This window comes from Musca autumnalis, unplaced genomic scaffold (genome assembly GCF_047663935.1).
Source record: "Musca autumnalis isolate F117 unplaced genomic scaffold, ASM4766393v1 scaffold_1, whole genome shotgun sequence".
Classification (NCBI taxonomy): Eukaryota; Metazoa; Arthropoda; class Insecta; order Diptera; family Muscidae; genus Musca; species Musca autumnalis.
This window is the reverse complement of record NW_027411644.1, coordinates 197,050,997-197,187,576: the sequence shown is the minus strand read 5'-3', so window position 1 is coordinate 197,187,576 and position 136,580 is coordinate 197,050,997. Positions and strand designations below refer to the sequence as shown.

General features: G+C 35.2%; 3 protein-coding genes and 1 long non-coding RNA gene across 7 annotated transcripts; 2 read left to right on the top strand and 2 right to left on the bottom strand.

The window, feature by feature from the left end:
- Positions 1–22,957: 22,957 nt before the first annotated feature.
- LOC141388930 (uncharacterized) lies at positions 22,958–32,172 on the top strand. 2 transcript variants are annotated; one of them, XM_073959699.1, is made up of 7 exons: positions 22,958–22,995; positions 23,067–23,131; positions 25,120–25,507; positions 25,596–25,709; positions 25,785–26,008; positions 29,044–29,192; positions 30,943–32,172. In XM_073959699.1, exons 3-7 carry the CDS (start codon positions 25,424–25,426, stop codon positions 31,161–31,163), a joined length of 792 nt encoding a protein of 263 aa, XP_073815800.1. In that variant the 5' UTR covers positions 22,958–22,995; positions 23,067–23,131; positions 25,120–25,423; the 3' UTR covers positions 31,164–32,172. The 2 variants fall into 2 exon arrangements, with proteins under 2 accessions (XP_073815800.1, XP_073815801.1); XM_073959700.1 differs by lacking the exons at positions 22,958–22,995; positions 23,067–23,131 and having other exon boundaries at positions 25,382–25,507; positions 31,803–32,172.
- A 9,631-nt stretch (positions 32,173–41,803) lies between these two features.
- Positions 41,804–114,114, bottom strand: Xrp1. Of its 3 annotated transcripts, XM_073959708.1 has the most exons (6): positions 67,284–67,743; positions 65,330–65,528; positions 64,063–64,153; positions 61,785–62,829; positions 44,192–45,342; positions 41,804–43,204 (listed from the first exon to the last, which is right to left on the bottom strand). In XM_073959708.1, exons 4-6 carry the CDS (start codon positions 62,596–62,598, stop codon positions 42,647–42,649), a joined length of 2,523 nt encoding a protein of 840 aa, XP_073815809.1. In that variant the 5' UTR covers positions 62,599–62,829; positions 64,063–64,153; positions 65,330–65,528; positions 67,284–67,743; the 3' UTR covers positions 41,804–42,646. The 3 variants fall into 3 exon arrangements, with proteins under 3 accessions (XP_073815809.1, XP_073815808.1, XP_073815807.1); XM_073959707.1 differs by lacking the exons at positions 65,330–65,528; positions 67,284–67,743 and adding an exon at positions 112,807–114,114; XM_073959706.1 differs by lacking the exons at positions 65,330–65,528; positions 67,284–67,743 and adding an exon at positions 74,530–75,273.
- LOC141391030 (uncharacterized) lies at positions 107,174–108,468 on the bottom strand. The gene is made up of 2 exons (XR_012409545.1): positions 107,831–108,468; positions 107,174–107,747 (listed from the first exon to the last, which is right to left on the bottom strand). It is a non-coding gene; the product is annotated as an uncharacterized lncRNA (long non-coding RNA).
- A 17,796-nt stretch (positions 114,115–131,910) lies between the features above and the next one.
- Positions 131,911–133,840, top strand: Sgsh (N-sulfoglucosamine sulfohydrolase). The gene is made up of 2 exons (XM_073959698.1): positions 131,911–132,044; positions 132,104–133,840. The coding sequence occupies exon 2, from the start codon at positions 132,153–132,155 to the stop codon at positions 133,725–133,727; it is 1,575 nt and encodes a 524-aa protein (XP_073815799.1). The 5' UTR covers positions 131,911–132,044; positions 132,104–132,152; the 3' UTR covers positions 133,728–133,840.
- Positions 133,841–136,580: the final 2,740 nt, after the last annotated feature.

Genomic DNA, 136,580 nt, shown 5'->3' with positions numbered 1-136,580 from the left:
AGTGCCGCTCCAAGTATAGAGGCGGTACGGAAAGCTATGTAAAGTTCGGAGATAGGTTCCAGGACGAAGAACTATTTCTTCTTACATTGCGTTTACAAAAGACAGCAAATTTGCACAAACTTTTACAAAATGCTGTTCGATAACAAACTTGCAAAGTAAAAGAGAGAGAATTTGGAGACAATTGTGAGAGAATATTGGAGAGTTTTGGAGACTTTTGTTTACAAGTTTTTGCAAGGAAAATTTTTCTTGTGAGAATTTGCAAGTTTGATCAGCTGACTTAAATTCGAATGTTTTGTGGCGAACTTCTTGGCAAAAACATAAACAAACGTTTGGCTATTAAAATAAATTGACATAAAAAAGGGAAAAAATTATTAAATAAATTACGAAAAACGATGATGTAAGTAAAATAACTTATTTTGTAGTTTGTGGTGACTATTTTTTTTATTTTAAAGGTATCAAATCCCAGCAAAAAGCGGTGCATCCATGGAGTAGGACAAACACAATGAATGCACTGCGTTCCAGTATGTTTTATATTTGTGCATTGGAAAGGGAATTATAAGGTCCTCGTCACATAAGAGGCAGAAATGATTTCAGCCTTATGTACCCGAAGCCAGGACCACAACGAACAGCATCGGTATACATTTCCCAAGGATCCCAAATGTTGAGCTTTTGTGGCGGAAGTACCCTAGAAGTTAAATGAAATTTGGACAAAATATTACGAGATCAAAAGTGTGGACCAAATTGGTTGCCCCGTTCAAGAGATATTGTGCTACCATTTTAGTGACATTTTTTAAATATTGGTGGACCGGTATTGCCCATCTTCGAACTAAAAACTAAATTTGGACAAAATATGACGATGTTGTTCGGTTCAGTTCGAGAGTTGTCGTGCACTCCAGCCACTACGTATGGTGCCATAGAGGTTTTTACAACTTTCGGGCTGTTCTCTCAAGAAGTATGGACTTGCCCCTGAAAAAATTTTACCATCGTAATTGAGGCAGCGAATGCAAGTTGCTTCAAAAAATATCAAAGTGAGGTCTTAAAGTGAACTTATCCGAAATTTTCTGTGGGAAGTACCCGAAGGAGTGGACAAATATGGTTCATATTCGAACCTGATCTATATCTGGAAGATATATTAGGACCAAATCAAGAGTTATCGTGCGCACAATTTTTTCGAACATTTCTGAACTTTTGTGGGGAAGGTACCTGAAGGACATGGAAAATAAACAAGTAAGAAAGTATCAGTCAGCTGAGCCGATAGAGATATACCCTCAGCCACGTACCCGAAGAAAAAAAGTTAACACAATACTTCTGTAGGTTTTTTAGCTGTTGGGAAAATTTTCCAGGATGGAAAGGGCCGCAAAAAACTACATGTTGCAACAAAATTCAGAAAGATCCCGTAGGAGTGATCCGATGTCGTATATATTCGGACCTAATACAAATCTGTAGGAAATATTTTTGTTCTTTATTAGTCTATGGATATTTTCCATACAGACTATATAATAAAAAATGTTGTACTTAATTTTCTGAATTTAAATATATTACAATTTTACTTTTCAATATACAAAGTTTGAGCTAAATCGATTTCTCTCTTAAAAAGTTATTTTACACATTAGCCAGTTTAGGTGGTGCCGGTAGGATTTTCTGAACCTTTTTGGGTCATTATCTCAGGAAGTATGGACTTGGCCACAAAAAAAATTACAACGTCGTAACAGGGGCCGCAATTGCAACCTGCTGCATCACAAATTAATAAGATCAGAGAGGAGTTGTTAAACTATACTTTTTCCAAATTTTGTGTGGGAGTGGACCGATATAGTCCATATTAGAACCCTATCTATGCCTGAAAGTAATATTACCAATAGCAAAGTTTGACTCAATTCGGTTACTCCCTCCTAGAATTACCATGCCCGCAATCATGGTAGAACAAATACAAGGTAAAGTTAATACTACAACAAATACAACTCGAACAACAACCACAAAGGAATTTGTTTTTGTTTGTAAACGTTAGTGTCAACGTAAATGTAAACAAAACAAGGAAATGTCTATAATTTATTGGAATTTAAAAAACTAATATTTTTCACATTTGATTGAATATTTTGGAAAACATGAATGAAAACTCGTTAGATTTTCAATTTGAATGTTTCCATATCATTCCACTAAATGCATAATTTCTCGCAGAAAGTAGAATACTTGCAAAAATGTTTCGGGTCGCTGGTAATTCATTGAAAAAAGAGAAGATGTTTCAATCATTTGCTTTTGAAAACAAAAAAGCACATGTTTATTAGGGCTTTATTCTTTTCAAGTTTAACAAAATACCACACATATTAACAAATATTGTACCGCCTCTATAAGCGGTGTTTTAGTGTGCGGCATGTCGTTCGGACCTGGAGGAGGTTACATGTCAATGATATGAAGCCGTCTTTATGGGAAATAGTTTTTTTTTCTGATGAATAAATTTGTTCTTGAAAAATATATATCCCTAATATACATCGAACATAGAAATAAATACATAAAATGTCGAATGGAATTTGACACTAACACTACAACCCAGTTCAGTCAGCTGGGTATTGCTGCTACCTTTTCTTGTTCTACCATGGCCCGCAATCTTTGCGAAACATTTTGAACCTTTGTGGGGGAGATACCTGAAGGAGTGGACCGATATGGTCTATCATCGAACTTAAACTAAGTTTGGACAAAATATTGACCAAATATGTTGATCCGTTCGAGAGTTATCGTGCGCTCCAACTACGACACATGGTATTATATGGGTTGTTTGCAGTTTTTGTGCTGATTTCTGAGGAAGTATGGACTTGCTCCTGAAAAAAATTATATCATCGTAATGGGGGTAGTGAATACAAGTGGCTGCAACAAAAATCAAAGCGAATCGGGAGCAGGTCTTTAACTGCACTTATGCAAAATTTTGTGTGGGAGGTACCCGAAAGAGTCCATAATGGAACCTCATGTATGTCTGGTAGAAATGTCACGATATGCAAAGTATGGACTAATTCGGTTACTCCCTTCAAGAGTTATCGTGCGGACAATTTTTCCGAACATTTTTGAACTTTTGTGGGGGAGGTACCTGAAGGAGTGGACCGATATGGCCCATCTTCGAACTTTAACTAAGTTTGGACGAAATATTGCGAAAGCCAAATTTTGGACCGAATCGGTTGATCCTTTCGAGAGTTATCGTGCGCTCCAGCCAGACAGACGGACGGACATTGCTCAGTCGACTCCAAATTGTCTAAAACACATTTCGTCCAAACATACTTGGGTTCTAAAACCATTATTTCGATGAGGCACATTTTTGGTCGTATCAAAGTGTAAATACCCTCTTTAGCCTAAAGGCTGAGGGTATAAAAAATACAAAAGAAATGGTAGACACCTTCAATTGTTAAATTTAATCTTTTCCGCCAACTTCTTGTTTGTCAAATCAGCTGACTTCTTGCAAGTTTTTGCAAATTGCTGTTCGATAACAATCTGCAAATTTTTTGCTTCGAGAGAGTAAAATTGGTGGAGAGAGGTTACTGAGAACTTGCTGAGTGCTTGCAAGTACTTTTCACTTGCGAAGTTATCGTACACACCTATTGTCAAAAACCCAAAACTTGCCTCTGTGACGTAGACGTCCAGACAACTGCAAAAACAGTTGTAAAATTATGAATGAAAATCATAGATTTCTTTTTGTTTTCCGTTCACATATTTTGTTTTTGTACCAATTCTTTTGTTTTCAACACTTTTAAATTATCATCTCACTTCTTTTTTCACAAAATGTCAAAATTTTTTTAAAGCGCTCGGCACTACCTTGCGTTGTGGGTTGCGGTACAACAACCACAACCAAAAGTGTACGTGAAGCCAAGTTTTTTGAAAAACAACAATATGGCTGACGCACTAAAGCGCTCGGCACATACGGTGCGTTGAGCGTCGCGCTACAACAACCACATGAAAAATGTGTAAGTGATGCCAAGTTTTTTGAAAAACAACAACATGGCTGACGCATTAAAGTTAAACATAATTTAACTTTTTTGGGACAACGTGTGTCCCAACGTGTCACTAAACGGACCGTATGTGCCGAAGGCTTAAAGCCCTATAATAAGGCCCCGGCACATACGGCGAGTTGAGCGTTGCGTTACAACAACCACATGAAAACTGCAAGAACAAACTTGGCATCACTTACACATTTTACATGTGGTTGTTGTTTTCAACGCGCAACGTGTCACAAAACGGACCGTATGTGCCGGGGCCATTAGTGACACGTTGGGACACGCGTTGTCCCAAAACAGTTAAATTATGTTTAACTTTAATGCGTCAGCCACATTGTTGTTTTTCAAAAAACTTGGCATCACTTACACTTTTTTCATGTGGTTGTTGTACCGCGACGTTCAACGCATCGTATGTGCCGAGCGCTTTAAGCCCTCGGCACATACGGTCCGTTTAGTGACACGTTGGGACACGCGTTGTCCCAAAACAGTTAAATTAGCCCTGTTCCTTTACGTGCAAGAATCTTCAAGTTTTACCACTTTTTGCTCGAAAAGCGTTCCTTTACTTCAGACACAATACAATTCATATGGGAGCATTTTACAACTCTTACTACTTTTGCCGGATCTACCATTTTCAAAAGTAAAGGAACAGACCAATTATGTTTAACTTTAATGCGTCAGCCACATTGTTGTTTTTCAAAAAACTTGGCATCACTTACACTTTTTTCATGTGGTTGTTGTACCGCGACGTTCAACGCATCGTATGTGCCGAGCGCTTTAAGCCCTCGGCACATACGGTCCGTTTAGTGACACGTTGGGACATGCGTTGTCCCAAAACAGTTAAATTATGTTTAACTTTAATGCGCCAGCCATGTTGTTGTTTTTCAAAAAACTTGGCATCACTTACACATTTTTCATGTGGTTGTTGTAGCGCGACGCACAACGCACCGTATGTGCCGAGCGCTTAAACGGACCGTATGTGCCGAGGGCTTAACCCTACTGTCTATAAAAAAAAGATGAACGACTGCGCTATGCGCCCACGACTTGGCGTAAAAGCAATAAATAATAATAATAATAATAATAATAATAATAATAATAATAATAATAATAATAATAATAATAATAATAATAATAATAATCACTAAATTATACAACATTTAATCAATCATTTTTAGCTAACAAAAAGTTTTTATTTGCCAGAAAATTGCCGTAAAAGTACGTTGACTGTCAGTTTTGTTGGACCGTGTGTACTATGCTTTAGGTGGAGAAATGACTTGAGCAACTACACCATGTTCACATGTAATTCGAAGAATTTCACTTGTAATTTGATTATTTCATTTGAAACTCAAAACATTTCACTTTGAGAATTCCAATTGAAATTCGATTCATTTGTAATTTGAGAATTCCATTGGAAATTCGAATTATTTAAATTGTAATTTTCATTTTTTCATTTGTAATTCGATTTATTTCATTTGTAATTCGAATTTTTCTATTTGCGAATCGAAGTTTTTCATTTGGAATTTCAAATGGAAAAAAAGTCAATTTACAAATGGAAAAATTCAAATTACAAATGAAATAATTTGAATTTCAAATGGGATTCTCAAATTACAAATGAAATAATTCGAATTTCAATTGGAATTCTTAAAGTGCAAGTGAAATGTTTCGAATTTCAACCGAAACTCTTCGAATTACATGTGAAAATGGTGTAGTAACCATGGCAGAACTACCAGGTAGTGTATGGCACAATTACCCAGGTAGTGGCTTCGTAAAAATTTGAATATGTTATGTCAAAACTTTCTTTATGTTGTTGGGGAAATTACAACAAAAATATTTTTTTTTTATAAGGAGATTTGACTTTTCATATTCGAACAGCTGGTGTGATACCACTACCTGGTAGTTCTGCCATGAGGTAGTGGTATCACACCAGCTGATCGAACATGAAAACTCAAATCCCTTTATAAAAAATAATTTTTGTTGTAATTTCTCCAACAACATAAAGAAAGTTTTGACATAACATATTCAAAATTTTGATCTAATGCTTGGTTTACATTTACGAAATCCACTCGATTTCAACTGTCAATTCCATTGCTTAAACCTCAAACGAAATCCAATGGATTTTTCATTTGACGTACAGTGGCGGCCATATAATTAAGAACGATATCATATTAAAAAGTATTTGACTTGCTACGTTCCAAATATTTGAATATTTATATGGAACAAGATTGGTAAATAAAGTACAGGGTAAGCACTTTCAAATAAAGCCAAAACATGTTTTAATTGTCCCTCGTTTATACGAAAGATACCACGATTTATTAAAATAGTCATATATCGACCTGGCCACATAATTAAGAACGATATAAGTAAAAGTTACTTTAAGGGCCTGTTTCACTATGTCGAAAGAAAATTATTGCGAACGAAAAACATCTAAACTTTGGTTTTCATGGCGATATTGACTTTGTGTTTGCTTTAAAACAACTACAAAATTGAAAAATCAAACACGAGTTTAGTTATTTTTCTTTCGTTTTCATTTTCGTTCGACATAGTGAAACAAGCTGTAAGGCAATTTTCATACACAATATGTGAATATATCGTTATGTATTTTAAAAATCGGTTATTTTGATTCATTTTTAGTATCAAATGTCCTTCAATGGTACATATTATTGAGTCTAAGTTTGATAATTAGGGCATACCTAAGGTTTTCCAAAATTTGCTCATAATTTGACGAATTTATTTTATTTTTGGGATCTAAAGCCACAGTTTTGGCTTCCTCTCATTCCCTCGACGACGCTATAAACGATACCCTGTGATTGTCGTTCCATAGTCGGAGCTTATTTACCCTTAAATTGTTTTTGAACCCACTTCTTTGAGTCCTTTACGAGGGAATTGTCTGGGAAATAGTTTCGTATGAGCCATTCCCACCTTATAAATCGCTAGGATTGTTGTCTGCAGGTAGTAGACAGGAAATAAAAAACATAATTTCGTTTTGTACAAAAAATTGGCCTAACGGTGCACCAAACAAAAAAGAAAGGTATAATATTTTGAAAGCCTTCATTGCAGAATGTCTTTGTGGGCGTGGTAGGTATAGTTATGTAACACTTTTTAATCAATGAAGCTCATATTAATATCAAAACTAGTAAAATCAATAATTTTTATGGATGAAAATACAATGTTTGTATAAACTAATGTCTGATGTACATACACAACATTATTGTGGAATTTGAGCTTTCAAAACAATATGTTAATAAATGTTATATTCGGTGTGGAATTCTTCCAATTTTGGTGTAGACGTTATATTATTGTTTCACTTCCTGTCTACTACCTGAGGACAAAAATCCTACCGCTTTATAAGGTGGAAATGACTCTTATGAAACTATTTCCCAGACAAATCCCTCGTAAAGGACTCAAACAAGTGGGACAAAAGCCAATTTAAGGGTAAATAAGCTCCGACTATGGAACGACAATCACAGGGTATCGTTTATAGCGTCGTCGAGGGAATGAGAGGAAGCCAAAACTGTGGCTTTAGATCCCAAAAATAAAATAAATTCGTCAAATTATGGGCAAATTTTGGAAAACCTTAGGTATGCCCTAATTATCAAACTTAGACTCAATAATATGTACCATTGAAGGACATTTGATACTAAAAATGAATCAAAGTAATCGATTTCTAAAATACATAACGATATATTCACATATTGTGTATGAAAAATACCTTAAAGTAACCTTTACTTATATCGTTCTTAATTATGTGGCCAGGTCGCTTTATGACTATTTTACTAAATCGTGGTATCTTTCGTATAAACGAGGGAGAATTTAAACATGTTTTGGCTTTATTTAAAAGTGCTTACCGCGTACTTTATTTACAAATTTTGTTCCATAGAAATATTCAAATATTTGGAACGTAGCAAGTCAAATACTTTTTAATATGATGTCGTTCTTAATTATATGGCCGCCACTGTATAAGCAAAGGAAATGACAGTTGAAATCGAGTGGATTTCGTAAATGTAAACCAAGCCTAAGTTCAGGCTAAAAATACAAGTACAAAATTTAAGCCCCCTAAATCAAATCGTTCGGAAGATTGCGAGATTATAACAAATGAAATTCGAATTACAAATGAAAAAATTCAAATTACAAATGAAATAATTTGAATTTCAAATGGGATTCTCAAATTACAAATGAAATAATTCGAATTTCAATTGGAATTCTTAAAGTGCAAGTGAAATGTTTCGAATTTCAACCGAAACTCTTCGAATTACATGTGAAAATGGTGTAGTAACCATGGCAGAACTACCAGGTAGTGTATGGCACAATTACCCAGGTAGTGGCTTCGTAAAAATTTGAATATGTTATGTCAAAACTTTCTTTATGTTGTTGGGGAAATTACAACAAAAATATTTTTTTTTTATAAGGAGATTTGACTTTTCATATTCGAACAGCTGGTGTGATACCACTACCTGGTAGTTCTGCCATGAGGTAGTGGTATCACACCAGCTGATCGAACATGAAAACTCAAATCCCTTTATAAAAAATAATTTTTGTTGTAATTTCTCCAACAACATAAAGAAAGTTTTGACATAACATATTCAAAATTTTGATCTAATGCTTGGTTTACATTTACGAAATCCACTCGATTTCAACTGTCAATTCCATTGCTTAAACCTCAAACGAAATCCAATGGATTTTTCATTTGACGTATAAGCAAAGGAAATGACAGTTGAAATCGAGTGGATTTCGTAAATGTAAACCAAGCCTAAGTTCAGGCTAAAAATACAAGTACAAAATTTAAGCCCCCTAAATCAAATCGTTCGGAAGATTGCGAGATTATAACAAATGAAATTCGAATTACAAATGAAAAAATTCAAATTACAAATGAAATAATTTGAATTTCAAATGGGATTCTCAAATTACAAATGAAATAATTCGAATTTCAATTGGAATTCTTAAAGTGCAAGTGAAATGTTTCGAATTTCAACCGAAACTCTTCGAATTACATGTGAAAATGGTGTAGTAACCATGGCAGAACTACCAGGTAGTGTATGGCACAATTACCCAGGTAGTGGCTTCGTAAAAATTTGAATATGTTATGTCAAAACTTTCTTTATGTTGTTGGGGAAATTACAACAAAAATATTTTTTTTTATAAGGAGATTTGACTTTTCATATTCGAACAGCTGGTGTGATACCACTACCTGGTAGTTCTGCCATGAGGTAGTGGTATCACACCAGCTGATCGAACATGAAAACTCAAATCCCTTTATAAAAAATAATTTTTGTTGCAATTTCCCCAACAACATAAAGAAAGTTTTGACATAACATATTCAAAATTTTGATCTAATGCTTGGTTTACATTTACGAAATCCACTCGATTTCAACTGTCAATTCCATTGCTTAAACCTCAAACGAAATCCAATGGATTTTTCATTTGACGTATAAGCAAAGGAAATGACAGTTGAAATCGAGTGGATTTCGTAAATGTAAACCAAGCCTAAGTTCAGGCTAAAAATACAAAATACAAGTACAAAATTTAAGCCCCCTATCTCAAATCGTTCGGAAGATTGCGAGATTATAACAAATGAAGGGACGGACATAGCTAAATCAACTTAGAATTTTACGCTGATCAAGAATATATATACTTTATAGGGTGGCATATGATTATTTCAATACGTTTCATATGGAAAAACAATATACCCTCCATACTATGGTGGAGGGTACAAATAAATTATAGGCCATTTAGATATGAGTTTATTAGCCGGATTTAGGGCTTTATAAGGATTTATTCGCTAAATACTTTCCCGTGTGTCTAAACATGGACCTAGAAAATACAAAAAGTTGCAAGCTGGCATGAGAAACAAGGTAGATGCATCGGTGAATTTCTACACTAAAAATAATTTAAAATGTAAAAATTAGTAAACAAGGCGGAAAAATTAAATTTGTTTTGATGTACAAAGTTGTTTTTAATAAAAAATAATAAAAATAGTTCGTTTATTTATTTTAGATGGGCAAACTGCTATAGAATAATTCTTTATTTGGTCTTTAGTTAGCATTAGTAGCATATGGTCTGTTCCTTTACTTCTGAAAATGGTAAAAACGGCAAAAGTAGTAAAAGTTGTAAACTGCTCCCATATGAATTGTATTGTGTCTGAAGTAATGGAACGCTTTTCGAGTAAAAAGTGGTAAAACTTGAAGATTCTTGAACGTAAAGGAAACAATATTAAACAATAAATTTGTAATTTGACGTATGTTTTTTGGGACGAATTCAATTTACAACAAATTCTTTTGACGTTTCAAGTTCGATCAGATGGGCTGATGCAACTACCTTGGTAATTGTGCTATGAACAAAAATCAGCTGACTGTCATTTAAATCCTCCAAATTGTATATCTAAATGCAATGAGATTTGTACTGGATTTATTAAATCCAGTCGAGGATTTATGGCTAGTCTAAATGAGCTATTAGACACTCAAACTTAAAACAATGCAACATCGAACGACGCATAGCGAAAATTGGCACTAATTAAGCAACGACGCAATTTCGAAAACGACGCAATGCGAGGTCCTTGTGTATGTGGTATTTTGTTAAATTTGGAAAATATAAAGCCCTAATAAACATGTACCAAACCATTTTTGCAACAATTCTACTTTCTGCGAAGAATTATGCATTTAGTGGAATGATATGGAAACATTCAAATTGAAAATGTTACGAATTTTCATTCATGTTTTTAAAATATTCAATAAATCGTGAAAAATACTAGTTTTTGTAAATTCCAATTATTTATGGACACTTCCCAGGTGTTCGGGTAACTAGGGAATAACTAGCAATTTTGCTGGCTACAGGTAAACACCCCTAGTTACCACTCGCAATGTTATAGACTGGTGAATTTAACATGGGGATGTCATAGTCGTGTGAAGGCAATTGTCTCTTCATTGCATTACCAGTAACCAGTCAATTCGGAGTCTGAAATTATAGCGAAAATTACTAGTAAGTTGAAATCAGATAATCAGCATTAGCCCCACTGCAAAAAATTTTCAAATGGCAATATAATCTTGTATACCCAGCAAAATGTTTGCCTCCAAAGATGCAGTTAAATCATATGTACAAGTGATCTGGAAGTACATCAAATTATGCACTTTCACCCATGATTTTTACAAGAGAGTGACTACTGAAAGATGCACTCCATTAGCACTGCATTTTAACTAACCCTTCGGCACTGCATTTTAACTATCCCTTTGGAATCGCATTTTAACTAACTCTTTAGGGTAAAATAGGATGCAGTCCAATTCGCATCCAAAGCACGGGTTTTGATGCAGTGCTTTAAATCGAATTTAAAGGCACCTTTCGGAATGTGTTTTTATGCAGTTCAAAGATGCAATAAAAATGCAAGCCTTTGCAAACTATCCCAAAATAAATAAAAGGAATTTATTGTTTGTGTAAAACAAGAATAATAAGAAGTTTATTACATTAACACAGATTATGAAATTTCTTCATTAAATTCAATCGCAACTGAGTTTGTTTCGTCCGCTCTCCATTTAATCCAAGCTGAAATGTTTTTGCTTCATCTGCTAAAGGGGTTCTTATATTGTCTTCCCATCACCAGTTGAGATTTCGACAAGTACTCCAACAGCATTTCAGTAGGAAATTTTCTTGTCGTGAATAAAATTTTCCCAACTTTTGGTTGTATTTTTTATTTTATACAAAAATTTTAGAAATTGTTGCACACTTTTTCTGTCTTTGACAAAATTCTGTAGGGATCACTAAACAACTGCTTGTAAATGTATCGAACGGAGTGCCTTTTTCACGACTCGCTTGAACTGCATCCGGATGCAATTTAAATGTGAGAAATGGATGTCAATCGTTGGATGGCATCCAAACGCTGTTAAAATGTGAGGAAAGGATTTCATTAATTGGATCGCATCCGAATGCGGTTAAAATGTAAGGAATGGAGTGCATCTTTCACGACTCCGTTTGAACTGCATCAAAACATGTCGTGAAAGAACTAGTCTACATTGCACTACTTCCAATTTATTTTGCTGGGTACTTATGGATATGACAGGTCCATCTTGATCCTTGGTACTGGAACTAGAGCGTTACTACTTGATACAGCGACTTTTGTTTATTTGGTCCTTAGAATGTTTTTCTCCTGCTTCCTTCAGATCATTCAAAAGTTCCTGAAATAAAATGTACACTAAGACCTCGCTTTGCGTCCTTTCAGTTTGCGTTGTTTTCGAAGTTGCGTCGTTGCATAGTTAATACCAATTTTCACTCTGCGTCGTTCGATTTTCGATGTTGCGTTGTTTTAAATTTGAGTGTCTAATTTTGTATACCCTCCACCAAAATTTGGAGGGTATATAACATTTGTTTTTTCGATTGTAACGCATTGAAATAACCACTTGTGACACTATAAAGTAGGTATATACATATATTGTTGGTCAGCGTAAAATTCTAAGTTGATTAAGCCATGTCCGTCCGTTTGTTGTAATCACGCTATCTTATAATGATTTGAGATACAGTGCTGTAATTTTGCCCACATATGTATTTGGTCTGAACTTACATATATCAAATTCAAAGATGGGCTACATCAGTCCACGTTTCAGTTGTTTTTACCTTTTTAGCGACATTTTAAGCGAATTAGCTTAATTTGCCATTTAGTGTTCCCAGTAATGTAGAAACTTGACATTGGTCCACGTTTTGTTATAGCCCTCACAAAGCGATACCGCCCGAGCATTTTGACTGCTAAAGCTAAATTTTCAAAACTAAAATAGCTATCATTTGGCGTTTAGGGTACCTAGTGTTTAAGTAATTTCTCCACCTAAAATTGTGGACATAAGAAAAAATAGTGTTGTTCTAGCCTGGAACCTATCTCCGAACTTAACATGGTTTTCCATAGAAAATCTTAATTCGCTTTGCGTCGTTTCACTTTGAGTCGTGTTTTTTTGGAACGTATCTACGACGCAAAGCGAGGTCTTGGTGTATACAAGTTTAATTAAATGACGCGATAAAATATTCCGTCAAGATTGATATCAATACTTACCACAATTATATTGTTACGGAATTAGATTTAACTAATGTCCGTGTAGACGTTGTTTTATTCCCCGATACGATTTGTACCAAATAAAACAGGGTTCGTTTTAGATTACGTTTCTACAATGCTTTATTTACTTTATTACACTTCTTCGTAACCGACTTTAATTACTAAGCACGCAGCTTGTCTCTAGTTAGCACGCAGCTATTCTTTTACCGATCTGTTCAGTTCAACGCTTAAAACACAACTCACCTCCATGTTGCCATTCGTAACTCTATTTATACCCAAAATCTCCTTGGTCTAGAAATATCTAGAACATATGGCAACCTCTCGAATCTGTGCAGCGAACACACAGACACACATTCGCACTAAGCGAACAACCATACTCACATACATACAAGTAGACAAGCACAGTAATGACGTAACAACAACAACAAACAACTACACGAAATACAAGAAGTAGGAACTAAACGATAATTACATTATTATGGCAAAACAAACAAAAGAACATTAACAAAAGGTAATGCAACGACTAGAATGATGAAGAGAGTTCTACATGGTAGTTGTTGTTGCTTAAATAAAGTAACTGCGTAATACAAACTTTACGTTATAATTCAAATTTTTAAATTAACGGAAATTAAACTAAACTAACTTAAACCTATCAGTTACATTCGTAACAATATTATAAATATTCTTCTTAAATTGTTCATCCTTTCCATGATTTAGCTCGTAACACGTTCTTTTTTTGGCATCTTAAATTTTTGCACAACAAACGCATCAAAATAAGTTTTTTATTATGAATAAACAATATGACAGACCATGTTTTTATATTTTGTTTAAAAAAAATAAATAATGTTGAAAAGAGGTTACAAGAGAGAAACATTGTCGATTACACTATCCATCGGTAATCTATAAAATAGTCAATATATTACATGCCGCATTACCTGTAACCATGGTAGAATAAGAAAGGTAGAACAGGTTCGAAAAAGCCATAGAAAATCAACGCTACACCTATGCCCGCTTTCTTTCAAAATTGTCAATGGTGACAAACTTCAATTTTTGTTTCATATAATTCAATTTTCAAAATGAATAAAATGTTTAAAAAATAATATGAGCGTTGTACAGAAAAACAAATATGTTCGTTCGGGTATTATTTCAGTTGTCTGGTTCCGCTTCCCCTCCGTATCCAGACTCAAAAGCTAAACAAATGCATATGATGGGTATCGTGGCATCGATTCGGGCTCAATACGAATTGAGGCGGATGCATCGTCCAGATCTAAATTGACCTAAAACCACTCGTGCTTGCCTTGGCAGCTGGCGTTCTTCTGCTGCGATGGGTGGGCGTTGTCCCCATGTACGGCATTTACATTGTAACTCTTTATTGTCTGCGCGACTGCATTATTGTGAACGCTATTCAAGCCTGCCTGATAGGTTACTTGATCTAGGGGTTCTCACTTATACCTTTGGATCTCATGAATATCGCTACTGACGTGACCAGGTGCTGGTAAACTGCAGACTAGATCGTTGCATGGATGCTCACAGCGGAAGCAACCAAGCAGGTACTACATCTTCAACATCCTCTTGTGCTGATGCACCGAGAAAAGTTCTGGCAGGTTTTAATATTCTTCCACTACGTAGCACTAATAGCTTACAACAGACCGGCCTATTGCTTTATAAGAGGTCAACAAGGTAAAAAAAAAGTATCGATACTGTAAGCGGAAGTATCAGGACACATTCTTCTTGTCGCCGAGTTTGAATCTAACCAAATACACAGAAATGTGGCTTACAGGCGCGCATAACATTGCACCGCGGTAAGGACTGCCCAAATCTGAAGCATGGGCTTACCCATGAATAAAATAATATCGCTATTAAAAAAGCACAAGGAGTAGCTTTGGAAAAATGGGCAAAAGATCCTAGAACAAACCTTGAGCTGCACTTAACAAAAATGTCTAATTTTTGTTTGGAAGGTTACGGAAGGAGTGGACTGATAAGCACCACCTTCCAACTTTGTCTTCGATTGTCAGAAATGTTATGATATGCAAAGTTTAGAGCAACGCAGTATCTTGTTCTAAAGTTGTTGCGCGCACCAGTCACTACACATGATGATCGTAGGGATTTTTACAGTTTCGACCTATTTTCTCAGGACCCGAAACAATCAGTTCCAACAAAAATCGAAAGGATTCGAGAGCACGTCCTAAACTGTATTTTTCCAAATTTTTGTGTGGGAGGTGGACGATATAGTCCATATTCGAAACTGATGTACCTCTAGTAAAAATATTACGATATAAAATATATGGACCAAATACGTTACATTCTTCGAGAGATCGTGACAGGGATGGGCACTATTTTTGTGAACAATTTTGAACTTTTGTGGGGCGGGTCCCCTAGGATGTGCATAAACTTGATCTAAATTTGGACAACGTTTACGAGGGCAATTTTTTTGACCGAATCGTTCGATCTGTTCGAGATTTATCGCGCGCTCCAGCCACACCGACAGGGCCTAGTGACCTTTTCGTCCTTTATTTCATGAAATGTTCAGCGGTCCATTTCACTTTTAATATACTCGCTTTACGCTATTATGTGGAATTCTTGGAGTAACTAGGAATATTGAAATCACTAAAATGAAATCATTTCTCGCATCTTTTTTGAACAATTTATTTTTATTTCGATTAAAATTATTTTTGTTTCAAATGAAAATTCTGTTATGTATGTATATATGTATGTGTGAAATTATTTACTCTTTGAAATGTGTCATAATGTGAACAATCCAAACAAAACATCAAAATGGGTTTGACACAAGTCGGTCACTAACAGAAAAAAATTGTAATCAGCTGTGAGCTCTGCCATACCTTTCTTATTATACCATGCCTGTAACTAGTGAATTGACATGATAGAAAATCCCATTTTTGTTACATAACTATGCCAAAGTAGACAGTTGATTTTTATTGAACAACTGGGTTTGTTTACATATATATTATATATATGTATAGCTTCGTTCCCGTATTTTTTAATGGTAAAACTCGTAAAAGAGAGAACTGCAAAAAATTTGTTCTCACACACAAGTTTTTTGAAATAGTTTGGGAACGGAAAAATGGAAAATACGTCAAAAAAACTGGAACAAATGTCAAAGTCGGCGTATCAGCCAATCAGACGCCGGCAACCATGTTACTATTTTTTTACTCGCCCAAATTTGTCGTGTAAAAAGTTTTTAAAGAGAGCGTCATTCAGAGCCATTTTTGTTTAAAGAGAAGTGAACATTTTACAACTTTTTTGTGTACGGGAACGCTTTTTCGAGTAAAATGTGTAAAAGTCGTAAAAATTGTAAAAACTTTTTAGTTCTGGAACACAGCTTATATTTGTTGTAGTATTTACTTTACCTTATTCCTTGTACCATGTCGAAAATTGTGCCTTTACTTAATACGATATAACAGCAGTTCACAACTTTTACTACTTTTACAATTTTTAAAAGTAAAAGAAAACACCAATTTTCTACAATTATGTTAAAGTATGTTGCTGGGTGAGAAGTTCCCAATTAAAGCAAAGTGGTAACCATGGTGCAATAGACATTATTGGTAACCCTTTTCAATGAAAACAATACAAAAACAACCGTTATAAATCTGACAGCACATTTTTTAGAATTCATTAATGAAAACGTCTGCATTAAGTGATTTAGAAAATAAAAAATATAAATATATAAATATAAATATTAGAGATAAACTTGCTTCACATCCTTTTAGGTACTGATGCTGATACATCATCTGCGGTACATTCCTATAAAATAAAAGTAATAAAAAAGAAACTACCAACAACATCCCAAATGGTCGACGATGCATTAATACAATTACACTCAAAAAGGCTTAAGTTGAGTTTAAGCCATGGTACAATTAGAAAGGTAGATGCCTCAGCCCAGCTGATCGAATCTAAAACGTCAAAAAACTATGAATTCGCCATGAAAAATCAAAACAAAAAACCATATGATTCGGTAAGTAAGAGATAGCATGTCTACACTTTATAGACAAACACAAGCGATAAAAAGAGACAACAAGAGACCATTTGGCGAAAATTTTGACAGTTTACATTACAAAAAAAGTTGCTTTGTTGTAGCAATTCGTCGATGCATCTACCTTTCTTATTGTACCATGGTTTAAGCATTAAGCTCGGATCGTCACCGTTTTACAGGTAGATCTCGTTACCCTGATCACAAATATGTATAACATTTATTGCGGAAGTCCATACTTCCCGAGATATGGGCCTTCAAAGTTCCGAAAATGCCCTTTATTAAACTTTGTTATTTTTAAACGGATAGTGATAATATGGGTATCATGTTAAAGCTTACAAAGTGTACTTTGAAGACAATCGTTTTTATTTGATGGGGAGTTCTTATTTCTCGAGATATGGGCCTTTAAAGTTCCGAAAAGGCCTTTATATTAAACTTCGTTATTTTTAAACGGATAGTGATAATATGGGTATCATATAAAAGCTTATAAAGTGTACTTTGAGACAATCATTTTTATTTGATAATGAGTTCTTATTTCCCGAAATATGGTCGTCTATATTTCCGAAAATTACTTTGCATAAAACTTCGTTGTTTTAAACAGTTAATTATAATATGGGTATTATTTTAAAGCTTAAAATGTGTATTTTTTGGGATTATGTTTTTTAGTTGATGGTGAGTTTAATCTTTCTAAAATATGAGTATTTGAAGTTCCGATAATATGTGTGTTCGTTTACTGAAAATTTGTACGAATTGTTACTGGAAGTTGTTCGTTTACTCTACAGTACAATGGAAAAGACCTTAGTCGTTTACAAGAAGTTACTGGACTTGTACAAATTTGTACAAATTGTTGAGTAAACGAACACACCTAATGTCTATGTAATTATTAGGGTAACCCTAGTACTACCACATAAAATGCAACAATCTGGCAGCATTATAGCAGTGTTGCATGCATCAGTAGTTTTAAGTTATTATCTCTCTCTACTCATTGTCAGTACACAGTCAAGTAGTTACTTTGCAACCACCAATTAATAGACATCTCATCTGTACATATTTCGTCATATTTCATTGTTCTTCATAATTAATACTTTATTTTAACTCATAAAACAACTTAGTTTTATTCAATAAATGAATTGATTGTTATGTTTAAACATCGTCTTTCATTCAATCGACCACCTCCGTAAGAACATAACAATTTGGCGACGAGGATTGTGAATTGAAAACAGCACTCAGTAACAAAAGGTATTTCACAATTTCATCAGAACTTTCAACAAGGCTGCGTAATAACATCAAGACATCGCACACAATAAAAGTTGTGGCAGGAAGATTTTCAAGGAAAACATCAAAACGCACAGGCGCAAGTTCATCAGGAACATTCTAACAAGAATTTTCAAGAAATCTTCAGCGATCAACACTCACACTCACAACAGTTTGCAGTCTCACATATACAACAATTTTCTTTCAGCTCAACACACACACCATAGCAACGTGGAAAATTTCATCATTTTTGCAGCGCACACATACAGACATACGACGGCAGCGTCTCTAACAAAATTGTAACGGCTGAAAACACAGACACTAGAAAAATCTAGACATGTCGGAACAAGCGAATATTGTAAAATTACTTGCACAGCAGCAAGAGCAAATAGCTAAGCAGCAGGAACAATTTGCGCAACAACAGGAATTACTAAATAAACTCACACAAATCATTGCTGGACAACAAGGTGCAAACACAGTTTCATCATCAATTCCAGGTGAATCATCAGTGGCAAAAGCCCACCTCATGGAATCTTTAGCTAATTCCATGACGGATTTTCACTATGAGCCTGACAGTGGTTTATTATTTGAATCGTGGTACAATCGTTTCAAACACATCTTCGAAAGGGAAGCAAGTGCACTGGACGATGCAGACAAAGTAGGACTTTTGTGGAGAAAAATGTCCAATCACATTCATGAACGATTCAAGAATTTCGTGTTACCAAAACAACCTCAAGAACTTTCATTGGCAGACACAATCAAGCATCTTACAAGACTATTTGGCAGAACAGAAACACAAGTAAGTCTACGTTATAAATGTCTCCAAATCACAAAGATGGAAAATGAAGATTTTAAAGAATACGCCAGTCGTGTCAATCTTCAGTGTGAACTTTTTAAACTGGATGACTTAACTATAGACCAGTTCAAGTGTTTAATTTTCATACTTGGTCTTAAATCATCACAAGACAGTGACATCAGAATCCGTTTATTAAGACATCTTAATGAAAGTAAGGAAGTAGTCAACTTAGAAAAGCTAGTTGATGAAACACAAAGCATTTTGGATTTGAAAAGTGACACAGCACTAATTGAGGGAAGCCAAAAACAGTGCAACAAAATTGGTAAGCCTCAACAAAAACAAAAGATACCAAAAACAGCATGTTGGTATTGTGGAGATATGCATTATGCAAAACATTGTCCCTACTCCAAGCACAAGTGTACCAAGTGTCAACAGATTGGTCACAAAGATGGTTTTTGCAACAGCATGCACAGGCAGAGCAAATCAAATCGCAACAACAACAAACCTCAACAGAGCAAAACCAATCATGACCAAAATTCTAAGAAGAACAGTGTGACTCATCAGAATTTCAAGAAGAATAAATCAAAATTCAATACAAAAACTATATTGTCAACAAAGCAAGTACACTTCAAGGAATTAAGAAAATATGTCACAGTGAGTATTAATTCAAAACAAGTGAAATTACAAGTGGATACAGCCTCCGACATAAGCATAATTTCTGAGTCAACTTGGAAACGCATAGGAAAACCTGAAGCAACCCCAACAACAGAGACCGCCAATGCTGCAAATGCGGAGGAGATGAAATTTCTAGCTAAATGTTCAACAGAAGTCTCAATAGGAGATAAATGTGAAATAGTGGAATGCTATATTTCAGACGTGGAATCACTAAATGTAATGGGCATAGATTGGATTGAGAAATTTAATCTATGGAATATTCCAATTACAGCATGGTGTCATCAAATAAATTTCAACGATGAAATATCAAAAATAAAATCATCATTCAAAGAAGTATTTGACAACAGTTCAATGGGTTTAACCGAACTGCAACGTCTTGAAAATTTAGGTATAATAACTCCAGTGGACACATCAAAGTGGGCAGCACCTATAGTCGTAAGTAAACGCAATGGAAAAGTAAGAATTTGCGGAGACTATTCAACAGGTCTAAACAATGCCATAGAACCTAATCAATATCCGTTGCCTACACCAGAAGAGATTTTTGCAGAATGTCACAACTGCACAGTTTTTACCCATTTGGATCTATCAGACGCCTACCTACAAACAGAAGTAGATGACGACAGTAAGGAGTTGTTAACAGTCAACACCCACAAGGGATTGTTCAAATTCAACAGATTTCCTCCAGGAGTGAAATGTGCACCAGGTGCATTTCAACGAATAATGGATCAACTATGCACAGGTATAGATGGCGTTAAGGCATATATCGATGATATTATGATTGCCAGTCCAAACATTGAAAAGCATAAGCAATCCTTACAAACATTACTGCAACGTATTCAAGAATTCGGATTTCGTCTAAAATTTAAAAAATGTGCGTTCTTTCAAAGCTCAATTATTTATTTGGGACAAATAATTGATAAAACAGGAATACGTCCAGATCCAGAAAAAATCAAAGCAGTTCAACAGCTCAAAGTTCCTGAAAATATATCCGAGGTAAGATCTTTATTAGGTTCCATTAATCATTATGGAAAATATGTTCCTAATATGAGAAATCTGAGAAAGCCTCTTGATGACCTTTTAAAGAAGGAAGCTCATTTCAAATGGACAACCGAGTGCCAGGCAGCACTAGATAAATTCAAAAGTATTCTTTCATCAGATCTCTTGCTCACACACTATGATCCAAATTTACCAGTCCATATAGCAGCTGACGCATCAAGTCATGGTATTGGTGCTGTTATATATCATACATTTCCAAATGGAAGTATGAAAGCAATTCATCATATTTCAAGGTCATTGACTCCCGCAGAAAAAAATTACAGTCAAATTGAAAAGGAAGGTCTCGCTTTAATTTTTGCGGTACAAAAATTTCACCGCATGATACTTGGTCGAAAATTCACACTTCATACAGACCATAAACCATTATTAGCCATATTTGGGTCTAAAAAAGGCATACCTGTTTATACAGCGAATAGACTTCAAAGATGGGCGCTAATTCTACTTGGTTATGATTTTGACATCAAGTATACGAACACTCAAGACTTCGGACATGCCGATGTTCTCTCAAGGCTTATAAAATCTCATGAGAAGCCTTCAGATGATTTCATAATAGCATCAATCAACTTTGAGCAGGACATACAAAAAGATTTAAATGAATCAATATCAAAATTTCCAGTAACAAATGCTATGATTGCAGAAGAAACAAAATCTGATAAAATTTTTCAGAAAATTTTATCATACATGGAAAAAGGATGGCCTGAAAAACAAAATCAAGTGGACCAACAAGTAGCACCTTATTTCAAACATAAGGATGAATTATCACAGGTTGACGGATGTCTACTTTTAAATTCAAGAATAATCATTCCACAAAAATTCAGGAAGAAAATTTTAACACAACTTCATCGTGGACATTTCGCAATTGAAAAATGCAAAACGCTCGCAAGGAGTTATGTCTATTGGCCCAACATAGACAAAGATATTGAAGACTACGTCAAAAGATGTCAAAATTGTCAATTAGTATGTAAAAATCCAGTCAAGACAGACTTATCATCATGGCCATTAACAACAAGACCGCTAGAACGAGTTCACATCGACTACGCTGGTCCAATTAAAGGATTTTACTATCTCTTAATAGTGGATGCATACTCAAAGTATCCAGTCATTTATCAAACATCGTCAATCACAGCTACGTCTACAATCAAATTAATGAACGAATACGTTTCACAATTCGGAAACCCGGAGCAGCTCGTGTCAGACAATGGAACACAGTTCTGTTCTAACAATTTTGAGCAATGGTGCAAGGAAAGAGCCATTCAACATACACGTACAGTTCGTTTTCATCCCAGCTCAAACGGACAAGCCGAAAGGTTTGTTGACACATTCAAAAGATCACTCAAAAAAATGGAAGGGGAAGGAACGATACCGGAAATACTTTGCAAGTTTCAAGAAGTATACAGATCTATGCCAAATGTAAATTCACCAAATGGTTCATCACCTGCAGAAGCATTTATAGGACGCATAATGAGAACCATATTTGACGCTCTTAGAAAGCCTTCAACATCAGCTCTGGAAAGAAACGAGAAAATGGAAAAATCAGTATAATGCCAAACACGGAACTAAGCCTAAATCGTTCAAGCCAGGAGATTTAGTATATGCAAAAGAGTTCCGTCACAACAAATCAGAATGGGTTCCTGGAGAAATAATCAACAGAACAGGTACAGTCACTTACGACACAGCAATATGGGTCGGAAGTCGCAAAAAGTTAATCAAGGCTCATGCAGATCAACTTCGAACAAGATTAGCAGTTGAGGTTCCTCCATCATCAGACAACGCATTACCTCTGGATATATTACTTCAAGACTTCAACATTCAATTGCCTCCTACGGATTATACAGCATCACAACAGTCAAGTGAAGATTTCATTACTCCACCAAGTTCACCCATCATCAACTATCAACCAAGAAGGATCACACAGAGAAGACAGCCAGTTGAAGTAATATCCAGAAGCCCGGTTCAAACTTAAAAGGGGAGATATTAGGGTAACCCTAGTACTACCACATAAAATGCAACAATCTGGCAGCATTATAGCAGTGTTGCATGCATCAGTAGTTTTAAGTTATTATCTCTCTCTACTCATTGTCAGTACACAGCAATGGTGCACAAGAAGAGAATGCTATTTTGGGTTTTTGTATGGGAAAGAGAGTTGTAGTTAACTTTTTCGTAAAGACGCGTGCATGGCTGGTACACAGTCAAGTAGTTACTTTGCAACCACCAATTAATAGACATCTCATCTGTACATATTTCGTCATATTTCATTGTTCTTCATAATTAATACTTTATTTTAACTCATAAAACAACTTAAAGTTTTATTCAATAAATGAATTGATTGTTATGTTTAAACATCGTCTTTCATTCAATCGACCACCTCCGTAAGAACATAACAGTAATGTCTATGGCCAGCTAATTGGAGAAAACTTTATAATTCTGAAGAAACTTTTGTTTCCGTTCTCGAGATTTGCACCTGTCCATAGGAGAAAGTCTTAAATCCCCGGCCGAAGGCCGGCTAATTGGAGAAAACTTTATAATTCTGAAGAAACTTTTGTTTCCGTTCTCGAGATTTGCACCTGTCCATAGGAGAAAGTCTTAAATCCCCGGCCGAAGGCCGGCTAATTGGAGAAAACTTTATAATTCTGAAGAAACTGTTGTTTCCGTTCTCGAGATTTGCACCTGTCCATAGGAGAAAGTCTTAAATCCCCGGCCGAAGGCCGGCTAATGGGAGAAAGCTTTATAATTCTGAAGAAACTTTTGTTTCCGTTCTCGAGATTTATTAGAAATCGAGAATATTAGAAATGTTTAAATTATAAATTAAAGTTCGGTCTAATTATTATGAAAGTAATACCTTAGCCGAGTTTTGAAGCTGTTTGTGATAGACGAGCGCATATGGCGATGTTATGTATGTAGCCAAGTTTAGAACCTTGTAACATGTGATAAAAAAATTTGGAATGGCAATGATCGCGAAACATTTGGTTAGCGTGAATTCCTTTTTTGACGAATTAGAGCAAAGAGGAATTCATGTTAAGAATGCCATTAAATGCAACCGTTATAACCGTTATAAATATGCATTAATTTGTTATTCAACAACATCAACATGGAACAATTGGAGTTATTGGAAATTTATGAAATTTTTAATTACCAGCGTAATGGTACCCTGTCTGAGACTGCGCTTAATAAATTGCAGGAGTGGGGTCTTATCCCATATCCTGGGAAGCTGAAGTGCGACAGGGGTCATGATTTGGAATTGGGACAGAGTAGTCGTGCTGGTGATGGTTGGATGTGGAGGTAAATAAAATAGTAATAGTTATGTGCATATAATTTTATAACTTTATTATTTGCATATGTCAGAAGCTGGTCCGGGGTCGTCGTCGGGTCAGATGTAGAGTTCTGCGTTCCTTACGCAAAGGGACGTTTTTTGAACATTCACATCTGTCCATATGTCAGATTATTGTCTTTCAGGAGACAAAAATCGACAAGCGGACTGGAGTGGACTGGAACAACTTCTGTCGGGAAGTTGTTATTTTTAGTTCATTCCAGACCCAGTTGGCGATTGGCGGCCCTGGAGTAATCGTCGAGATTGACGAGTCGAAGATTGGGAAGCGGAAGTACCATCGGGGCCACAGGGTGGAGGGCCAATGGGTCTTCGGCGGGGTAGAACGCGTAACAAACAAATGTTTTATGTTCCCTGTTGCTGACCGTACGAAGCAGACTTTGTTGCCGATTATAAAGAAATACATCAGGCCCGGATCGATCATAATTTCCGATTCTTGGAAGGTAAGACTTACTGTTGTATGTATGTTAATATAAATGTAATGTTGTTTTTTTATAGGTTTATGCGCTGGAAAACGAAGGTTTTACTCACCATAAAGTAAACCATAAGGAAAATTTCGTAGATCCAGTAACAGGGCATCACACCAATACCATAGAGGGTTTGTGGCGCCACCTAAAAGTATCACTTTCTGCATATAACCGTAGAAAAATTTATTTCAACGGTTATGTGCAGAAATTTATATTTTTGAGGTGGTGCAAAGCGAATGGAAAGGACTCATTTTTGGAATTTCTCCGGTTCGCTGGACAGTTGTACGATCCAGCAAATCCTGTAGCCAACAGCGAACTGGAGGAAGTCCAAAGAAATGCTTCCGAACCCTCTATGGTATTGGATGTGATATTTTCTGACGATGAGGAGTTTGCTGGATCAGATTTGGAGGAGAATGTAACTCCGGCCAAAAGGAGGAGATTGTAAATTAAATGAAAATTATTATCTATAAAATACTCTTTAAAAGCTTTAAAGTGATACCCATATTATCATTATCCGTCTAAAAATAACGAAGTTTGATATAAATGTCTTTTTGGCACTTTAAAGGCCCATATCTCGAGAAATAGGAACTCATCATCAAATAAAAATGATTGTCTTCAAAGTACACTTTGTAAGCTTTAACATGATACCCATATTATCACTATCCGTTTAAAAATAACAAAGTTTAATAAAGGGCATTTTCGGAACTTTGAAGGCCCATATCTCGGGAAGTATGGACTTTCGCAATAAATGTTATACATATTTGTGATTAGGCTAACGAGATCTACCTGTAAAAAAAAAAAATTTGGTCCAGATCCGAGCTTAATGCTTAAACTCAACTTGCTCCATATCCCACGAACACCCCGTAATTATGTTAAAAATAATAATAGCTCTAGCTCTGATTATTGGGGCTAGTGCCCAGCGAGTTGTTCCAGGTGTGAACCCGCAACACTATGTAAGCAATGAAGAAAATTAATACAAAATACTTAATCTTTTAAAAAGTAACATGTGTTAAATAACGCAATTTGTTTTGTTTAATTTAGCAACAACAACCTGTGCAACATCAGCAACACCCACAGCATCCACCACAATATCAACAACAGCAACAGCAGGTACATCCCAATCATTTACCACCAAATGTTAATCCACAGCACTATGTAAGTTAAATGTCTTGTTTTTTGGAGTTTGAGCTATTCCATACTAATGGTAAAAATTTGATTGATTCAATTTAGCAACCACAGCAGCAAGTCCAATACCAACAGGTACCGGTGCAACAACAACAAGTCCATATGCAACAACCTGTTCAACAAGTACCCGTTCAGCAAGTACCAGTTCAACAAGTTCCAGTGCATCAACAACAGCAAGTGCCTGTTCAACAAGTTCCTCAAGGCCATGGTGGTCATCACGCTAATCACGGCCAAGTTTTAAATGCTGCTAATATTCAGCATGAGAGAGAGTAAGTTCAAAATTGGTGTTAATGTAATTATGCCCGTGTTGTGGTTGATTCGTAAGGTTATAGCGTAAATAATAGTAGATAATGTAGAGCCAATATCTAAAATTTTGTAAGAAACGTTAAACGATTCCAAAGAAAACCGCTTAAAAAGCTTATGATAAGTTTCAGACCCTTTACTTTACTGTTCGTAATCCATGGGAATCCAACTATATCTACTGAAAATGTATACTTCCTGTGACTGGTTGATATCGGCCCTAAATTTGCGAAAAAAAAAAATGGAATCAACAAATTAAAAATTCTCTATCAAAACTTTGTGTTTCGTTAAAGCGGAATTTTTTCGCTTTGTCAGTATTTGTAGACAGCAAACCCATAACCGGAACTAAATCTGGCAAATGATACCTACCATTCTTAAAAACATCCCCGTTGTCATTTCCTGTAAAATTAAAATTAGGTTAAAAATTAAAAATAATTTAAGTAAAAATCCAATGTGCGGTTTTGCAAATAGATTATATTTCGCCCAAGCACACTACAGCACGCGTTTATCAATAATATACATATATAGATTTTTTTATAAAACAATTAGCCAACATTATCAGTGGAAAGATAAGTCATAAGACAATAACACATCACTTTTTAGTCCAATATAATCAATGCCATTGACATTTGCAGTCCGGGGGAATACCAAAAATATATGGTCTGTTCCAGTACTGCAAGAATCTACTAATTTTTACTATTTTTTCATAAAAGAAAAATTGTTATCGGAGTAAAAAATAGTAGCTTCTTGCAGGTTCTGGAACAGAGCAATAGTTTTGTATTCCTATTAGACACGTCACCTTTTTACTACGAGATATTTATGGATATTTTCTTCGACTCAGTAAAATTTTGTCTAATTTGATTTTGATTTCATTAGGTTTGTCCTTGTACTTTCTCAGTAAATATTACTCAGTAACTTCTTTTTAGAGAGTTAAGCATTTTATACTCTTTCAAAGGAATAAATTAAAAAAGTAAAAAGACAACATTCAGTAAAAATTTTCAATTTGATTAATATTTACGATTATGATATTTGAATATTTTAATCTTTTGACAACTGCCTAAAGCTACAAAATGTTACTGAACAAAATTCCTTCAGTAAAAATTATAAGTTCTCAGTAATAAAAAATTCAAAACAAGTTTCTCAATTCATTCTCTTTTACTGAACATTTGTGTAAAAAAAACAACATTCAGTAATAATTATTACAAATTATCGAGTACGCAGACACACTTATTGTAACTTTTACCATTTAATGTCCCTTAATTTGTTCGTCCTAACGACTTATGTATATGATCTTGATTGAGAGGTACTACGTATGTATATCGATGCACCCTTTACTATAGATTTTTCTTTAACAATGGACTTCTAGTCCAGTAAATATAAACATTTTTTATACCCTCAACATTTATTATAACGAGGGTATATTCAGTTTCATACGAGCAAAATGTGCCTCATCGAAATAATGGTTTTAGACCCCAAGTATGTTTGGACGAAATATGTTTCAGACAATTGGGAGTTGATTTAGCCATGTCCGCCCGTCTGTCTGTCTGCCTTGCTGGCGGGAACGCACGAACGGATCAACCGATTCGGTCCGATTGGCGTTCGTAATATTTTGTCTAAACTTATTTTATGTTCGAAGATGGGTTATATCGGTGCACTCCTTCCGAACATCCCCCACAAACGTTCGGAAAATGCGCACTTTGGTCTTAAAGACTTTTGGCATTACTATGTATGAACAAAAAATAAAAAAAAAAATAAAATTTGGTCCCACACAACATTTCGGAAAAGTTCAGTTTACGAGTTACTTTCGATCGCTTTGATTTTTATTGTAACAACTTGTATTCACTGCCCCCTTACGACGGTACAAGTTTCATCAGGTGCAAGTCCATACTTCTTGAAAAAATATGTCAACTCCTTCGGGTACCTTCCACACAAATATTGGAAAAAATGCAGTTTAAGGCCTTCTCTCGAATCACTTTTATCTTTGTTGTAACAATTTGCATTCGCTGCCGCCATTACGATGATACCGGTTTCTGTAGGGGCAAGTCCATACTTCCTGAAAAAATAGCCCCAAAGCAACTTCCATTTCCTTTTGAAATGTATATATACCGATGATATTCCTTATGGTCCTATTTACAACGATATTATATTTTTCGTGGGCAAGTCCATGCTTCCTAACATAGTGGTCCAAAAGCTCTATGTTATACGATGACCTAATAAAATGACTGGAAAGCGCGATATCTATCGGAAGGAGTGTTTCCCAAAATAAGTCCACTTCCAAAATGGACTACATCGGTAGATTCCTTTAGGTACCTCCTCCGCAACACTTTTGAGCTTAATCGAAATCCATATTCGTACGTCCAAAAGGGACCACAAAATTCTGGAAACCCCCAAAATACCAAATTTTTGGCGAAAAGGATTTTCTTTTTTAATTTATTTAATTGTTGTCTTATTAGGACGAAGGGCTGTCTTATTTGTGAGGGTTTTTATATTTATTTGAATTAATTGAGCTTATCATGACCTAAGGAGGATTTTTGTTGTGTGGCCGGTATTCGACTTGTCTAGACCGATGTAGTCAATCTCCGAACTTCATCTAAGTTTAGAAGAAATATTTCGATGTACAGGGTTTTGAACCAAACCAAACAACTTCCTTCGAGAATTATCGTGTTAACCAGTTAGATGGAATGACTCCCAAAATAAGATGCCCTTCCAAAATGGACTATGTTGGCCCATTCCTTCATGTACATCTACGCGCCACTTTTGAGCAGCAAACCAAATATATTCCTTGTCGGCAAGTTCATCATAGTAGTCGGTATTAGATTTTGTATTGTCAATAAATGAAAGATTCAGTTCACATAGGCTGAGGGTACATCTCTGTCGGCAAAGCCGACTGATACTTTTTTACTTGTTTTTTCTCAGTCAAATTTATTTTTATTAATTATGTTATTTCAGTATTTTTACCTTTGAATAACTAACTTATTTTTTAAATATTTCTTTTTATTTTCAGACACATTCAAGAACATTTGCACGTACCGATCGATACTAGCAAAATGTCCGAAGCTGAATTACAGTTCCATTATTTTAAAATGCACGATTCCGATAATAACAATAAATTGGATGGTTGTGAATTAATTAAATCCCTTATTCATTGGCATGGTAAGACAATTTTTGTAGTGTTATGTGTTAAAAGTCTTTGCAAATTGTGATTCGTTTTTTTTTGAACTTTCAAAGAAAGCATTAGGAGACAATTTTGTTGCACTAAGAGTGTATAGTGCGTTAATAAGCGTGAGGGAGGTTCCGTTTAGAGTTCTACCTCTAGAGTATAATATAATAACGAGATTTTCAAGAAAGGAAATACGAAATTTTAGGAACATTCACGGAAAATAATGAAAATGGATTTATCAAAGATTTCTAGACAATGTGGACAATAGACATGGCATATAAGCGGACAATTCTTGGTGATTCTTAAAGTTTACTGGAGGACAATAAACGTGGACTTTTAAAGGTGAATTCCAAAATTGTATGTCTTATTATTTTAAGCAGCATCCAAAGACGACAATAAAATTGAGTTTTTAAAGGATTTTAGGGTCCAATTAGTATTTTAAAACTATTCGAACAGCATCTAAAGATAAAGTATTCTGGGAGTATCTAAAGAGAGTAGTAAGAGTATCCTTGGAGTATCGAAAAGCACTAAATGGTTAATTCTTTATCGTTTCTAAGACCATCCTCCATAGGGGTGTTTACAGGGGTCATCCCTCCACTTGCAATGTGTAGTGTATTTCAATAGTTATTTCAAACACATGGCAACACTGTTTCTATGTTATATTTTCTCTTTCTTCTTTCTATCAAAGTATCTATGCATTGTACTAATTAGTATTCGTTAACTGCCATTTTGCCTACTAGTTATGATTAGCTTGTTCACTTCGATTTCAACCATCAAACAGATCAAACCGTTCGACTCCATTTTTATAATCAACCTTTAATCTTTGTTGTTATTATTTATTAAATAAAGCATTATTATTTAAACATTAATCAACGCGTGCTTACTTTCAATTTAAATACACAACACAATGGGAACTTCGCTGATAGGAAATTTCCTCTTAGCTAAGTGAGGATATTTCCTTTCAAACTTCCTCACAAACTTGAGGTGCTTTATTCTCTTTCGCTGATGATTTTTGATCATTATTTATGTACCGACTGCTGTATACATCCCAACAGCTCTAGATTCGTGGGTGCGTACGGGTAGTTGAATAGATGCTGAGTGTCGGGAGGGCTTTGTTGGCAGGAGAACAATACATTCTCGCGCTTGCCTTGGAAGAAGCCGCTTACTATCCACCTGTTGATGGACGGTAACGGTTAGTCAACGCCCGACGGAATAATGTCTTGGATGTCTTCACTAGAGAGGAGCATAGCGACCAATGGCCATAAAGTCCACTGCAATTCAAAATGTTGGGTTTGGCAAATTGAAATGAAAAAATACATTTTTGCTTCCTTGAAAGTTGTACTAAAAAACGACATCACAATTTCGAAGGACTTCGTAATAAATGTTTCCACTTTTTTTGTTCGAATATCATTTATAATGGCACACAAATAAAGTAGCTTTTTTAATATCAAATATTATTAAACATTTTGTAATTTGTAATTGTTGTGGTCTTCTTTTTTTACTTTCATATTATTCCACAATACGCATTTAATATTCATCACTTTTACATTTCATTCAATATTTTCACGCATATTTGCAAATCTGTGCGCTTATGTGTGTGTTTACGCATCCATCATCCATTTGGGGCCACAACCTGAAATGCATCTCTAAAAATGGTGTTTTGGTGAATCATAAAAAATTGGTTTACGGTGGATTTAATTATCATTAACAACAACAACAAACCATAATAATGCCTTCGCATAGAACAAGGAAGCAAGGAAGGTCATCATGATGGTCAACAGCCTCATGTGGAGGAGAAAATTTTCACAGATGAAGAACTGGTAGCTTTAATTGATCCCATCTTACAAATGGATGATTCATCGAAAGATGGTTACATAGATTATCCTGAATTTATGAGGGCCCAACAGAAATCGCAACAGCAACAACAACAGCAGCAGCAACAAGCACAATCTGGTGGCCATTAGTGTTGTTTTAATATTTTTTTTTAATTTTATTATTATTTTTTTAATAATTAGCAATTTTCCTTTTAGCTGTGTGGAATATTAATTGGATTCCATTTCTAAAGAATCTCTAAAATGTATAAGTTTTTCTCACTGTATCTCTCTCAATCATTCTCTCTATTTTTGTTGACAAAACAATTCCAAATTGGCATCTCCATTTTTACGAACAATTATTGTTTTCTTTTTTTTTAAGATTCTTTTTAATTACTTTACTATGAAATAAGTTAGAGTAGATTCTTCCCCGTTAAAACAAACAAACTAAAATGACTGATTATAAAAACAAAGCTCAGTTTGGAGAAGAAATTTATAAAAAAAAAGCAAAAATATGCAAAACAGCATTGCAAAAAACGAACAAAATTATGAACATGCAAAAGAACAGGAGTAAAACAATAAATGACATTTTAATACAAATAAACAGCAACATAGATTTTAATTGGTTAATTTTAATCCCAATAACATTATTACATTATTTTTTGTGCGGTTGTGGTTGGTCAACTGTAGCTTGTTTTTTGTCTTTTCATTTAAAGTGATTCCAAAAAACGTATTTTTTATTTACTCACATTTCCAACATTTCCATGCCTACCTTTTAACATGCGTTTTTAGCTGATGAAGCGAAGCAAAAAGAAAAGAAAGGCGGAACCGGCGAAAAGAATGAAGGCACTACCTACACCGATGACAATTTGGCCGATATTATTGATTATGTCCTGAGTACTATGGATCTAAACAAGGATGGTTATGTTGACTATCAGGAATATCGTCAAAGCGAAGAAGGCTCTGCCAAGGGCACTAAGCAGTAATAATTTTAATCCAATACCAGACAGTGCCAACTTTTTTTTTTTTTTTAATTTTTTAAATTATAATTTTCATTAATTCGCTGTTAAGTTTGTTGCTCACTACAATTTCAATTTATTTGTTAAAAAACATGATATTTTATACTTTTTTATACTACAATAAAAAATAAAATAATTTCCTTAAATTTTATATCGTTTTTTTATTTATAATGTACTAAATGAGATAATAATGGCGAAATGAGATATGAACGCAAATGGATCACTTTCAAGAAAAGCAGAAAAAATTGATAAAGAAAAGACAAAATAAATAATAAAAATGGAAACTCCATTGTTCCCCAATTTTGCATAGCAATGTAGTGCCGCACCAGTTATAGAGGCGGCACGGAAAGTTATGTAAAGTTCGGAGATAGGTTCCAGGGCAAAGAACTATTTTTTCTTAGGCCCACAATTTTAGGTGGAGAAATTACATGAACAACTACACCATGTTCACATGTAATTCGAAGAATTTCACTTGTAATTTGATTATTTCATTTGAAATTCGAAACATTTCACTTTGAGAATTCCAATTGAAATTCGAATCATTTGTAATTTGAGAATTCCATTGGAAATTCGAATTATTTAAATTGTAATTTTCATTTTTTCATTTGTAATTCGATTTATTTCATTTGTAATTCGAATTTTTCTATTTGTAATTTGAATTTTTCTATTTGTAAATCGAAGTTTTTCATTTGGAATTTCAAATGAAAAAAATTCAATTTACAAATGGAAAAATTCGAATTACAAATGAAAAATTCAAATTACAAATGAAATAATTCGAATTTCAATGGGAATTCTCAAATTACAAATGAAATAATTCGAATTTCAATTGGAATTCTTATAGCTCATTTAGACTAGCCATAAATCCTCAACTGGATTAAATAAATCCAGTACAAATCTTTTGGCATTTAGATATACGTTTTGGAGGATTTAAATGGCAGTCAGCTGATTTTTATTCATAGCACCATTACCAAGGTAGATGCATCAGCCCATCTGATCGAATTTAAAATGACAAAAGAAGTTGTTGTAAATTAAATAAGTCTCAAAAAACATACGGCAAATTAAAAATTGATTGTTTAATATTGAAAATGGTAACTAATTAGCAAATAATGAAATATTTAATCGTTTAGACATCGTAAATATTAGTCTTGGTTAATTAAAATCAACTTTGTATATCAAAACAAGTACATTATTTCGCCTTGTTTACAAATTTTGATATATTAAATTATTTTTGTTCTACCAATTCACCGATGCATCTACCTTGTTTCTTGTGTCAGCTCGCAACTTTTTGTATTTTCCAGCAACATGTTGCAAAAAACAGAGTTGTATACGAGGATTTATGCCGGATTTAAAATAAATCCACTCAATACGAGGATTTATTTTTGTATGGGAAATCTGGTAGATTTTGACCGGATTTAGCAAATAAAACCTGATAATACGCTAAATCCGGCTAATGATGTCATATCTAAATGGCATATTAAATTACAAGTGAAATGTTTCGAATTTCAAATGATGTAAAGGCCGCTGCACACACGGTCCGTTGGGCGTCGCGTTACAACAAACACATGAAAACTTCAAGATCAAACTTGGCATCACTTACAAATTTTTCATGTGGTTGTTGTTTTTAACGCTCAACGCGCCACTCAACGGACCGTATGTGCCGCGGCCTTAATCGAACTACAAGTGAAATGTTTCGAATTACAACTGAAATTCTTCGAATTACATGTGAAAATGGTGTAGTAACCATGGCAGAACTACCAGGTAGTGGTATCACACCAGCTGATGGAATATGAAAAGTCAAATCCCTTTATAAAAAATTATTTTTTTTGTAATTTCCCCAACAACACAAAGAAAGTTTTGACATAACATATTCAAAATTTTGATCTAATGCTTGGTTTACATTTACGAAATCCACTCGATTTCAACTGTCAATTCCATTGCTTAAACCTCAAACGAAATCCAATGGATTTCGGATGAGTTTTCATTTGACGTATAAGCATAGGAATTGACAGTTGAAATTGAGTGGATTTCGTAAATGTAAACCAAGCATAAGTTCAGACTAAAAATACAAAATACAAGTACAAAATTCAAGATCAAGAATACTTTATAGGGTGGCATATGATTATTTCAATACGTTTCATATGTAAAAACAATCTTAATATACCCTCCATACTATGGTGGAGGCATGGTACAATAAAGTAGAGGTAGGCCAGGTATGAAAATCAGTGAGAAATGCCACCCTGCAGCCATGGCTTAAAACGTCAAATGGCATGGTACAATAATAATGGTAGATGTACCTGCATAGCTATCCCGTATTACAAAAAACATATGGAACTTATGCTAAGTTTACATTTACGAAATCCACTCGATTTCAACTGTCAATTCCATAGCACAAACGTCAAATGAAATCTCATCTGGATTTAATTTGACGTTTAACCTATGGATTTGACAGTTGAAAACGAGTGGATTTCGTAAATGTAAACCAAGCATAAAGCTTCACTTTTTATATGTTAAAAGTGCCATATAGTGTAAAAACATTTCTTTAGCTAGGCTCCAGAATATTCTTGTTGGAAAAGTGTTCCAAAAATAGCAAAAGTTCTTCCCAAACTTATGACAATGAAAAAATGTCATTCACTTAGCTTCTACTTGACAAGTTTGGCTAATCTGACATCGTGATTGCTGGTATCCGATTTGCAGATAAATGTCAGCAGAATTTTTACATTCCCATACTTTTGGAACAAATTTAAATTAATATCAATATTTGATAAATTGTTCATTCGTAAGTTTTGCTAAAAAAATCAAAAATTTTCTTTTGCCACGCGAATACATATTTTTTGTCCTTGTTTTCAATTTTAAGATATAGTGTTACAGCAGAAGTTTTTTGTTGGAACAATTCAGCGATACATCTACCTTTATGATTGCATAATGTCAAAAACAGTACAAAATGTCAACCCTGCTTTTGACAGATTAGGCCATAAAAAGAAAAAAATTGTAATCAGCTGTTAGCTGTGGCCTACCTTTACTTTATTCTACCATAGTTGTAGGTATCTACAAATTGGCTAGCTTGCTAGGGATCACTAAGCAACTGCTTGTAAAATGTATCGAACGGAGTGCCTTTTTCACGATTCCCTTGAACTGCATCCGGATGCAATTTAAATTCGAGAAATGGATTTCAATCGTTGGATCGCATCCAAACGCTGTTAAAATGTGAGGAAATGATTTCATTCATTGGAATGCATCGGAATGCGGTTTAAATGTAAGGAATGTAGTGCATCTTTCACGACTCCGTTTGAACTGCATCAAAAGAACAGTCTACATTGCACTACTTCCAATTTATTTTGCTGTGTACTTATGGATATGACAAGTCCCTCTTGATCCTTGACAATTTCATCTTGATCCTTGACAAGCCCATCTTGATCCCATTTTTAGGTGTAAAATAACTAGGATCGATGAGAAACTAGTTACATAACTATGCCAAAGTAGACAATTGCTATTTATTGAACAACTGGGTTTGTTTACATATACCCTTATATTTTTTGTAGTATTTACTTTACCTTATTCGTTGTACCATGTCGAAAATTGTGCCTTTACTTAATGCAATGTAAGAGCAGTTCACAACTTTTACTACTTTTACCATTTTTAAAAGTAAAGGGAAACACCAATTTTCTACCATTATGGCTTTACCTAATTAACTGCGTGTTGCGTGTGCGTTCAAAAAAAAAAAACAAAATACATGTATTTGTTTTTGTTGTCAATTTGAAATACATGTATTTTGTTTTTTCGAACGCACACGCAACACGCATTTAATTAGGTAAAGCCTTTATGTTAAAGTATGTTGCTGGGTGACCTGTTAATTAGGCCATAAGAAGTTCTCAATTAAAGCAAAGTTGGTAACCATGGTGCAATAGATATGTTGGTAACCCTTTTCAATGAAAACAATACAAAAACAACCGTTATAAATTTGACAGCACGTTTTTTAGAAGAATTCATTAATGAAAACGTCTGTATTAACTGATTTAGAAAATAAAAAATATCAGGATGTCGATGTCGGGTAAGTTAATAACAAAATACACAAATAAGCCCATTACTAGGCGGCGGACGGGTCAACAAATACTTAATTGGCAAACCACAATTTTGCAACATTTTGCTGGATAGATTTTTTTTCACTTCCTATTGTTTCGAGGCGCTATGGTGATAACAGTAATCACAATAGCAACAAAATTAATAATAACTTATTTTTAATCTCTCGTATTTATATGTCTCTGGCGTTATGGCGGTGGGACATTGGGAAAAACGAATATCTTCTTCGAACACTAAAACTATGTGTCAGCCAAGCCGGAAAACTTCCCACACAACAAGCAGGACGGTACACGACGTATGAATATGTAATATGGTTGCTTCTTTGCTTGTTCACACTTGGTCCACTAGGTCGTTGGTGGGAATTATGTATGTTAATATACACAACAAATACGGAACATATATGCTCTGTTCCTTTACGTGTCTGAGGTTACCATTTCTTACCATTTTTAACCTGCAAAGCGTTCCTTTACTTTAGAAAGCATACAATTTATATGAGAGCAGCTCGCCTCTTTTTACCATTTTTTGCCACTGTTACCATTTTCAAAAGTAAAGGAACAGACCAATAGAAGCTTCGTTTTACACAACAAATAAGGAGGAATTGTATTTATAGATCAAGGAACAAGTCTCGTTTAGGGGCACCTCTCCGATCGGGCTGAAATTTTTACCATAGGTAGTCCTTGGGACCCTGATCACGACTATATATATCTTTCCAGGGGGAAGTCCATACTTCCCGAGATATGAGTCTTGACATTTCGGGAAAGTCCTACTTTAACACCATTACTTTATTTAAGGACACATCTCGGATCGGGATGACATTTTCACCATAGGTAGTCCTTGGGACCCTGATCACAACGATATATATCTTTTCTGGGGGAAGTACATAATTATAATTTAAGACTTTCTCCTATGGACAGGAGCAAAAGTGGGCTACGCGAACAAAAGTTTTTCCAAAGTTTTAAGTTTTCTTTAAGTAGCCGGCCTTCGGCCGGGATTTAAGACTTTCTCCTATGGACAGGAGCAAAAGTGGGCTACGCGAACAAAAGTTTTTCCAAAGTTTTAAGTTTTCTTTAAGTAGCCGGCCTTCGGCCGGGATTTAAGACTTTCTCCTATGGACAGGAGCAAAAGTCGTAAAAGCAATCAAAAGTACTCACCACGAGCTTTAAAGTAAAAAATGTAAAATCACAAGACCCATATCTCGAGAAGTATGGACTCCTCCCGAAAAAGCTATATATGGTTGTAATCTGAAGCGAAAGTCGTAATAGCAAAGAAAAGTACTCACCACGAGCTTTAAAATGATACCCATATTGCCCAAGTAAAAATAGTAAAATGTCAAGACCCATATCTCGAGAAGTAGGGATTTCCACCGGAAAAAATATATATAGTTGTTATCAGGGTCCCAAGGACTACCTATGGTGAAAATTTCAGCCCAATCCGAGAGGTGCCCCTAAACGAGACTTAAGCCTAGATCAATATCTGTCGTCATCATCTTCGTTCGTCGATGTCATAAAAATAACAAACAATAACTTTTTTCTTGTTCACAAAAGACACTAAATTAAATTTTTTTTTTTTCCCTCAGTTAAGTTAAGAGAACTTCTCCTTGGCCCACTTCCTTTGGTGTTGATAGAAGTTTAGAGCCACCACCAATTACGTAGACTTAGTCTACATTTGTTTTCCAAAAAACGATATTTCAGAAGTTACGCGGTTACTGCGTTTAGTAAATTAAGAAAAACTTTATTTAAAACGTCGGCTTTATAGCACTTGGGAACTACGAAGTCTTCTTCTGCGAAGAAATCGTATATTTAGGAATGAATCCTTGATAATTAAAACACGTGGGATGCCAAGCGAAAACTTAACACCGCCATTTTGTCAATTTTTTAAAGCCCGTAGGCGTGAAGAATTCAATTGAAATTTATGTCTGTGCTGTGAGCCGTCCGAAGACAAACTCCTAAATTAAATTTGTTGCTGTTGTTTTGATTTTGTAAATAATTCAATTGTCTGCTGGCATTTCATCGCAGAGAACGAAGCCGATGTCTATTCGCGGCTGGCGGCGGCTGCCATGCAAAACATCCGGCAATGCAATTTTTTTTATTCAAACAAACGTTAAAATGACGTTAAACTTTCTCACTTTTTCAATTCTCAGTTTTTCAATTCTCACTTTTTCATTCCAACTTTTTCATCACTTTGACAACTTTGACAAATGACTTTTTAAAAACAGTGGCTCCAAGGGCTTTTAAAGAAAAATCGTGAAATATCTGTTGAAAGTACCAGGTGGTTCCAAGAATACCCGTTTACAACGTTCACATTTTGAATAACTCTGGCATATTGCGTAGAAGCCTTGTATGAGTTTTCGCTGCCGCTGAGGATGATGCACTTAAATGTATTTACCCCTACGATCCATAACAACCTGGACGAACGGGAGTCCATAACCGGGTACCCAAGTGAAGTTTTTTCATTTATATTCAAATAAAATAATATTTATATGTACAAATTATTAAAATCGCTTAGTTTTTCTCATCTCAACTGTACAAATTTCATGTTTGTAAGATAAAATTGGTTTCTATGAGCATTTTCTAGGCTAGAAAGACTAATAGACATAAACTATTCATCATTTTAGGTACTGATGCTGATACATCATCTGCGGTACATTCCTATAAAATAAAAGTAATAAAAAAGAAACTACCAACAACATCCCAAATGGTCGACGATGCATTAATACAATTACACTCAAAAACTGGCACTTCATTGATTAAACTAAAAAACTTTATTGCTGGCAAATATGTTATATCCATGAATCCTCGTCGTGCAGCACTCGTTAAGGACCGATTGAAACACTTATTGGAAAACAAGTATATAGTGAGTACAAAAGGAACAGGTTTAACTGGAAAATTGAAGATTATAAGTATAGTGGAATTTCGTAAATTAACTGGAATTAAAAAATCAAAAAAATTAGACTCAACCAAAGATACTCATGATGTATCAATTAATGTCGAAGAAGAATTGAAAGCAGATGAAAAATTGCCAATACAAAGAACGCCACCAACGCGTAAACGTTCCAGTGTGTTTGATACGCCGCCAACTGTGTCATTATCTGAATTAGCAGATAATGTAATAAATTTGGACGATTCATATAATACTCCGGTCCGATCATATACAACACCACCCAAAAAGAAACGTAGTCTTATGAAGATAATTAATGACAGACAATAGTTGTGTAATTAATGGCAAAGTGTTTTTGGTTATACTTTATAAGTAATAAGTATAGAAGTGTTTTTTTTTTTTTTTTGTTACGTTTCTACTTTAAACGTATGTATATTATGTTGTAAATTCTATGTACGTTTATAATGATTTATGTAAAATACCCCACACATACTTAAAATAGTATATAAAGTTGTCATGCCAGACACTGATTCGTTTTTGAAAGAAAATGAAACACCGTTTCTTTCAGTGTCTGACACAAGAGTAAGTAAGTAAATTTTTGCAAGTTTCACTTTAATGTAAGTTTAATATATTTCCTTCAAATATCCTTATTTAGTTTTAGAAATAAAACTAATCAAGAAACAATTTTGTAAGGCATACTTGGAAAATTTTTTTTATTTGTAAAAAATATTTGTTTGAACATCTTTTTTCCTGTATATTACTGTAAATGGTGTAATTATTATAAATATTTAAATGAATTGTTTTTAATTCCATTTTAAGTTATACTAAAGTTTAATATATGAAATATTTCAAGACTATTTGTTTGAAATATTTGAAATTCTGCCGTTGCAACTTAAAGGGAGAGTGAGAAAACTCACGGGGAGTTAATATTCATGATCGGGCTGTATGTTTGTTGGGGAAAGTTAGAGACGGGCAGAAGAGAATATTAAGGGAGTTTGCAAAGCCGCGAGGATCTAGATCGTATTTACCATATATCAATAGTCGGCTCACTTTCGTCCTTAATATAAAAAGTAAACGCCCGCCCATCCCTATCCCTTCCAATCTGGAAGTTAGTGGCCTAGCGTCCCGATCACAAGTTCCTATAGAAGTTTTTGTCTCAAATAAAAGTTTCTATAGATTTGTTATCCTAAACGAGAGTTTCTATAGACATTTCTGTCCCAAAGTCAAATTTCGATAGAAATTGGTGTCACAAGCGCAAGTTTCTATAAAAATGTGTGATCAAAACACAATTTTGTGTTGAAAGTTGTGTCCCAAACACAATTTTCTGTAGAAAGTTGTAACCCAAACACAATTTTCTATAGAAAGTTGTGTCCTAAACACAATTTTCTATAGAAAATTGTGTCCCAAACACAATATTCTATAGAAAGTTGTGTCATAAACACCAGTTTCTACTGAAATTTGTGTCCCAAACACAAGTGTTCATAGAAAGTTGTGTCCCAAACACAATTTTCTATAGAAATTTGTGTCCCCAACACAAGTTTACATGGAAATTTGTGTCCCAAATGCAATTTCCATAGAAATTTTCTCAAACAGGAGTTTCTATATAAATTGGTGTCCCAAAAACAAATTTCCATATGAAGTTGTGTCCCAAACACAAGTTTCTATTGAAATTCAAGTTTCTCTATAAAGTTGCTTCCCAAAACAAAAGTTGCCCAAATTTCCATTTCCAAAGTAAATTTTTATAGAAATGGACGTCCTACCAAATATTTTCTAAAAAAGTCGTATCCCAATCTCAAGTTTCTGAAAAAATTTCTTCCCAATCACAAGTTTCTACAGAAATTTGCACCCAATCAAAAGTTTCTATAGAATGTTGTGTCCCAAACACAATTTTCTAAAGAAATTTGTGTCCCAAACACATTTTTCTATAGAAAGTTGTGTCCCAAACACATTTTTCTATAGAAAGTTGTGTCCCAAACACAATTTTCTATAGAAAGTTGTGTCTCAAACACAATTTTCTATAGAAAGTTGTGTCCCAAACACAATTTTCTATAGAAAGTTGTGTCCCAAACACAATTTTCTTTAGAAAGTTGTGTCCCAAACACAATTTTCTATAGAAAGTTGTGTCCCAAACACAATTTTCTATAGAAAGTTGTGTCCCAAACACAATTTTCTAAAGAAAGTTGTGTCCCAAACACAATTTTCTATAGAAAGCTGTGTCCCAAACACAATTTTCTATAGAATGTTATGTCCCAAACACAATTTTCTATAGAAAGTTATGTCCCAAACACAATTTTCTATAGAAAGTTGTGTCCCAAACACAATTTTCTATAGAAAGTTGTGTCCCAAACACAATTTTCTATAGAAAGTTGTGTCCCAAACACAATTTTTTATAGAACGCTGTGTCTCAAACATAAGTTTCTGTAGAAATATGTGTCCCAAACATAAGTTTCTCTAGAAATCTGTGTCCTAAACAGAAGTTTTTCTAGAAATTTGTGTCCCAAACACAAGTTTCTAGTGAAATTCAAGTTTATCTATAAAGTTGCTTCCCAAAACAAAAGTACCCTAAATTTCCATAGAATGTTATGCCCCAAACCCAGTTTTATTATAAATTTTGCCCCAATCTCAAGTTTCTGAAAAAATTGCTTCCCAATCACAAGTTTCTAAAGAAATTTGCACCCAATCAAAAGTGTCTATAGAAAATGGTGTCCCAATCTCAAGACAGTCGTGTCCTAAACACAATTTTTTATAGAACGCTGTGTCTCAAACACATTTCAAATATTTTCCCAACATTTGAAAATAGAGAAAGAAAACGCAAAGCTATAGTTTTAATGCCATGTTTTCATTACATGGATCAAGAATATGTGTATATATTTTATTTAATCACTTTTTGTTTTTTGTGTTTTTTTTTTGAATCTTTTGTATGTTTACAAAGTTCATGTTGAAATACATATGTTGTATGTTCTTAAAATCTTCTACAATAATAATTATAATGGCATGATACAATATTAGAGTACCATGATGTATGTAGTAGTTTGTATTTAATATATTTTTTTTTTTTGATTTTTTATTTTGCATAAAAAAAATTAAACAATTACATATGTATGTGTGTATCATAATATAATAAATGTTATAAAAAAAACATGTGAAATTAAATTCCAAAAGTAAAGACAATTTTTTTAACAAACAAAAAACATTGAAAAAAAGAATAGGTTGGATTTTTTTCTTATGTTTACAAAAAATATTGACACATAATTTTTAAAATTCCTCTACAAATAAACATAACGAGGAGCTGTTAAAAAAATTATAAAAAATATAAAATTTATGTTGTTTATTAAAAATATCTGCATATATGCGATTGTTTTAAAAATATTATTGTTTTCTTGGAAATATATATTTTTTGTTTTTAAATCAAATAAAAGCTTTGCTTATATATTTCTTAATTTAATATAACTACCAACTAGCAACAACTATTTGCTTAATCTTTAAAATTAAAAAATCTCCAATGGCAACTGCATTTCATAGATTTATATTGTGCAGTAAATGTCTGTGTGTGGGTGATTTTATGGTGATTTGAAGGTACTGACTGCTGATCGATTTTATCCAAAAAAGTTAATGGATCGATTCTTGTGAGAGATGCTGAGTTTTGTTTTTGATGTATTCCGTCTAACGCTGGCTTGCACGCTTTAAAGCTCTTCTCAACTTCCGCTCAATCCGTTGCAAATGCTCACACTCCATATTTAATAGAGCATTGCGTTGAATCAATTCACGCTCTTCCCTTTCAATTGCCTCCTCACGTTCCTTATTCTTACGACGAGATTTACGACTTGCCTCATTATTCTTGGCGCGCTCCAGCAACTTTTTCTGCTCACTTTCGGGCAAACGAGCCAGCTGGGAAAGATCAGGCATATCGCTGTGTTCCTTTGCTGGTCGTCCACGACCACGTTTTGTTGTGACATTTGTGGTACATGTTGTAGCTTCCGATGTGGCAGGCGAGTGGGGTTGCAGAATGTTGAAGATACCAGAAAAGGTTGTTTGATTAGAGTTACAGGAGTATGGAGTGTATGGTGGTGTAATGCCATTCGAATTGTAGTCGTCGAAATCAAAGACTTCGGATTTAACAGTGACAATGGTATCACAAGATTCTTGGGGAGAGCTTGCAATTAGATCATTGTAAATATCTTCTGATGTTTCTTCTGGTTTAGTGATTGGGATCATGGCGAACTGAAAAGATGACAGAAAAAGAAAAGAATATTAATTGAATTTTAATCGAGCTAACATGGCCTAAGGAGTTTGTATTGAAAAAGTGAATTCTAGCGAAGTACCACACATCCAACCAATATGCTACAAATCGTTTCGCTGGTGGTTTAATTCAGCTCATCAGGCAAATCGAATGTGAATGGCTAGAAGACAAAGGCTGATTTTGATAAACTATTTTTATACAAGCATTATTACAAATTTGCAGATTGAAGTATTTTTTAAGACTTTCTTTATCAAGTCAGCCTAGTGTCTCGTCTAGAATCTTTTCTCAATACATACATATTTACAATCGATGATGGGTTTTTCTTCATGAATTGTAGTGCCTTCCATTTCGGAAATTTGAATTTTTATTTAATAATAATATTTATTTGCTGTGAATTTTTATTTGTTGTTGTCTTATTAGGACTAAGGTCATTATTTATGAAAGTTTTATAATAAATTGAATTTTAATTGAGCTAACATGACCTAAAGAGTTTGTATTGAAAAAGAAGAATATTAGTTTATATGAATAGATACGTTTTTATCCTCTTTTTTCAGAAAAAATATGTTTAAACTGATATTTTATATTACTTAGTCCCGGGCCACACCAGAGTAATTTCACTGAAATTTTGACATGAAAGTAAAAGAAAATGTAAAATAAAAGGGTCTGTTTTTTTCATACGAATATTGCAACAAAGCAAAATTGCAGAACACATGAAAGCGTGTACACTAGTTTCTTGAAATTATGTGGCTTTCCCAAAATATGCAAAATTTCAGCTCTGTTCCTGAACTAAAAAGTTTTTACAATTTTGACCATTTTTACACATTTTGCGTTCCCGTACAAAAAATTTATATGAAAATCGTTTACGACTTTTACAACTTTTACGACTTTATGAAGTACGGGAACAGGCCATTCATGTCAAAATTTCATTGAAATTGCTTTAGTATGGCCCGGGTGATAATAATACCTACCTCATCAATCAATTTAACAACTCCTGGGGTATCGAGAACTTCATTTTCAACAGCCGCCGATACGCTACGACGTTTGGTATCAAGACGCAATTTGGCACGTTTCTCCTGCATGTGTTTTTGGGTTTGAGAACTTTGAGGACGTTTTAAAGGATTTCCATGTGGCATGCTAGATCGGGCAGCAGCTAAATCATCCTCATAGAACACAATCATCCTCATGGAATCCATAACTACATGCTGCTGTGATGAATGAGAATTGGTGGAATCAGTATCGGTGGCAGCCGATGAAGACGTTGCTGGTGTGTCCAATGTATATTCATGTGGAATGGATGGTTCGGCATTTATTAATTCCTGTGGCCAACCAGCCATGTATTGTGATGATTGAGATGATAGCAATGGACCGGCAGCAGAGCAAAACATTGGATCGTTAAAATCACTTTCTTGGCTATTATCAATTCTGCCACAATCCATAAGTAGATTATATCCTCCATCATTGATGTCGTTTATATCAACGGCATTCTCCAGACCATATGAATCTAGATCCAAATCCTCATAATGTAAGTTTTGGCTGTTGGGAGCCACAAAGAAAATTTCTTCATCGTTGTTGTTGTTGGTGGTGTTATTGAAAATGTCAGCTAGATCGTTGACCGCCATTGGAATAGATGTGTTGTTGTTGCTGTTATTAGTGGTAGTGTTGTTGTTAATGCAACGTTGATTGTTGCCAAATAATATTTCATCCAGTAGATGTTGTAACTGTTTTTGTTGGTTATCTGCTTCTTCTTCTTCTCCTTGAGTCCCTTTGCTGGGGGTAAATAAGAGATTTAATGATGTTTCTTGTAGTTGTTGTGGCTGCTCATAAGCCTGTCCTAATAATTTCTCTTTGTCCTGATCCTTGCTTGTAGTTTCCGTCAACAGTCCAATATCGAATTCAAAATTTTCATTAAAGGTATCAACACCGAAGCAGCTTGACTGATGATTTATTTCATCGATGTTAACCTGCTCCTTTCTGTGGTTACAATTATTTCCGTTGTTGTTGCTGTTGTGATGATTATTATAGTTATTACTGTTGTTGTTGTTGTTGATAATATTTTGGGTTGTAACTGATGTTCCTGATGTTGCAGACAAAGTCGATATTGCGGCTTCTTGTAGGTATTCTAAAGGTTTGCCAGAATCAAAAAAGGGGGGAAGAAAAAGGAACAAAAGCTAAGATTAGTAAGGATTATTTGAAAATTTTTCAAAAATACCTATGAGTATGGTTGTTTTTGTAATGGTGTGAGTATGTATGTGAGGGAGTGATATAACCCTTTGGGCCACTTTTTAGTAGGTGATAAAAAAAAGTCCAGTAGAGTGCAATGACTGGTGGTGTTTTGTAAAAATGTAAAATATATTTTTAAAATAAAATAATTCCAAGCAAGGTAAAACATCTAATCATTTGATTAATTTAATCTTTCTATGGCTACAGGACATTCTTAAAATGTTCTAGATTAAGGTAGGTATTTATCTTTCCTTTTCTAGAATTTTTTAGACGAAAGGTTGTATTATAGGTATTTGTAGATAGCGAAACCTGTAAAGCTTTAACTGTAAACAATGTATTTCAATTGCCTTCCTCCTTTAGATGGAAAGTTTAGCCATCAACACCATAACCCTAAAAACAAAATTTTACTCAAGCCTCTTCAAAATTTAAAAAAAATACTTCCAGGATGTCCACATTTCTATACATAAGACAAAACCCGAGATTAAGCTGCATTATTTTACAACAATAAAATTTTTTTTCATTAGTTTTCCTAATTTTACATTAATTTAATCATTTACTTTCATTCATCAACAAGCCTCCAAACTCTGTCGTTATAAATGTGGCAAAAATCACAGTATAACTTAAGGCGCCAAATTAAAAGAGCGAGACAACCATTGAGGTGAGGAGGTATAAATAAATCTCTTACAAAACCATGCAAAACAAAGGGAAAAAGAAATAAAAAAACAATATTTGTTGTGAAATTCAATTTGCAGACGAATTTTCGTGTTTTATTTTTCTAGTTTATCTCCATTAAAAAAATATAAAAAAAAAATAAAAGAGAACTAAAAATTATTAAAGGTGAAAAGAATGTATTATTTTAAAAAATATATTTTAATTATTAAGTGAAAAAAAAACTATGAATTTTTTAATGTTCAATTTGTCACCTAAAGTATGTAGCTAAGCTAGTAAATTGAAGACATCTTGTTCAATAAAAAAATTTTCTAAGTTGACAAAGATTTTCCCATTAAATAAAAAAAATAGAAAAATTAAAAAGCTAAAAAATAAATTTTTCATTTCGTATTTCTTTCTCTCATCCAAGCCGAGTGGACATCAAAACAATACCAACTGCATTGCTTTGTGGAATGCCAAGTTCTACCGGCAGATACGACATTCGTTGCTGCAATTTGGATGATTCATTCAAAAAATTGCAAAGTGAGGAGAGGAAACTAAAACAAGTGAGAAAACAATTGTTTGTAATTGAGAGACCGAGCGGTATTAACGTGAAATAAAAGATACTCCGAATAACAACAAAAAGAAGGCATGGATTCACTGCATTTGTGTGTGTGTCTGATTTTGAATTGTATCTTCAAAATGTTTTGGGGTAAAACATATGAAAACCGAGGCATGCACAATCATGTTCTTGGTCAAAACACGATTTGGATGTGAAGGAAACTACATAAAAGCTGATGAAATCTATTCAAACTTCTAGAAACATAAATTCTGTAAAACATTATAAAATTATTTTAAATATTAGACAAATATTAATATTTAAATTAGTTTTTTTCCAAAAATTTTTCAACTAAATTCCAGGAAAATACATATTTTTTGAGTTTTTTAAAAACACAAATTTTTTAATTTTTCTTTCACGGAAAAATTTATTCAATATATCATATTTTTTCAAATTTTGTCATGTATTTTGGTTGCAAGAAAAACAAAAATAATTTCCGTTTTACCTTTGGGAGTTTAGGTGAACAAACGAACTTAACCGGATGACGGCTAACACACTACTGATATGGAATACTGTCTGTGAACGATATTATTTCCACAATAACAGAGAATGGTAGAGACGACATGGTCAATTCCCGCAGCCACACACACAAACAGTTGTAGAGGGAGAAAAATATAAAATACTCTGAGAGACAGACAACAAATGCAAGGAGAGAATGAGTAGGCCTATGTGTTTGGGAGACAACGAAACGAAGGGGCAGTTTATTTGAGGTGGAAAACATATGATTTCTGTTTTGCTCTATTGTGGGGGATCAATGGAGGAATTTTGCAATTGGCTACCATACAAAAACAAAACCAACAGTGGTGATCTCTTTCTGCATAAAAAAGGAGAAGAAACAAAACCACAATAGTTGAGAAACAAGTGTGCCACTGATTGAAATGTGTAAAAGAGATGTACTTATTTTGTGGTTAAAAAGATGACAAGTGTCCACGAAATAATAACACGACCCCTCTTTTTTCTCACGTGTGTAACAGGTTGGGGGTGTGTGTGTTTATTCGTGTTGCGTGCATTGATATTGTTGTTTTGGCTCGCGCCTTTGTTGTTATAACAGTAACATAATAGCGGAATTTAGGAAATGTTAAACATCTGTCAAATAGGAAATGTAAGTGTTTTTTTGAATGACAATAAAAAGAGCAAGATATATTGTCCACTTACTCCACAAATTATAAGACAAATAATTAATTTTCAAAGGTATTGCTCTCCAGAGATTGGGTGCGACAGAGATCATTTGGTTATGCTCTTATCAATTGATGGTATTGATTTGTGTGCCTGTGTGGGGGCAGCAAGCAGAAGACAGCAAAGGAAATGTATGAACTTAAATTGTAACTAAGTCGACTTCTTGACGGAAGAAGAAGAAGACAATTGATATTGTGAAATTAATTCAATGACGAAGGTGCGTAGTTTAGCACGAACTTTTCTGATCAAAGAAATTAAATGCAAATGAAAACAAAAGGTGGTTACTCATACAAAAATATAATGGAAAACAGAACAGTTGTTAGTAAGTCTAATAGATTGCAATAGAAAAACTGCAATAAAATGAAACTATTTTAGGAAAATGGCAACAACAACATTAAAATTATCATGGTCCAATTAATAAATTCTAAACATACGCGAACATGTAAAAAACGTAAAATAAGGCAAATGACACTTTAATAATGTTCTGTGTAACGACTGGAAAGGAAATATCAGTGAACGGATTTAGCCAACAAGGATGATTTATTGTGTGAAGAAAACAATTGATATTGTGACACAAAATAATAAGCCTGTTGTGAGAAGATGTTTGGACTTTGTAACAGTTGGTCAGTATGTTTAATAGAAGGAAATAAAAAGTGTCTACATTTTATCTATTATAGGAACAATTCAAAATTGTTGCACAATTAACATTTTATGAAAAGTGGACTTAAAGAAATTATTCTTGGCCAAATAATAAGAGTGGAAGGGAAAAATTTAGAAAAGTGTTGTGCTTAAACGGGCATGGATGTGTTTTATCTTAAGGAGGAGGTATTATGATTGATGGAGAGTTATTACATATAAGGACATTTGAAAATGATTGTGCCACCTTAAAATATGTCGATTAATATGGAAATATCGAAGAGAATGGTATTTCAAAAATGAGGGCAATCTGTGGAGAAAAACAAACGAGACGCCAATAAAATACAAATTAAGAGAAAGAGGTGGACATGGATCGGATACACTCTACGCAAACCGCCACAAAGTATTTGCACAGTAGCTCTTGAATGGGACCCCCAAGGAAGCAGAAGGCGGGCAGACTATAACATGGCGACGAACAATCCTCACAGATATCAAGAAACTTAATATATCCTTTGATGAAATAAAAACATATTGTGGAAACACCTTGTAGAAGCCCTATGCTCCCTAGAGGAGTAATAAAGGAAACTAAAAATATCTTCCCACCATTTTGTAAAAATATATTCTGTGCATAGTCCAGAAATTACATCTAAGTTCCGCTTTTAATACTATATTCATATATGTAAAAGGTTTCAAAACATAGAACTTTATATGAAACTAAAATCAAATTATAGTATTGGAAATTCCGGAACAAAGGAAACATCTATCGAAATATTTGTGAAACTGTAGATAGAACATATTTGTCCACTCAGAGAATGGTAATTAACTATGTATAAAGAAAACCGTAATTTTTACGTCAAAGCTCAGGTCTGGACGACCAAAAATATTATCCGAACAGGAGGAGGAAGGCAAAGATATTAGCGTTAATGAAAGAAAAATTATGGTCAAATTATGGAGCGAAGAAAAAAAACAATTGAAACAATGTCAAAACTTTACGTAGAATACATTTTTCCATACAGAGAATTGTAATCAACCATAAAGAAACATGCATTTTTACGTCAAAGCCCAGATTTGGACGACCGAAAGGAGCGCAGCATAATTAGTATGATTGAAATAAATCTTTGGATAACGTCGTGTAGAAAATTTAAAATGGGCATTTAAAAAAGAACATGTGGAGAAACTGCTTGAAAAGTACTGCATAAAGCTAGATATCAACGTAGAGGGCACAGCGAACGTTGTACATATCACTACTTAACTGTCAAGGTACAATAATATAGAAGGTAGGACAGATATACTGTCAGAATTACTAAAAATGAATACCATGACTCCACGACTAGCCACCTACATAAAATTTCTTATGATATCTCAGTAAAAAATAGATCCCTTTATTATAAATTTACCATATATTTGGCCGAAAGTCCAACCATTGATATGAATGAAATAAATGAAAATGATAAATGGTTCATATTTCATAATAGAACAAAAGCACATTTTATTTTGTTTTCGACAACAAAAAGGAATACAAAAAGCCATGCTTGAACAAATATAAGGTAAAGCATAGACTACTGAATTTATAGACGACGGAATGTTCTCACCGAGTATGTTCGAATTGAGTGTGGTAACTAGGAAACTCAATATAAAATGACAAAAATACCATTTAATAAATATTTTGTTCTGGCAATTAAAACTATATCCTCAGATGAAAATATCCAAGAAAATGTTGCCATTTTTTCCCAAAAATCGTCTTAGAACTTTTTTGAGTTCTCGGGTTTGAGTGACTTGACCGCGGCAAAATTGAGTAATCCGTCGTCTGTATATTCATTAGTCTATGGGAAAAGTAAATACTACAACTCAACAACAACCACATAGAAATTTGTTTTTGATTGTAATGTTAGTGTCAATCGTATATGTAAACAAAATGAGGAAATGTCTATAAATTATTTGAATTTAAAAAACTAATAATTTTTCACATTTGATTGAATATTTTGGAAAACATGAATGACAATTCGTTACATTTTCAATTTGAATGTTTCCACATCATTCCACTAAATGCATAATTTCGCAGAAAGTAGAATTCTTGCAAAAATGTATTGAAAGGAAAGAACCTGGGCCTGGATTCTTGTTCTGTGAAAATTTGAAATGAAAAATATTTCCTTTATAATTTTTTCATTTGACAGTTCTTTCCTTTATAAAAGTTTTCATTTCACATTTTCATAGAAATAGAATTGAGCCCCTGGTTCAATATTTTGTTTTTGAAATCAAAGAAGCACATATTCATTAGGGCTTTATTTAACAAAATACCTCACATATTAACAAACGTTGTACCGCCACTTTTCGTTATGATATATTTTTTCCTCAAAAAATATATATCCCCAATGTACATCGAAATAGAAATAAATATATAAAATGTCGTATGGCACTAACGTTACAACCCACTTCAGTCAGCTGTGTATTGCTGTTACCTTTTATTGTTCTACCACGACAAAAAGCCAATTACATGGCAAAAAACTTAAAAATGTAACACAACATAAAAAATTCATTCCACAGGTTCAAACAGATATTTAAAAAAGCTTATAAGTATTAATATTTTGTGACATATCCTTTTGGATATAACAGCTTCCAGCCTCTTTGGTATTGAATCAACGAGATTTTGGCAAATTTGCGGATCTATATTGTTCCAAGCTTCTAAAATGGACGCCTTGAACTCTTGGACATTGGAGTGCTTCTTTTGGTAAATTTGTCGATCAATTTCTTGCCAAATGTGCTCAATAGTTTTTTTTGATCTGGGTATTGGGGAGGTTTATCTAGGACATGGGGACAATTTTATATTAACCAAGATCGTGACACTTCTCATTTGTGCTTGGGATCGCTATCCTGATAAAATATACAATTATCTTCCATCCCCAAATCGGGGCACAGGACTGAATTATATTCTGGTTTAAAATGTTAACATATTAATATACCCTCCACAAAATGTATGTAAAGCTTTTGTTTAGCTAAAAAATGCTTGAAATACAGTATGGGAATTAGAAAAGTAATAATTCGGCTAGACTTTTGATATTAACGAAGTATACCTCGATAACGGTCAGTTTTGTTGGTCAACGTGTACTATGCTTAAGTTACTCATACCCTTCGCCGATACATACCCCCAAACCATGAACGAAGCTCAACTTTGATTTAGAGTAGGTGTGGATTTGTGGAAAGCAAGCTTGGTTCGGTTGTCGCCATACAAACCTGTACCCGTCGGAACCTTGCAGATTAAATTTACTTTCATCTGTGAAAAATACCTTAGTTATAAAATGAATTTCCAAACTATAAACTGTCACTTACACTCTCCCAAAATGCATGATGCCTATTTAAATGTTGCTTAGCAAATTCCACCCACTATTTATATTCTTTTCAGATATGCACGTTTTTTCACGACAGATCTACCATGTAAATCAAAGCTTCTAAGTGTTCTTCCAATACGTTCATTGGAAACTTCTTTATTTCATCCAGAATTTACTATGGGGGTTATTATGAATAAAATTTCCCCGTGAGTTTTGTTTTTCCGCCGTTGCAACTTAAGGGAGAATGTGAAAAAATTCGAGGGGAATTGCCGTTCATGATAGTCCCCTATATATTAACTTTCTCTGCTTTCGTCTTGTGGCGAAAGCTTCTTTCCTTGTCCGGTTCTATCTTTATTAAGTGCCCTACTTTCTTTGTCAAACCTTTTAATAATATCGGTCGATTTACTGATTTTTACTATATTTGATATCTCTCTTATAGATTTATTGTCCTCTCGAAGCCGGTCGTATAAATATAACCTGATATTGGAAAGGATTATGTGTGAAATTGTAAATATTGAAATTTAATTTCTGAAATAAAAAAAAACTGAATTATTTTCTAATGTAAATGGACCTCTATGTGATTTATGTTGGTTTATTGCAACACAAAATATAATTTCTGTCTCGGTCTTGAAGAAACCCCGCGAATTTCTTTGCATAATCGCTGAAGCTTTTACATTTTATGAAATCTATGAGTGCGAAGTTCATTATGAACGGAAATTGAATAAACTTTCCGTATAATTTCCTTGCCAAAGAAAAGAACAAAACATTATTTCTATCTCTTTCATTCAATTGTATTCCTTTTTAGCACAGCAATATAATGTAGTTCGCTACACATATTATTATTCGCAGTTTTAACTTCCTATAAAGAATCGAAGTTTCCAGTTGTTTCCATAGACAAAGTGTATGCATTTAAAAGCAAATTTATCGGATTTATTTATTGCGGTGAATTTAAATTGTCAATTCTATTACTTTTTCCGACAAATTAAGGAGGCTAAGCAACAAAACAGTTCCAAAGTAAACATTCTTTAACTCTGCTGAAAGTGAACTTTTGCGCAATTAGTTCGATGCTATATGAGGAGAAACAACATCTCGTCTCAATTTTTACAGTCCTATTTCGTGCTGATCATTCTCATATGGCAAGTGTTTTTGCCGCGTAAAACAGATCGATTACATTTTTAAACCCATTGTGATTCATCAAGATTTTGTTTGCCAGCGTATTTGAGACGAGAACACAATTTGTCTATCAATTTATTACGTGTTATCTTTTATTACATTCAATGTTGCAAGAAAAGAAAAAAAGAGTAGCATTTCTTTAGAAGAGATAGAGGTAGTTGTCAAATTAAAAAAAAAAAAAATAAAACACATTGATGGGCGACAAACATCACCTGATAAATTGGCCAGAACCTATACAATTGTATTTTGTCCATATTTACATTAGACAATTTTCCTTGCGGCAATTGTCAGTTTGTAGGTGAGAGAGGGTGTTGAAAGGCAAAGGGTTACCATATGCCTCACCTCTCACTCCTTCAGACTGGCAATTGCCGCAAGGAAAATTGCCTAATATAAATATGGACTTATATTATGCGTTATTCATAATTATTTGCTAACACATATGTATTGCCATTTGCAAGCTAATAAAAATATAATTCTAAAGAAGTTTATTGTTTTAATTTTAGATTATGTTGACGACCGAGCAAGTATCAACACGTAAGAAAGTAAAATGATACATGACCATTAAATAAAACTGACCCACAAATATGCATGCAATGTTTTGTTTTTATCATGTTAGTGAAGAGAAAAAAATAACGAGAGACAATTTATGGGAGAATAGTGAGAATAGTGTCCCTTTGTTAAATTAAACAACGAAAACGTTATGGAAGTTTTCGTAACTTCAGCTGTTTTAACATAGTATTCTTTTAACAGTACATTAAATGTGGAGAGAGTGAGAGAGAAGAATGTGTCTTTGATAATTTGGCGGGTAAATTCCCGTTTAGTCAGCTGATTTAACATAGTATATTTTTAACAGTACATTAAGTGCGGAGAGCGAGAGAAGAATAGAGAAGTTTTTTTTCAACGGTGTTAACATTTCATTGAGAAAAATCTCCATAATTTTGTTTCAGTGCAAACAGTTTGAGAAAGAGATAGGAAGAAATCTATCGGTAAAATTATCTCATCTTCATAGAAAGAGTACAACATACTACCAATTTATAGAGTGAGCAAAATAACAGCTGTTCACATGGCAAAGACATTGAAAAAAAATAATTTTACATCTCAAACAAGTGTGCCATGCATTCGCGAAAATGTTAATCGGTTAAAAAGAGATGATGAGGTGGGGTGGGGGGTTTAACAGTTTTCGTTTTCTTTGTTTGTTCCAACAAGAAAAGGGTGTGTGTGTGATGAACTCTTTTTTGGCTGATGCTCGGTAGCTTATCTGTGTATTGTGTGTGTTCGTTAACCTGTGTGTGCAAATTTTAGAATTTCACAACTAATCGGTAATGTGACGTAGAAATTGTGTTACATTTTTCAGGTAAAATTTTGTGGTTGTTAAAATGGAATGTAATAAATACAAATTAATAGATTTATTTCTTCTGTAAGTGAGAAAATGTTTGTCAAAGATGTAATAAGACAAATTTCAATAAAATGTTTGTGAATATTGTGGAAGTTAAAGTAAACAAAAGTTAAAGTGAAGGGGTTGTTATGGCAAATGAATCTGAATCATCTGTGTAGCACTTCCCTGTAAGTGGTGTCTTAAGACACGGCGTTCGGATTAGGATATAAAATGTAGGTCTCATATCATTGAGATCATATGAATCGGGGTGCACTCGCTTCAGGGCCTGGCTGGCATACACCGTACATAGCCGACATGACAGACGTAATTTAAAGATTTACAACATGACATACAAAATTCGTTCCACACGTTTAATCGGACACATCTCAATAATGTGATGTTCTTTTCGGTAATGGGACTTTTAACGGTATCGAAGAACACTTAGAAATATTGATTTATAATATAAATAAATTTTATATGCATTCATGCTCCGAAATCCATGTAGGAAGTTTAACAAGTTCGCGGACGCAAGCAAATTCAGAGAGGTGAAAAACAAGACTCCCAATTATTTTCGAAATTAGTTTTTTTGTTTTTATTTATTAATTATTGATTATTATTATTTTTTTATTTATTATAGAATGTATCTTGTTGAAATAAATCGTATTATGTATATTAATCACCAAAACTTAAAATTGTATACAAGTAAATGAACAAAAATTGGCAGACAATGTGAATGCTATAGCATTCACGTCATTTTGCATCGGAATGCTATAGCATTCACGTCCGCGAACGTGTTAAAATGTAAAAATGGACAGGCGACAAGCCGCATTGAGCAGCACAAAAACTGGAACGGACTGGAACAACTTCTGCAGAGTGGTAATTTTATTCAGTTTGTTCCAGGGTGGCGTGAAGATTGGTGGACCCGGTGTCGAGGTCGAAAGCGACTAGTCCAAAACAGAAAAACAAAAATACCACAAAGGGCACCCATTGGAGGGCGAATGGTTGATTGATGGGGTGGAACGCGGCACCAACTGATGTTTAATTGTACCGGACGAAAATCGGAGCCGTGAAACATTAATCCCAATAATAAAATAATATACATACCTATATAGATAGCCGAAATGATCAGTTTTGAGCATTTGGCGCCTTCAAAAAAACCAAACCAGAGTTCAAAAACAACAAATCAACAAAATTACCCAATTAACAAGTATAACAACAACGTTTACAAGCCGCGATAGCGGATTGACCCGAAATCAAAAGTGTTTTGGCAAGCGACTGCCAGCTCAGCATCATATGCTGCTGCAACAACGACGTATACAACAATAAAACACGGGCACGAATTGGAAGATGTAATGTTTGGAAGCTATTTGAACCATCTTGCCTAGCACAAATCTGCAAGGAGATGTCGCTGGGATTATCTGGAAATCCCGGCCTCTGTCGAATATTTGATCTTCAGTGATAATAACACTAGCCTCGGAAACTGTTTCGGTCATTTCATAGCACCACACATTATACAGCACTCATTGAATGCAAGCCTAAATCTAAAGCTGGGTACATATTGTCAGTTTTGAATGTCGATATTTCGCAATTATCGATAACTGTCAAACCGTCCAGCAACCACAAAACATTTTGCGGTTGCATTATGAATGACAAAAATGAACGGCCACACCATCAAGCAACAACAAATCTGTCATTCAAAACTGACAATGTGTACCCAGCTTAATAGACCTATAATTACAGCTGGAAAAAATTTATGGTACTATCGATTATTTTTTGGAAAATCAATATCGATAAAAAGTTTGTAGAAATTACGCGGCATTTTGGGTTTTTGGGTGTGAGAAAATAAGTCCGTAGTCACACGCACAAACTTTTTGGAAAAGAAAGCAGTTTTTTCTCCTTTCGCCATTTTTATTTCCAAATTAATGGTGATGACAAATTAGCGATAATATCGATAGCTATCGATTTTTTGATATGAAATATCGAAAATATCTAATGTAGGGAATATCGATAGCTTGCCAGCTCTACATATAACCATCTCTCAGTGCTATGCACCTGCTAAAATAGGTGACGAAGAGGCTACCAAATGCATTTTATGGACAACTAAACGCGGATATGACAAACAAATAAAAACGATATCAAGATAGTCATGGGTGATATTAACGCAAAAGTTGCACAGACAACATCAATCTGCGTTTCATAATGAGCAAAAGCGGCTTAAGCAGCTCACGAATAACAATGGAGCACAGCACGACTGATCTATGTATGACCAAGCAGTTTGGCCATTTTACAATGAGCAGAATTTTTTTGGAATATCCTGGTCGGAATTCCGAAAATGCTCCTTAAAGCATTTTACCATGAAACATAGTGAATGACAAATTTAACACACAGAAAATAATGTTCCCTAGGGTGGCAGACGAGTTGTCTGAACACATGAGAATATAACTACCACAATCGTTGGTCTGAAATATCTGTCAGTTGCAAAAGAAAGTGCACGGAAAGTGTTAGGCTGCACGACATACCGTGTAAAAGCTGGACAAGTGAAGATAACTTGACTTGATAGTGGAAGAGAGAAAATGATTAAAATCGAGGATAGATCCACTAATAATTAAATTAGAAGTATCAACACCAACGAGGTAGCAAATAAAAAGGTCAAAAGTTCTGCACGTAATGACAGAAGACATCACTAGGAGCAAATATCAAAAGACGCTGAGAACCCAGCAATCCGACATGTCAGCATCAGCATCTTCCTTGTCTGAAATAAGATATGCTACCAAAAACAATAAATCATCGTATCCTGACAATATCGCCACGGAACTATTTCAGTATGCTCCAACACTACACGCATATATTTGGGCTCCCTTTAGATAAGTTTGGGATTAAGAATCAATACCGCTTGACTGGATAGAGGTTTTGATTGTAATTATACCAAAAAATGAGACATTATGCTTGATTTACATTTACGAAATCCACTCGTTTTTAACTGTCAAATCCATAGGTTAAACGTCAAATGAAATCCAGATGAGATTTCATTTGACGTTTGAGCTATGGAATTGACAGTTGAAATCGAGTGGATTTCGTAAATGTAAACTTAGCATTAGGGAATGCAAGAATTGAAGAGGTATAACTGTATTAAACACGATTCAACAAAGTGGGGCATTTATTGTACTGGAATTCCACCAGCAATAAAAGAAAACAAATCCTGTGGTGACCACATAACCACGCTAATAATAACCATAAAAACAATCGATTGAGTAGAACATCCCGATTTACTTCATTTTGGTCGATTTAGAAAGAGCTTTCGACACTATTGAAAGAGGTGCCACCATGGAAAGCCCTTCAAACGTTGGCTTACCTTCCAAAGTAGTGGAAATCATTGGTGTGCTCTATCAAGATAAATAACAGGATATTGATAAAAAACAAATGCGGAAGCTTCGGATGGTATACAATGGAAGCTAACAGACTTGAGCTACGCAAATGATATTACCCTTATCGATCAAGTTGAACCGAATTGACGTATTTATGGTCATGATACTGAAGGAGATTGGAGTTGGGGGAGAAATAAATAAGCTGCATAATAATCTTATATTGGAATCAAAAAGCTCGGATCGATATAAATAATGAATCAATAGACGAAATTGCAACATCAAGAGGAATTACATAGGGATGCATATTATCCCATTCGTTTTTCAAAAATTTTCCCAGAAAATATTTAATGAAGCCATTGAAAATGAACGAATAGCAATAAAAGTACATGGACTGATAATAAACTACATACACTATGCAGATGACACCGCAATAATAGCTGCCAGCATATCTGGTTTACAAAGGATCGTAGATAAACTTACTTGTGTGAGCGAATATATGGTCAAAAAAAAAAAAAAAAAATAAAAATTAAAAAAAAAAAAAACAAATATATGGTTGTGGGTAGGAAAAATTATTACTATCACACCACACTAAAAATTACTAATAACAATATCGGACGAGTCACTATTTTCATATATCTTTGAATATTGTTAAACGAAAAGTGGGATCCGTCAAATGAAATTGAAATATGGATCTGCCGAAAATTTTTAAAGATACCTGTTACAAACCTGGACGTTTTAAGAAGAAAGGGCTTCGATAGACAATTGCTACTATCAGCCAAAGAGAATGAAGCAGAATCACGAACTGAGATGATTTCATTTTTGTATGCGAAATCATGACAAATTTTGCCTGATTTCGTTGGGAATCACGAAACGCCTACGAAATCACGAAACTATGCCGAATGTAAACCAAGCATTACTATCGGCAGAACTCTACGACTACTTTTTATTCGTTGCTACGGAGTTATGAAAAATGATCTCCGTTGCTCTAAAGCCACACCCTAAAACTTTCATACGAAACTTTCCCATTATTTTGGCGTTCTTAGGTCGAGTTCCCCAATACAGTAATTTCATAAAATTACTTTAGTATGGAACTCGATCTATGAACACCAAAATAATGGGAAAGTTTCGTATGAAAGTTTCAACGTGTGGCTTTAGAGTTAGATACAATTTATAAGCAATTGCTTTAGAGATCCCTACAAAACACAGTTGGTTGATCCTTATCCGCCCCTAATGGCCTCTGTACATACGGCGCGTTGAGCGTCGCGTTACAACAACCACATGAAAACTTCAACAACAAACTTGGCATGAATTACACTTGTTTCATGTGGTTGTTGTTTTTAATGCGTGACGCGACGCACAACGGATCGTATGTGCCGGGGCTATAGGAGTTTGTTATAAAAAAAGAAATAACAACTTAAGTTGGGAACTTTTTGCGGTAACTCACGAGACGGAATTTTTTAATGGAGTGGAGTTGAAGTCCATGTCGAAAACTGAACTAGTAATGGGAAGGCAACATAAAAAACCTTTCGGATGATGAAGCAAAAGCTGAAAACAAATCCAACGTTTGAGTAAAGTTTTGTGTCATATCTGGTAGAAGAATAACGACAAATTTAAACTTGGCAGCACTTTGTCTTTTATTTGTCAAAACATTACTCAAACGTTGGATGTGTTTTCATCTCAAATCAGATGCGCTTGGATTAAATGGAGAACAGAGGAAGTAAGCTCAATTGCGATTGAATTTAATGGAAACTTTTTTAATTTGTGTTTATATAATATTCTTGATTTACACAAATAATTAATGCATTTTATTTATTCTCAGATATTCCGCAGAGGCTTGCATTTTTATTGCATCTTTAGACTGATTAAAAACACAATCCGAAGAATGCCTTTAAATTCAATCCAAAGCTCTGCATTGAAAGCCGTGATTTGGATCGAAAATGGAGTGCATCCTAGCTGTGGTAGAGCTGGCAAACCATCGATATTCCCAACATTAGATATTTTCGATATAATATTTTAAAATATCGATTGCTATCGATATTATCGTTAAGTTGCCAACACCATTAATTTGGAGATGAAAATGGCGGAAATGTCAATGCTTTTCTTTACATTTTGACAAGTAGTTCACGGAAATGTAAAGGAGAATAAACAATTGCTTTTATTTTATAAAAATATTAAAAAAATGCATTTTACTTTTCCGAAAAATGTGTACGTGTAACTACGGACTTACTTTCTCACACACACAAAACCGAAAAGCAGCGAAATTTCTATTTATTTCAATGAATTTTAGGTTGCGGATTTTTGTTCCGATAATATCGATAGGCAAAACTATCTATCGACATTTAATTTTTAAAACATAATCGATTTTATCGATAGGGCCATCGATTTTTTGCCAGCTCTAAGCTGTGAGCTGTGCAAGCAAAATGGAGTGCATCTTAGCTGCGCGCTCTCTTATAAAATTCATAAGTGAATTCATAGGAAAAGATGTACTCCAACGGCACATGTACTGTACACTTGTACTGATTAAACTGCATCCACGGATGCAAACTTTTGCTGGGTAATTACCGAAATTATAAGCATTTTAATTTTACCGATTTTTGTCGGCAAAAAAATTAAGCGAAGAGCTGACTGTGTTCTCATCTTAACAGATTTAAAAATTTATTGTATGTTCGCTTATATCCGGAATATCGGAATAGTCTAATATACATAGGTTTTAAGAGGTGAGGGGTCTATTTCCCTCAACTCTTGTTTAGCTAAAAGCTGAGAATCAAGGGAAATAAAATTGCCTAGTGTAAATCAAGACGATGGAGGATATGCTGTTATATTTTTTGCGTAAATTATTTAAAAATATATATATAATGCTTGGTTTACATTTACGAAATCCACTCGATTTCAACTGTCAGTTCCATTGATTAAACGTCAAACGAAATCCAATGGATTTCACATGAGTTTTCATTTGACGTATACGCAAAGGAATTGACAGTTGAAATCGAGTGGATTTCGTAATGTAAACCAAGCATAAGTCGCTGAAAACTTTCATACACGATTTCTGAGTTTTTGGATGAAAGAAGAAATAAACGATATACTTTTCTCTCTTCTTACCGATGAACGAAGAATTCATTCATGAAATGTTTTCAGGGGATGACTTCAAAATATTAGGGTATAAAGTAAACAAATGCGATTTTATAAAACAAATGATCTGAAATGTGAATAATAAATAAATGAAATATGAATATGTAAATGTATATGTAATGATATAGTAAATAATATATATAGTAAATTATGATGAATATAAATATAGTATAAGTTATAAAAATATATTTGCGGAACGATGAGTACAACACACATTGCCTTTACTGTAATAAAGTCCTGCACCTCCATCTTGCCAATTACGGACAAGAGAGGATCTCGGCACTCATTACACTACTGCACATTTTTCGTTTTTTGCTTTGTGGTTTTTTGTAGCGTTACCTCGGCACCAAATGCATCATCATCGACATGGACGCACTCTTTCTCACTTCATCGATGCGCTTCACCACTTCTTCTGGTATCGTTAAACACCATTTGTTATTTTGTGGTGGTCTTTTTAAGGACAACCAACAAAGTTTCAAATGGGCGAACGATATCTGTTCCGTGGGTTTTCACTTTTTCAATGGGTCATTGCACTGTGATTTTTTATGTGATTGTGACCTTTTTCCATAGGAAAGGCTAATATGGCGTGGTGGGTTGTTCGTTTCAAGTGATAGGCGTAGGCGTATTTTTGTGTAAAGTCAAAAAAGTATGGAGTCAGTTGTCGTCCGACGGTCAGTCGATTTGGGTCAATGTTCATGAGTTTTAAGTATGAGGTACAATGCTGTGCTTTATTTACAAAACACTTAGTTTTACACATAACCATGGCCAGAACATATAACTCTCGGTGTCGACACAGTGCCACAGAATTTAACGCCAGGACCTAAAGGTTCTCCATTGTGGCACTTGTGCAACCTTGGAGCTTGCTGTTCAGCCATGTACATACACAGTACTCACCATCTATGAATACCGGAACATTTATCTCTTCAACTGTAGCAGTAGGCGGCATTGCTCCACTCATATCCGCTGCTGTAGGGGACATATCGGCACCTGTCAACTCTATGCCGGCCATCGATGCCAATGTCGACGATGGCTTCTTGCCTATTAACACTGTTGCCGACTTGTTCTGTTTCAAATAGGCGGCTTGTACTGTATTGTTTTCTTGTATTGTTGTTGTTGGATACTTGACGCTTAATGGTGTCACTTGGGACTTGGTTTGTTGTTGTTCTTGTGGTTTGCGTATTATCTCCTGATGGAGTATTAAAGAACCTTGAGACTTGCTCTTGTATGATTTCAGCATAGGCTGCAATTGATTTTGGGGGATCTGGACCACCTCTGTTGTGGTCTGAGATATTCCTTGTTGCCTTTGATGGTGTTGATTCACCTGATTGATTCTTAAGATTTTCGTTATTTCTGTTTTCGCTTTCTTTTCTAGGAGGTGGGGTAACTCCAGATTCAATTCTTTCCGGTGGGCTTCCACTGTTTGGAGTGTATCTTTCCGAACCAGTGGCAGCTTTGCAGGCCTGGTAAGCAAAAATATTCTTGGTTTCGTAGATTGTTTGGGTATTTTCAATACTGTTGTTGCTGCTGGTGCAGAACTTGGAGTTTTCTCTATTGTGTTCGTTGCCATACAAGACTTCTTCAACAAATTCGTTTCCGTTTTCATTAACAGTGGTTGTGTTGCTTGCTTTGTCATTACCACCGGGGTTCTTTCGGTACAACCAGTTTGCAGTTGTCGGTGGTGTGGGGGGTGAGGAGGTTCCTGTATCATCAGGATTATATTTCCTGGACTTTCTGAGCTTGTGGTTATCGTAATCGTTTGCACAGACTTGTTCTGGGTTAATGGATTGTACTCCCGCTGCAGTATAATTGTTGATGGGGAGCAGGACCTTGTTGGTGTTACGGTTCTGATTTGCTTGAGTGGTGTTGTTATTGTTGTTATGGGCTTGTGGCCGTGATTGGCTAGATTGGACTTCGACGCTGAATGCCATTTTGATCTTGGCTATAGTTTACAGAACAGAGAGGACACAATATAGGACAGCGGACAGATATGTAATCAAATTAAATGTTTATTACCCCCAATAAAATGTGTTTTAAGATTTATGTTTTAAAGGCAAACAACAATACAATACAGTTTCCATATTTTTTGTATAGCGTCAAGATTTTCAGTGTATGGTGGCGGCGGCAATTATTGGTTGACAAGTATTGTTATAATTCCCATAAGAGAATTATTATCGAACGAACAAACGCACGAGTGGGGGGGTCAAAAGAAATTCAGATACAGTTGATATAAAGAGTGGAGCAATAACGATGTGGAAGAAAAAAATAAACAAAAACATGATATTATTAAATGACCTTGCGACCAAACATAGAGTTTCAGTCAGAGAAACTAACAAAAAAAAATATTTGTAAAACAAATCTAAAAATTCGGTTTATGGATTGTTGACAGAAAGAGGGGGGTTTTCCTTCTAGCTGGCTGGGCAAGAGGCAATACTCATCAAGTGATATCAAGTGCAAGGCGTACCACTGTTTAAATTACTTAATTCGAAAAGTTCCGAATTTCAATTATTGCTTTAAGTTCGAATGCGTCGTCGTTGCAGTATTGTTGCAGTTGGCTACGCTTGATATCACTTTTAGTCGCTGCCTCCATTTAGGCCATTTAAAAATATGATTTTTCTGTGTGCATTTTCTTGAGGATTTTCCATTCGTTTTTTTTTTAAATTTTTTCCATTCGTTTTTTTTTTGTCATTTTTTCCATTTGTATTTTTTCATTTTTTCCATTCGTATTTTTTCATTTTTTCCATACGTATTTTTTCATTTTTTCAATTCGTATTTTTTCATTTTTTCCATACGTATTTTTGCATTTGTAATTTTTTGTTTGGTTTTTATTTTTTTCATTCGATATTTTTATTTTATTTTTAATTTTTTTATTTTATTTTTTCGTTTTTTTCAATTTTATTTTTTTTTAATTTTTTTCTTTTTTTTTTATTCTTTTATTTTATTTTTCCATTTTTTTATTTCCATTTTTTTCATTTTCTTTTTTTTTTCTTCTTTTTTTAATATCTTTGTATTTTTTTTACTTTTTTAATTTTGTTGTGTTTTTTTTTTTTTAATTCTGTAAATCCTCATAAGAGTGTGCAATATGAGAATGAAATGAATAAATTTTCAATTTTGGCTTTTGTTTTTGTTCAACAAATATTATTTAAAATTTCTATAAGATAAAATATCTACTTACTTTTAATTCACCGTTGGAGAGGAACAATGAAATTGTAGGAAAACCTCTAAACTTGCTCTTCAAAGAGTCTTAGAAACAGCTTTCCCTCAAACTGCAAAGAGAAACAACAGAGAAAGAAAATTTATTAGTACAAGTTCTGAATTCAAAATAAATAATTATATATTAATACATAAGAATATAAATACATTTTTTAGTATCCAAGGCTGGATATTTTTTTTCATTTTACGTATTGAAATTAATGTAAGTTTGGTTTCCTTTAATTGTATTGCCAACACAAATTGAGCACAACAAACGACGAACGCTAAACGCCCGCCGTCGAGATGTGTTTCAGCCAGTTTCTGTTTAAACCATATGTTGAGATTGTCAACAGGTGTTAGTTACTACTGTGTACTAAAAACGAAAAGAAGTAACGAAGCGAAACAGAAACCAAAAGTAAAGGTTTTTTGTTTTTCTTTTTAAAAGCCACTAATAGGAACTATAAGCAACTTTTTACAAATTTAAACTATAGAATAATACTTGAATCAAATAAACCCGCAATTGTAAAAATGACTTGAGTTAAGGTCGTCACAAAGTACCATAACCTCACTTTGTTGTCCGGTTTGGTGTGGATAAACATTGAAGCAGAACACAACACAGTATTTTGCGGCTACCGTTTGGTGGCAAATCATTGCCGCAGAACGAATGCTGACTGAAGAAAGTAATAAAAAGTAAAATTCAATTTCTTTTTCGTTCTTATTTTAAAAACCACGAAACTATAAGCCACAAATTGGAGTTATCAGCAACTTTTTCCAAATTTAAACTAAAAAATTAAAATTGCATTAAATAAACCCGCAATTGTAAAAATGACTTGAGTTGAACTCGTCATGCTGTTGTCTAATTTGTAATGGACAAACATTGATACGAAACACAATACGGAACTGCGGCTCCCGTTTGGCGGCAAATTGTTATGGCACACTCTTCTGCTTCGACTTGTACATTTGGCTGTCGTTGTCTCAGGAGGAATGCTGGCGAGGAAAGGTGTCTCGTAATGTGTGACATTTAGGGCATACATCTGAGATGTCAGGACTTGAAAGTGATAGATAACTGTTTAGGTACCTGCAGATACCAGATCGGACAATGATGATCGTGTATTATGATGTGTATTTGTGTGCCATCTATGTATGTATCTGCTTCAGTGTCTGTTCTATTCATTCAGGGGCCAGGAGTTCAGTTCTTTTGTTGATGGAATGATTTGAACGGTTATGTGGATGTTGAGTTCTTGGCTTACCTCTCTTGTGCACGACGTTATTATGATAGCTGTGGATTTGGAGGCGGAAAGTTGGAGATTTTCCTTTGAAAACCGTCTTTGATAGACAGGAGGTTGTTATTTAGGATGTTTTCTATTTCCTTGATGTCTCTACCAGTTGATATTAAGCCCTCGGCACATAAAAAGTCTCGGCCCATGGTTTTATTGCCTTGCTTCATTTCTGACATAATAAAAATTAAAGAATAAAGAAGAAAAGGACAAAAAAAACGAAAAGAAGTAACGAAGCGAAACAGAAACCAAAAGTAAAGGTTTTTTGTTTTTCTTTTTAAAAGCCACTAATAGGAACTATAAGCAACTTTTTACAAATTTAAACTATAGAATAATACTTGAATCAAATAAACCCGCAATTGTAAAAATGACTTGAGTTAAGGTCGTCACAAAGTACCATAACCTCACTTTGTTGTCCGGTTTGGTGTGGATAAACATTGAAGCAGAACACAACACAGTATTTTGCGGCTACCGTTTGGTGGCAAATCATTGCCGCAGAACGAATGCTGACTGAAGAAAGTAATAAAAAGTAAAATTCAATTTCTTTTTCGTTCTTATTTTAAAAACCACGAAACTATAAGCCACAAATTGGAGTTATCAGCAACTTTTTCCAAATTTAAACTAAAAAATTAAAATTGCATTAAATAAACCCGCAATTGTAAAAATGACTTGAGTTGAACTCGTCATGCTGTTGTCTAATTTGTAATGGACAAACATTGATACGAAACACAATACGGAACTGCGGCTCCCGTTTGGCGGCAAATTGTTATGGCACACTCTTCTGCTTCGACTTGTACATTTGGCTGTCGTTGTCTCAGGAGGAATGCTGGCGAGGAAAGGTGTCTCGTAATGTGTGACATTTAGGGCATACATCTGAGATGTCAGGACTTGAAAGTGATAGATAACTGTTTAGGTACCTGCAGATACCAGATCGGACAATGATGATCGTGTATTATGATGTGTATTTGTGTGCCATCTATGTATGTATCTGCTTCAGTGTCTGTTCTATTCATTCAGGGGCCAGGAGTTCAGTTCTTTTGTTGATGGAATGATTTGAACGGTTATGTGGATGTTGAGTTCTTGGCTTACCTCTCTTGTGCACGACGTTATTATGATAGCTGTGGATTTGGAGGCGGAAAGTTGGAGATTTTCCTTTGAAAACCGTCTTTGATAGACAGGAGGTTGTTATTTAGGATGTTTTCTATTTCCTTGATGTCTCTACCAGTTGATATTAAGCCCTCGGCACATAAAAAGTCTCGGCCCATGGTTTTATTGCCTTGCTTCATTTCTGACATAATAAAAATTAAAGAATAAAGAAGAAAAGGACAAAAAAGTTCAAAATTGGCTCAGCATTCTTTATTCTTTAATTTTTATTATTTCAGAAATGAAGAAGGGTAAGAATGTTGCACCAATTTCGAACTAGTTTGTCCTTTTCTTTCTTGCTCCTTTATTTTTATTATGTCAAAAATGAAGCAAGACGGCGAAGATTTAAAGGCCTGCGTACATAAGCTACTCTGCCTGATTGCCTTGCTTTCCTGCTTCATTTTTGACATAATAAAAATAAAAGAATAAAGAAGGCCGAGGAAATTTCGAACTGGGTTGCCCTTTTCTTTTTTATTCTTTTATCAGAAGTAAGCAAGGTAAGCAGGCAAGGCAGCTTATGTACGCATGCCTTAAGATATCGGTACTTAGGAAGCCTAGCCGCGACTGTCATTCATGCCCTGCTTCATTTCTGAAATAATAAAATTAAAATAATAAAGAAGAAAAATAAATTTGGCTTAGCCTTCTTTATTCTTTTATTTTTATTATGTCAGAAAGAAGCAGGCAAGCGAGGTAAGCATGCTAGGCTTCTTATGTACCGAGAAGGAGGCTTTGGACACATAGAAGTTAAACAATAGAGGAGATAGAACTCTTCCCTAGGGCACACCTTGTTTATTTTTCCTTGGGGGGATCTGTGTCCCCTGATTTCTACCTGGGATTGTCTACCATTCATATAGTTAGTCAACCATCTCTTAAGTTGTTTAAGGAGTATTGTCTCCTAATATCTGTTCCCTGTTCGATGTTAGATCACTGAGTGCTGTGACCGTGCTCCTTCAGGCTTGGAAGGCATGCTGGTGATCAGCTAGATGAAAGTGCTCAGATATTGTTGATAGTATTATATCTAATATCTTTACGAACGGCAAAATTAGAGTGACGAGTCGATACGAGCTTCCCAAGTGCTCTGTTTTCCCAGATTTGATGACAGGGACTTTCTTCCCGATCTTCCACATGTCTGGGATTTCAATTGTATTGAGCGTATGGGCTAATTTGTTTCCAAATTAATTTTACACATATTTTCTTTGCCCAATAATAGTTGAAAACATTGTAAACTATTGTAAATGTTATCTTCAATCTATAATATGCGACAACAGAAAATAATCAAGTTGGTAAAAAGAACAATATAATATTTAAATAGTTATTAACAATATAGAAATATAGAAGCTTTTGATGAAAAGATAACCGAACCAGTAACAAAATGGCAACAATTTACCAACTTGTCCAATATTATCAACTGATTTCCCATCTAACAAAGAAAGCTCTTTATTTGTGTAACTCACAGAACAACAACAAAAATATACTATTTATTCATAGATAAAAAAGCTTTCTTCGTTTTTTCATGTGTATGTTTGAGTGATTGTTGTTTTTCAGTGGAAATTCCCCGCTCAATTGCATTACTTTCTTTTTATATAAAAGCACAATAAATGCAATGTCAACGAAAAACCAATTTTCAACACGAAATCAATTGAAAAACATTTTTGCTACTGAAAAATAACAATTATTATCAGCTGATAAATATCTTTCTAATTACAGAAATGTATTTTTATTGTCGTCATCAAAAGGCAAAAAACAAAGCATTTAAAAATATTGCACCAAACACAACACGCAATTACAAAATTGTAATTCACAAAAAAGTCCAGCAGTTAATGTATATAAAATGACCACTGTGTATAACTTTTGGATTGTTTGAATGGCATCAGAACCGCCATTTCCTTGACTAATTCACTCACCGCACTCTTTCTTCCTCTCTCATAGTTAACTACTACTCGAATGCATGATAAAATGGTGCGACCTCACATCAATTGAAGTTACTAGAAAATTGGCACCGAGAGAACAATACTTACAACAAAGGCAACAACAAAATACCAACAATGCATTCGTCAACTAATTTTCGATGTAATTCCAAGAATCTCCACTTGATGAGAAGGTCATGTTTTTATGTCAATCGTGTGTCTGTATGCCTAAGGTGGGAGGGAGAGCAAGGTGTGCATGTGTACGAAACAACAAATTGTAGGCGTCATTGGGTATAAAAGTCTTAATGTAAAAAGACATGCATAAAATTGCTGTTTGTTTTGTGCTTTTTTTGTTGAAAACAAATTACATATTATTCTCTTGACGTAGCTTTTGGGAATTAAGAAGCATCGATTATTTCTATTTCGAATTTATTGGGGTGTAATGTAATGTTTCCCAAGAAAAAGGGAAGGGAGACGTCTTCGATATCAAAGAGTGCTGACCTATCCCATTCTCAGTTCAATGTCACCTAGTTTGGTTCGAAAATGTTTCAAAAGAAAATTTTAACACGACAAAAAGTCTGTCAGGAAAACATTTATAAGTGAGACGAATAAGAGAATTCGGGTAACGTTCGTCAAAACATACATAAACAAGTATGTATTCTAATTTCTGGGAAATAGTTTTACTCACAGATGAGTCCATATTTAGTAGAAAAATCTCAGATGGACGGTTGAAAATATGGCGAGAAACAAATACAATGATTGTCACGCCGAAATTTTATTTCTATATTTAAGCATATTGGCGGTTCAGTTGTAAGGTGTGTTCGTTTACTCAATAATTTTTAAAATTTCAGTAACTTCTTTCAAACGACTAAGGTCTTTTGCATTGTACTGTAGAGTAAAAGAACAACATCCAGTAACAATTTGTACAAATTGTAAGTAAACGAACACACATATAGTATGTGGTTGATTTTCCACAGCAGAGGTGGACCATCTGCATTTTATTGGCGTTACTATGACAGTAAAGGATTATATAAATTTTATGACAAAAATTTGAAGCAGAGTGCGATTATAATGGTAATTTCACATGATTTTATCTTTCAACTTTCCGACTTTGAATCCTGTATTATTTTTAAAAATACTCGAAAACACTACCTCAAAGGCACGTCATCAATCCTCTTTAAAACTCATAAAATAAGAACGTAGGGGACTTAAAATGGCTTTACAGGCGGAATGGGTAAAAGTATCACGAGTATTGTTTAAGATGCTAAAGCATAGCAATCTTTGGACTTTTTGAAGTAATTTTTACATTGTATTTTTTATAGCTGCCCACCATATTAGAGTCGATTATGTTAGAATTGGTCTAAATACGCTTCTGTAAAACTATAAGCTTCTGCAAATTGCAATCGAAGCCGGAGCGGAAGCCGACAACGCAAATAGATTTGGTAAAGCTAACGGAGCTGTCAATCAACTACAAGCCATCTGGAACTCCTCAATAATATCAACGAATATAAAAATAAATATGTATATTCAAATCGAAGGATTAACTGGGTGTGAAAACTTGTTGACCACAGCGGCCTTGAAATCAAAGCTACAGTCATTTACAAATTGAAGTCTCCGATACATACTGAGAATCTGGGGGCAAAATGTTATAAGCAAAATCTCTACCAAAGGTGCAAACGGATCCAACCATCCTAAAAAGGAGAAAATGGAATTGGATCCATGCCGTCAGGCCCAACATTGGCATCCCCATGTTAGCAGAAAAAAATGGAAGGCCCAAAAACTATTGAAAAATAAGTCTTATGAAAAGCGTTAGAATCCACCGAAAAATCAAGGAGTTAAATTAAAGCAATAACAAATGACAGATCATCTTGAAGGATATTTGTAGAGGTCCTATGCTCTTCAAGGAGTTAAGCGGAAAAGAAGATAAACAGTGTGCCATCTTATGATTGAAGCCTCATTTTGAGTCTATAACCCTTCTACAAGTTGATAATCATCTGTGAACTTTATCAGACCTTTCTATTTGAGTTTTCTATACAGGATTACTACTTGGTATTTCACTTTTTAGAAATATTATTTGTCTTATTCAGGAAAATTAGTTCCATGAAATGTCCCATTTTCGTTTTCCTATTCCTAATTCATCCGTTTTCTGTCGGTATATTTATTATGTGGAGCATAAATCTTCGCTTTTCGTTATTTTCTTGTGTTAAAATATCCACGTGATTGAAGATGGGTGTGTGTCCTGTGAGAACACAATGGGCGCCAATTTCTGTTTTTTTGTTCCAAAGGTTTGGTTTTGGCTTTCTGGTCTGACGTATGTGCACTAAACCTAGTTTTGTATTTAGATTTCGTAGTACCAACATACATATGTATACCTTTGGGAATTTTTGACTTCTTTCGACTGTAAAGTTGTTATTGATTTGCACATTTAAGTGCCAATTGGAAATGTTCTTTGTCATATAAATTGGAGTGGAAAAATCTTTCGGAGAAACCTGTAGTGCGATTCTCGAACACATTTTTGGAGTTATCGACAAAAATCGGTAAAATTAAAATGCTTATAATTTCGGTAATTAACGATATTTTTCGGTAATTTAACGACGAATAAAAAGTAGTCGTAAAGTTCTACCGATAGCAAGAGTGTTGTCAACTTTTATTTGAACTTTTCATTCATAATCTTGCGTTTTAATTTTAACGATTTTTGTCGGTAACTCAAAAATGAGTTAGAGAATCGCACTACTGGACTAAAAGTTGAGAGTTTATATACTATAGACTGTGTTTGCTCAATATTGTATCTTTCGCATCTAACGTGTTTGATAAGTTCATTCCCAGAGTTTCTTTCGGAACTCATTCTTTTTTAAAATTTTATAATTATTATTAATTCTTTATTAGTCAATGGAATTCAAAAAAATCCTTACAGACTAAGATAACAATTCAAATATATATTAAAATTACAAATTTGGATAAACATATTACAATAATGATATAAACATATCTTTTGATTTACTAAAGTCAATGCCAGGCTTAGATTCTCTTTGAAGTGCTTAGTTTGCTGCATTCAAGTGCAAAAGGATGCGAGTTATTGGTACATTTAGGGCATAATTAGTTCGATGAAAAGCGATATAGAACAAGTTCACTACGCGTAAGCTTCTTGGTGGTACAAACAAGGGCACTAAAGCCAGAAAATCAGGACAATCAATGAAATTATTGACTAAATCGTAGACGGATCAAGCAGATTGCAACTTTCGACGGCATTCCAAACTTTGAATTCCTAGTAACAAAAACCTGGGTTTATAATCCGGAATTTCTATTGGAAACAACTTTCTGAGCGCAAACTTTGTAAAAATTCTTTTGGATTTTTCAATACGGTTAATATGAGTATTGCATTGAGGATCCCAGATAAATGAAGCGTATTCAATTTTGGTTCTAAAAAATGACGTATCTATCAATTTTATGGTATATGGATCAGAGAAGTCTTTGCAATTCCGTTTAACGAAATAAAGTACCTTATAGGCCTCAGGAATAATGTGATCAATATGAGCAACGAAAGTCAAAGATGTATCAAATACAATACCGAGATCTCGGATAGAAGAAATTTAGAATTAAGAAAACATTTCGAAATGTCATTAACAAATAAGTTGAAAAGAAGTGGTCCTAGGACACTTGTGGAACACCAGAAGTCTGAAAATATGGTCAAGACGCATAACCTTCAACTTCAACCTTACAAACTCTATTTCTTAAGTAAGGAGAAATCCAAGCGAGAAAAGAAGAATGGATGCCAAGCCTTTCTAACTTAGTTAATAAAATGCTGTGTGAGGCTTTATCAAACGCTTTGCTTAAATCAGTGTAGACTACTTCTACTTGCTCAAAAGCGGAAATAACGTAATCGGTGAACAGCGATAAATTAGTCGTGGTGGATCTCCCTGAATAAAATCCATGCTTGTTTGGCGAAAAAACAGATTTTGCTATAAAAAAGCTTTTTATAAATGATATGCTCAATACATTGGATACACAAGATAGTTTTGAGATTGGCCTGTAACAGGTTACATCATCTTCCCTTCCTTCTTTGAAAACGGGAGTAATTGTTGACACTTTCCACTTATCGATAAAAATACCTTCTTCAAGAGATAGGCAAAATATTGAAGTTAAAACAGAAACTATGCTTGAATGACACATTTTTAAGAAGTATGTACATAAGCCATCACAATCTCTTTTAAGACTATTCCTGATTTTATGAATTGCTTCGGAAACGTCATTTTCACATATAAGAATGTTGCCAACATTAATGACAGTATGGAATTCAGGAAATGTATTGATATCTGGAAATTTGATTTGAAAAAAAAATTAGCAAACTTATTAACCAAATCATGAGCAGATTGAGATCTGCAGTTATTGTAATTAACAGTTGATGGAATATCAGAACATTGGCGTTTCGATTTGACAAAAGACCAAAAACTTTTAGGATTTTCCTTAATTTCGGATTCTTTACAAAGAATGTATTGCTTATAAAGAAATTTGTTTAAACAGTTAAATTCTGTTTGAAAGTGTACAAACTTGGCATGATCGTCAGGATTACCAGAATTTAAGTATCGTTTATAATGTTTATTGCGGAGATTTTTAAGCTTTTTTAGACCTTTAGTGTACCAGGGAAGCTTGCGGGGCTTTTTTCTTTTCAATGGAACATTTTGTTTAATGATATTTAAAACTGTACTTAAAAATAAATCATAGCAAACAGATGCACCAAAACGAGGAAGTATCAAAGACCAGTCAATGGCAGCCAGTATGGAGTTTAGCTCATCAAAATTATAGGCGTTGTAGTTAAAATCGGGGGAATAATCAGATGTATTTACTATAAAGGCTAAGCAATCTATTTCAATAATTATAGGCATGTGGGATTCCTATATCCTAACGTTACAGTCACACGAAATGAAAATTAAATCGAGAAATCGACGCAATTTGTTGCAAATATGATCAACTTATGTTAGGTAGATTGAAATCTCCTAATACCCATAAAAACGTATTTGAAGCAAACCTTTCCTCCAAAGAAACTATATTAGACACATGCTTGGAATAAACGTCATCATGACTTCCAGGTGGTATGTATGATAAAGACAGGTAATATTAATGGCAATTTGATCAAGTAGACCATCATCATCATCATCGATTTTACACAAGCTTGAATTAAATTTACATTTAACAGCAAGGAGAACACCTCCACCACGTGAACATCCAGTTCTGGAAGCATCTCTGTCTTTCCGGTAAACACTGAAGAGATTAAGATTAAAAAATTCTGCATCAATAAAACATTATTTAGCCATGTTTCTGCTGTGGCTACGACATCTTCCTCTATTAGATCTGGCGAATTTGATTGCTTGAAATATATATTTAGGTGTTTGGTTATAATCTTGTGAAGAATTTGTACTGACTTCATAAAATAATAAAATATCACAAAATAGTCTTAGTTCCTAATAGGGATAAATAAAACCAATTTCGTTTTTTTACTAATCTAAAAAAAGGGAAATAACCAAAAAAACTCTTATTTATTTGGGGATAAACCCACAAAGACATTAATGTTTCATGGAACAGTTTGGCCACAAATTATTTCACTTCAAATTATTTATTTTTTCATATTCATTTATTACTTTATTCCACGAACTCATGTTTGCCACATTGGCAAATTTGTTTATCAGTTTTTAATTAACAATAAAGTTTTTTATGTTACACCCTAATATTGTGCACTCATGTTTGCTTTATCTCTACAGTGTAGAGTCTACACCGTCACATTTCTCGGAATTCTCAAATAATCGAAACAACCTTGTTCTTAACATAAATAAATAAGTACATAAATCGTTTGAATATAACTAAATGTAAATTTTAAAACTTTTCAAGATGACGATTGCACTGAATCCCTACAATAAAGGACAAGTGGAATTTTGCCATATGCTAAAGAAAAATTATTACTTTCAACTCAAATACATTAAAGCTTTAAGTGAAACCACCACAAAAATGCAAAAACTAACACCTGCAACGGCGGAAGGGGATTTCACAGTAACTAAAGCACTAAATGAAGACTTTTAAATATTTTTTCACTTAAACAATAAGACTCAAATAAAAATGCACTTTACTTACAATAATTGATTAACAATCTTCCTATGCTTAGTGGTGGGGGAGGGGTTTTGACCCGTCACACACGAAAAAGGTGACAACAGCGTTCACTTTGTCTCCGCCGCTGCTGATGTTTTTAATGAGGAAATTTATTTGCAAATAAATTTCCTCCCAAAATATGGAGTACAGTTCTGTTTAATTCACTCTTTGCTTTTTTCTTTCTTTTATAAAAATAACTCTTTTTTACGTCTTAATTTTGCAATATAATTATTTAAAGGCAAATTTAGTCTTGCAGCGCTTTTTTCTCTTTCTTGTACTTCCTCAATAATTAAGAGGAAGTTTAATTGTTGTTATTGTTTTTCACTTAAACAATATTTCACTTTATTTTCTAGGACTTTTTCCCTTTTTATTATTCAATTAATTTCAGACACTTTATTTTCACAGAAAAAGAGTTGTTTTCTCTTACGCGGTTTTCAGGCGACCAAAAGTAAAACACGTTCAATTTGCTTCGAATTTAGTTTCGTTGTGAAATTCTTTTTCCAACGTTTATTGAAATGCCGAATCATTCAGGCGGCATTTGATTGTGTGCGCGAGTATCTGTGTGTTTCGGAAGCTTTTTGTATACCAATACAAACGACCATGTGGATTTTATCTGTAGCGTTGTTTTTGATAGTTGTTGTGGAGAGGAAGGGAGAATGGGAGAGAACAAGCACATCATCAGAGATGGCATGTGTCGAGTGTATTGCTCTTCTGGGTTTATTTTGGTTTACCAAAGGGACAGACAACCGGTTATTTTATTCAGATTTGTTTATTGAATTGACGCAAGTTGGCTTTAAAAAAGTGTCGAGAAGAAAGGGGTAGACCAAAATTTGAAGGTATCGAACATATTAGCTCTGTTCTCGTACTTTTTTTATGTTAAAAGTAGCTAAATTGTTAAGGTGGGCAGTTTTTTAATAAGCCGAGAAAGTGAATCAGTAAATCAATATACAGTTTGTCAAGTAATTGTTTTCGAATCAAGAAAACTAAAATTTTTCTGTATTAATTTATGAAAAATGACTGATAATTGTGATAAAAATGTCGGGTTTTTTGCAAAAAAATAGTTGGTCGACTTATTTAAGACAAGATAGGATGAACAAATAAAAAATTAACCCACGAAGTCCAACAAAAAGTAACAAAAACCAATAACTACATGCAATGCAAGTTGTCAAATAAATGTTTTCGAAATGTAGTGAAGTTCCGAAATATCCCATATTTTTGGTAAATTCTTGAAAATCAGGACATTGTATGAATGTTATTCTTAAAAAGGGTTAACTACTAACAAGTATGAACAATATTAGGCATAGAATATCCCTACTAGGAGGGTTACCATATGGACCAAGGGAGTACCAGGTCATATTACATGTAAACAGGGTCCTATAGGTCTTATACCGGGAATATCTGAAAACTAAGGCGTTTTATGAGTTTTTTAGTTCACGATGATGGACTGCCATCAAATACAATAAATATTACCTGCAGCATAATTAGATAAGAAGGGTAGTCAGATCGACTAAAAAGGTACCAGGTTATATAAACAGTGAACGAGGCCACCTGGCCCCAGAACAGGGCACCGAAGTTTGTTTTTTTACTTAAAATTAATTAAGAGATAATGGCATTTCACTTAACAATCGGAAATATCGCAAGAGGAGACCAATATTGCTTAGAAATGTATGGGGTAAAAGTTTCGACAATTTTCAGAAATGCATACTCCGACCTATTAGGCACATTTCGCGTACTCTGCAGTACTACTGTAGTACATTTTTAAGGGGAAAATTATGTTGATGGGTAAATAATGCTTCAGTGTTAGCATGGAAGCAAAAAAACTTAGAGAATTTCTCTGAACTGGCTATAAACAGTTGAAATCGGAGGTCTGTTAAAAATAAGCATAGACTGACAATATCTTACATATGCATTTCTAAGCGATTTTTGTACTTTTATGTCATATTTTGGTTTATGTTGGAGAACTCTCTTATCCCTTAATTCAATTTGAGTTAAATTAACAAATTTTAAGCCCTGGTTATGGATCCAGGTGGCCTCGTTTACTGTTTATATGACCTGGCACCTTTTAGTAGATCTGGCAACCCCCCTGATCTAATTATTCTGTAGGTAATATTTATTGTAATTGATGGCAGTCCATCCTGGCGAACTACAAAAACTCATAAAACGCCTTAGTTTTCAGATATTCCCGGTATAAGACCTATAGGACCCTGTTTACATGTAATATGACCTGGTACTCCCTTGGTCCATATGTTAACCCTCCTAGTAGGGATATTCTATGCCTAATATTGTTGATACTTGTTAGTAGTTAACCCCTTTTAAGAATACCATTCATAAAATGTCATGATTTTCAAGAATTTACCAAAAATATGGGTTATTTTGGAACCTCCATTAAATTTCGAAAACATTTATTTGACAGCTTGAATTATATGTAGTTATGGGTTTCCGTTATTTTTTGTTGGACTACGTGAGTCAATTTTTTATTTATATGTCCTATCTTGTCTTTAATAAGTCCACCAACTATTTTCTGCAAAAACCCCGACATTTTTATCCCAATTACCAGTCATTTTTCATAAATTAATATAGAAAAATGTTAGTTTTCTTAGTTCGAAAACAATTACTTGACAAACTGTAATTTGTTTGTATAAGAAAAAAATATGAATGCAATGCTAGATTTTACCATTGGTGCCCACGGATTTTATTTATGAAGAGTTCTCTTAAAAATGTTCCCACTCACTTACGGAAAAAGATTGATAAAATCATGGTGGGTTCTGTATGGAAAATATATTTTAATGACTTAGAAAAGGAAAATGTTTCGATCAACAGAAAGATTTTCCACATACGAGGCAGAAGGAAGGATGAAAACATCGAAGGACATGTACCTACATATGTTAAAGTTCAACCAGTAGATATCCAAAGGAAGCAGATATCCATTATTCGTAAGATTTGTATTTTATAAAGGTCTAAGGTGTAGTGTAAATTATATGTGTAAATTAAAGCCTCTCCTGCATTACTGTCAACCTCGCCGACTAGTGGTGGACCCTGTCTTTAGCAGAGTAGGCTCTGACGACCGACCATTAGCGGTATAACCATAACACCAGTTTCTAAGAGGAAATGTTTAGGAACCACAGCAGAAGTATGAGATGCTCGGAGGCCAAAACTTGCAAGTAAATGTATAAACAAAGATAGCAGCCCTATCACCGAACTAGGTATCGTTGGTCTAATCTACCATCGACTACTGAAATTAAACAGATTCGAGTATTTACAAAGAGAAACAACGATCGGAATTATTTGATGACGAATAAATGCTACGTTAAAAGGATACGATTTGGACAATGGAATGTGAGGACGCTTTACCAATCTGGAAAATTCGCCTAATTATGTAGAGAATGTGACAGATTAAAAATTAGTGTTTTGCGGTCTGAGCGAAGTAAGATGGAATACTAGCGGAGAAGTGCGGAACAATTAAGGTGATGTACTGTTATATTCTGGCATGCCGAATTCTTACAAAGAAGAGCGTATCTCCGAAAGAATTATTACGGCCACCTTAAGAACAAAATACAATAATATCACAATAATTCAGTGCTATGGCCCTACGGAGGAGAGTGATCTAACCGAAAAAGAGAGTTTTTATAGTCAGCTGAGTAGTGTACTGGAAAATATACCCAAGAAAAATATAACGCTACTACTTGGAGATTTTAACGTCCAAAAAGGCTCTAACATCGAAGGATATGAACATTTAATCAGGACTCGTGCACTAGGAAATCACAATATAAACGGTGAGTTATTATTAGAGTTGTGCATGAACTTTGACCTAAAGGTTGGGGGTTCCCTATTTCCTCATAAACAGAAACATAAAAGTACATGGAAAGCACCTGGTGGTAATTACGAAAATCAAATAGACCACATATGTATTACAAAGAAGTGGTGCAACATATTATGCGATGTTCGTAACAAAAGAAGTGCAGAAATTGGTAGCGACCATTATCTTGTTTTAGTGGAGATAATGCTAAAATTATTTTATAAACACAATAAGCAACCACCTAAAGTCTGAAAATTTGACATTGAAAAATTAAAAATGAGCCAAATTAAGAATTCATTTTCAAATAAAGTGAGAGATATAAATCTAAACACCGATGAAAGTCTGGAAGAAAAATGGAAACGATTTACAAACAGGATGACGGATATGTGCAAAGAAGTCTTAGGATTTAAAATACGACAACAAGATGAGGAGTGGATGACCAATCTCTCCTGGGATCTTATCGAAGAGCGGAAGAACATAAAGCTTAAAATGCTCAATGAACAGGAAGAGAATCATATAGAAGAATACAAAACAAAGCATAAACAACTCAGTAAAGAAAAAAAAGAAACAGATAAAACGAGACAAACGAAGATACTACAGCACAATGGGTCTGGAAGCCCAAAATGCAGCAGACAGTGGAAACACCAAAGACCTCTACAAAACTATAAGAAAACTGAGTGGAAAAAATTTTCAATGTACAAACACTCCGGTAGAAGATGAAACGGAATGTCTTGTTACATCAAAGGACGACCAAATTAAAATTCCGAAAAGGCATTTCGAAAAAACCTTGAATTTTACTCAAAATCATCAGGAACAATTTCATATATCTCGATTACACCCAACAAACCAGCATGTTAATATTGAAAATCCCACAGAAATGAAATCAAAGAAGCTATTGATAGCCTTACAAACGGGAAAACTCCCGGAAATGACAGCATACCAACAGAATGTAACAAGATATGCAGTACAATAATGGCAGTTACATTATTTCCTTTATTTAAACAAACATGGGAGGAGGAAAGTATCCCTAAGGACTGGGAAGAATCAATCAATGTTAAACTCCATAAAAAGGGCTCTAAAACCAAATGTGGTAACTGGAGAGGTATATTACTGCTACCATCAATACTACAGATATTTAACAAGATAATACTGAACAGGATAGCAGATCCCTTGGAAAAAACGTTTCGCAAGAACCAAGCAGGATTCAGAGCTGGCAACTCGTGCATAGATCATATATGCACAACTAGAACTATCATTGAGCAATCTATTGAATAAAATGCAAGTTTGTATCTGGCCTTCGTTGATTACGTGAAGGCATTCGATGCAATTAATAGAAATTATATCTGGGACGCTCTCTCAGGGATACCCAGAAAAATGGTGAAAATCATAGAAAAGAGCTACGAAGGAACAACGCCTAGAGTCTTACACGAGGCCAATTTGAGTGAAGCATTTTTTACCACTAGTGGTGTTCGTCAAGGCTGCACACTATCACCTTTACTCTTTATAACAGTCCTTGATACAGTATTCGAAAATCTAGACTCCGTCCCATCTGGTGTTAATTGGAGAATGTTCGGAAAACTTGGTGATTTGGAATATGCAGACGACGCTGTTTTATTGACAACAACATATTCGAAAATGCAAAACAAGTTGAATATACTATCTGAAGAGTCTCTTAAAATCGGGCTTAAAATAAACTACGCAAAAACAAAGACAATGAGAATTAATGCAAGCAATAATACTCCGTTTAAAATCTATGGCAAAAACATTGAAAATGTAGACCGCTTTGAATACCTCGCTAGTATTTCATCAATATCGGGAGGAACAGTTGAAGACATTGAAAGCCGCATACGAAAAGCGCAGGGTACTTTTGCATCTCTTGCAAATATCTGGTCTTCGCAGACGATAAATCTGAAAACAAAAGTCGACATATTCAATGCGTGTGTAAAATCAACACTATTATATGGCTCGGAGACATGGCTCGTTACCAGCAACATCACCAACAAATTACAGGTTTTTATAAACAGATGACTCCGGAGAATTTTGAAAATATGGTGGCCGCAAACCATATCTAATGAGCGATTGTGGATCGTTAGACGGCAACATGGAATAGGATCCGATATAACCAGAAAAAAAATACGGTTGGCTGGGCCATACATTGAGGAAAAGGAAATTTCCCACTCGGCTGTTAGATGGAATCCACAAGGACGTCGCAAAAGAGGCAGACCAAGAACTACATGGAGAAGAACAATCATGTCAGAAACTAACCAAAATCTAGATAAATTACAATATGTAGCGAATAATAGAAACACATGTAAATAGACTAAGTTTGTAATGAAAATCATTTATAAACATGTCATAATAATAATCTATAACAAAACAATTATGCAGTAGTTTCAACTTAAAATTTTATTTATTATTTGTATGCATTTTTATAATTTTTAGGGCCATTATTACATGCGTTCTTTTACTATCTGATGGATTTGAAAACGCAAAATAGACCAATTTGGAGGCATTAAAAATATAATTTTTACATTGGAAGTTAATGCCAAGAAGCTCCTCCTTGAAATTCAGTCATCACTTTTAACTTTTAGTTAACCGGAACGCTATAAATCTATTCGGTAAATCCAAACTGTAACAAAAGAATACTTATAATAGTGGGGGTTAGTTTCTTAGCCTTCAATTATATTTTCGAGTAGTTGTTCCATTATTCGGTTAAGCAATTCCTATGCATTTTGTAATTTTCTCTGATGGACCAGTTGGCTTTGAATTAAAAGTAAAATAAATAAAATTGAATGAGGTCCCTACATTTTCGTCGCCCTGGTCCGGTAGGGATTTTATTTATGAAAATGGTTTCAGGCTGTGGAAATAAAATTCCAATGAACGAAAAGACTGATTATGATAAAATCATAGTGGCTTCTCTAAGATTTGATATCCCATACTACGACACGAAACTTCAACAAAATTTTTCAGTGTGAAAATGACTATGTTGCAAATATAACCACACAATAGGCATCGCCCTCGACGTTTGTGGTACCCGCGGCAAGCACTAACTGTGGACGAATTCATTTAATGACTCTGCATACATAAAAATGGTTGTATGCTGCGGAAACTAAACCCAGATGACATTGGCAATGTTACCAATGCTATCGAAGAAGATAATGAATTTAAAGATGAAAAAGAAGCGAACGCCTAGGTACATAAGCGGTTGGCATACTTGCTCTACATCATTTCTGATAAATGAAGGCAGAACCAATATCGAGCTAGGTTGCCACTTTCCGCTTCATTTCTGATCTAATAAAAATACAGTAATAAAGAAGACCGAGCCAATTTCGAACTAGGTTGCACTTTTTTTCTTTATTCTTTTATTTTTATTATGTCAGAAATGAAGCGGAACAGAGTTTGAAAGAAGAACGTTTAGCTGAGCAACGTTTAGAAGAATATACGCCGTTTAGCTGAGCAACGTTTAGAAGAATATACGCCGCAGAGTGGGGAAGGCGAAGAAGAAACTGATATAGAACGACGGAGTTTGGAACACCCAAAGCATGAATAACATTCGAATTTTCAGCAGCACCTCAAGGAGGAAAATGTGCTAATGAGAAGATTCTGGACGAGCTCCAGAAAAGGAAGCAGCAAGGGTAAAATAACACGGCGTGTTAGCGTTCAGAGCCAAACTCATAACTTTCAAAGACTACGCTAAGCGTGTCATGGAAGCCATACAATGAATGAACTCATATTCAACGTTGTAAAAAAATAAATTGCATTTGAAAGAGAAAAAGTTTGATGATAGCCAAGCCGCTCCACAGCCGATATGTCTGATGAGCCTCTATCAAAGGCGAAACATGTCACACTGTTGTGGTTGTGTGGGTTCGAATCTTCGGCTTTCCTTTTTCACTTGCAAAATAATTGGTCATTAAGCTCGACTCTAAAAGCCTGGGTACATAAGCTGCCTCGCCTGCATTGCAAGAGGCAAATTCCACTGTGCTTTCAATATCGGAACAACTTCTAGCCATAAATATAAATAAATATAAAAATTTACTTACATTTTGAATATCCTTTTGTACAAAACTAAAACATTTAAATAGTAATCGGATAGTCAATTGATTTTTGCAAAAATTCAATCTGAGGGGAATTTTAACTGTTAGAACTGCTGAGACGCTTACGAACGACGTTACTATATAATGATACAACGGCCTCCCACTAACGGTGAATGCTGAGATTCCCTTTTGAGATAAAGGCGAACGAGGTCTGTAGTGCGATTCTCTAACACATTTTTTGAGTTACCGACAATTGTCGATAAAATTAAAATGCTTATAATTTCGGTAATTACCGATATTTGTCGGTAAGTTAGCGACGAATAAAAAACAGTCGTAAAGTTCAACCGATAGCAAGAGTGTCGTCAACTATTATTGAACCTTTCATTCATAATTTTGCGTTTTAATTTTACCGATTTTTGTCGGTAACTCAGAAAATGAGTTAGAGAATCGCACTACTGAACAATTTCTAGTCATTAATATCAAATGTATTTATTTTGAATTTTGTCCAAAAAGTCAATTTGAGGGGAATTTTAATTGTTAAAACTACGAAGACGCTTACAAACGACTCTACTATATAATGATACAAAGGCCTCCAAGGAACCGTGAACGTTGAGATTTCTTTTTCGAGATTATTCATGCCATGAGATTTGTGAAAGGCATTTTTGGATCCAGCGATGTAATGTACTCAACGAGTCGATGCCAAAGAAGAGACATTTAATAGTGGACGCTTTTTAGGACCAACCGAAGAATACAAATGTACCCATTTTTTAAAACTAACGCCATCTATAGCAAACCTCTTTTAAATTAAACTCAAAAAACATCAACCGTGTCCAAACAAGATGAAGATACAAAGTTCGAATTATCTTAAAAAACACCTCAACACAATCCAAAAAAGCTCCCATCTTGCGGGTTTTTTAATGCGAATGTAGACAAATACCAATGCAATGGAATTAAGTACCCATGAGATACAACAATTCAAATGTAAACACGCAAACACACACGACAGCAGAGTAAAGCACAAACCGATTACAAAACAAAAAAAAGTTTCGTATAATTCTTGGAATTGCCAGTAAAGCTTTCATTTGTCTGATGGGTGTTGATGTTTTTGTTATTGTTAAAATGGCATTTGTTTGTTGTGATGCTTCTTCTTGTTTTAATTATAAACAACAACACTGCAGATTGTTTTGCCTCTCCTTCCGCCTCTTTCTTCTCCTTTACTATGTCTCTCTGTTATGCCCACATATACCGGTATTGTTTTTATTTTGATTTTGCACAAACAGAAATTGAATGAGTCATCAACAAGTTTTCGTCGTGTAAATGTGTATGTTGTATATAGTATCTGTGTGTACCTACTTTAACTGCTACAACATTCAATTGAACATCATATGACAAGTGTATTTATTTATACGGTGTGTGAACGAACGTTCGTTCAATGTTCTTTTTTTCGTTGTGCCAGCCACGTAGTTGATAAGAAATGCTTGGATTTTATGTGAATGTACTTTGTTGTGGATGGCAAGTTTGAGCATGCTCAATTTTCAGTTTAACCGACTTGCAATAGCAGCAGATGTTTACATAAGAAACTGTAGAAGAGGATGCAAGAAGTCATGGAGGGGGGAAAATAAAAACAAGGCAATGCAATTAAAGGGTAGTCATTGCAATTTTTGTGTAACTAGAGTTGCCAAATTTTAGAGTGATTTAATTAGGGATAAGGATAGAAATTATTATAAGTAAATTTATAACTTTTAAGACCTCGACACATTAGAAGCATAACATTCTTGCTGAAGTCATATCTCATGAAAGACTAAAGACCAAGTTCGACCTAATAAAAAGATTTCAGAATCACATTTGAATTAGGTCAAACTTGGTCTTTAGTCATTTACCAGATATGACTTAAGCAAGAATGCCATGCTTCTTATGTGTCGAGGCCTTTATGACTAAAGACCAAGTTCGACCTAATTCAAATGTGATTCTGAAATCTTTTTATTAGGTCGAACTTGGTCTTTAGTCATTTACCAGATATGACTTCAGCAAAAATGCTATACTTCTTATGTGTCGAGGCCTTTATGACTAAAGACCAAGTTCGACCTAATTCAAATGTGATTCTGAAATCTTTTTATTAGGTTCAACTTGGTCTTTAGTCATTTACCAGATATGACTTCAGCAAGAATGCTATGCTTCTTATGTGTCGAGGCCTTTAGGTGCGGAGATGTTTATGGGAGCCACTGTGGTAGGCATGTCCGCTTCGCAATCAGAAGGGTTTTGTGGAGTTCAGTCCCTGGCCAAAATATGTTTTTTTTTGGTATTGGCAAATACCCTTAGTAAAATTTTAGCCACATATTCAAAGTAATTCGGCTATGAAAAAATCTCTCATACCCCAATTATTAAATATATTCTTTTGTTATATGTTGAATTTACCGAACAGATTTGGAGCCTTCCGCTTAACTTAAAGTTAAAAGTCATGATTGAATTTCTAGGAGGAGCTTCCTGGTATTAACTTTCAATGTAAATATTATATTTTTAATGCCTCCAAATTGGTTTATTTTGCGTTTAAGGCTGTGTGTATTGACATTCGATTGAATACAAATATGTAAATATCAACGAAAGGATATATCAGTCTGGTTATACAGTGAGTGTCAAAAATATTCGGTTTTCAATTTTATCAATAATAACACATCAGTATTTTAGAAATCCATACCCAATAACAAAAAAAATAAATACTTAATAAAATGTTGGTCCTGTGGCAATTAAAAAATGTATATAACATGGATCCAGCGAGAATAACAAAGAAAAGTTTATTTACCCTGTATTCTATACGCAGGCCTTTAAGGCCTAGTTACATAAGCTGCCTCGCCTGCTTGCCTTGCTTCTGATAAAAGAATAAAAAAGAAAACGGTAACCCAGTTCGAAATTTCCTCGGCCTTCTTTATTCTTTTATTTTTATTATGTCAAAAATGAAGCAGGAAAGCAAGGTAATCAGGCAGAGCAGCTTATTCTTTTATTTTTAAAAAATGAAGCAGGAAAGCAAGGCAATCAAGGGAGGCAGCTTATGTATCCAGGCCTTTAAGTCTTCGCTATGTAAGCGGCATGGCATTCTTGCCATTTTTATCAAAAGAATAAAGAACGACCAAGCCAAATTCGAATTACGTTGCCTTAAGACGAGTAAAGTGAAACAGGGAGTATCCTTTGGAACTGTTTAACCTCTATTTTTCAGAAATTTAACACACTCCAGACGGCATAAAGATCGTAACGTATGCGGATGATTGTACGATATTGGCGTCGGGTTCTATTGTCTATCTACATAGCTGACTTCCTACAGTTTTTCCATCTGAGGATTACGAAAATATCCGGCGCTAAATTGTTACGGTTACTTCGAGGCTACTCTAGCTTTACACACCCCATCGTAGTACAAAGAGGCCTTCACGACCAACTCATCACAGAACTCAGGGTAAGGTCCCAACCCGACACTTTGTACTTCGGCCGTCTCCAAATAAATGAACTCTAAAGGAATCGAACCAAAACAAACAAATACACACATACTTACAGCAGCACGTTTATATACCAAATGGAGCTCCGATAGCACCGCTCCAACTTGCCCACCCTTCCACGACCATGAACCACCCAAACATTGATACTCTCATTGCCCCATGAAACCCCACACACCTACCCTGTCACAGTAGCCTTGCCCTCTTTCTAATTTAATTCATCATGATTTTCATACTCAACGATTTAATATCTTAATTTTATTATAGAATATAAAAATAAATAGTTGTATTAATTACTCTATCATCATAATCATTAAAAATCAAAACCCTACACTTTCTTAATTTTAGTCTTCTCACTATCTAGGTGGTTCAAACAATCCTTTGCAATCACAAAGTTTTATAATGAAGACTCAACTCCGGTCTTGACTGAATCTAAAAATAAATACCTACTACCTAAAGGAGCTCTCTTAGCGTAGTACGGGACCTTTGTCCACAAATCTCATTACAAGTGGAAACAAAACTTCGTAAATACTAATCCTATTATAGAGCGAGGAAATAAAAATTAAGATTACAACAACAACAACAAAAACACTTTAAAGAAATTACATAAGAAGGAACATATAAAGATTATAAATAAAATACATACAACATGCGATATAAAAACATAAACTTAACTCCTCGTCTTTCTTCGTAACTTGTCCTCATATGTGGGAACCAGCGTACGTAAATATACTTTAAATAACATTTCCAATCGTTTCGTTTCGTATTTTCCATAGGAACAATTTCGTTTCGTTTTGTTTGCATTCGTGAGTACGAACAAAACGAAAAGCCAAAAGTACTCAACTCCACAAGAGCAAATAGAAAACTAAATAGTACTAAACACATGTGAATAAATCAAAAACGTTTGGTGGTTAATAAAATATTCACTGTGATATGTTGTTGTTAGTTTATAGGGTTCTTAAGCAATTACATGTGTGTGTGCCTGAGTGTGTCATTGACCATAACGCACGGCAAACGTTTCCCAAAAATTCTTTTTATTTCGGTGGTGAATGAAACAACTCGGCAAAGCATAGCCGAAGTTACATTTCAGCAATCGTACTGTTTCCATCTTTTTACATTGAAAAGTTTGTGGTTTTGTTTTGGTTATGAGAGTGAAACCATTCAGAGAAGCTGAAAAGTTTGTGGCTTTGTGTGATTGGTACGGGAATCGTTTTTTTGTTTACATTCATTCGTGGGAACAGATTAAAATTTATTATATTACATCAGCGGCACTATAGTTGACTTTTAGGCGCTTACAGTATGAAGCTTTGTACTGACCTTGGCATTTAGCTATATATGGCACACTACCAGTGTAATGGTTACCCTCCCAAACTCGCTGGAGGGCTTGGTTCGACTCCTAGCAGATCCCTTTCTTCTAATGATCTGGAGATCTCAGGCGACAATTCTGTAAAGGTTCGAAAAACAATTGGGAACTCTAAAGGCCTGCGTACATAAGCTGCTTTGCCTGGTTGCCTTGCTTTCCTTCTTAATTTTTGACATAAAAGAATAAAGGAGGCCGAGCAAATTTCGAACTGGGTTGCCCTTTTTTTATTCTTTTATCAGAAGCAAGCAAGGCAACCAGGCGAGGCAACTTATGTACGTAGGCCTTAACTCACTGGCATACTGGGATATTCGCATAACAGCATACTGGTATACCTGGCATACTAACATACTGGTATACCTATACACCAGCATATTAGTATATCCATAAACAAGACAGGCGGCCTACCTTTTTAACAGTTGTCTCTATCTCGTTTCGATCACGTTTAGATGGCGTTAGGATGTGAATATTAGGTGTGTTCGTTTACTCAACAATTTGTACAAATTTGTACAAGTTCAGTAACTTCTTGTAATCGGCTAATGTCTTTTGCATTGTACTGTAGAGTAAACGAACAACATCCAGTAACAATTTGTAACAATTTTGAGTAAACGAACACACTGATTGCCACACTTGCTATAATGCCTTGGGTTGTTCAAACTTGGGACAATATTGCTAGTACAACCTTTTTCCACGCTAGAGCACTTGGCAGCGCCCTAGAATTTCTGTTTTTCGGAAATATAATTTTTTCCACAGGACAGGATATTAAAAAAAGCGGCAGTATCTATAACCCAAAAAATTCTGGTAAAATATCCACAATATATCCTTTTTATGTAGACACTCACTTATTCCTCTGCACTTTATGCTTATCCAAGCAAAATGAATGTTATAAAGATTCCCAATTTTTTGTAGGTTAACACACTATGATAACTTTAAATTTTTTTTTCCGAAAACAGGCAAATTGCCGAATCAGCATTTCTTTAGAAATGCTCACACTGACTAAATCCAACTTTCATGCCATTTAACCGCACATCCAGACATTTTTTCACCGATAAAAAAACTCAAACGCCAAATTTGTACTCGATATTTGATTCGGTGGTAATTTATTGACGTCCTTTTCTTGAAAAGCTCATGAAAAGTCAAGTCACGGCCATGATCATACCATCATAACATAATACTGGCCGTTAACATTTTCATGAATTAATTTTCCTCATCCATTTTTGGCACTACTTCACATACCTCTCCTGAAAGACAGTTCAAAGTTCGGCCTGGCAACTCCTACTTACTATAATCCTATCTTCTTTCTTCCTTCTGTCCTTATCCATCAGCGAATCTATTTCAGCGACAAGCACATGCAAGCACATGTAAATTAACAAAAATGTAAATAATTGTCAATGATAAAAACATTACATTATCAAAGCAGTGAAGTGTGTAAAACTATATTTTGCCTATTACGCTTTCGACATTCTTAGTGCCCCCACCCCTAGGTCTCCAATTGTGATACATAATTGTGATTAAAGTGTCAGCCCTTACAAGGTGTTCGCCAATCTCGGCTTGCACCGAACGCTTTCCCCACATGTCCGTCCGAGAACACGCTTACAGAATCCAAGTTTCTCTATATATGTGGTTAGATTTACTTTGCAAGCCCCCTTATTCTATAAAGTAAGTAGTCAAAGAATTTATAACTGAAAACCTGTTGCCATTTGTTTTTCGTTATACTCTTGTGGACGCACCAGAGGCATTGTCAGAGGGCCCGACAATTTGGGGCCTCCATTACGCTTTTGGTTATTTGCTATGATAACATCAGGCTAGGCTTTCACACAATTTTAGTCACTTATTTTGGCTCCAAGTGACTGACCAGCCTTTTGCATTTGCTTTTTTCCACCAGCCGCAACAAAATCCACTGCTGCCACGCTGTTCACCACCTGGACGGGTTAAATGAAGCTTCCCCTGAAAATGTTGATCCATGGTGTTATGATTCCGACCAGTAACTACTTGACGTTCGTCCGCGCAATCCAGATAAGATCAGAATGGTGCGAACAAAATGCTTAAGGCGTGAAGTGTGTATCGGAGCATACCCGAATATTGTCAATATTATTTCCTAGATTAACTGAGCTACAAAATCTTTAAGCGGGGTACACACGATCAGTCTTGACTGTCGATTTTTCGGTATTATCGATTACTGTCAAACAGTCCAGCAACCACAAAATATTTTGTGGTTGCCTGATGACTGACAAAAGTGAGCGGCCACACTGGCAAGCAACCGATTATTTGAGCAAAAGTGACAGTCAAAACTGATCGTGTGTACCCCGCTTTAGATATTTGCTTGTTGATGTCATTGTCTTCATGTAGTAGCTGTTTTTTTTTTTTCAACGTGTAGCGCAAACTTTTTATCAAACGGCTTTATGTATGTAGCTTCTGCACCCTATTAACTAGCAGATGCACATATGCTATGGAATTGTCCATTAGTAGCCTAGTTAATGTCCAAACAAGTTGGCAACCATACACAAGTGATCGTGTTTTGTTTTGCACATGTAATCCATGCTAAGATATTGGTATATCAAGTCATTGTCTGATACCTTGTATATGAAAGGAGAACGTCAGGTAAATATACATACTACATATATAAATACAATATATCACACAATAGCGTATTTGGTTGCTAGTTTAAGCAAGCGGTGAGACAGCAATAATTTCTACAATTAGTCTCTAAAAGTGTGGTAGTACCAGTTGGTACCACTCGCCAAACTTCAAGCATACACATTCGCACATTTATAAATTGGCAGCAGACAAAACAATAATTTATTTTTTTTTCAATTCTTAACATGAATTTGAAATTATTTTCTCTTTTGCAAAATTCCCCGAATACAACGACAACGACAACAAAGAACTATTAGCCTATAACTAAAAATAGATAGCAAAATAAAAAAACGACGCGATTCAAAACAAAAACAACATGGCGGTTGTTGTTTTTGCAATAAATTTGTTGATGACACCGATCGCTTGTTGTTAATAGGAGACGGGGTTGTTTGTGAGTGTTTGGCGCTGTTTTCCCTTTGTTTTTGCTTTGCACACGACAATGACATTGCAGAAAATCGAAATAAAAAAAATGTGATCTTGGGGTTATTTCATTGAGTGGAATAAACTTTGTTTTATTTGTTTATGTATTTTTCTGTAAATGGGGTGATGTTTTATTGTTATTTTCATTGTAGATTATAAGAAAAATATTGGGTCAAGGTTTTCTTTGTTAACTCAAAGGGTCCGATGTGGATCAGGTTTCTGCAAGTTAAGCCCAATTTGTTGCTCAGAAAGCAGTTTGAAAATGGCATTACGAAAGTCGTTGGGGTACAAGTAATAAGTACACAAATTTAAAGTGGGTGGTATCTATGTAAAAAACCTTTTAGAAGCACGATGTGCGAAATGGCCAGTAGGGTTTGATGAACAAACAGCTGTAGATTTATAGACATTTTTGACAGTAGTACCAGAATAAGAAGAAGGGCTGTGTGCATTGACATTCGATGGAATTCAAATACATACCTATCAATAATATAAATCGTAGCGAATATTTCAGTTTGGCTATAAGTCTTCCCTAAAAATGAGAGGCTGTGTGCATTGACATTGGATGCAATTCAAATAAATATGAATAATACAATTCGTTCCGGATATCTCAGTCTGGCTATATCTAAATAATCTAAATTGGGTAGTATCTATTAAAAAAACGTATAGAAGAAGCAGCTGTAGATTTAAAGAAAATTCTTTACAGAAGTGCCGAAAAAAGAAATGTAAATAAATATCAATCAAACAATTCGTACCGGATATCTCAGTCTGGCTATACGTCTTCAATAAATTTACGTTGTATGTATATCGAAGTTATTGCTAAATTGCAAATGCGAATCAGATACAACGAATTAACATTGCCAACAACTAGCAATTTAAAGGCATCGGTGCATAAAAAACTATTTAAAATCCTTATAGAAGCGCAATATCCGTAACAAAAGTGCCGGAAAAAGTCTGGGTACATAAGCTGCCTCGCCTGGTTGCCTCGCTTTCATGCATCATTTCTGACATAACATAAAATAAAAAAAAAAATAAAGATGGCCGTGCCAATTTCGAACTAGGTTGCCCTTTTCTTCTTTATTCTTTTATTTTTGTTATGTCAGAAATGAAGCAGGAAAGCAAGGTAACCAAGCGAGGCACGTATGTATGTACCCAGGCCTTAAGACCATGTATATATTACAGCCTTTTGCAAGGTTAACCTTCTTTATGAAGATTTATTTGAATTATAAGCAATGGAATTGACATTTGAAACCCAGTGAGTTTGTTAAATCTGGTTATATATAAACGTACTATAAGGCTATGATAGAATATGTACGGGATAACTCAGTTTGGCTATACGTTTTCCCTAAATTGTCCACAAAATAATTGGTAGTCGGAGCGATGGAATTATTGTTGAAAATTCAAAAACATATACGGAAAACATTTTGAAGCATTAAAAATAACGTTATCATTTTACTTTCTGAATTTGAAATGGTCTATTAATAGTGATTATATATCGTACGTGTAATGATAATAAAATAACATACCATTGAGTCCGGAAAAATACTGTACAACCATGTCGGGATTGTGCCACAATGGCTTAGGGAAAACGCTCCTATAATCATTGTGTTTCTACCTTAAGAATGCCTGTAAGAACATGTGAAAAACAACATAAATAAGCGTTAAAGGTAGAAACACAATGAAATACGCCACTTTGTCACGCTCAGTTTCATGTAAAAGACTAAACGCCAAGTACTACCTAATTCAAATTAATTACACAGCATTTGAATTAGGTAGTACTTGGCCTTTAATCTTTTACATAAAACTGAGCGTAAAAAAAACGGTGTATTTCGTTCTGTTCACACCTTAAAGGCCTGCGTACATAAGCTGCCTTGCCTGCTTACCTTGCTTACTTCTGATAAAAGAATAACAAAGAAAAGGGTAACCCAGTTCGAAATTTCCTCGGCCTTCTTTATTCTTTTATTTTTATTATGTCAAAAATGAAGCAGGAAAGCAAGGCAATCAGGCAGAGCAGCTTATGTACGCAGGCCTTTAGGCCTCAGTACAAAAAAGCCTCGCCGGATGGTTTTCTTGCTCTGCTCCATTTCTGACATAATACAATATATAATTCTTACAATACATAATTAATAGGCTTTGTAAGCTTTCTTTGTATTGAATAAATAAAATAATAAAAATAAAAGAATAAACAAAGACGTATAGATATAAAGACTCGAACAAATGCATATTCCAAAAAACATGTAATAATAGTTCCACATTTTGGTTACAGATGGCTACACAACTCACTGGAATTGATAACAGCAATGCCAATCGTTTTTGATTCCCATTTCTCGCGGTAGAAAACATTAACGTCGTGTTTTGTGGCTGAAATTTATTTATTTTCTTTTTTTATTGTTCATTCAATGAAAAAATCAAAAGCGAATGCCGTCAAACTTGAGTTTTAATGTTTTTCTTGTCAATACTATAATTACTATATTATAAAATATTACTATATTATAAAATACTTTTTTTTAAACATTTTTTTTTAATTTTTAAACAAATGTATTTACTTTTTTTAAGGAGCAAATTTTTATTTGTAATCTTTTGTCAACTAGCCTCAACAATGCCAAATGGCGCTGAGGCATAATGAAATTTTTGTAATCTCTAAAAAAGAAAATAAATAAATAAATAAAAAAAAAAAAAAAAAAAAAAAAAAATACCTATTCCAATGCATGGTAGAACAAATACAAGGTAAAGTTAATACTACAACAAATACAACTCGAACAACAACCACAAAGGAATTTGTTTTTGTTTGTAAACCTTAGTGTCAATGTAAATGTAAACAAAACAAGGAAATGTCTATAAATTATTGGAATTAAAAAAACTAATATTTTTTCACATTTGATTGAATATTTTGGAAAACATGAATGAAAACTCGTTAGATTTTCAATTTGAATGTTTCCATATCATTCCACTAAATGCATAATTTCTCGCAGAAAGTAGAATACTTGCAAAAATGTTTCGGGTCGCTGGTAATTCATTGAAAAAAGAGAAGATGTTTCAATCATTTGCTTTTGAAAACAAAAAAGCACATGTTTATTAGGGCTTTATTCTTTTCAAGTTTAACAAAATACCACACATATTAACAAATATTGTACCGCCTCTATAAGCGATGTTTTAGTGTGCGGCATGTCGTTCGGACCTGGAGGAGGTTACATGTCAATGATATGAAACCGTCTTTATGGGAAATAGTTTTTTTTTCTGATGAATAAATTTGTTCTTCAAAAATATATATCCCCAATATACATCGAACATAGAAATAAATACATAAAATGTCGAATGGAATTTGACACTAACACTACAACCCAGTTCAGTCAGCTGGGTATTGCTGCTACCTTTTCTTGTTCTACCATGATTCCAATGAGTAACAGTTTTCGTCAAAGACATAAATACAACAAGATAAGACATTTCTTTTGCTATCATTCTTCAGTGAATGGCTTTTGAATTCAAAGACATAAATACAACAAGATAAGACATTTCTTTTGCTATCATTCTTCAGTGAATGGCTTTTGAATTTAACATAATGTTATGTTACGATATGGTGATATAACATTTTTTTCTTTTATACATTTTTACGTATTTAACCGAATTTACCGATCCAATTGACATGGAATTATTCTTGAACATATCCTTGAATTCATAAATTTCGTTTCTGATACCATTACATGAAATGTTCCTCCTTGGTTGCGATTTTGAATTAACTGCAACCTGTTAAGGGTAATGTTTCTATACATAGTTTCGTAAACATTTTTTTGTTGCATGCATTTTGTCAGGTCTTTATTACTTTATGTCTTTGTTTTCGTTTAACAGAATGTTGCTATGATATCGTAGCAACAGAGGTTAACTCCCTCTACAGTTAATTTTTCACAATTGACTTTTCCTATCTTATATTGACATCTTTGAGAATAAAAGACAAAGGGTAACGAAGTTAGAATTTGGCTTGGAAGTTCTTTACTTTTTTTTATCATAAATTATGCAAAACTTTACTCAAATGTTTATGACTTCAATATTAATTTTCACTCGAAGCGGCGAAAGATTGAAAATAAAAACTATCCTTAAAAGGCCAATCACTTACTCTATGCAATTTTTTAACACTTTTAATTCGTTGATGTGCACTTCTTGAAATCTTTAAAACAATTAAAGATGGGATAAAGATGTCATGCAATCGTCAACTTTGTCATTTGCAATATTTTGCTGTGGTTTTGAGATGAATACGTACATGGAATTTAACGTGGTCTAAACAAAGCGGCTCGTGACACATTAAAAAATTATTTGTTATTAATCGAAAGTATTTTTTACAGTTTTGTGAGTCACATGTACATATTCATGCGCCTGTATCAACTATTTGGATGTAACGTTTTCGTCGCACACTGTAAGCCTTCTACATAGAATTGTGTGTCGCATTCTGTTTTTGGATCACGAGTTTGCCACAATCATCATGTGTTTCATACTTCGGCATGAGGAAAGTATGTACGTGGCCCAATGTTAGGAGAACACATAAGGTGCAAAAGCGAACAACGAAAATAAAAACAAAAATATTTTAGTGCTGATGAAAACCTGTTGAATTGCAAATTTCTTTTTGAAACTACAGTCGAACTTCTCTATAATGTAGCACGTAGGGACAGACGTATTACTACGTTATAGAGAAAATTCGTAATAGAGAGATTGTTTGAGAGTGATTTTTTCACTTGTGCATTAAAAACAACTTCGTCATAGAGAAGTATTCGTTACAGGGAAGTTCGACTGTATTATAGCATTCGCTGCTGCACACACAAAATCAAATGATGAAACATTTACCCTGCGTTTAGACATGATAGAACAGTTGAGTACATGAATTGATTGTCAAAAACCCAAAACTTGCCTGTGTGACGTAGGCGTCCAGACAACTGCAAAAACAGTTGTAAAATTATGAATGAAAATCGTCGATTTCTTTTTGGAATAATAATAATAATAATTCGAATTACAAATAGAATTCTCGAAATACAAATGAAATGTTAGGAATTAAAATAATTCGAATTACATCTGAAAAAGGTGTACAAAATGTGAAAATCAGTAGTTTTTCTTTCGCTTTCATTTTCGTTCGACATAGTGAAACAGGCTGAAAGAATATTGTACTTTAAATAAAACGGTGCATTACGAATAATTGAAAAAGACTTGTTGACTTTTTGGGAAATATAGATGACAGTTTACATTTATCCTTCGAGCCGGAACAGAGGCCGAAACTAAAGGCATGGGTACATAAGCTGCTTTGCCTGGTTGCCTTACTTTCCTGCTTCATTTCTGACATAATGAAAATAAAAGAATAAAAATATTGGGAACTGAGAATTTGCCTTAATAGCATGGTAGAATAAGAAAAGGTAGCAGCAATACACAGCTGACTGAACTGGGTTGTAACGTTAGTGTCAAATTTCATATGACATTTTATACATTTATTTCTATTTCGATGTACATTAGGGACAAATATTTTTTGAGAAAAAATATATCATTCGGAAAAAAACATTTCCCAGAAAGACTTCTTCATATCAATGATATGTAACCTCCTCCAAGTTCGAACGATAAGCCGCGCAGTAAATCCCCGCTTGTAGAGGCGATACAACGTTTGTTAATATGTGAGGTATTTTGTTAAAATTTAAAAAAATAAAGCCCTAATAAACATGTGCTTCTTTGATTTCTAAAACAAAACATTGAAACAGCTTTTCCTTTTTCTATGAATTTCCAGCGACCCCAAACTTTTCTGCAAGAATTCTACTTTCTGTGAGAATTTATGCATTTAGTGGAATGATGTGGAAACATAAAAATTGAAAATGTAACGAATTTTCATTCATGTTTTCCAAAATATTGAACCAAATGTGACAAATTATTAGTTTTTTAAATTCCAATAATTTATAGACATTTCCTTGTTTTGTTTACAAATACAACTGGCAGTAACGTTACAAACAAAAACAAATTCCTTTGTGGTTGTTGTTCGAGTTGTATTTGTTGTAGTATTAACTTTACCTTATATTTGTTCTACCATGCCTTAATAGGGAGAAAATTCAGTCAGCAAAAAGAAGCAGTGGTGGAGTCTTACAAACTATTACACATGTGTGTAAATTGAAGGGTTCGGCACATACGGTCCGTTGAATTCCGCTTTACAACAACCACATGAAAACTTCAAGAACAAACTGCATCACTTACACATATTTCATATGGTTGTTGTTTTTAACGCGTGACGCGACGCACAACGGACCGTATGTACTTGGCCGTTAAGTCTCATCAACTCGGCGATTGAAGATATCAATGAAACGCACTCTGAAGAATATCACAAAGTGAGTTATGTGTACGCCGAAAATCTGAGGACTGCAGCATCGGAGCTGGAAGCAGAAAATAAAGGACGAAGGCAAAATGGCTGCAGCATCGAAGCTGGCACCAGAAAATTAAGAAAGTAAATGTTCCAATTGTTTACTAAGAAAAATGAGTTGCGGAAACCAGTAATGCGAAGGATAATGGAAAACTTGAACTTTCCGATATACCCAGATGTAAGATGGCCCGTGAAAAAAAAACCCGGCAAAAGGAAATGGAAAAATCAGAGCGAACCACGGCGAAATTGAAGGTTATTAATAAGACTCTTTAAATTGACTTTAAGAAGGCTGAAGAGACTACAGTAAGATTTAAAGGTACGGTGTACACTCAATTTGAAATGCTTCTAGACCTACATGATAAAGTTATAGAGGCCAAAAAGGAAGTCCGTGGCCTGAAGAAACAAATGGATGAGCCCACATCCGAATTGAGGCACATAAAATTATTGAGGCTCATGAAATTCGAATTTGACAATGAGCGGACAATGAATTTGCCAAGACTCTAAAGGCCGGCGTACATAAGCTGCCTCACCTGGTTGCCTTGCTTTCCTACTTCATTTCTGACATAATAAAAATAAAAGAATAAAGAAGGCCGAGCAAATTTCGGACTGGGTTGCCCTTTTCTTTTTTATTCATTTATCAGAAGCAAGCAAGGTAGGCAGGCGAGGCAGCTTATGTAAGCAGGCCTTAAAGGCCTTTCAGGCCTGCGTACATAAGCTGCTTTGCCTGATTGCCTTGCTTTGCTGCTTCAATAAAAAAATAAAAGAACAAAGAAGGCCGACCCAATTTCCAACTGATGGCAACCCAGTTCGAAATTTCGTCTTTATTCTATTATTTTTATTACGTCAGAAATGAAGCAGCAAAGCAAGGCATGTAGCATATAACCATTGGCTATTTTCGTAGGGTTCACAACGAGACCCTCAACTCACTTCTGGCATAGACAAATGGCGATGGCATGCTTACTCCCGAAGCCTTATTGCTCGTCGGTGGGGTGGGATCTTGCCACCGTCTATCGAAGATTATCTACATTAAATCAATTTGAAAGGTTTTGTTTAAAGCATGCTTAGTAGAGAAGAAGACAGACTTAGAGACTAGATTGATGCAAGGACTTTATTTCCCTTTATTTAAGCCGAAGGGGTATGCTGGTGTTATTGCATGACCCTTTGAAGCCCTCCCATCCATGTTACCCAGTATCCACCGATAAATCACTGGTAACCCATACGATCACCACCCCTTACCTTCACCTCAGATGCCGATTAAGTCAAACAATTGTTTTCAATTCAAGACATAGTAAATTTTACCAACATTTTAATAAAGAAATTATTCAACATCTTAAACCAGAAAAATCTTAAATAAAGTTAGTTACATCCTAAGACAATTCAGTGAATGTACTTATAACTATTATTTTTGTTTTACTTTAACTAAAGTTAATACAAAATGATGATTTTTTTTTTTTAGTTCAGCACAAAGATTTAAATTTATAACCAAAAGAAAGCGTATGTGTGTATAAATGTAACAAGCGATTCATTGGTGATTTTCAAACTATAACAGCTGGTCATGCATTTGAGGTCGTTGACCGCATTATTAAATTTTGTAAGAATATACGAAAACGGACAGACGAGAAAAACCAATGACCAAGACACAGATCAAAATAATAGAGATCAGTTATATTGAGAGAGCCCCATAGCTACACTCTCAGTAACAAAACATAAATGTAAAAAATCAGTATACCAGTTTTGGATTGAATGTGGGCAGGTTTAGCAATGACTTTAAAACTGTAACAAAGAAACATCACCAGATTGGTAATGCCACAAAATACGTACTGCCAACATTCAAACTCCAAATTGTGGCAACTTCCAGGAAATAGAAAATTTAGATGGTTTCCGCAGTAAACAAAATATATAAAAAACCAAATAATTTAAAAATACTTGGAATTCTGGACAGACTTGTCTCACCCTGAGAGTAACGGTACTGATAAAAACAAATGAGAGCAGCTCTAGTGCCGCTCCACAAATAAGAGCGAGGTGTGACTTTAGTTTCTCCAAAATTCCAAGAAATAATAGGAGACAAATAATAATATAGGTTTAATAAAAAAAACAACTTACATTACAGATTATCCAGCGACGAAAGGCCTTTCGATTCTAGACGCCTGTATATGATGATTTGTTGATGACGATGATATGAGGTTATGTTGAATTAGGCTGTACTGCAGGTTTCCAATTGTTTCACTTGCAACAAGTAATAAGGGGTTTGCATATATATTATCTTTACTGGCGGTTTTGTTATGGATGATATGGTTGCAACAAACATAGCTAATTACTGTTGTAGCTTAATATTGAAATCGTTGTATACTTATACACACACTTGCACATTCCATATATAAAAAATGTAGTAAAGCCAAATTTAGTCTCAAATGAAAAGTTTTAAATTCTTTAAATGAAGGTTCTTAAATGAATTCTGGAGAACGATTTTTTTTGCCTAAATATATCTGGTATTCACTTAGAATTTTTTTTCTTTTTCCGAAATATGAACGTGGTTTCTATCAATTATTTATATGAGGGAGAACATTCGGCAACTGCTCACTAGACACCGAACAACAAAACTAATGACTGCTTGATTCTCTCTGTCCACCGATAGGTGGTTAGAATGTAACACTGGTTGTAGAGTGTTTTATGGAACCTATGGAAGAAAAAGAAGAAGAACACCACCCTAATAAGAGTTTGCTTCCTTAAGAGAACCAGAAAAGCACAAAAAGGTCTTACCCAATAACTGGAACTCCAAGACATATGAAATTGTGAAGAAATCTTTTAAACAAAGATGACATGCATACGTAGGTATGTTGTATAAATGATTCCTTGGTTTTTGTCAGACGATCAACAATTTAGACACCATTTAGATAAGGGCAATAAATAATAAGGAAATCATTTCGGTGTTCCAACAGAAGATCCAACACTTAAATTCGAAAGAAATGGATTCATTCATTTAATTGACCATCAACGAATATTTTCGCCTTAATTACTTACACACGGTTTTATTAAGAGCAAATAATTAACAAAGAAAAATGTTGATATGTTTTCACTCGGATCAACTAGAACATTCATTAACTTTAAAGGAAATGTTACAATCTTTAATATGTTCCTTCAACCGAATAAAGCCAATGTGCACCAATCTAATGTCGAACAAAAATGAGGAGGCTGCTAGCTCAACTACTCCCTTTTCTAACTTCGGCTTAATGCAAAAATAAGTATGACTGCCACAAATACAAATTCATGAATTTTTAAAATGTCTGTCGCAGAAAAGAACAGATCTATTTCTATGCTAATTTAGACTCAATTATCTATGGGGTAAAGCCATCTTTTTATTGAGCATACTTTAAGGGTGAATTTAGTTTGCAACACTGCATTATCCGCATATCTGTGAATGTATTGGCATCAGTTGAGCACAATAAAATGGGAAACGGAAATGCCATCACAAGCACCACTACATTTACCCCCCAACCAAAATCAGATTTCGGGGTTTCAAGAGCACGAAAGCTGATAACGCTTGTGATGGGCTATTGGCGTATATCCTTTGCGTGATAATTACCTATAGATCTACCTTGGAGATCCTCTAATTCGTAATAGGAATTACCTAGCTTTTTCCTAATACGGGCTTTCACAAACGTTGGTGCTAATTTCGCATTGAATCCCTGTTCGAAATTGCTTTGGCGAAAATTCCTTCGAAAGACCTCCTGCCCAACGTCGTAAGAAACCAAACGGGATCGGAGATTATATGCCCTCTCATTGCGATCGAATTGCTTTTTCATTATTTCGCCAGCCCTACGACGTATGATTTCAAATGAGTCATTCCTATTAAATTGTACCGATCTGTCCTCCAACATGCCTAAATTTTTGAGTAACCTGTACGTCGAGCCATGGGTTACCATATGCTGCCCGAAAGCCATGAAATATGGTGATGTACCAATAGACGAATGTACTGTCGACCTCAGTGCACAAGAAATTCTACTAAGATTTTCATCCCAGTCTTTCTGGTCTTCCTTAACGTAGGACTTTATTGCCGAAATAACGGATCTGTTCACTCTCTCAGACGCGTTGGCCTGAGGAGAGTGGACAGCCGTGTATACGTGAGAGACACCATAACTTTTCAATAGATCATTGAATTTGTTAGCTTTGAACTGAGTCCCGTTGTCCGAAACTATAATCTCTGGCACCCCATATGTGTGAAATAATGTTTCCTCAAGATATTTGATGACTATGTCAGCTGTGAATTTCTTTACAGGGTGTAAGAAACAAAACTTTGAAAAATGGTCTAATACTACAAAAATTCCTATGGAACCCGATCTTGACCTTGGATACGGACCCAAGAAATCCACATAGAGCTTTTGAAAAAATCTGTGAGTTTCACCAGTTTTGCCCATGGGTGGTCTCATTATGTAGTTAGGATGCTTGGTAGCTTTGCAAGTGTCGCATGAATTTATATAGTCCCGAACATCAGTTACCATGTTGGGCCAAAAATAATACCTCCTTAAACGCTCTAAAGTTTTGTTAATACCGGAATGCGAAGAAAGAGGGTCATCGTGGTGTTTTCTTAACAAATCTGAAACTAATTCAGATGGAACCCAAAGTTTCCACGCCATATCGTCGGTGGTCTGGTCACCCGTGGCGTGTTCCATTCTCCGATATACAAAACCATCCACCACCTTCAGATCGGGGGTATTGTCCATATTATTTAGTACTTTTGTTACCAATGACTTATAACCTTCAGACTGGAAATGAGGCGAATTAAGGTCTAGAAATACTCCTCGACCATTCTCTATTTCACAGAGACATTCCAAATCCGTTAGGTTGTCGGAATCAGCACGAGATAGCGTATCAGGAACCACGTTCTGCGTACCCTTGCGATGTTCAATCTTAAAGCGGAAACCTTGAAGTTTTAAAGCCCATCTGGCCAGCCTTGTACTTAAGTCGGTTTGGGACATGAGCCATTTTAACGAAGCGTGATCCGTTATCACCGTGAACTCATGCCCCTCGACATAAGCTCGAAATTTTTTAATGCTTAGCATTGCTGCCAAACATTCTTGTTCGGTGACACTGTAATTGCGTTGGGCTTGGTTGAGTTTCCTAGACATAAATGCTATAGGATACTCATCACCCTCCGCATTTTTTTGCACCAATACGGCTCCTATCCCTGTTTTGCTAGCATCACAGTGAATATAGAATGGCTGTGAAAAATCTGGACTATGCAAAACAGGAGCTGAGCACAAGATGGACTTCAAATCTTCGAAGGCTTTTTGGGCCTCTTCATTCCAAGAGAACCTGCGATTAGCTTTGACTAAGTCAGATAAAGGGGCGGAAAGTGCAGCGTAGTTCCTGATAAACTTTCTGTACCAACCCGACATTCCCAAAAAACGGCGAATTTGTTTAACAGATCTTGGGGTTGGAAAATCTACAATGGCGGAAACTTTATCCGGATCTGTCTGTATGACACCATTGCCTACAACATGACCGAGATAACGTACCTCCTGTACACAAAATTTGCTCTTTTCGACGTTGATGGTTAATCCCGCCTGCCTCAAACATCGAGCTACCTCGGCTAGAACCTCAGTATGACGCTCAAAGGTTGCGGATACCACAAGAAGGTCATCCAGGTAAACAAACACTTCGGTCCTGAGAGCTGCTGGTATCACTCGGTCCATGAGCCTGCACATGGTCTGCGGGGCATTGCAGAGCCCAAATGGCATGACCCTGAAGTGATACAGTGGTCTCCCAGGTACCGTAAAGGCTGTTTTACCCTTCGATGACTCTTCAAGTGGTATTTGCCAAAAGGCATCCTTGAGGTCTAAACTGCTTATGTACTCGGCTTTAGGAAGGCGACTCAATATCCCATCGATGTGAGGGAGCGGGTAGGCATCCCCCACCGTCAAAGAGTTGAGCTTCCTACTGTCGAGGCACAACCTATTCTTACCAGGCTTTCGGTGTAAAACCACCGGAGAAGACCACGCACTGGTAGACTCTTCGATTACCCCCATCGCGATCATTCTATCTAACTCCTCATAGATCAATTTTTCTATAGCCGGCGAAACAGGGAAGTGCCTCTGTTTCACGGGCTTAGCATCACCTGTATCGATGCTATGACATAAAACATTGGTCCGGCCTAGGCCTTCCTTAGCAAACGAGGGGAATAATCCAATGACACGCTGTATCTCAATTTGTTGTTGGGAAGTAAGAAGTTTATCTCCTGGAACTTCATTGACTTCGCTAAAAGGATAAATGTGGTCTAACCCTACTGTAAGGGAACTAGGAAGTAAATTAAAAAGTCTCCAAAAATCAACACCTAATATTAAGTTTTGTGAAAGGCTGGGGACAATGAAGATTTTAAGGTTTTGCTTTTCTCCACGAAACGCAACATCAGATTGCAAAACACCTACAACTGTTTGTGATTTTCCATCAGCAGTTTTGACTGATGTATTAATGGACTTATATGGCTGATTGGAAGATAAAAAATCCAAGGCTGATTGAGATCCCAAGCAGGTAACTGACGCTCCAGTATCAAGCAATCCTATCATACGTTTGCCTAACAGTTCAACCTCTGCATATGGTCGTACGTCACCTTTCCGCTCAAGGACTGAAACTGAGAAACCTTTTTTCATCAATTTGACATTTCGCCAAAAATCTCTAATTCTTCGAATAGATCTACTAGGTTTGAAATCATCGCCGAAAATCCTATTCCGAACTTCATAGTAATTTCGTAAACGTTCGTGAAAAGGTACAAGGGGACAAGGACCATTCTTAATAACAGCTTGTGAATGAATTAATAATTTTTCGACATCATTTCCAATTACAATTTCGGGATCAAAATAGGCATTTTGATTTCCGTTTGAGCTATACTCGCATCCGTGGCCTATAGGGTTGTCGTTATCATATGAGGTAGAGTTGGTTGTAGTTTTTATTTCATTTCCGGGTAAGTTAAAGTCATGTCCAGGTTCATTATGTTTGTCAACATCATCATGGGGAATAGTACTAATTGGGTTATCTACTTCATTTCCGGTTTCTGCTGACTGGTGCTGGGGTTCATTGCACCCTTGGGTGCTGTCGCTGGGAAGTTTTTTGAAAACCGGTTACATTTTCGACAGTTGGGTTTGTACGTCTGTGGTTCTCCACAACCATAACAAAATACTGACCGTTCAGCAATGCAATCTTGGTACCTGTGCCCGATAGAACGACAGTTCCAACAAGTGAGAGAGATTTCTACCACCTCGTCATCAGGTGTTAACAACTCAGGAGGTTCTTCAGATTCCATTCCTATCTCTGACAGACGTTTCTGCAAATGACCAAACTTATTGTTTGACCACCCATGCTTCCTATGAACGTCCTGCATAAAAAATTCCCTACGGCGACATATCTCTCGAAGCTGACCAATAGAGCTAATCGTCATGTTTAAGATTTCATGTTGAATTTCGGGCAACAAGTTTCTCCTCAAAATTTCAACTAGAGTCTTCTCATTCAACGGCTGATCCAATCTATCGACGAGATCTATCACCGATTCATAGAATGAGTCAAATGATTCGTGAGGTTTCTGACGTCGATCTCTTATCATTTCCCTATAATCCACATCAGTTCTGGAATCTTTGTACTGGCGCCTCAAAGCGTCGCATAGCTGTGGCCAAGTAACCTTGTCGACAGTTTTATGAAAACGCCAAAACCAATCATTTGCCTTTCCTTCGAACAGCGCTGAGGCATTGCCGCACAAAATTTCGAAGTTTCCACCTAATGTTTGATTGGTTAAGGCTTCCACTCTATATATAAACCCATCAACTGGAAGACAATTCGGACCGCCACTAAATTTCAACTTCCAGTTGAACATAATCTGACTCACCTTGTCAGGTCTAAAGAGGAGATCGCTGATAGTGGAATGAGTATTCATGTTTGACCGGTTTGCAGAAGAAGAGTTATTGTGACTAGTATTAGCGTTCCTATTAGAAGGAGGTAACCCCAATAGCTGTTCCAAAGTCCTTTGCTCAACGTCAGGCAATGTCTGCATTATCGGAGGCCTGTTAGAATTCGGTGACGAGGTATTTGGATTCGGGACAGAATTTAAATTTAACCTAGCAATACTATTCTCAACACTTCTCTCAACTAGTTGTGAAATCTGGCTGTTTAAACTTGAAAGAAGCTGTGACTGGTGACTGGCGACAGTTCTTGAAACTATATCCTCAATATTCCCTAAAGTGATATTTGATGCCGCTGGTGTTAAATTTGAGGTAGCTGGAAGCGTCGATTGCTGACTTAAATTAGCAGAAGCAGAATCTGTAGATCTATTAGAATCAAAAGCCTTTGCCTTTGATCCCGACCTCGTCATTATAGGGGATGTAGGTTTGTTTTTAGCAGATTGCGAAGTTGACGCTGCAGAATCTTTGGTAATTTTTGTATTGCAAACAGGACAAGTTGTATTAGTTCGCAAATATGCTGAAATACATACCCTATGAAACAAATGCCTGCATATAGCCTCTGCCAACAAGGACTTATTAGTGATAGCTGATTTGCAAATGCCACACAATGGACCATTTTCCTCCGCTGCTACCGAGCCAGGAATATCTTCATCACTCCTAACAACTGCCATTAGAAAAAATATCGGCAATCCCTATATATTAATGCAACAATTACCAGTTCCTTCAAAATACAATATGAAGTACGACTCCTAAGAAATTTCCTACCGGAAACAACGATGTAGTTTCTATTACAAAAAAAGTAAATATTAATGTTTGTGTTTGACTTATTCCAGCATCCAAAGTAAAAAGGGGTTTTCGAATGGCTTAATAAACGAGTAAAATAAATGTCCTTAAAAAAGAGAAAGAGGAGAATTATAGAGAGTATAATTACAATGGATGTAAAAATCGTCAATAATCTTTACATATTCCAAATTGTAAACCGAAAAGAAAAATGTTAACAAAATTCATCAGAAGGTCAGCTTCAGACCATAGGTCCAAGTAAAAACTGATTTCCTCTCATCAGACACCCTGAAAACAAATTTCCAGTAGATATAACAGGATAACAAGACCAGGTTACATTCACTAGCACTCGGGCATATAATGAATAGTAAATTCCACAACATTGTTTTATCCCATCAGAAAGGAAGAAAATGGAAAAAATAAAAAAGAAGTTGAGAAGAAAAAAAAATAGGAGCTGAGTGATATAACAAAATATATGAAATATTAGGGTGTTTTGCTCTATCAAGTAGAACCAAATTCAGTCAAAAATCACTCGGGTCCCACGTTTTGGGCGCCAAAATTTTATTTATGTAGCATATAACCATTGGCTATTTTCGTAGGGTTCACAACGAGACCCTCAACTCACTTCTGGCATAGACAAATGGCGATGGCATGCTTACTCCCGAAGCCTTATTGCTCGTCGGTGGGGTGGGATCTTGCCACCGTCTATCGAAGATTATCTACATTAAATCAATTTGAAAGGTTTTGTTTAAAGCATGCTTAGTAGAGAAGAAGACAGACTTAGAGACTAGATTGATGCAAGGACTTTATTTCCCTTTATTTAAGCCGAAGGGGTATGCTGGTGTTATTGCATGACCCTTTGAAGCCCTCCCATCCATGTTACCCAGTATCCACCGATAAATCACTGGTAACCCATACGATCACCACCCCTTACCTTCACCTCAGATGCCGATTAAGTCAAACAATTGTTTTCAATTCAAGACATAGTAAATTTTACCAACATTTTAATAAAGAAATTATTCAACATCTTAAACCAGAAAAATCTTAAATAAAGTTAGTTACATCCTAAGACAATTCAGTGAATGTACTTATAACTATTATTTTTGTTTTACTTTAACTAAAGTTAATACAAAATGATGATTTTTTTTTTTTAGTTCAGCACAAAGATTTAAATTTATAACCAAAAGAAAGCGTATGTGTGTATAAATGTAACAAGCGATTCATTGGTGATTTTCAAACTATAACAGCTGGTCATGCATTTGAGGTCGTTGACCGCATTATTAAATTTTGTAAGAATATACGAAAACGGACAGACGAGAAAAACCAATGACCAAGACACAGATCAAAATAATAGAGATCAGTTATATTGAGAGAGCCCCATAGCTACACTCTCAGTAACAAAACATAAATGTAAAAAATCAGTATACCAGTTTTGGATTGAATGTGGGCAGGTTTAGCAATGACTTTAAAACTGTAACAAAGAAACATCACCAGATTGGTAATGCCACAAAATACGTACTGCCAACATTCAAACTCCAAATTGTGGCAACTTCCAGGAAATAGAAAATTTAGATGGTTTCCGCAGTAAACAAAATATATAAAAAACCAAATAATTTAAAAATACTTGGAATTCTGGACAGACTTGTCTCACCCTGAGAGTAACGGTACTGATAAAAACAAATGAGAGCAGCTCTAGTGCCGCTCCACAAATAAGAGCGAGGTGTGACTTTAGTTTCTCCAAAATTCCAAGAAATAATAGGAGACAAATAATAATATAGGTTTAATAAAAAAAACAACTTACATTACAGATTATCCAGCGACGAAAGGCCTTTCGATTCTAGACGCCTGTATATGATGATTTGTTGATGACGATGATATGAGGTTATGTTGAATTAGGCTGTACTGCAGGTTTCCAATTGTTTCACTTGCAACAAGTAATAAGGGGTTTGCATATATATTATCTTTACTGGCGGTTTTGTTATGGATGATATGGTTGCAACAAACATAGCTAATTACTGTTGTAGCTTAATATTGAAATCGTTGTATACTTATACACACACTTGCACATTCCATATATAAAAAATGTAGTAAAGCCAAATTTAGTCTCAAATGAAAAGTTTTAAATTCTTTAAATGAAGGTTCTTAAATGAATTCTGGAGAACGATTTTTTTTGCCTAAATATATCTGGTATTCACTTAGAATTTTTTTTCTTTTTCCGAAATATGAACGTGGTTTCTATCAATTATTTATATGAGGGAGAACATTCGGCAACTGCTCACTAGACACCGAACAACAAAACTAATGACTGCTTGATTCTCTCTGTCCACCGATAGGTGGTTAGAATGTAACACTGGTTGTAGAGTGTTTTATGGAACCTATGGAAGAAAAAGAAGAAGAACACCACCCTAATAAGAGTTTGCTTCCTTAAGAGAACCAGAAAAGCACAAAAAGGTCTTACCCAATAACTGGAACTCCAAGACATATGAAATTGTGAAGAAATCTTTTAAACAAAGATGACATGCATACGTAGGTATGTTGTATAAATGATTCCTTGGTTTTTGTCAGACGATCAACAATTTAGACACCATTTAGATAAGGGCAATAAATAATAAGGAAATCATTTCGGTGTTCCAACAGAAGATCCAACACTTAAATTCGAAAGAAATGGATTCATTCATTTAATTGACCATCAACGAATATTTTCGCCTTAATTACTTACACACGGTTTTATTAAGAGCAAATAATTAACAAAGAAAAATGTTGATATGTTTTCACTCGGATCAACTAGAACATTCATTAACTTTAAAGGAAATGTTACAATCTTTAATATGTTCCTTCAACCGAATAAAGCCAATGTGCACCAATCTAATGTCGAACAAAAATGAGGAGGCTGCTAGCTCAACTACTCCCTTTTCTAACTTCGGCTTAATGCAAAAATAAGTATGACTGCCACAAATACAAATTCATGAATTTTTAAAATGTCTGTCGCAGAAAAGAACAGATCTATTTCTATGCTAATTTAGACTCAATTATCTATGGGGTAAAGCCATCTTTTTATTGAGCATACTTTAAGGGTGAATTTAGTTTGCAACACTGCATTATCCGCATATCTGTGAATGTATTGGCATCAGTTGAGCACAATAAAATGGGAAACGGAAATGCCATCACAAGCACCACTACAGGCAATCAGGCAAAGCAGCTTATGTACGCAGGCCTTTCCTGCTTGCCTTGCTTGCTTTTGATAAAAGAATAAAGAAGGCCTAGCCAATTCGAACCAAGTTGCCCTTTTATTTTTTTTCTTTTATCAGAAGCAAGCAAGGCGAGGCAGCTTAAAGGCCTGCGTACATAAGCTGCCTTGCCTGTTTACCTTGCTTAAGGCCTGGGTACATAAGCCGCTCGGCTTTCTTGCTTAATTCATTTCTGGTAAAAGACCAAAAACGAAGTTCGACCTAATTAAAATGTGGTTCTGACATTTCTTTATTCCTTTACCAGAAATGAATTAAGTAAGAAAGCCGAGCGGCTTATATGTCGAGGCCTTTACTTCTGATAAAAGAATAAAAAAGAAAAGGGCAACCTAGTTCGAAATTTCCTCGGCCTTCTTTATTCTTTCTTTATTTTTGTTATGTCAAAAATGAAGCAAGAAAGCAAGGAAATCAGGCAGAGCAGCTTATGTACGCAGGCCTTAAGGCGAGTGTACATAAGATGCCACGCCTGCTTTCCTGTTTCATTTCTGACATAACAAAAATAAAGAAATAACAAAGACGTATAGCAATAAAGACCCGAACAAATGCATTTTCCAAAAACATATGCTAATAGTTCCACATTTTGGTTACAGATGGCTACACAACACACTGGGATTGATAACAGCAATGCCAATCGTTTTTGATTCCCATTTCTCGCGGCAGAAAACATTAACGTCGTGTTTTGTGGCTGAAATTTATTTCTTCACTATTTCTTATTTTTAAAACAAAAGTCAACGCCGTAAAATTTGAGTTTTAATGTTTTTCTTGTCAATATTCCAATGAGTAACAGTTTTCGTTTAACAGAATGTTGCTATGATGTCGTAGCAACAGAGGTTAACTCCCTCTACAGTTAATTTTTCACAATTGACTTTTCCTATCTTATAATATTGACATCTTTGGAAATAAAAAGAAAAGGGCAACCCAGTTCGAAATTTGCTCGGCCTTCTTTATTCTTTTGCAATATGTCAGAAATGGAGCAGGAAAACAAGGCAAACAGGCGAGGTAGCTTAAGGTCTAGGTACATAAGAAGCCTTTCCTGCTTGCCTTGCTTGCTTTTGATAAAAGAATAAAGAAGGCCTAGCCAATTCGAACCAAGTTGCCCTTTTATTTTTTATTCTTTTATCAGAAGCAAGCAAGGCGAGGCCGCATAAAGGCCTGGGTACATAAGATGCCTCGTCTGCTTTCCTGCTTCATTTCTGACATAACAAAAATAAAAGAATAAAAAAAGATGTCAATATTATAAGATAGGAAAAGTCAATTGTGAAAAATTAACTGTAGGGGGAGTTAACCTCTGTTGCTACGACATCATAGCAACATTCTGTTAAACGAAAACTGTTACTCATTGGAATATTGACAAGAAAAACATTAAAACTCAAATTTTACGGCGTTGACTTTTGTTTTTTTATTAAATAAAAAATAAAAAATAGTGAAGAAACAAATTTTAGCCACAAAACACAACGTTAATGTTTTCTGCCGCGAGAAATGGGAATCAAAAGCGATTGACATTGCTGTTATCAATTCCAGTGAGTTGTGTAGCCATCTGTAACCAAAATGTGAAACTATTATCATATGTTTTTGGAAAATGCATTTGTTCGAGTCTTTATTGCTATACGTCTTTGGAATAAACATAGACGTATAGCAATAAAGACTCGAACAAATGCATATTCCAAAAACATATGCTAATAGTTCCACATTTTGGTTACAGATGGCTACACAACACACTGGAATTGATAACAGCAATGCCAATCGTTTTTTGATTCCCATTTCTCGCGGCAGAAAACATTAACGTTGTGTTTTGTGGCTGAAATTTATTTCTTTTTTTTTTTATTGTTCATTCAATGAAAAAATCAAAAACGAATGCCGTCAAACTTGAGTTTTAATGTTTTTCTTGTCAATATTCCAATGAGTAACAGTTTTCGTTTAACAGAATGTTGCTATGATGTCGTAGCAACAGAGGTTAACTCCCTCTACAGTTAATTTTTCACAATTGACTTTTCCTATCTTATAATATTAGGGGTGTCTTTTTACTTACTAAATGTTGCTGAAACATTTTTTTCAGGAACTTTTTCTTTATACAACTGTCAAAATCTGCAACATTAGTAATAATTATTACTAATTATCACGTAAAAAGACACAGCTATTGACATCTTTGGAATAAAGAAGAAAAGGGCAACCTAGTTCGAAATTGGCTCGGCCTTTTTTATTCTTTTATTTTTGTAATGTCAGTAAAGAAGCAGGAAAGCAGGTGATGCAGCTTATGTACCCAGGCCTTAAGGCCTCGACACATAAAGCCCTGGGTACATAAGCAGCCTTGTCTGAAAGAGGAAAGAAAGTCAGTCGAGGCTTTAATGAAGCAATTTAAGAAAGAATTACTAAAGGCTAATTAACCAAGAGGCAGAACGCGAGGTCAAGGCTATGAATGAAGAAGTATAGGTCTCGGTACATAAGCGGATTGCTTTCTTGTTACGTTATTTCGGGTAGAAGACTATAAGGAAAAGGAAAAACCAGTTCGAGTTTATCTTGGCCGTTCCTTATTATTTTATGGGAAGGTTCTCAAGCAATAATGTCAAGTTGCTTATATACCGAGGCCCTAATGAAGATAAATAAAATGTAACTAAATCAGATAGAGACAGATGGAAAGTATGTCCTTCAGCGGAAACGGAGATTGATGAATCGGTTACAAAGCTAGTGGTCAATGGGTCCGTGAAAGCCGAAGATTCAAAGAAGGATGATTTTCCTGGGCAGAAAAAGAAAATGCCTATGGCCAGTGCTTCAGCGTGGAAGATGAAGTCGAGAAACAAAGATGATGGGACCTGCAAGAGCGATCGGCAAGAGAGAAAGAAAGTTACCTTGGTGATATGTAGAACAAATGAAGGTGCTTACAATAGAAACACCGAGAATGGAAGAATAAGAACATAAGAACGAAGTGTTGCCATGAAAGCCAAAGATTCAGAGAAGAATGACGTTCCCCGGCGGTAGTAGAAGATGCCTAAGACCAGAAAAGTGAAGCCGCCAAGAAGCAACAAAATGAAGATGATTCAGCCAGAAGATTAAGTCGACAGACAAAGGTGCCTTAAGCAATAAAAGTGAAGCCGCCACAAAAGGATGACGCAATTCCTAGAGTTAAGAAGCAACAAACGGAAGATGGTTCAGCCTGGAAGTTGAAGCCGGCAGATAAAGGTGGGGACCTGCAAGAGCGAATGTCTAGAGAGTTACGTTGGGGCTAGTAGTTAAAATTAATGTGGTTGCAATGAATGCAACGAACTGTTGTCATGAAAGCCAATTTCCAGAGACGATTGATCGGTCTTCTCAGAGAAGACCAACGGGTCTCCTTATAAAGCTCCAATGTGTATTCTCATAGGAGACCGATAGGTCTTCTTAGAGAAGATCAAAGGGTCTTCTTTTAGAAGACCAATGGGTATTCTCATAGGAGTCCTAAAGCTCATCATATAGAATACCAAAGTACTTCTTAGAGACGAACAAAGGACTAAATGGCCTTCTTATTAAAGACCAAAAGGCCTACTAATAGAAGAACAATAGGTCTTCTTATAGATGACCAATGGGTATTCTCAAATACATATGTTTTCTTAGAAAATACCTTAACGAAGACTAATAGATCTTCTTCGAAAAAAAAACGAATATGACTTTTCAGAGACCAATGGGTATTCTTTAGAGTTGTGTAGTTCCGGAACGAACTAGTTCCAAGGAACTATTCCGGACAAGGAACTATTGGAACTATATCCGGCTCATACATTTATATAGTTCCTTTCGTTCTTCTCGTTCCTTCAATTAAAAGCCTGCGTCGATCACTCGTCTTTGTTATTTTTTCGCTGCAAATTTATTTATTTTTATGTCATTCATCCATCGAACCATGAAAACATTTCGGTCTCGGAACTATTTGGAACAAGGAAATTAAAAGAACGACGAAAGTGGAAGATTCGTTGAAATATTTCGGTCTCGGAGCTAGTTGGAACGAAAAGAACGATGAAAAAAGAAAGATTCGTTGAACTGTATCGGTCTCGGAACTATTTGGAACTATATTAAGGAACTAGTTCCTTTTGGGAAAAGGAACTAGAAGGATCAATCCGCTCCGGGAACTAGATTGCCCAACTCTAGTATTCTTATAAAAGAAAAATAAGTCTTCTACTAGGAGTTCTCATAAAAGAAAAAAAAAAGAAAAATTCCAACTTACCGAGCATCATGTTGTTGAACATTGATGACATCGTCATATACAATTTCATTGGTACACGTGGATGATGGCGACCTTTACCGCTACCCTTAAAGCCGCCAATAACTCTTCTTTGATCGAGACGTTTAACACAAATAATGTTTTTCGACAATTGTTTAGACAAAACCGCTTTGGAATTACGATGGGAAGCGCGATACATAAATTTATTGTTAAAATTAAAAATGTTTGTACAGTTCAAATGGTGGAGGTGCCAACGTACCGCGACAATAACGTTTTGGTGATGCAAATGATTTGCTTTAATTAAAGTTTGTTGTTGCAATGACTGTTGATGCATAGCAGCACCACACATTGAAAATGAAATGTTTGGCAACAATTGATGACGACGAACTTGTTGTAACAATGTTGCTGGGGTTGTTGTTGAGGTAGAAGGATATGTTGCGGTGGCTGATACGGATGTGCTGTCAACCAACATAATAAAACACAAGTTAGCACGTGTGACGGCTAAAAAGGTTGCAGTCTATATGAAAATTGATTTTCACGTGATTTTATTGTTAATTATTGAAAGCCTTAAAGTATGCTTCAAGAAAAGAGTACAAAGAGAAAGCGTCTTTCGCAGTATCTATGAGGAAGTTAATTGTTAATTTTTTTTTGTTAATTATTCACACTTCACTTATGTATTCTTCTGGAATATTTTATTCACAAAATTTCCGATTAAAAAACAAAATTAGGAACGTTCAACGAACAGAAAATCTTTGTACGGTTCTTCACGGGCGCTGAAAGCCATTAGGATATTTGAATTTATAACAAAAAACGAAATTTCATCAAGTGATTCAATTTCATCAGCTTCGCTCACTAAACACAACTTTTTTTGTAAGTGGGTTGGATTTTCGGACAAAAACACTTTGTTTCAGGGTTGTTTAAATTGCTTAAAATTTTATATTTGAATAGATTTTTTTTTAATTTTCACAAAACAACATTGATTCACTTTCTCTGCGTTTTCTTATCACTTTTATCTTTTTTTTTTTGTGGATTCACCAAAAAATTACAGCTGAAATATTTTGATGTATACGAGTGGTTATCATTGGAAGTTTACGTATAAACTGAGCGACAGAGCGTTGAATTAAACAGCAAATTTGTTGAAATATTTTGCCAACGAAGAAACAAAACGGGTGGTTCGGATTCGTTCGCTCGTTTCTTTCTTCTTAATTCATTCATTCAAAGCACACAAAGTTTCCGTCTGTTTGTTGGTGTGTTAATTTTCGTATCTTTGTTATTTTAGCAACTTATTTGCATTATTTTTGTTGTTGTTTGTTGACGTAGTATATTTGAGAGTATATTTGCCAGCGTGATTGCCATGTAGCAGTGAGAGGAAGAGAGAAAGAGTATAGTTGATTGATTATGAGGCTTTATGTACCCAGTAGAGAAAAAACAGATAGCATCTGCGGATGGAAACAATAGGCCTGTTCGATCGATAACAGAAAAGTTTGTACAAACTTTTACAAAGTGCTATTCGATAACAAACTTGTTCAGTAAAATAGAAATGAGAAGTAGTTGCAAGTACTTGCAAATACTTTTTACTTTGAAAGTACCTGCAAATACTTTTTACTTGGGAAGTTTTCGAACAGACCTAATATGCGTTTTCCGTAGTTTTTTAATGGTAGTAGTTAAAGAGCGAACTGTGAAATATGAGATACACATACAACTTTATTCAAAAAGGACGGGAACGGAAACATGAAAAAAACTCAAAAAAAAAAAAAAAACTGGAACCTTTGGTATTAGCCCCATTCCTCTAGACTAGGGTCTTTAATATCTTGTCGATATCAAATATTTTCAAGCCTCCTGTATGTTCGGGGGGTTCATGGCAGTAGCGGTGTGCGGATAAATGTCTTTTATGGGTTCAGGGATATGAAACAATATCTTCCACTCATATTAACACTATATGAAAGACCATAGTGTAGAGGAAAGGGGCTAATACCAAAATTTACGTAACATGTGGCCAGGGATCTGAACCGTTCGCCCATATTTATGAATAACATTTTGCTATATACAGTGCTGCTCAAAACATTTGCAACTCAGACGCCTATATCACATACAGTCCATTTTTAGGGACATTTTGAGTTTTGAAATATGTTTGTTTTTGTTATTTGATTTTTTGTTGACCATATTTTCAAGATTTAAAAAGGAATATTCAGTTATGAACACTTATGTTTAAAAAATGTGTGAAATATCGGAGGAACACATGCTTTAGCCTGCTCAAAACATTTGCAACTCCGTGGTACGAATATCTATTAGTTCATTTTTGACGAGTTTTTTGTATTGATTGGCATCAAATTGTGTTTAGTCGGAAGAAGGGGACGAAAAGCTTTTATGAGGAGTACATTTTATCCCACACATGTTTACTTTTGATAGACAAGTATGCCGAAAACAAGACATGTCTAATTTTTTAAGAAAAACTTAATTATGACCAGAAATTTATATCAACGCTTTGCTAAAATGGTAATTTTTGAAAATTGTGGATCCAACGATGCCCAAAAATAAACATAGGAACATCACAATATGTAAAACAGAGCTGGATACCGCGTAAAAAGAACTAAAATCGCCATAAGATGGGAAGGAGATGCAAGGACAACAACATCTACTGCAGGGGATGATCAAATAATCATACGAATTATTAAGCAGATCTCTCAGAGGTCATCAACAGATGTTAAAAAAGACTTGGCACTGATAAATCTATGCAAACACCTCCGATACATTCCAAGGACACCGGTATACCAAAATAGGCAAATTTTGGGAAAACAGTAATTTCCAGGTAAAGTGGAATTTTTCATAGAAATTATACAAAAAATGTGTGTGTAATGTTTTTGGAGTAGTGAAACCTAGTACTTCTCCTCGATATAAATCAATATTTGAGTTATATTACTTGAAAAATTTGATTGATCACCAGAACGAAAGATAATAAAATTTGTCCCCTTATACGAAAAAGTTGACCGAAATTGTAGAAGGTGTTTTATATTGCCCAGGAGGTATTTTTATGGACAGAAATATTACAGGATACATGAGGTCGAGATATTTATCAGATCCAAAAACTAATCTGACAGGTAGCATGTCAAAATCTCACAATGTACACGCCAGAACTGTCGTATAACAGAATGTTTTGGCATAATACCGCATCTAAACGTATATATAACCACGTAAAATTAGTAATTTTTTTGAAAATATACTTAAGTTCTTATCGAACTCAATCAGCTATAGTAATCTAAATTCATATAGGAGGTTCCGGGGCTCCAATCTGGACTCTAGACTATTAAATATCGAATAAAACCTTGGTATTTAACAATTATCCTTAGATCACAGGATTCCAAAGGATATATTAACTTATTTAGTTAACTGGTTTCCTTAACGATGTCTCCAGATAATAAATAAAATGTTTTATTCACAAAATATTATCAAAACAAAAATAATTTCTTCAAACTTTGAATCAAATTTTCTCAGTTGCAAATGTTTTGAGCAAGACCAAAAGTGAGTTCGAGCTTTGTTTTGTATATTTTTTGTAAAATAAGTGAAACTTTTGCAAATTAATTTTTAAATCTTTAAAAAGGATTCAATAAACAATCAATCTACAAAAATATTGGCATTTCAAATCCACAAACTACCTCAGAACTATATAAAATATGAACTTGTCATTCCAGTTGCAAATGTTTTGAGCAGCACTGTATGATTCCTATGTATATCGGATCACTCATTGAAGTCTCTAGACTTCAAATCCATTGAGTACTTGCCGAGAAAAATCGACAGAAAGTTAAATAGAGGCCTATTTTATGCCAAAATTACACGAAAGCGGTCCACGGGTTCAATAGGGGAAATATTGCCGGATTACACCAAAACACTCGTTGATGTATTGTTTGGGGGCTCGAATAAAATAAAAAAGAAATTCAAAAGCCAAAATATCCCTTCATTTCGTTAAAGGAATAAAAAAATTCTTGCGTTTGGCAAAAGTGTAAATGTTATTTTGACGCGTCAAATTTTGGGTTATTTTGGTAATCTTAATTTATTCCCTAATGAAACGTTGGAAGGGCCTAATATTTTCTGGATCTTAATTCACCACTAAATACTTAAAAAAATTACACTTATTTACAAACCCACTGGGCTTCAAATGTCAATTCCATTGCTTATATTTCAAATAAATCCTCATAAAGAAGGTTAACCCTGCAAAAGGCCATAATATAAACATGGCCTAAAGCTCTGTTCCATAACCTGAAAAATTTACTATTTTTTACTGCGATAACAATTTTTCCATTATGTTATCTGAAAAAAAGAAAAATAGTAAAAATTAGTAGATTCTTGCAGTACTAGAACATACCATTATGTTTTAAACGTATAATATCTATATGTCGGTGTAATAATGCAATAAAAAATGTTGAGAGGTGTAAACTTTATGTTGACGCTCACTGTATTTAAAGTTGAGAACCCGACGGTGTTTGTCAAGCTTAAGTCCATATTTACATTAGGCCATTTTCCTTGCGGCAATTGTCAGTTTGTCGGTGAGAGAGGGTACTGAGAGGCAAAGGGTTACCATATGCTTCACCTCTCCTTCAAACTGACAATTGCCGCAAGGAAAATTGCCTAATGTAAATATGGACTTAGTTTACCTCGGACAAAAAACAGACTACGGGGGTGTTCCCCTAAAACAAAATACAAATATGGAAGATGGTGACGCTGCGTTTACACATGACAGGTCAGTTAAGTTCATTTATTGGTTGTCAAAAACCCAAAACTTGCCTGTGTGACGTGGCTGCAAAAACAGTTGTAAAATTATGAATTAAAACGATCGATTTGTTTTTGTTTTCCGTTCACATATTCTGTTATTGTTCATGTTATTTTATTTTCAACACATTTCATTTATGATTTCACCATGGCAGAACTACCAGGTAGTGGTATCACACCAGCTGATCGAATATGAAAAGTCAAATCCCTTTATAATAAAATATTTTTGTTGTAATTTCCCCAACAACATAAAGAAAGTTTTGACATAACATATTCAAAAATTTACGATACCACTACCTGGGTAATTGTGCCATGGATTTCACTTATTTGTACAAAAATGTCAAAAATTTGCTAACCCGACTGTCTGTGAAAAATGATGGACAGCTGGAAGACAAACGACAAATGTAGTATGTATGTATGTGTTAGGAAAAAGTGAGGAGGAGACAAGGAAGATAAAGGCCTGGGTACATAAGCTGCTTTTCCCGGTTGGCTTGCTTTCCTGATTCATTTTTGACATAATAAAGCAAAGAGCAAATTTCGAACTGGGTTGCCCTTTTCTTTTTTATTCTTTTATCAGAAGCAAGCAAGGCAACCAGGCGAGGCAGCTTATGTATGTACGTAGGCCTTAAGGGCTAGATTTAACTTGACCCAACCAACAGAGAGTGGAGTGACCCTGACTCCGACAGGTATAGCAAAATTAACACAAGTTGGTAGAAGAAGTAAAGGCCTGCGTACATAGGCTGCTCTGCCTGATTGCCTTGCTTTCCTGCTTCATTTTTGACATAATAAAAATAAAAGAATAAAGAAGGTCTAGGAAATTTCGAACTGGGTTGCCCTTTTCTTTTTTATTCTTTTATCAGAAGTAAGCAAGGTAAGCAGGCAAGGCAGCTTATGTACTCAGGCCTTAAAGGCCTGCGTACATAAGCTGCTTTGCCTGATTGCCTTGCTTACCTGCTTCATTTCTGACGTAATAAAAATAATAGAATAAAGACGAAATTTCGAACTGGGTTGCCATCAGTTGGAAATTGGGTCGGCCTTCTTTGTTCTTTTATTTTTTTATTGAAGCAGCAAAGCAAGGCAATCAGGCAAAGCAGCTTATGTACGCAGGCCTTTAAGGCCTACATAAGCTGCCTCGCCTGCTTGCCTTGCTTTCCTGCTGCATTTCTGACATAATAAAAATAAAAGAATAAATAAGGCCTGGGTACATAAGCTACCTCGTCTGCTTGCTTCTGATAAAAGAATAAAAAGAAACAGGCAACCTAGTACGAAATTCGCTCGACTTTCGTTGTTCTTTTATTTTTATTATGTCAGAAATGAAGCAGGCAAGCAAGGCAACCAGGCGAGGCAGCTTATGTACCCAGGCCTTTAAGTGAGAGTATCGCAAAACATACAACAAAAATAGTGCAGCAGTCAAGGCCTGCGTACATAAGCTGCTCTGCCTTATTGCCTTGCTTTCCTGCTTCATTTTTGACATAATAAAAATAAAAGAATAAAGAAGGCCGAGGGAATTTCGAACTGGGTTGCCCTTTTCTTTTTTATTCTTTTATCAGAAGTAAGCAAGGTAAGCAGGCAAGGAAGCTTATGTACGCAGGCCTTCAGAGGCTCAACGACGGAAGTTCAAAAATGAATTAAATTAGATCAATGTTTCCTTCACTTCCTCGGAAGCGGCGCATGGTAGAACAAACCAGGTAAAGTAAATACTACAACAAATACAACTCAACAACAACCATATAGAAATTTGTTTTTGTTTGTAAACGTTAGTGTCAAAGTACATGTAAACAAAATAAGGAAATTTCTATAAATTATTGGAATTTAAAAAACTAATAATTTTTCACATTAGATTGAATATTTTGAAAAACATGAATGAAAACTCGTTAGATTTTCAATTTGAATGTTTCCATATCATTCCACTAAATGCATAATTTATCGCAGAAAGTAGAATTCTTGCAAACATGTTTGGGGTCGCTGGTAATTCATTGAAAAAAGAGAAGCTCAATCGTTTGCTTTTGAAAACAGAAAAGCACATGTTTATTAGGGCTTTATTCTTTTAAAGTTTAACAAAATACCACACATAATTAACAAATATTGTACCGCCTCTAAAAGCAGTGTTTTAGTAAGCGGCATGTCGTTCGGACCTGGAGGAGGTTATATGTCAATGATATGAAGGAGTCTTTATGGGAAATAGTGTTTTTTTCTGATGAATAAATTTGTTCTTCAAAAAATATATATATATCCCTAATATACATCCAACGTAGAAATAAATATATAAAATGTCGTATGGAATTTGACACTAGCATTACAGCCCAGTTCAGTCAGCTGGGTATTGCTGCTACCTTTTCTTGTTCTACCATGGAAGCGGCGAAAAGAACAAGATCTCCTGAGGAACAGGGTACCTAAACCGAGTGAGAAGAAATAAAGCTTCGCACATTCAAGTGTCCCCAGCAAGCCACGTCAAATCAAAGTATCTATCGACAGATGCCGACAAAATGAACTCGAACACGAAGAACGACCGGGGATTCAAAAGATAAGTTCAGGATCTTCCAGAAGAGAAAAATGGCCAAGTCGCCGTTTTGTTACGCCAATGCAGTCAAAAGGCACTACCAGCTGTGATCGACACCAGTAAAGGATCAGGAAGGATACAAAAGGATCATCAGGTAGATATTGAAAAAATTATTTTTTTTTTGTATATTTTACATGCAAACGTTAAAATTTTGTCTACTGGGCCACTGACTACGTCCCTGGTGTGGGAGTTAAAATTTTATTATATACGACAACAAGCTTATATTTCGAAAAGATGAAGTGGGTTCTTCGTGAAACGACTTTTTATATTCCATATATTAGTTACTTCATGCCCTTGCTTTGAAAGTTCATCTTTAATAAATTCAATGCTAAATCATGGATGCAAGTCTCTTAAAATGACTTTGTTTTGCGGTCTAAGCCTATTGAAACAGCCTATACGAGAACTAATAGTTCAGATCAATGCACGTAAGTTCAAATCCGGGCATCCTATCCGAGCGTCTTCTTGTAACAATAAATTAAAAAGATGCAGTAGAGGGGCACTTGTGATTGAATTATATTTTTGGATGCAAAGTTTTTGCTGAAGTTATCGAGCAGACCTTATACATACATACATACATAAGGTCTGTTCGATAACTTCGCAAGTAAAAAGTTCTTGTAAGTTATTGCAAATACTCGCAACTACTTCTCATTTCTCTTTTACTGAACAAGTTTGTTATCGAACAGCATTTTGTAAAAGTTTGTACAAACGTTTGGGTTATCGAACAGACCAATACTTGAATGTGATATTGAATTTGGCGACCGCGAAGTCCATCTTACTACCGCAGGACAGTTGTGAAATATGTACTTTCAAAATACATAGATACTGGTTTTTACCACTGGGTAGTTGGAAGTGAATAAACAAAACAACCCGAAGAGAAAGCGTGGAAAGAGTAGAAGCTGCGCATTATGCGAACATTGCTCTCTAGCTATAATAGCTCCTTCGTTTGTATTTGTAAAAATGTTGGCCAAAATCAATATTGATTGTTGTTGTCAAAGTACTCTTGAACTTGATTCCACATTTCTGAACATTAATGTACCGTAGATATGGATTTATCGGTTTCTGACACATTTAATATTAGGTTGACTTGTAGCAATTTGTATTTATTTACTAAAACAGTTCAATTTACCGTTCTGCATATTCAAAACCTTCGTAAAAAGTATTGCCAACATAAAAATGCTCCTTAGACCATGATTGATGGTGGAAACTAGCAATCAATTTTTGATTTTAAGTTATTTTCCATTACACCCCAGTGTTTAAATTACGAATACCTACATGTGTTGTTGTAAAAGTGTTAATTTTGTGCTAAATCATCGTGTTTTTCAAATTGATTTGTGAGGTTAAATATAAAGCGTGGCGCACAATTTTGAAAGGTGATAAGCACCAGCTGATTATCACCGAAAATGAATCACTCACTGGGGGTCCGTCCGAAGATTTATTTGAAGATATGAACACACGCCAAATTTTCTTGCAAATCCACAAACATACATATGCACAGCTACATACATATCATACATATGTAGTTATGCATGTTATATCTACTTTTGTGGTCTATCTGGCCCCAATAAAATAGACAAGCACCACATATTCACGTTGTTTTTTTTTTTTTTTTTTGTAATAGAAAACAAAGTTTGCTGCTTTTGTACGAACTACGCATAACAACAATCAGACTGGTTGTACTTCAACGAGGGCGGGCATCGTGTGCTGAATATGTTTCGTCTTCACGCAGCTACTGTTGCCGGGTGTGTACCAGATATTTTTTTTGTGAGATTGTTTTTGTTGCATTCGCTGCTGTGAGGGGGTCAATACTTAAATTGGATGATGCAAGAGTTTAAATTGTTTACAACAGACAGCTGATTGTTATGTTCGTCGCTTGGTAGGCGAAGATTCCAAGTTTTATAATCAGCTGTGTATTCGCATGCGTTTATGAGGAGGAGCGCTTAAATTGTTTATTTGTGAGTAAAATTACACTGACAGAACAGGGTGATGATTTTCATATTGAGTGTGAAATGAAAAAATATATTGTTGGCGCGTTCGCTTTGTATGACTTAAATTAAAAATAATATAAATAACTTCATAATTTGAAGAGTATTTTTCTTCATATGTTAATTTTTTTGAGAGAAAAAACAAATTGTATATAAAACTGATTTTTTAAGACTTTCAAAGCATAAAAATTTTTTCTATGAATTTCCTTATTGACTCGTTGCGGCGGACTATTGTGGACCGAGGTAAAGGCATCTCTTTGAAAATGTCTTCCTTTTTTCTACCAGTATCTTCAAAAATGGTAATACTGACATAAAAACTTCTTTAAAGAACCCCCCTTCTTCAAAAGGTCTACATTTCTTGGCCAATTCCAAAGCAATCTTATATGAGGCCTTGATTGTGGCATTATCATAATTGCCTTTGTCTTTTATAATATTAAGACACCTATTATTTTTATTTGTTAAATTATCTTTAAGCTGGCATATTATTTTTTCGCTCATTTTGCGTCATTAAATGATATTTTGTGTGCCTATTATAATGACGCCTAAGGTAAGATGGATATACATTTTTTATTGTTGCATTGCAGACGAGGCATTCTGCGTCATTAAAAATATTAATACAAAACAAAAAATCATTTTCAAATTCTTCGCTCCACATATTTGCTGTACAACTGCAAAATCTTTTCAGTGTACCCAAAAAAAAAAAAGAAATAAATTGGCATCAACCTGCTTGCATGAAATTCAGTACAAGACTGAAGTAAAAAAATCAAAACATTTGCTCTCTTAGTTTGCGTTAGGGTCGCGTGTGTGTGATTTGCCGAAAAACTTCGTAACATTAACAATACTAACGATCGGGTTTGCTATAGAAGGTCGGCCATTCAGAATTCTGTTAACAACTTTTGACAACAAACATAATAGATTTTATATTATTGTGGTTTGAGTTTCTTTGTATTTTAAATCACAATAATGTTTTTGACAACAAACATAACAATCAAGTGGGATTAGTGTCCAACTGTATAAGTCCCGGTCCACACTAAAGTGATTTCATTGAAAAAATTGCATGAAATTATGCGTCTCTAGATCGACTTTCATAGTAGAGTAAAACCCAAAATCACCCGGAAGCCATCGAGATAAAGGTAAACGACAAATTATTGGACCACATCCTTCTAGAGCGTGAACAAATAAAAATAATCGGCAGTGAACTCAAAGGGAAACCTTCTAATGCACCAATTGGGCCCACTAGCGAATCCTGCAGCTCTCGGGGAGATAGTTAACAGTCTACGAACTCTTTGGGAAGCTTGCAAATTGAATTCTGCTGCTCTCGGCGAGATAGTTAGCAGTATAGCAAGTGCTTGGGAAGCTGGCAAATTGAATTCTGCTGCTCTCGGCGAGATAGCAGTAAAGCAAATGCTTGGAAACGGTCGTAATCAATAGGGTAAACAAAGAAGGAGAGAGCAGCATTCAGACGACTGTAAGGTGTATGGAAATGCTCACACATATCCTGGAAATCCAAACTTAAACTCGTTTTTTCTATACGGCTGTGTCCAATACCTTCATAAACAAATACCTCAGGATATTCTGACCCAAAACCAAAAGTAACATACAGTAAAATACAACACCAAAAGTGGAACCTAATGAACCAGAAACCCATACAAAAGTACATTAAGCGTAAGAAATGGAGATGGATTGACCACATCTTAAGCAGAATGTTCATAACAAAACCAGAATGGCGCTGAATGGAATCGCCAAGGATCACAAAATCGACGTCTACCAAGAAACACTTGGTGACGAACAATAACGAAAGGCAAAATAAGCGTACATGGAAAGATATAAAAGCAACGGCAACTAATCGAGTAAGATGGCGATACTTCAGAAAAAGTAGGAACTCCTTGGGAGGGTGGAAAATTGAAGCTGCTGAGGAAGGACGAAATCCTCTACCTGACAAAAAATCGAAATAAAATACATGTTCGATAACTTTGAGAAAGAAATGAGACTTTGGAAGTGAAGAGGTGGGAAGTATTCTACAGAGAGAAGAAAGAGGATGACATTTCCCTTGTGGTTGGACGAGACGATCTTTCACTAGCCAGTCTGAAAAAGACACTTTAAATATGGAAGGGCAAGAGTCGGTGATGAGGAGGATGCCAAACTAAACAGCCAGGAAGTTAAACCCCCTAGCGACACACATGAGGGAGTAGCAACCATGAACGACTTCCAAGAGTCGCTGACCTATTGGATGACCTATGATTGAGGTCATCCAAATAAACCTCCATGAAACATGAAACTGCAACTTTGGACCTGATGGAGGTAATCAATAAAGGAAATATTCATATGTAAATATTGGCTTAATCCAGTAACCTTGAACCGCAAAGAACTTGGTCTCTGGACTAAGTCATTATCAATTGTTTTACATTAGTAAGTGTACCGAGAAGCTCCATTATATACCACAAAAACTTATTCTCTCTTTTCTCTCCAGAGATCTCACCGTCGCACAGTGGTCGAAACCACTGATCTAGCGGCGCGAAATTAATAACTTGGAAATGACTAAAGATATCTTTCTGAAATTTTGCACAATCTCAATCTGTGTCTGTGGGTAATTATGGGCTAAATATGAACAACATAGGCAAATATTTTGATATAGCCCCCATATAACGGTACCTCCTGATATTCGATATTTTGAGGATTTAAGCCACATTTTCCTTTCAAATTAGTTGCAATTTGGTACTTAGGGTTCCTAGTGATCACTAAACCTTTCCACCAAAAACTGTGGACATAGGTCCACGTTTGGGTATAGGCCCCTTTTAAGGTACCTTCCGACTTTCAGTTATTTGGGGATTTAAAGCTACATTTTCCGACCAAATTAGGTGTAATTTGGTATTTGGAGTTCCCAGTGGACACAAAAATTCTCCACCAAAAATTGCGAACATAGGTCTACATTTTGATATAGTCCCCATATAACCGTACCGACAGATTTTGGGTATTTTGAGGATTTAAGCTATTTTTCAAGACCATTTATCAGCAAGATTTGCAGCTAAATTTCGGTTATTCGGAATCTAGGGAGTCCAATTTAATTATTAAAGAAATAACTGGACCGAACCTCGGTGGACCTTCGTAGTTACGCTCCATCCAACAAAAGTATATTGCACTAAAAACATACAAAAAATAATAATTTTTAAAGATTTATTGCTTTATAACTATGTAACTTCAGGCCCCAAACATTTTATTTTAATTTAACTTAAACCCTCCCCTATCAATGAAAAATAAACTTTGTTTCGTTTTATTACGAATTTATTTAACAATTAAACAAATATGAGATCAGTAGGCCTATTCTGTAACTTTTATCGATTGAAAAGTTGTTAAAATTTCCTTTGTTTTTGTAACAACTACAAAACAAACAAATGAAATTGTTGTAAAATAAATAATGAGTAAAGTTGTTAAAAAGTTACTGAATAGGGGCGCAGGGTACCTATTCAGTAACTTTTTAACAACTTTACTCAATGTTTATTTTACAACAATTTCATTTGTTTGTTTTGTAGTTGTTACAAAAACAAAAGAAATTTTAACAACTTTTCAATCGATAAAAGTTACAGAATAGGCCTACAGGTTTTTAGCAACAATTTTATTAAAATCTGATCCGTCAAAATTTCTTGCACTTGACACTGAATAATTGACATTCGCCCCAAGGAAATATGAGTATTTTCGTAAAATTTATGGAATTAGCAGCAAAATTTATACATTTTATTGTTTTGGCGAATGTGTCTGGGTGTCCGAGATATATTTTAGAGAAAAAAAATAATTTTTGGGTGTTAAATGCCGTTATTTAACGCCAAACTTCTTGTATAGCTCGTTAAAGCGGACCCTTGCCGATTTCTTTCCGTTTTAGGTATTTGAGTATACAAAAGCCACAATATTAGTGTCAGATTATAGATTTTGATATCCTAGAAAGCTTTTTAGTTGACCTTGTGCATAACACACCTTCCTGGGTGTCGATAAATTCACATTTTTCCTGGGATATCTCAGGAAGTTAATAGATTCCTCGGAATTCTTGGCTCAAATTACATACAGAAGACCTTGAATTGTGTTTTAATATGGTGTTATATAATCCTTGGACACCAATTGAATCAGAAATTTGAAATATTCTGTTAAAAACCTGGTCCCAGAGCATCAAAATATAATCACTACCAAAAAGCATGAAATTTACACTGTGAACAGCGTAGTTTTCATATTATGATCATTACCGTCAATATAAGGTCAAAAAGTATCGGATAATTGTACATTTCTGATTCTATTGGTGTCCAAGGATTATATAACACCATATTAAAACACAATTCAAGGTCTTCTGTATGGAATTTGCGCCAAGAATTCCGAGGAATCTATCAATTTCCTGAGATATCCCAGGAAAAATGTGAATATATCGACACCCAGGAAGGTGTGTTATGCACAAGGTCAACTAAAAAGCTTTCTAGGATATCAAAATCTATAATCTGACACTAATATTATGGCTTTTGTATACTCAAATACCTAAAACGGAAAGAAATCGGCAAGGGTCCGCTTTAACGAGCTATACAAGAAGTTTGGCATTAAATAACGGCATTTAACACCCAAAAATTATTATTTTTTTCTCTAAAATATATCTCGGACACCCAGACACATTCGTCAAAACAATAAAATGTATAAATTTTGCTGCTAATTCCATAAATTATACGATAATACTCATATTTCCTTGGGGCGTATGTATACTTTTGTAAGTGTCATTTTTTGGTTTTTGTAAAATTTACCGTTATTTATATTATGGAATATACTTTTGTTGTATTAAATATTGTTTATTAGTGAGACGAAATAAACCTGTGTACTTTGAATTTCATAAATATCATTACTTTTTCTAAAACCCGAGATTTATGGGGCGTACGTATACTTATGTAAGACTGTGTAGGTCAATCAGTGTTTCAAATAATGTTAAATATGTCGGAGTAATCCCGAATAAAGAGCACACTGGCTTTTCAAATGCGTAATTGGAACTATTCCTACATACATACATATATACATGCGTAGGTGTATATATATACACGAAAAGTAGGTTTCGCTTCCTCCAGATGGGAGGTTTACTTTCACAATGAAATGTACATATCGCTCATTTACTCAACGAGTGACATAACTCAAAAAATGCTTTTTCTGAGTTACCAATTTCTTTTTTCCAATTTATTTTTTCATGGACTTCTATTGTATCTTGTGTCAAATTTTCATGTTGATATCTCTAAAACTCAACGAGATACAGCTCATTTACTACGGATTTGGCATAATTCAACAAAAAAATGTTTTGAGTTTATGTACCACTAAAACACTTCAAATCATGCTTGATCTTGCACAGAAATTTAGCACTAATATCTCGCTAATTATGGTCCAAGTAATTATTATAGTTTTTGTGTAGTAATCTTTTTTAGTGGGGAAGTCAAATTTCAATCGCCAACTTAAAACGCGTTTTTCTCGCAATTGTATTTTTTGAGATGTGCCACTCTTTGAGTAAATGAGCGATATGTATGTACTTAAATAATATTGCAAATATTTTGTCAAAGTTCAACTAGTTCAACTAGTTCCCCAGGTTACGATGAAACCACAGTTTATACAGTTGGCCATTCAGAGTTCTGTTAACAACTTTTGACAACAAACATAATATATTGGTCCTTATTGTGATTTGATTTCCTTTGTATTTTATGTCACAATAATGTATTTGACAGCAAACTAAATAGTCAGGGCTAACTAGTTTGGGCTGAATGGCCAACTGTATAAACTGTGGATGAAACATAATACAAGTGTTTAATTTGTTATCTTGGCAATTTCAAGAGGAAAATAATCAAATTTCAATCGCTTTTTATATTTTGAAATATATATGCGTAATCTTCATTTCGCGCTACCTGCCACGTTCCATGTGCATTGATTCTTTTAGTTGTTGATACATTCAATAACACTACACATGAAATAATAATCGTAGTTCAGTTATTAGGAAAATATTATTTCCAGGAATGATATAAATTTTGACTGTTCCTCAGAAATTATGCAATATTTCGTAGGAATTATGTTGCCACACGTATAAGTTCAGTACATTTGCTAACATGTACATATGTATAATTTTTCAGTCGACTGATATGTTTTATCAGTTAAAAGTAAAAAATTCCACTATTCAGTTTTGTTAGGCACATAACCTATCTCAACAGAAGACTCAAAACTATAATTTGATAAAGGTGGCAAAAACATAAAAAAATTAAATCGGTAAGTGTAGTTATTGTAAGACTATGGGCCATTATTATATGTGTTCTTTTACTATCTGACGGATTTGAAAACGCAAAATAAACCAATATGGAGGCATTCAAAATATAATTTTTGCATTGAATGTTAACGCCAAGAAGCTCCTCCTTGAAATTCAATCATCACTTTTAACTTTAAGTTAAGCGGAACGCTCTAAATCTTTTCGGTAAATCCAAAATATAACAAAGAAGCCCGGTTGAGAAAGAGGGAGGGTCTTGTAGCGAGCGGCATATTTATTTGCTTTTAAGATCAAGGTGGCGAATGAGTTATGCCGAGAATCTGAATGCCACATAAGTGTCTAAAGAAGTCTGACATCCCCCTGGACACCAAGAAACGGTTCGGTGTACTTATAATTAGCCTAATCTGCACAAGCCGTCACTGCGTACGATGCTCCATCCCCCTACGGAACACTCGTGGGAACAACAAACCCCACAACAAAATTCCTCGCTTGCAGTAGCAAGACAACTAAGTGTAAACAGCAATGGAAACAGCTCTATCTCACTTCACCAACCAAAAAAGAAAAGTCGGCCTATGTATATGACCTAAAATATGTTAATTCTCGGCAAGATAGCCATGAATGCTGTTAATGGTATAGTGCACGAACGGAATGAGGCGCACAAGTACAAATATACAAAAAATTTTGAGGATTATAAGAAAGCCAGAATCCCTAAAATCAAATATCGCCCATTTTCTTCCGAGCAAGAACGTTCCCGAATTGAGGACACAAAGCGAAGGAAGCTAAAAGGCAACATCCCAGTCTCATTTGCAACAATATGACCCTTCAATGAAGTTATATGGACAGCCTGATTGTTGCCATAGCTAACGACAAGAAGGGCAAGCTGTCCCCTATCACCACTGGTTGGAATGGGGAAAGTAAACAAGAAATTGCCTGAACTTGTTATGGAACACGTTTTTTCAAACGAGGATTCTCCTGTACCCCATTTCGACTCTTAGCGATGTGCACGGTGGTAATCAAAAGGATTCCCTAGATAATGTGCCGGCACTAAGCTGCTAAAATGTCTTGCGAAAATGAACTAGGTTGTTCCAATGGACGATATAGAAGGCGCCTTCAACAACGTTAATTTCTCGTTGTAATCGAGCTAAATGATCGTTTATTTTTGCAAGTGAAAAATGAAAGCCGAAGATGGGAACCCACTCAACCACCACTATGTGAGATGCATGTTTCGCCTTTGGCGGAGACTCTTCAGACATATCGGCTGTGGAGCGGATTTTCTGTCATCGAACTTTTCTTCTTTTAAATGCAATTTTTACAACAACAATGGGTAAATACCCATTTAGTTGTGCTTTCATGACAAACGCTTAGCGCTGCTTTTGAAAGTAGTGAGTTTGGCTCTGAAACAATTCATCAGTAGCTGGATAACCACCATATTGCAGAGTAGAGTCATTAATGCCATACTGGGAAATTGCAAGGAAATCACGTAAATCGTGCAATTCTACTATATATCTCTAAGCAAATCCTAAGCAAACTTGACCACATGGTGATTAAGATGTTTGCTTATGCGGACGATGTGATAATACTCGTCTCCGGTTTGTTTCCGTCCGTGCTGAGTGACATCATGAACGGAGCCCTGAAATTACTGGATACTCGAACCACACAAGGTGGCCAAATATGCAATACCCAATTGTCCGAGGTCAAGAAATACCGCTATCAGATCATACTGAGGCGTTATCCTTGACACAAAACTGTGGACTTGTCCGGTTGAAGACCTCAAATACAATGATGCATATTCTGTCAATAGGTAAAAAATTGCGACTTGTTATTTTATGGATAGAAGACCTCAGATTTGTCTTTTATAGATAAAAGACATTCTATTGGTCTTCTGCGCATATAAGAAGACCACCTATCTGTCTTCTGTGGATAGAAGAAGTTATATTGGCCTCCTATGAATAGAAAACTTCCTACCTGGATAGAAGACCACCTATAGGTTATCTATGGATAGAAAACCACTTGAAGGTCTTCTACGGATAGAAGACCACTTATAGGTACTTGGTATTGGATACTAGGTACTGGATAAAATATCTCCTTCTATGAAGGCCGCCTATCGGTCTTCTATGGATAGAATAACTCCTATCTGTCTTCTCTAGATAGAAGAGTTTCTATCGTACTTCTTTGGACAGAAGACCTTCTATCCGTATTCAGTGGATGGATGGACTTCTATCGGTCTTCTATGGACAGAATACCTCTTATCGGTATTAGAATACCTACTATCCTCCAAGAAGACATCCTATCGGTCTTCTGTAGACGGTAGACCACCTATCGACCTTCTATGGATGGAAGACCTCCTAACGGTGTTCTATGGTTGGAAGATCATCTATCAGTCTAGTATGGATAGGAGATCTCCTATCTATGTTCTATGGTTAGAAGACTCTTTTATGGTTAGAAGACCTCTTTTGGTCTTCTATGGACAGAATACCTCTTATCGGTATTAGAATACCTACTATCCTCCAAGAAGACATCCTATCGGTCTTCTGTAGACGGTAGACCACCTATCGACCTTCTATGGATGGAAGACGTCCTAACGGTGTTCTATGGTTGGAAGATCATCTATCAGTCTAGTATGGATAGGAGATCTCCTATCTATGTTCTATGGTTAGAAGACTCTTTTATGGTTAGAAGACCTCTTTTGGTCTTCTATGATTAGGAGACCTCATACTGATCTTCTATGGATAGAAGATCTCCATTTGGTCTTGTATGGGTAGAAGACCTCCTATTGGTCTTCCATGGATAGAAGACTTCCTTTCTATCGGTCTTCTATGGATGGGAGACCTCCTATCGGTCTTCTTTGGATGGAAGACCTCCTATTGGTCTTCTATGGGTAGACGACCTCCTACTGGTCTTTTATAGAAGACCACGTATCGGTTTTCTAAGTATAGCAGACCTTCTATCGGTCTTCCATGGATAGATGACCATTTATGCATTTTCTGAATAGAAGACCGTCTGCGTATGAATAGAAAGTCTCCAATCTGTCTTCTATTGATAGAAGACCTCCTATTGGTCTTCTATGGATCGAATACCACATATCTGTCCTCTATGGATAGAAGACTTACTATCGGTTTTCAATGGATATAAGACTTCCAAACAGCCTTCTATGGATAGCAGACCTTTTATCGGTCTTCTATCTTTTATAAATGCCTTCTCTGTCTAATAAATATTACCTTCTTTGGTGCCCCTGGTTGCACATGCCAGACACATTAGAAACAATGAAATAAATAAAACTGGATTAAAGTACCGAGAATGGATTGAATTTGACAACAAAAACAAATCTTCTTGATGTGTTCTAAGCTTGGATACATGGCGAGAGAACGAACAAGTCAACGAACAAAACACAATTTCAAAGGCAGTACAGAAAGAAACGTTGGAAAAAAGATTAAAAGATACAAGAGCAACAACTACAACAACAATGAAATCACAAACAACATTAAGGCGCATTGTGGCATCAAACTGCAGGGGAGGGTTTGTTCGGTTCGTTCATAGCCAGAAGTGAAAGAATGAAAGGCAGTTTTGAAGAAATAAAACAGAAACAAAAATCTCTAACAAGTCCAGAGAAAGAGTTGATTTACAATTTAGTCTTGGTTTGGTCGTGGAGGAGCATGATTGGAAAGCGCATTAACTAAAGGTATGGTTGTGGATTTATAAAAAAGAAATCAAATACTAAAAAGATATTATTTTTATCAGGGCTAGGAGAAAAAAAGTGGAAAAGAAAAAAAGAAAGGAAACATTCACCATGTCGACCCTATGGAAGTTTCTATTGTTCGGCGTTTTGATTAGCTTTGCCACAGCGGGAGAAATTAAAAATGTGTTACTGCTGTTGGCCGATGATGCTGGCTTTGAGATGGGAGCTTACCTGAACAAATATTGCCAAACCCCAAATTTGGATAAATTGGCACGCAAAGGTTTACTCTTCAACAATGCCTTTACCTCGGTCAGTAGCTGTTCCCCAAGTAGGGCACAAATTTTGACGGGGAAAGCCAGTCATGCCAGCGGAATGTATGGCCTGCATCAGGCTGAACACAATTTCAATGTTTTGCCGGGAACACCATCATTGCCAAATATTCTGAGAGAGAAGTCCAAGGCGGGCATACTAAGCGGTATAATTGGCAAGAAACATGTTGGAGCCAGCGGAGATTTCAAATTTGATTTTGAACAAACGGAGGAGCAGAACAGTATCAATCAGATTGGTAGAAACATCACACGAATGAAACTCTATGCCAGGGAATTTTTGGAGAATGCCAAGAAGCAGGAGAAGCCATTCTTTTTGATGGTTGCTTTTCATGATCCACATCGTTGTGGCCACATAACGCCTCAATATGGAGAGTTTTGCGAACGTTGGGGTTCCGGGGAAGAGGGTATGGGTTCCATACCCGATTGGAAACCAATTTACTATGATTGGCGCAACTTACAGGTGCCAGCCTATTTGCCCGATACCGATGTGGTGCGTCAGGAATTGGCTGCCCAATATATGACCATGTCGCGATTGGATCAAGGTGTGGGGGTAATGTTAAAGGAACTGGAGGATAAAGGATTTGCAGATGAGACTTTGGTTATTTTTACCTCGGATAATGGACCTCCCTTTCCCTTGGGACGTACAAATCTCTATGAACATGGCATACGGTCACCATTTATCTTGAGTTCACCCAATCCCAATGATCGTCGTTTGGAAACCACCGCAGCCATGACTTCATTGCAGGATATTTTCCCCACAATTTTGGATGTTTTCAAAATTCCTACAGATAATTCCAGTGATACCTCCTTTGGGTATACCAAATCGCTTTTACCTCTGCTGAAGGCGGAACCCCCCACCAACGAAAATGACAGTGTTTTTGGTTCACAAAATTACCACGAAATAACTATGGACTATCCCATGCGCATGATACGCACCAGGCGTTATAAATTAATACATAACCTCAATTATTGGTCCTATTTCCCCATTGATCAAGATTTCTATACCTCACCCACCTTCCAGCAAATACTCAACGCCACAATGCATCATCAACAGTTGCCGTGGTATAAAAATCTTTTGAGTTACTATCAACGACCCGAATGGGAATTGTATGACATTAAGGCTGATTCTTTGGAGCGTTATAATCTGGCTGAAAAGCCCAAATATAAGGAGATTTTGAAGGATTTAAAACAACGTCTTTTGAAATGGCAAATCGACACAAAGGATCCTTGGCGTTGTGCTCCCCATGCTGTCCTCCAGGCCCAAGGTGTTTTCAAAAAGAATCCTGTTTGCCTATCGTTGGGTCATGAGGCATTGGCCAAACGCGTAACCCATTATGAGAAATATATTTTATTGTAATCGAATTTAAGATATAGTATTTTCCTTTTAAATGTTGTATTCAGTATTTTAAATAAATTGTGAAATTTCTTTATAGATTTAAATAAATAAAAACATAACAATTTCAATAAAGTGATAAATGGGTCTCAGTATCTGTAGTGCGATTCTCTAACTCATGTTTTGAGTTACCGACAAAAATCGGTAACATTAAAACGCAAAATTATGAAAGAAAAGTTCAAATAATCGTTGACAACACTGTTGCTATCGATATCGTTAATTACCGAAATTAGACGAATTTTAATTTTACCGACATTTGTCGGTAACTCAAAAATGAGTTAGAGAATCGCACTACTGAACTCATTTTCAAAACAGCGTAATTAAAAATGCAATGCGAAGAAAAATGTTTTATTTTTTGTTAGAAATTCTTTAAAATATTTCTAAAGCAATACGAAGTATCGTGTGGGCTCTGAAAGCAGGAAGGGCACCTGTTTAATGTACCTGGTCCAATACATTCTCTATAGGAATTGAGAACATTGATATACCCAGGTCGAAACTTTGCCAGAATGGAACGCCTTTACTTGGGATGTTACCGCTTAGGGGTAGTTTACACTATATGTAAATGTCATATGACATGAAATTTTTCATCGTTATATATTCGCTAATATGTGCAATATTGGAGATTTTCCTTACGCCATTGACTCTGTGGGCCCACACCAGCAAAAATGTAAAAAAACTACGTCTCCACATTGTCTCCGTGGGTAGATATGGAATGTTTTTATTTCGCGTCATATGACATTTACATATAGTGTAAACTACCCCTTACTATACGAAATTGTAGGAAGATGTTGATTTAAGACTTCATTATACCCTCCACCATAGTATGGAGGGCATATTAAGTTTATTTTTGCAGGGGAGCTGAGTCAGTTTGGTGGAATTCAGACCTGACCAACCCCAGTATAGTTATAGTCAGCCGGAGGGCACACAAGAGGTCTAACAGAAAGAAATTAGTACAGATTGGGAACTATACAGGAATAGTTTCAATAAGTTTAAAAGGGAGGTCAGGGAAGCTAATAAGCATTCCTGAGGCTCAATTCTGTTTCTATGAAAATGTGAAATGGAAACTTGTATAAAGGAGAAAACTGTCAAATGAAAACAAATTATAAAGAAAATATTTTTCATTTCAAATTTTCATAGAACAAGAATACAGCCCCTGGATTAACTTTAGTGCAGCAATATAGGGAGTTAATGCAGGATGTGACGCCAACGCCCACCATTTCCACTGGGACAGTAAAGATACAAACACTAGAGGTGAGTCAATTTTCAATTTTATATTATCTTACAATCTAAGAATATGTAATAAAGGAAATGGCATTACCTTTAAAATTAGAGACAGGGAGGAGGTCATTGATCTAACTCTGTCAAATTTAGATGACTCTGTCGTCAAGAACTGGAGAGTATCCAACAAATGCTCCTTTTCGGATCATATGAAGATATACTTTGAAATCTCTTTCGACGGAGTCCACCAAAATCCTTATAGGAACCCGAGAAGGATGGACTGGGGCAGGTTCACTGATCTGACGAACCATCAACTGACACTCAGCGGAAGGATAGTAACAGTTGCTGAGCTTAACAGTAAAGTGTCCAACCTAACAGAAACCCTTCTTCGCTGCCATAAGGATGCCTGTCCATTAACTTATCCTGGGAAGAAATCCCAACCGGTGTGGTGGAACAAGGATCTTGGCGAACTGCGGAAAAACACCAAAAAGCTGTATAACAGGGCGCACGCGACGAAACCTGACAGTGACTGGGAATCGTATAAAGCGAGTTTCAACAAATACAAGAGTGAACTCAAGCGCGCCTAATTGGTAGTATCAAAAAACCGGACGGTACGTGGACAGGCTCATGTCTTGAGACTCTAAACCTTCTAGCTGAGACCCACTTCCCTGACTGCACGGACGACAGTAACCTTCACATTGAATGTGACAACTTCCAAGTCCAAGAGTCAGTGGACGGGAGCCTCATCGATAAGGTTATAAGCAGAAACAAAATAAAGTGGGCAGTAAGTACATTCAAACCCTATAAGTCGCCTGGCCCAGATGGAATAATTCCTGCGATGCTTCATTTTGCCGCACCGCAGATATACCTAATTCTGGAGGAGATCTTCAGGGCCTGTTTGTTTCTTTCCTGCGTACCAGATCTGTTGAAGGAGGTAAAGGTAACTTACATCCCCAAAGCGGGGAAAGCCAGTCACTCTGCCCCGAAAGACTACAGACCTATTAGCTTATCCTCCTTTCTCCTCAAGACACTCGAACGACTGACCGATCTGGAGATTAGGAGCTTTGCGGACACTGCCTCGCTGAGCAACTCGCAGCATGCTTACATGAAAGGTAAATCTGTCGAAACCGCTCTTCATGAGGTCGTGGGTTTTATTGAGAGAAATATGGAGAAACTTTACCTTGGCGGCTTAACTGGATATAGAAGGAGCCTTTAACAACGTAAAACTTGAGTCCATTCATCTCTCGCTTAGAGCGGTCAACACCCCGGAAACCCTGATTTGCTGGATAAATAAGATGCTGGAGAGCAGGATCATTAATTCCAGCATTGGGGAGTTGGCAATAAGGAAGACAGTAAGTAGAGGTACCCCCCCAGGGAGGTGTACTCTCACCGCTGCTGTGGCTACTTGTGATAAACAATATCTTGGCGGAATTCGACAATCAGGGCATCAAGGTTGTCGCATACGCGGTTGATGTGGTTTTACTAATAACTGGCAAATTCTTGTCCACAATATCGGAGCTTATGCAAAGAGCCTTATCAAAGCTGTCCCGTCGGGCCACCGCAAATGGCCTTGGTGTAAATCCAACGAAAACAGAACTG

Bases quoted from the DNA above. Each gene is read 5' to 3' on its own strand.
- LOC141388930 (XM_073959699.1), top strand. From the start codon at position 25,424: ATGTTAAAAATAATAATAGCTCTAGCTCTGATTATTGGGGCTAGTGCC. The intron at 25,710-25,784 runs GTAAGTTAAATG...GATTCAATTTAG, and splicing joins ATGTTAATCCACAGCACTAT to CAACCACAGCAGCAAGTCCA. The intron at 29,193-30,942 runs GTAAGACAATTT...GCCTTCGCATAG, and splicing joins ATCCCTTATTCATTGGCATG to AACAAGGAAGCAAGGAAGGT.
- Sgsh (XM_073959698.1), top strand. From the start codon at position 132,153: ATGTCGACCCTATGGAAGTTTCTATTGTTCGGCGTTTTGATTAGCTTT.
- Xrp1 (XM_073959707.1), bottom strand. From the start codon at position 62,598: ATGATACAGGAACCTCCTCACCCCCCACACCACCGACAACTGCAAACT. The intron at 45,343-61,784 runs GTGAGTACTGTG...GCAAACCTTTAG, and splicing joins TGTTCCGGTATTCATAGATG to AATACCTACAAGAAGCCGCA. The intron at 43,205-44,191 runs GTAGGTATTATT...TCATCTTTTCAG, and splicing joins TTGTTAAATTGATTGATGAG to TTCGCCATGATCCCAATCAC.